This window comes from Podarcis filfolensis (assembly GCF_964270895.1).
Source record: "Podarcis filfolensis genome assembly, chromosome: 2".
In the NCBI taxonomy this organism is placed as follows: Eukaryota; Metazoa; Chordata; class Lepidosauria; order Squamata; family Lacertidae; genus Podarcis; species Podarcis filfolensis.
The window spans coordinates 93,098,313-93,239,058 of record NC_139605.1 but is presented as its reverse complement, the minus strand read 5'-3'; the positions used below and the strand labels follow the sequence as shown (position 1 = coordinate 93,239,058).

Genomic DNA, 140,746 nt, shown 5'->3' with positions numbered 1-140,746 from the left:
TTATCCTGTATAATCCTGAAGGAATCATGTAGGTCCTACCATAGGACAACCATTGGGTGAGGGGACAGAAGGGGCACAGTACATTTTAGGTGAGTGAGTTTTGTCCCACATGTTAAGATCTCTGAAGAAAAAATAACTAGATTAATAACAGGTGTCCAGCAATGGGGAGAGGGTGCAAGCTCCTTGGAGGGTAGTGCGCTTGCCCCTCTCTCCCTTGCCCCCCATGCTTTCAGGTGTCCTGAAGGACAGTGCTGAAGTAATATCTGTTCATAGTCAAGTCATTTTTTGTGCTTGGAATGAGGAGTGGGGGACGGGTTCTCTTTTGCTTCAGGCAGCAAAATGTCGTGTATGTCCTTCATCTAATGCACAACCGCACAGAAAAGCCAAATCTTTACCGCATTTGACATGGAAATCCCAAGCAATTTTTTTTTAAAACCTTTCCTTACTTTTCTGTTTCGTTTGCATACGTGCTTTAGTATACACACAACACGCGCGCACACATACACAGAGGAAAGCACAAAATGTCAAAAACTAACTGGAGATAGGGCTGTGTTGCATGACATTGCGGTGGGTGGACCAGATGACCCTTCCAACTGATACTATGACATGTAATGCCAAGGGGGCAAGCAGCTCGTTTTGTACTTTGTTCATTTCTTGTCTTGATAACTAATAGGCAGCCATTGCTGATCTTTCAACACCACTAATATGTGTAAAAGTGGGTGTTCCATTAAGCACCCTAGCAGCTGAACTTGGCACTAGCTGCAGCTTCTGAACCAAACACAAGACTAGCCCCACATGCAGTGCATTACAGTAGTCCAGTCATGCAGTTACCAATGTATGGAGCATAGTGACATACGCAATATGGTGGTTGCTGTGTTACATATACGTAGTTCTTGTAGAACACAGAAGTTGACAGATACATCCCGTCATATTGCTGCAGAGCTGTCAGAAGCTGTAGTTGTCAAAACTATTATATATACAAACAAATGAGAAGCCTACTCTTTGTGTTGGGCTAAAACAGAGATAGAGCTAAATAGATTCACGGGTGACTGAAATGTTGCATCAAGCATTTAATGTGGTTGTAAATCCCCTAGTGGCATTCTATTTTGTGTGTTTTAAAAGTAGATGCCCTAATACTATGTCTTGTGCTGTTAGAAGCTATCCTGGCAAACTGAAAGATGAGGTATAAATGTTTTAAATAAACATTGCAATCCCATTGCCTTCATTCACAAGTTCTGTGAGAAATGTTATTTGCTTCTGCTAATTCCTCCAGTCATTTGCCAGGCCTAACTCTTATTCTACATCATATCAAAATTGTCGTTGATGGCAGGAACTAAGGAATTAATTTCTCATAAACAAATGTATTTGTGTGAGTTTGTTGGTGAGAGGAAGTAGGCTGTATGTAAGATCCTTCTAACCCTTGGATCCTGCAAGTGTTAAAATTTATGTCAGGCTAGCATGAGTTTGACCAAACTGCGGGAGGCAGTGGAAGACAGGAGTGCCTGGCGTGCTCTGGTCCATGGGGTCACGAAGAGTCGGACACAACTAAATGACTAAAGAACAGCAACAGCTTCCTGTGTTGATGTGATAGCCTGAGTGATGGGCCATAAAGGGAAGCAAAGGAAAGGGGCTCTGTGTGAGATGGTAAACGGGTGGGGCCCCTCCCCACCTCCCCCAGCTCACAGTTTGTTAGATGAACAAAGCAAGAGTTTAGAGTTGTGTTTGCAGTGAAAGAGTCATGCCAGATCACTGCTGTGGCTATGGGAGAAACTATACACTTTGAAGGTGTTAATGCTGTGAATCCCTCCATCATAGACTCAGGTTGTATATACAATCATACCTTGGGTTCAAGTTGAGCGCTTTCGGGTTGCACTCCGCAACAACCCGGAAGTAACGGAGTGCGTTACTTCCGGCTTTTGCCACTCACGCATGCACAGATGCTCAAAATGATGCCACGCGCATGCGCGGAAGCAACAAAACATGACCCGCACAGACACGCCGTCGCATCTTACGTTCCATTCAGGATGCGAATGGGGCTCCGGAACGGATCCCGTTTGCATCCCAAGGTACCACTGTATGTATAAATAAACCATGTATCCTAAAGACACCACAGTCTCCGCTGTGCCTCATTTCCAAAAGGAAACACAAACCCTGGGTAAGTGCCTGGAACAGGAATCTCACACTGCTCAGAGATTGGGGTGACGTGCAACAATATGAATAGAATGGCCTGTCCAAAGAAGCTAGGGTTTGTTTTTTAATTGGCCATCTTATTGTGTTGCCTAAAAAACAACAAGCCCTGAGATTGAAAATAGATTCCATTTGTGATTCAGTGTCTTGGGGCTTATGTAAAATAAGAGCTTGCCAGTTGTAGATATTTGGAATTATGCAGTGAAGGCAATACAGCCTCCAAAGAAACCCTCTGTACCTTTCATTGGATTTACCAGTTGAGTAGTGCCAGTTTGAGACTCAGCTCTCCATGTGTTCACATGCCTCAAATTCCATCAGTGCTTTTCCTCATTTAATCTCCTGGAATCTTCTGAGTTGAATGTCAATATCTTCTAATGCAGTTCCATGCAGTAAGGTTGATGAGACCTTTTAAATGGGGCAGCTCTCAGCTGCGAAAGTCACACGTGTTCATGCTTTGTGCTGCTCATCCAGTCTTCCAGTCCCACAGAGCACACTACTTCCAAACTTAGGCAATGATTTGAAGCAATAAATAATTATTTTAGGCATTTCGTGAAATCAGTTTTACTCTGCTCATGACTGACTATAGTTAAAATTGTAGGTACAAATACATACATCAATGGAGATATTTATTGTGAACTAAATGCATGAACACAAATCTCTTGTCAGACTGCTCTGGATTCCTTTCCTCGGTTATATGCAGGCAAGAAATTCCAGGGATGGTATTTCAGGATTTATTTTATTTTACATTAGCAGTCACATATCAGGTGTTGCTTGGGAATCCTAAGAATCTAAGAAATCATTTCAGTTTTGAAAGGTTTAGTCTGCCATCATTATTGAAAATTACATCTAATTGTATATAAATACAGACAGAAAAATCCCGTTCCTTGCTCTGCAAAATGCAAGATTTGGTTATTATCAGTGCAGTTTTGAAAGGCTGATTCCACCATCTTGATTCAAAATGGTATCCAAACATAGATGACAACTTGCTCCTTGCAATTATTAACTTTCATAACTATATAGCATACCTTTCCTTTTCCTTTTTATTTTATTTTGTTCAATTAAACTGTTCTTTAATAAATAATAAAACAAACAAACAAAACCATCTGCTCCTTGATCTCAGGAACCATCATGCAAAAATTGGTTATGATGTTTTAAAAGATGTGCAAATGCATAGTGAACAATTCCCCAAAATATATAGTAGATAAGAGCACTAGGGAAACTCTTTCGTGTTATTAGCTCCTACTAATGACAGACAAACCAATAATCCAAGATAATCTGGCTTCTCCCTCAACTGCCATTAGCTGCTATCCCATCAGGAGTATCTCTTCCATCTACTCTGCTTAAAGACCAGCTTCACCAAGCTCAATAGTCATCAGCAGCTATTTCATCAGTCTGTAGGAGAGAGACAGACAGACAGATATTGGACTGCAGGGCCTTTCTGTCCATTGTGCCAAAAAACTCCTCCTATTAGCTCCTCTTCTTGAAACATTTCCATTCCAGCTGGTTGTTACAAGAACTCTGTACCTAAAAAATCGTGTCTCAGCTTTCTTTTTTCCTCCTCCCTCGCAATACGTTTTCCTTTTCCTCCTGTGTTTTAGTTTGGATTGTAAACCTGAACATTTCTTATTGGTGGCATTTGTTAGCTGAAGAGGCACCTTGAAATGCTTTAAATAAATAAATATTGAATCCTGTTTCTGTCTTCGAAGCTACCCTACCCACTTTCATGTTATCTGCAAATGTGGTTAGGATCCCCTCCACTCAGTCCAAATAGTGTATAAACATGTTAAACAACAGAACCCTGTGCTACTCCACTTGTAAAATTGATGAACACTGCAAATCCACTTAACACTTGCATTGTCTAACCCACATGAATTGTCATAATTCTTGCTGAAATCAATATAGTATTGTGTCCACAGTATTTCCCCTGATCAACCATGCTAGAAGTCCTATCAAAAAAAGAGAGATAAGGTTATTCAAATAATCAACAGTATTTGATGACTGCCATCCAATGGCATTTTGTATTTAACTGCATTTCATAGTTTGGATGCAATGGAATTTAATATTTGATATTTGATAGCTGACTTTATATGCATTCATAGCAGAGAACTGATGGGAGGATCACTTATATAGTTTTAATGTTAATGACTGTATCGATTTTAACATCTGTTTATCAAATTAGGTTTTTCTAACGTCACCAATAACTGAAACAAATTTGTAAATGATGTGCATGTGCAAGTATTGAATTCTGGATTTTATTTTGTACTGTTACTGTTTACTGCCAAACAAATACATTTACTTATCCTGTCAGCATGGTAAAATTACATTTGATTATATTTGCTGAATCAAATGCAACAATGTTTATTATTTGACAGCTGACAACTAAAAAAAGATTTCACATTTGACAACTGCCAAAATCAAAGCAATCAATAGATAGCAAGACCTAAGTGCTCAGATGTCTACTTTTGAAATCAAAAGGCATATCCAATTTTCTAATTTTAATTTATAAGTCAAAATTCTGCCATCAAAATTTATATGATATAATTTCACATTTTGGTACATTTCAAATCTTTGTGAATATTAATTTTAGTAGTATATACTGTATATATGCTAAAATTAATTCACAAAGATGAACAGAGAGGGGTGAGTTCATAGCACATTATCACATGCATGTGGTTTTCTTACATGGAAATTATATCCGTGTAGGAAATCAAAATGAGGGAAGCAAGCAACGAATGCAAATTCCCTGCAAATGGTCACCACCAGTGTTTGAGTAGTAGGGTCCACTGTCCTGGTATACCGTAATCATTGTAAACAGGTAGCTTATTTTAATATGTGCTGCCAAATGTGTTAATAGTCAAATTCTTTTACGACGTGCAAATATACTGTTGTGTGTTGCAAAATGAATCCTTGCAGAGTGAGTTCCTAACAGTACAAACCAATCTAGGATTCATTAACCACACTTGGAGGAGTACTGACACTCAACCAGTGAGGAAGTACTATGAGCAGTTCACTTCTACTTTCAGGGCACACAAGCTACAACTGTAGTCTGAGTTTAAGCTCATTTGAGAGGGGCCTTTTCCAGCTGTTGATTCATAACATTCCCAACATGCTTCTTCTGCGTTTTGTTTGATTTTTATTTTAAATTGCCTTGGAATCCTGCTGGTGTTAAACCGTATACACTTTGAGGAATGCATGTGGCATGGCTCCAACTGTCAATGACACTTTTAAAGGGTGGAAAGAAGATTTAAAGTGGATAGCAGGTGTGAGGAAAGGCTACTGTTAAAGTTGTGGTTTTATTTATAACGTGCATAATCTAACATTCAAAAAACACATTCAGCATTTTGCATTTAATGTCTTCATAGGTATTTATTTAATAGGAATTATATACTGTTTCATAATCAAAACCTCTACACAATTAATATACAGGTAGGGAGGTTATGTTATGATAATTCCCATTTTGGAGATATTGGCATCTTCAATCAGCTTCCTCCTTGAGCAATGGTATCTTTTAAAATTATCTTTTATGTTCAAGAGGCCTGGAAATCCACATACCTTCAATCAAACTATTAATTGCAGAAGTTGACTTTCCACAGGCACACAGCAGTTTCTATGGGTTTCTAGCACACTCACTGTAAGGCAAAAGTACATGTATTGGAGACATGGAAGCAGTTCTGAAAATGGCATCCCCAGACTCCTCTAATATATCATTGTAACGCTTGGTCTGTGAAATAATCTTTTATTGTTTATGGGTTTTACCAGTTTTATATTTACAGATCACATTTTCATGCCTATACAATAATTCACGTAGACATCCCCACCCAGCTTTCTATGGCAGTTCAGATACATCTCATTAAGGTCTGTGAAATATCATCATCATCATCATACCTGGTGCTTCTCTGTCCCCATCAACGACAACTAAGGATGTGGAGCAGAGGCAGGAAAAGGTACGCTATAAAGAGATTCTGTCCAGGGCAAGCATGACTACATGTTTGGAAGGACCAGATGAGAACTACTCTCTAGTAACATGGTGCATCCAATTCTAAACAAAACTCATAACCTACATTCATCCGTTGCCAATTCACATGGGCAGATGCAGAAAATAATGGACCATCACACACATGGAGGGAAGCTAGTGTCTTTGTGCTCAAAATGCTCAGACCTAATATTAACTGATTTCCAGAAATCACAGGAAGTTCCTGTGGAGATGTGCGTTTAAACAGATTTCAAGAAGTGAGAAAATCCAGTTCCTGTTGTTCTGCTGATAGAAATATTTATCTTTCATTGTATCAAAACCTGGGATTTTATTTGCCCTTCTGCTTTTGCTGCTGACTCAGATCATTCTGCTACATCCTCTAGGTTTCTTACAGTCCTCCCTGCTCTACTTGCAGTGCTATACTGAAAGTGTTGCTACCACCCTGTGGTTCCATAGTCATGCAAAACCCTCAGGGCACTGGGAACACAGCACAAAAGGCAGGCAGCTCCATACACTTCCTCTGCCAACACCACTACCAGTGTCCCTAGCACCACGGCCAAACTAAATGACCCTTGGAATCAACTGCAGCTGCCCAGGACTCTCCAGCCCGTGCACTGTGATGTCACCCTGCAGCCTTTCTTGACCCTGGACCCTCAGGGCCTCTACGTCTTCATGGGCAACAACAGCACAGTGTGGTTTGTGTGCCTAGAGCCCACTGCCCTCATCCACAGCAAGAAGCTCAACTCCACCAAGCAAAGGGGGTTTCTTATCTCTCTGTGGAGGGTAAATGGGTTCACAGCACCACCCATCTCTAAGACCTGGAAACAGGTGCACATCAAATAGCTGGTGGTGCAACTCAGCTGAAAGTCTCCTGCAGGATGCATCCTATGAGCTGCTGAATACTTTCCATGGGGAGCTGGCGGATGACCTGGCTGGTTCCTAACACAGTGAATATGTGGAGGATTGGAGCATCCAGGCAGAAAATGGATTCCTGCATTGCAGGGGATTGGAATAGATGAGTCTTGTCCGTTCCAATTCTATGGTTCTGTGGCTGACAAACGTAGCACTGAATTGGATAGTGGCAACAACACTGGGGCATCCTCTTGAGCATTATACAGCTTCCGGTGCCACCCCGATAGCTATCACTCTGAAAATCAGCAAAATGCCATTGCACTATTGCAGTTTCTTCCATAGTTCCTTTACAGAAATAGTGCTCCTTTCTAATGTTCTTCGTATTAAATTAGCCAGTACAGGCAGCCCCCCACTTACACGTGTCCAACATGTGTGTGACCATGTATACATACATTGCACTGAACCTGGAACTGACGCAGAAGTGCCATAAAGATGTCGCTAAAAGGGTGGAACGGGGGCAGAACTGGATGTTTGCAGGCTTTCTCAATGGGTTTCAGTTATATGGGATTTCACCGACACACAAGTTGCCTTAGAATGTAACCCCTGTAAACGGGGGACTGCCTGTAATTCTAATATGAGCATTTCCCACCACCTTCCTGTTTGGTACTAATGTACCTAGCAAATATGGAAAACTATGGGGAAGTAATTGGATTAAATCCCAGAGCAAATTTTTGTTTTATTTTTGCTGATCGTACACAATGGAACTGCTTAGCTCCATCCTTCTCACTCTCTGCAGAAGTGATTCACAGTGATTCTCACTCTTTCTGCAGGAGCAGAGGAAAGCCCTAGGAGTTTATTTGTCCTTAGTTCTTGATTTAATTAGAAACCTAATTAACGACTAATTAATAGAAACTTAATTAAAACTTGGGAAACGGGGGTTAGCACCAAAGTGAGTTCCCCATCCCATATTTTATGTACCTGATCTATGCCCCCAATGGCCACTTATGCTACACAAATTGAGACAACACAGCAAACATCTCATCATCCTTTGACCTCTATCCCAACTATATTGCTATCCTGCCTGAACTGTGTTTAGGATGTTTGCTACAGGATTACAAAACTAACCAAAATCCTGTGTAAAAAATGTGCAGGAAGAATGAGGAATTCTTCACTTGAGGCCATAGCTGTCAACTTACAGATTTTAAAATAAGGGACCAGCAGCCTTGAAAATAAGGGATCAGCAGCCAAAATAAAGGACCTTCAGCCTCACCTGTTCCAGGCACTCCAGTCTTCCTGTCCTCCTGCAGTCTGGTCAAACTCATGCTGGTAGCTTCGAGAACACTGTCCAACCAACTTTGTAACCAGAGGTTCAACTGAATAGAACCTGAATCACATGCACCACAAGGCCTATGCAGCCTCAACTTAAGATGGCTCCCCGTCCTGGCTTTGCACTGCAAAGTTTGCAGCAGCACGTGCAACAAATGGCGTCCAGCATTCAAAAACCCCCTCAGCTTGCATTAACTAGCCACACACACACAGCCTCCCCCCCTCGCCACGAGATCGCCAGTCACCCACCATTTTAGTCAACCAGCTCCTTTCTTTCCCCCCATAAGTCAATCGAAGGAGCCTCCAAAACAAATTCAAAAGCCCCCCCTCCCACGAGATCTCCTTTCCTTTTCCCCCACCATGTGCCCCCGCTCCAGATAGACCTTTTCGCCGGCAAGGGTGAGTGGGCCGTCGATGACGTATGCATCTGATTCCGATCCGAGCACTCAGCACAGGTATGTTCAACTTCTGAGCCCCTCTGAGCCAAAGGCAGAAAGCCCAGCCAGCAGCCAAACAAAGCTTCAAGGACAACCACCATCACCTCTCCGCTGGGAAGCGCTGAGCAAAGGCGAGTCCCCAGGGAACGCAGCCGATTTGATCAGCACAAGGCATGCAAGCTCCACCCCCCAGTCGTTCTTAGACTTCTTATTGGGTGAGCAACACAGCCAAGCAACACAGTTGGAGCCTCCCTCCTCCCTGGCCGGTTGGCAGGGAGGAAGAGGAGCTGCTTCCTTTGAAATTTAAGGGACATCATTAAAGGACATTTAAGGGACATCCATCAATAAGGGACAGCAGCGGGACATGGCGCTGGAATAAGGGACTGTCCCTTCAAATAAGGGACGCTTGACAGCTATGCTTGAGGCTATCCTGTGCTGAGCAGGGGCTCGGGCTAGGTGACATTCAACCTCCTTGCCGTCATTTTCTATGGATGGTTTTGACTTCCAGTTGGGTATTTTTTTGTAATGTTGTGGAACCACAAGTTCAGTATTAATATTCCACCTTATGCTGCTTTCAAACTGCTGAAGTAGTGTTACTTTATGCTCTATTGGTTTATTCTGTTTATTAATAAATTATTTTGGTGTTTGTCAACTGTAGCTGATAGGGAAAAGAAGAAGTGTGGGAGAAGAACCACAAGGTTTTGTGGCAAGAGGAGAGTAACTGGAAGCAGGGGTGAATTTAGCTTCTGGCAAAGTAGCCATTTGCCAGCTATAGAAGGCACACGCAGAGATATTATTTTTTTGGCAAGGTTTATAATTGTGGAAGGAAGGAAGCTTGACACATTCAATTTGGGGAGATGGAAATTAATGGAAGGACGGGATGCTCTGCAATGAAATGTTCCTCACCTCCAGAATCATTTTATCATGCATTCAGATCCTGACTTGGGTCTCATATTTTGCCTGGTGTTAGCCTCAAACTTCTCTCTCTCTCTCTCTCTCTCTCTTACTTCAGAGTAAGCAGAACTAGAGAATTGGGTTCCCCCCCCCCCACCAATCAAAGCTGTAAATGTCAGCATTAAGAAGAAACAATCCTATTCTGCATTCAGAAACAACAGGATTGCAATCAGAAATCTATTTTGCAGATTTCTAGAACTCCTTCTGGTATTATGAGGGTGCTCCCTTTCCCGCATTACAGCTGGGATGGCCACATTTTAACCTGGTAAATTCACAGTAGTCAATCCAGCCATTCAGTGGGCAAAAGAAGCTCATCATTTAAATTATGAAATACAGAATTGAAAAAGCTAGGTCACTAATGGGTAGTAATATTTAAAAGGCTTACTGCTACAGCTTGCATACTTCAGCCGCCAATCGTTCTGCTTTGCACAGGAACCAGAGCAGTTAACTGCTGTCTGCTTCCCCCCCCCCCCCCGTTAAGTCTGCTCAATGTAAGGGGGCTTCTGGAAAGAAAGGCTCAAGTTGTTATTCAGAATCAATTGGAGACATAGGTGGAATCTAGATATATAAAAAAAAGTTGTGAAAAAGCTTTTTAAAAATGTTTTGAAAAACTATTGAATTTGCCATAGCTCACCATTACCATCTAGTGTCACATTTGTATAACGCACTTTACAACACACTTACAAAAAATTATTTACAGCTGTATAAAGGTAAAGGGACCTCTGACCATTAAGTCCAGTTGCGGACGACTCTGGGGTTGTGGCGCTCATCTCGCTTTACTCGCCGAGGGAGCCGGCGTACAGCTTCCGGGTCATGTGGCCAGCATGACTAAGCCGCTTCTGACGAACCAGAGCAGTGCACGGAAACGCTGTTTACCTTCCTGCCGGAGTGGTACCTATTTATCTACTTGCACTTTGACATGCTTTCAAACTGCTAGGTTGGCAGGAGCAGGGACCGAGCAACGGGAGCTCACCCCGTCGTGGGGATTCGAACCACCGACCTTCTGATCAGCAAGCCCTAGGGTCAGTGGTTTAGACCACAGCGCTACCTGCATCCCTTTTGCAGCTGTATAGCTGAGTCTTATTGTCCAGCTAGATTTTGTTTTATATGCCACTCTGCTAGTGCTATTGTTAGGCAGAAAGAGGCTGTTGCTAGGTGCCATGAAACAACAGCAAGTTGTTTAATTTATTATTGGAGTATTTTTACTGCTAGGGAAGGAGTGAGACCTTTGTGGGATTTTCTGTCTCAGGTACCAGAATAACTTGACAGGCTCTAGGTACCATGCATGTTGATGGAGGTCGGGGAGTGCCACTGCTGCACTGCCTTAGGTGGAAAATATCCTGGGCCGGCCCTTTAAGTCACACTGAAAATGTTGTTGTTGGTATATGTCCATCTCATGAGACAATGGAGTGTCTCTTCCGAACGTGAAGTTAAACCACTGCATTAGCAGCAACGAAGTGACCTTTCCAGAGCGCAAGCCTGGGCAGTGTGTATGCAGGTCCTGGGCTGCTCAGACGACAAACCCCCCCCCCCCTGGCCTCGCTGATGCCAAAGAAGAAGAAGAGTTTGGATTTGATATACCACTTTATCACTACCCGAAGGAGTCTAAAAGCGGCTAACATTCTCTTTTCCCTTCCTCCCCCACAACAAACACTCTGTGAGGTGAGTGGGGCTGAGAGACTTCAGAGAAGTGTGACTAGCCCAGCAGCTGCATGTGGAGGAGCAGAGACACGAACCCGGTTCACCAGATTACGAGTCTACCACTCTTAACCCTACACCACACTGGCTCTCAAAGGAATGCAGAGCAATAAGTTTGGCACCAACTTGGCTGCAGGAGTTGCCAGAAGGAGACTACAAGGTGCCTCAGAGCATGTGTCTATTCATTGTGGCATCCCTGGTGGGTTTTTTTTTAAAAAGCACACTATCTGTATTAAGTTTCTTACCAGTGCCAGAATGTCTGTGTTTTCAAATAATTTTTGTGTGTGAATGTGCACTTAATAACATAATTAACACACTCTGTACTTCTCTGCATTCCATTCCCTTCTTACCTCACTGTCTGCAATCCCACATTCTCTCCAATCAACTCAGGGTAGCACTTTACGCATCTGATGGACTGTAGTCCATTAAACCTTATACCATAATAAATGTGCCACAAAACTGTTGTTTTGCTGCAAAAGACCAATACAGGATCCCCTCTGAGAAGATGAGACCTTTAGGACACACACACACACCCTGTAACTTTAGCTCTGTTTCATTTTAATATGCATCTGAGCTATATTAGGGTGTGTTGACATTAGTGCTTATTCCTCATCCAGCTGCTAGTTTTTGAAGCAGCATGCACAATTCATACCAGTCCACAATTCATACCAGTCCTGCAGTCTCTGGACAAATGCTGTTGCTTGATGCTTCCTTGCCCCTCTCAAATCAGCTTCAATCTGACTAGAGAACTGGATGCAGAGTTAAGCAGTAATGTGAACATACCCTAACAGCCACCACACATGTGCAGATGACAGCTTGATGAGCTGATGGGAGGCAGTCATGAGCAGGGCCATGCATCAGGTGAAGACATCCTTGGCCCCTCTCCAATGTGAACATTACTGTGCCAATGTGGCAGGCTGGGTGTGTCTGTGTGTTTGTGACCTTACTGCATTATAAGATACCAATGTGAGCATACGCTTAGACAAGGCAGTGGCATTCAAACACCATAAATCACTGTGTATTTCCAGACGGGAAGAAACTTGGTCTGTGTTTCTGTGCATTTATGTTTAGGAGGAGGAGAGGATATACAGTGAGTTGGTTGAGGGAGGAGAATAAATGCAAGACTAGGGTGCTCTGCCAATTAAGGAAAACACAGAATACTTTTGCCAACTTGCTATTTTTATTCTAGATTGGAATAAAGCCTTCCTACCTAATTCACACACATTTAATATAAGCTATTGGAATAAACTACTTGCTTTGGCTTCTTATATTTGAAAATGTCTCTGAATTCAGGTGATGATCCTGATCCACACCAAAGGAGACCAGCACACTTCTTTGCACCATGATGCATTTATACAGACATGTTTTCTCAGCTGGGAATCAAGAATCAGCACCTCCAGGAGTTGGACAATAGGCACTTGGTTGGATGTATTTAAATGTTACTCATGTCCTTTCAGCATTGTGAAAGACCAGCGAATCCAGGTCATGTTCTAGATCATTAAGTAATCTGCAGTTTGCACGGTGCCAAGCGTTTGCGGAATTAAACAATGTCTGTTGCCTAACTCTTGCAAAACGAAAACAACACAGTTTTATTTTGTCTAAATTAATATACTTTGGTTCAAAGTGTGGTTTTGGTTCAAAAGTCTGGCTTTGGTTCAAAACGCTAATGTCTTGTGTGTAGCCACAGTTTCCGCAGGCATAGCAATATCCCCAGATGCTTCTTGAAGGAATAACTGAGGGAAACAATCTGGAAGTAATTATTTTAGAGCTTGCAGCAACCTTCCCTACACCCATTGTCAATTACAAACTTGACAGTATTCACTTCACTTCTCAAACTCTTCCAAACAGGAATGTGCATCTCACCAACAACCAAGTACATGCATAAGGAAATTGTTATTTTCATACCCTGGGCTGTGGACGAGGGTCTCAGTCTTCTTGGTGGTTGTAATCTCCCCTCTCTTTCCCCTGCCTCGTCTGAAATTTCTGACAGAATCTATTAGGTTTAGTTATACGTTTTTCACTTTAACAGAATTTCATGGATTGAGCTGGGATTTTGGCAGTTGCTCTTTTGGGCCTAGATATTTTTCTATTCTTCTTGCAGTTTTAACTTACCCAACAATTTTCGGATGAACAATTCAGGGTCCAAAACCTGTTTTTCCCACCCTTAGTACTAGGCCTTACAAAACCTATTAACATGTAGAGTCACTGATGCATCAAGCGTACACATCTGCTGGAAATGAGGGTGGTGTTGCAGATGCATCACTATGTTTCTTTCATGATCAGGCCTCTTTTGATCAAGACAAGTTCTTTTGGTGTGCCCTGGATGTCAGCTTTCTAGGCGGGTCCCAAAACTCCTGCTGCCTGAGTCATTTATGGTTTTTTTGTGGCTACTAGGGGTGTGAGACGAAGCGGATGCGTTGTGAGTAGGCTAAGTCCACAATGTAAAGCACCAGGTTCACACACGTGAACACTGCGATGACCACCTGGCTGTCCCAGGGGCACTTGCCTCTGGAGCACTGGTAAGGGCGGTTTGGGGAGCCGTACTTACGGTCAAAGCAGAACACTGGCCAGATCACTGCGGCGCTCAAGTACATCAGGACAGCCACAAAAGTGTAAACAACCACAAAGCGCTCAAAGGGGCACTTCAGCATGGCTGTCTTTCCCGTGACACTGAGGGCAACCACCACCACTGTCACCACAAAGCAGAAGCTGTAGACAGCCACGCACCACTGGGTTGCTACGTACCGGTCGTATTGGCTGCCGTTCACCAGAGCCCCAAATATGATGCAAGCTACGAAAGCCTGGACAATTTTCAGGAGGCCAGAAACGGTGGCCATGTAGCTGGTCACCTGTCCCGGCTTGGCCCTCGTGAGGAATACTTCCGCGGCGTAGGCAAAAAACAGAAGCCCTGCGAAAACACTGGCCGAGATGCGGAAATCTCTCGCCTCGCACCCGTTGGAATGGCAGCCAAACTCGACATACAGCGGATAGATCACGGCAGCTGTGATGGACATGAGGGTGGCAAGCATGGCGAAGGCGGCGGTGAAATTCCCCCAAGAGATGCTCAGGCAGCTGTGGAGGCGTGTGAACTCGCAGGTGACGATAAAGACGGTGACTGCGAAACAGAAGCACCAGACGGACATGCAGAAGGTGCCGTAGGCCGCACTGAACCCTCCTCGGTGGGCCACAAGGCTGAACGTGGTACATCCAAAGGCTGCCTGCAGCAACCGGGCAGCTCCAACACGAGATGCCACAGCAGCCATGTTGAGGTGTGTCCCTCTTGAGCTCTCCATCTTCAGATCAGGACCCCCCAGAATGTTTCTTTTGTGGTCGGATGTCGGCTGCTTGTCCTTGAGTTTCTACCCGACGCTGGATGACTAAGCGGAAGCTGCAGGGTGAATAAGCCCCATATCCCTCCGCCAAAAACCTTTGCTGGCTGCTATTTATGCCGCAGAGCGTACATTTCTGGCAGCTTTTTGAGATAGTGTTGCCTCTGCAGTAAGAGTATTGACCTGCCCTTCTGGTACGCTGCAGTTATGATCCATCAGCCCTGCTCTTCCGGGGTCTGTGTGTTGAGTAGTCTGTAGGCATCCCTGTCACTCTCACTCCATCTCAGCTGATCAGTTTCTCCCAAGTGGCTAGCAGGACGCCTATTCCGTCTCGGTTATGCAGCTGTAGCTCTCTACTATGTTGCTGCAAGGAGCCAGCATATAAATAGGAAGGTGTATTAATAGACTTATCTGGAATGGAATGAACTGCGCGGTCTGTGCAAAATAACGAGAGGGTTTTAGTTTCACCCAGTGCTGCTTTGCATGTTACTTTTTAAGCTCTGTGTCAAAAACCAAGTGAAAGTAATTTGAATTGCCTAAGACTAGAGCATGGGTAGGCAAACTAAGGCCCGGGGGCCAGATCCGGCTCAATTGCCTTCTCAATCCGGCCCGTGGACGGTCTGGGAATCAGTGTGTTTTTACATGAGTAGAATGTGCCCTTTTATTTAAAATGCATCTCTGGGTTATTTGTGGGGCAGGAATTCGTTCATTATTTTTTTTCAAAATATAGTCCAGCCCCCCCCCCCAAGGTCTGAGGGACAGTGGACCAGCCCCCGGCTGAAAAAGTTTGCTGACGCTTGGACTAGAGTCCCAGAAGAAAGTACGGGGAAGCAAGGAGTCCACCTAAAATATATCATTTGTTTTGTCATGTTGAACTTTTTCTGCATGGTTGATAGTGGTTGCGGGGAGACATTCCATCTCCTTTCAGGGATTCCCTGAAACTGACTATTTGACCGCAAGAGTGAACTCGAGAGGGCTAGTCACTTTTGTTGTTGCCATTTGTACTGAAGCTGGCTTACGCAAATTCTATTGTTTATTGTAGTGATGGCCACCAACTTGGATGGCTTTAAAAGAAGATTAGACAAATTCAAGGAGGAAATGGCCTCTAGCTATGATAGCTATATACTATACCCAGAGGCGGTATGCCTCTGACTGTTGGCAGTCACTAATGGGCAGAGTGCTCTGGCACTAAGGTCCTGCTTTTAGGGTCCCCACAGGCATCTGGTTGTCCACTGTGGCAACAGACTCCTGAGCTAGATGGGCCCTGATCCTCTTAAGTTATTTAAAGCCCTTTAAAGCCCTATACGGCCTAGGACCCTCGTACCTACAGGACTGCCTCTCCTGGTATGTCCCATGGAGGACCTTACGATCTTCAAATAAAAACATCTTGGAGGTCCCGGGCCACAGGGAGGTTAGGCTGGCCTCAACCAGAGCCAGGGCTTTTTCGGCTGTGGTCCCGATCTGGTGGAACGTTCTGTCACAAGAGACTAGGGCCCTGTGGGACTTGACATCTTTCCGCAGGGCCTGCAAGACAGAGCTGTTCCACCAGGCCTTTGGCTGAGGCACAGCCTGACCCCCTCCTTTTGTAATCCTCATAGAACTCTGGCCCAATGATTGCCATTAATTTGACTCTGAATTGATTTTAGAATGTATTTCAATTAAATGCTTATGATTTTATGTAAACTGTGTTATTTTTACTGTTGTTAGCCACTCTGAGCCCGGCTTTAGCTGGGGAGGGCAGGTGATAAATAAAACTTTATTATTATTATTATTATTATTATTATTATTATTATTATTATTGGCTTGCTCTTATCAACTGTTGACTGGCAGTGGGTTTTGCAGGGCCTGAATTACCATATTTTCTAATCTTTGTTGTAAAAAGTTGAAATGCCAGGAATTGAAGCTGGGATTTCTGCATGCAAAACGTGTGCTTTACCACTGAGCTATGAACCCCGATATGTCTGCAGATTTGGAGGTGGGGAAGCTGGAAGTTAGCTTATCTCCTGCCCCTACAGGCAAATGGTAGCTGTAGCTTCAGAGGCACCTCCATAGAAACTGGTCCCGGAAGCTGCTGCTCACACTTAATGGCGCACACCAGCACTCTGCTTGGAGTAGATGTGGGCTGATGACAATGCCAGCTCTGGGTAAGTAGGTGGAGGCCTGAAATGATACTCTGAGCTGTGAGGTCAGGAGGTAATTTTGCAGAGCAACCTGGCAGGGCACTCTCTTTTCTCCTCTCATAGTTTGGAGCGGCATTCTCAGTCAAGCATGGCTAGGGATCATAGACTGCACGGTGACCTGACAATCTCATAGAAAGCAGTTTGCTTGCAGGCCGGATTTCCTGGTTATTGTTTAACCCTCAGCTACCTATCCTTAGAGTGCTAACGACAGCTGCTTATATAGAAATCCATTGCTGGATTATGGTTGGATTGTTCTGTAGTGTTATGGTCTTCCACTCCAAAACACTGAAGCAAAGACTGAAATTGATGTTATTTCAAACTCATGTCTTTTGATATAGGGAAAATATGATATAAAATTCTTTTTTGTGTACCTTAAAAAAATTAAAATAAATTGAATACATAACAGGAACGCTGTTAGCAATGTACAGCCCACACCAGGTTTTGTCCAACATTTTAGACATCAGATTAGAGAGACCAAGATAATACAAACACTTTCTACTTCCGATTACTTTTGCTTTGTGTTACAAGCCCTTCATTTCTTTTTATATTCAACATGTCAGTGTCCCAGGTTTGCCCTAACTTTACTTGTTCTGGTTTCAGGTAACTTGTTGAATAACGAGCTAGAGCAAAAAGGAGGAAGGATTTCATTCATTCAAGTTTAGGCCAAACTTGAACACCAAACAACCCATTAATTGCAGGAGCCCTCCAAATATTTAGCTCAAAAGTGTTTGTTGGAAGGCTGTCATTCATGCACCCATCTCCTTAATACTCTAATTTTCACAGTAAGCCAGACCATCAGTGCCATTCGAGTGAGGCCACCTGTCTTGGCTGCCAGATATTGCAAGACCATTACATAAGAGGGGAGCACCTTAGTACCATCTTTCTGTCTTGTCTGTCGCTGGCTGCATGTACAGACCTCAATGTGTAATGAGAGGTGGACATCTGCACCAAGGGGCCTTTTTAGCTTGCTATAAGAATTCTAAGTTCTCAAATATATAATATTCACAAATGCACACATATCTAAATATATAAACCATGTGTCTGAAATAGTACAGAAGAGCAATCCTGAAGCCATTTTGACTCTCCCAATGACCTCAAATATTCCTCTGCAGTAAGGGAGGCAAATAGGGAAAGACTTCCCATTGTCTTTTTGCTTACAAATCCTGTTTTAAGGGTGTATTTGTGTATGAATAGGGTGAGCCTATGACCTGGATTCAGGAAATAAAGTATAAACCACTACAAAAGAATGGCCAGGCTACCCATGTAACGCAATCAGCGACCATTATCAGGTATCCCGGCAGACAGGATTTCTGCTGTAGACCGCCTCCTATGATGTATGATAATTTTGGGGTGGTTTTTGGCTAAGGGGGTTGGGCAATGTCAAAAGTCTGTAAAGGTTCCTGCACACTTTTGTTCAGGGTATCTCCCTCCATGGAAGGAGAGGAGGGAACTCTGTTGCAACAGAAAAATAAATATCTGCCTTGCTTTCCCCTGGGTCTTGCCTTCATCCATTCTTCTCTGACCAATCATGGACTTAGGGGACTCAAGAGTCTCATGGGGAGTTGGGCAGCAAAATCCAAACCTCACTTTTTACATCAAGCTCATGTTGGCTCCCTGTGTGATTTTGAATGCTGATATTTGAACTCATAAAGAGAATAAAAAAGGGAGAAATAAGAAATGGGGGTAATCAGAGAGAAAAGAGGCAGTGTCATCAGTGACACTTTAATTGATGCTTTTAGGCCAGGACCCAAGAACTTGCAGCTGTAACTGGACTACAACTCCCATCATCCCTGACCACTGGCCCTGCTGGCTGTGGCTGATGGGAGTTGGAGTCCAATAACATCTGGGGGAACTGCAGGTCACCCATCCCTGCCTTAGGCAATTAGCTCTCTCCCTTCTTGAGACAAGACACCCAAGTCAATTTCTGTCATCTCACCCCACCCAGGAACACCCTGTTTTACCCTTCCCACACTGCCTTGTGATGTCAGGTCCTAGGGTAACAGCATCCTTCTGTATCAGATTTTTGTGATCGATCAAACAGCTTCTTTCCTTCCTCTGTTGTTTGATGCCAGACCTTCTTACCACTCAAACAATCTGGAGTACCAATTCTCATCTTTTGCCCTAGGAACATGATGAGAGGTGCCTTACAGAGTCAGTCCCTTGCTTCCACTAGCTCCAGCATGGTTAACATTGCCTGGCCATGGTAGTCTAGGTGTTAGACAGGGGTAGGCAAACTAAGGCCCGTGAGCCGGATGCAGCCCAATCGCCTTCTCAATCCGGCCTGTGGATGGTCCCGGAATCAGCATGTTTTTACTTGAGTAGAATGTGTGCTTTTATTTAAAATGCATTTCTGGGTTATTTGTGGGTCATAGGAATTCGTTCATATTTTCCCCAAAAAATATAGTCCGGTCCTCCACATGGTCTGAGGGACAGTGGACCAGCCCACAGCTGAAAAGACCTTTTGTGCTCTATCACTGAGCTAAGATCTGGGGCAGTTCATTTCAAGACTCTTGGCCTCTCTCAGCTGACTATGCATTACTGAAGGCTGCTTTTCCCCCTGCCCTTTTCTGTTGCATCTCCCCCCACTAGCTGACTGGGATAACCCAACCCAGCATTTACTTTCCTTGTGATCAGCTGGAATGGCAACGACTCCTGCATCCCTTTTCTGCCATTTGTCTGCCTAGGGCACGTAGTACATTACCTTTAAAACAAAAAACTTTATGGATTAAGTTTTTGCATTTGGTCTTAAATAAACAATCCTTATGATAGTAAATAGTCAAGTGCATTGCAACAGCTTGATCTTCTCCTATCTTTTAACCTACTAGGGCTTCCTAGCTAGGGTAGGAGTACAGGAGATTAAGGGCTTGCAAGACCTATGAGACTCAAGACCAAAATTGCTTACCTGTAGTAACCAATGGTGATGTGATTCTGTTTCCGACCATCTGAAGTAAATTAGAGGGAGGTGACAATAATGTACTCATTTGATAATATGAGGGTGCCTGGCAACTGAAAAAAAAAATATGTCTGGGCACCTTTCTATTCCTTTCATTTCCATTATTATTATTACATCCTTAAAGTCCAGAGAGAAAAGGCTCAACCAGATGTGAGTTGGTTCCTGGAAATCAAGCCAGAGTTGACTGCAGAATATCTGCCAAGTCCTTGCTTGGTGTTGGAAGGAGTCTGGAATTTGCATTAGCCCTCAACCCTGACAAGCATGGAAGCTTTTAATGACATAATGCTGCAACTAAAATTTAACAGCACAGAAGAAATGTGACGGGCTATTTCTGAGCAGTAACATCCATATACTTCAAAATCAGCTACTCCACTGTTAAGGGCAGAAATTATCTGGGATATCTCCAGGATCTGATTCGCAGGTAAGGACACAGTCCTCTCTGAACAAAAGATGGAGAGAACGTAGGTGAGCAGGAAGGATAAAAGCTCTTTACTGAGGCTGTGGTTGATAATCTTTCCCCCTTTCACAAACAACAAGAAACATACTTCAAAAGAGTCATGGGGATCTAATAAACAATTTGAATAATAATAATAATAATAATAATAATAATAATGCCACTGCTGACCCTTGCCCTTTCTCACACATATGTGATCAGAAGGAAAACCTTTCCAAAGGAGAAGTATTTACAACTTTACAACAACATGTGAGCATATCTTGGGTCAGCCCTTATAAATAGCATTTACATATTAAAATAAATATTTTCACATTGCCAAAAAATAGCACAAGGTGTTTTTTTCTTCATTATTTAAAAAAATATGTTACAAAACAATATCATTAATCTTATATTTCTTGCTTATTTCTTTAAAAATTAATAAAAATCATTTTATAAAATAATACAAAAGTAAATTGAGTACAAGATAAGTCCTTTTCTAGCCTGTGTGCTCGGTTTGTACATTATTATGTTACATCGTGAGATGCTGGCCTCCAGGAAGTCATATAATCAGCTATACCTTCATCATTTCTAATTGGACAAATAATCCAGTCCTTTTCTTCCCCCGCCCCCCCAAAGCACCTTTTGTTGTCAGTCTCATGGTGTGAAAAGTTCTTGGAAAAGGCAAAAAGTATACAGTCCTTTTAACTCTGGAGAGGGTTCGTGATTTTCTATGCGCTCCCTGCAGACCGTTAGTGAATTATTGCAGACAGAGGTGACGCTTAGCTGAGACTGTCCCCTGAAGTAGAGGTAACATTTCAATCAACTGGTGTTCATTTTATCCTGATAATACTAACTGTGCCAGAGTGTGCGTGCATGACTTGTGCCTGTATGTGTCTGTGTAGATGCTTATGTTATGAAAGTGAGCAAGGAGGGCAGGAAGTTTGAGAGGGGAGCTAAAAGGCTCCTGCTCTATACGCAGTCATGCAGTCCTCCTTAGTGGAAAACTCTCCTAGCTACCACTACTCAGCATCCCCAGCAGTTTACTGGGCTCCAGACCCTGCTGCTGCGCCATCTTCTGCACATCAAACCCCATATGCATGAGAAACTGGATCACGTTCATCTCTTGTCCTGTGTACTGGTCCCGGATGGTAGGGCATGTGGGGTTGCAGTGTGGCCAGGGACAGCTGTCAATCAGATGGACAGGGCAGCCTTTCAGCGGAGCTTTCCCATTCTTGTTGCTGTCGTGGAGGCTGCGATCCCAGCAGTGCAGGGCGCGGGGTAAAGAGGTCCCTTTCACTTGGATGTCTGTCCAATGACTGCAGACACAAACCACACAAGTTGCATCACTGTTATTGATCATGTTCATTAGCGCTTAACCTTTCGCACGCTCCAAAATAGAAAGGCTGTGATCAGAAGAACAGCTGCTCAAAATGGGATTCCGTCGACGAGTTCTGCTAGTGGAAGCTTGCAAAAAGACTTCCACTAATGGGGTTCCTCCCTTCCCAGGTGCCCCACAAAATTGGATTGGGGAAGTTCAGGAGAATCCCCCCCCCCGAGCAACACATGGGGAGAGGGATGGGGGAATTGTTCCACCTGGCAAGCTGAAATGCTTGCGCTGATGGAACAATTGCCACAGCGCTACATTGAATTCCTCCCACTGGCCACCAAGAACATGGACCTAAGTCACATGCAGGCATTATGCCATCGTGATGTGTCTGCAAGGAAGGGGACAGAGTAAGCTCTTGACAGATGCAGCACAGAAATAGTATCGGTGAGAATGTGGGCGTTCTGCAATGCCTCCGAGGTCTCTGCGTCATTCTTTCCAGAATCAAATGCGAGATAACACAGGAGCCAACTTACATTGGCTCTTAAAGGGTTAAAGAAGTTCCTCAAGACATAGGAGCAATTACTTCTGCTTATCAGGACCTTTTGCCATTTTCTAGTGAGCCTTCCCAAGTGGGCGGCTGGGGAACTGTCTTCCCTGGTGCTCTCTTCGGTACCAAGGCTATAATCCTAACCCTACTTCCCTGGGAGTACATCCCACTGAATTCAATAGGACTTACTTCTCAGTAGACATGGCTAGGGCTGCACCGTAGCCCCCACAAATAGGAGAAAGTACAAAGCAAGAGGGAGAGTTCATCTCCCCAACCTAGGTACTTACTTGCGTGTGATGATCTCATGAGACAAACAAGCGGGAGCAAAGCTGGCACTGAAGCAGAAAAGAACAAGATATAGAATAGGTGTGATAGGAGCAATGCAAAATATTGATACATTTCCTTCCCAGCAACCCAGTGTTTGGTCATTCCTCACAATACGGCTTTGGGTATCCTTGTGCTTTATTTGTAGAGATAACTGTGACTGGACACAGTGGCTGCTACAAGATCGGCAGCGAATTTCAAGCAAAATTTCCTCCAATTGTTTTTGGTGGCTTACAAAACAAACCAGATTCCTAACACAGAATGAATGTAGACAGTAATTCGAGAATTTATCTGACAAAGTGTCTTAGGCTAAGTCCACACTATACCTTTAAAGTACATCCAAAAAACATTATTTCCCACAAAGTATTCTGGGCACCATAGTTTACCCCTCACAGAGTTACAATTCCCAGCAGCCCTTAACCAACTACAGTGCCCAGAATTCTTTGAGGCAGGGAAAGGTGATTTAAATGTATAGCGTATATGTAGCCTTATTGTTAGGATATTGGAAGTTCTCAATTTAAAAACAAAACAAAAACCACACAGTGATCTTAAAAAGAATGTGGTTTCCAGACCACATATTTAGAAGAACATATTGGAAAGTATTTAGGAAAAGAGAAGAGGCAAGACTAACGTCACATCTTTAAGGGTGTTCCTAAGTTCACGACCCAAATTCTGGATGTATAGCCACTGCCCCTCCTGCACTGGCTGGCCAGTCAAATGTACATTGTCCACGGTGAGCTGGGCTTCATCGAAGAGCCACTGTACTATAAACACAGGACCTGCAGCAAGAAGAATTGAGGAAAGGTTTCCCCATTATCAGGGATGCAAACTTCCATTGGTTTAATCAGCTAAAGCTTAAAATGCACAATTTTAGTCAGTGAGGCAGAAATTTAAGAATACACTTTCTTATCTTTCAAGGTTATTTTGATTCTGGTGTGTTACTGCAATAGGGAATGGAATCCTTTCTTAACAATGTAGTAGGTTTTGTTTATAAAACTAAGTTGTCAGCATTCCTTCAGCATCTCAAGGAACATCTATTCTGAGTGGTAATATTTATTCAAATCCAACAATTCACTTAGCTATTGCTACTGCTAAGCAACTGGGAGTCAGAAATTCTTTCTGTTAAAAGGTACATGACTATCCATTAAAGTCTTCAATGCGTTGACACTGCTGGCCCTTGCTAATACTGATAATGAGGAATCTTCTGAAGCGCATTTCAGATCAGCAAACAGAAAGCAGAAAACTCTCCGTTTCATACTTACATCGCAGTGTGGGATAAATTTTATAGCCAAAGAAACAATTCCATTCCTCTCCCTCTTTAAACTGCATCTTGCAGCGTTCAGGAACAAGTCCGTTCCAATACCTGAAAGATGACATGATAACAAGAGTTAATTACAGCAGCTTGTTCTGCAGCCGAGATCCAAAAATGTGCAAGTTACAAAAATTACAGACAGCAGAGGGCAGCAGAGCTGCAAACTGAACAAATCATACATTTCAGCAAGAAGAAAATTATACTTGTCTTACTTTCGTGCCAGATTACTATTGGGGGGGGGACGACAACACCTTCTACTCAGCCACATTTCATTAATACTATTTCTTTTCCAAATAGAACTTCATCAGCTAAAGGTAATAGATACTTCTTATAATTACAGAAAGAAAGGAAGACTAGGTGTCTCTGCCCAGTCTTGAAAAGAATAATTCAATACCTAATTCCTCTCCTGATGGCTTCTGTAGGGGCGCAGGTTATGGTATCAATGCAGTCTGTTCTGCGATACTGTTTATTGTCCAAGAACCATCCAGAATCTGCAAGGCCACGGACCTGAATCCCAGGATACCCCATCTCTTCCAGCTGCTCGGCTACTCGATCTACATTCAGGAGCACCCCTGTTCCACCAGCACTGCAATGACAGCATCAGTCTTTCAAATGAGACTGTAACACAACCACAGACGTATTCAGGATTGCTTACAGAAGGGCCATGACTCTCTAAACACCTGCCATCCACATCTGAATTCATAGGGTGCTCTTCTAGTGTGCCTTGTTAGCTATTACCTTTTGTAAACTGTGCTCATTTGCATTTTTTTAACTTAACAAAAATTACTGCTTGATTGTAATTAAACCTTTAACCTTATATATTGGCTATATTCCAAAGATGCTTCAGACAAATAAAACTGCACAGAACACTATGACCATTTTGATTTGTTAAGGAATGTGGCAAGATAGGAAGCTACTGAATAAAAGAATTGGGATGGTGCCAATCCGGCCTTAGAGGGTTGCATTATCTTAACAGTGCAATCCTATGCATGCAGTTTGCTCCCATGTAAAAGGGTGCAGAATTGCAACCTTAATGCACCTTCCAACTCTAGAATCCCATTTTGTAGCCATTAAAGGAGTGGTGGGTGCTTGGAAAACCTAACTCAGGGGTTAGCAACCTTTTTCAGCTGTGGGCCAGTCCACCGTCCCTCAGACCACGTGGTGGTCAGGACTATTTTTTTTGGGGGGGGGGGGAAATGAACGAATTCCTATGCCCCACAAATAACCCAGAGATGCATTTTGAATAAAAGCACACATTCTACTCATGTAAAAACACAAGGCAGGCCCCACAAATAACATTTTAAATAAAGGGACACATTCTACTCATGTAAAAACACGCTGATTCCTGGACCATCCGCGGGCCGGATTGAGAAGGCGATTGGGCCGGATCCAGCCCCCAGGCCTTAGATTGCCTACCCCTGACCTAACCTAACGAGATGGCTGCTTGGAAGAGACAGTGGCTGCTTGTGGGATCTAGTTTGGATTTCAGTAGAATCCTGCTATCTCTGGAGACAGGTGCAAAAGATACTCACTTGGACATTTCATCACTGAACTGCTTCTGAGTACAAGATTCTATCCTAGGCATCGTAACTGGTCTGAGCTCACAGTTCCCCCATATAAAAATCCTTTGCTGGTTCTCCCAAGTTTTATTTCAGCATTCTAATTTGATGGGGGAAGGTGGGGGCTCATTTGGTGCTTGCTACTGTTAAACAATTGAAAGTCTAAAATCCTTGCTGATCTACTGCCATTCAACCCAGAGATCTACCACTTTAAGCTAGTGAGCTGTATCACCTGCTGGGAGGTTAATTTGAGGAGAATAAACCCAAGCACCTTGACATCAAAATATTCCACTACCCAAATGTAATAACCAGTTCAGATACCCCCCAGTATTACGGCATCGGTTGTAGACATTACTGGAATCTCACATAGAAGTCCCCCTTCTTCCTCATCCAAAAGTGCTGCTACTGTTCAAGAAGCATATTGAAACGCATCTTCTAACACCACAAAGTAGGACAATCACAAATATGCAGAAATCAAGATAAAGGTAGCCTTTGTTAATTTCAGCACTTTTTTTCCATCAAGAGGGCAAGGGGGCCTGTGGTATAAAAGTCATGCCCATCACCAACAAGTCAATTGGCAATCTTCCCCCATACACACACACACACACACACACACAGAGAGAGAGAGAGAGAGAGAGAGAGAGAGAGAGAGAGAGAGAGAGAGACAGACAGGCACTTTCTAGACAGTCCTTGTATACACACACCTGCTTCCTGCTAGTAGGAGGACTTTGGCGTTCCCAAGACCTTTTCCCACCAACTCTTTTACAACCTCTTGAATGATAAGGGCACCCATGAAGACAAATTCATCTGTGGGGAGGAGGAAAAGAAAAAAGTGCACAGTAAACAAAATTGCTTAAGCTGCAGTTTAGTTAAAACATTTTCCCATTCCTCTCCACTGAAGGCTTGTGGCCTATATGAATTGGAAGAACAGACAACATCTTTATAGAGTCTCAGACTAGGACCTGGGAGAGCAGGGTCACCACTCAGACATGAAGCTTTCTGGGTAACCTTGGGCCACTCAGTATCTCTCAGCCTAACCTTGTTGCAAGGATGAAGTGGAGTGGGGAAGACCGTGGGTGCTGCCTTGAACTCCTTGAAGGGGAGGCAGAATTTAAATGTAATTAAATTTTATTTTTAAAAATAGTTCTGTTGCAAACAAAATCCTGTGGGAACCTAGCTGGTGCTTGTGGGTCTAGCTATGTACCTCAGGTGTACTGAGAAGAATTAACAAAGTGCTATAGCAATTGTTCCATCAGCATGAGCATTTCAGCTTGCCAGACAGAACCATCTTCCCCTCTCTTTCTCCTGCACACTGTCCCAGCTTGTCCTTCTAATACGTCTCCGCCAAGGCAATTTCGTGGGATAGAGGAAAGTCCCACTTCACAAGCAGAGGCTCTTGTGTGGGTTTCTGCTAGCAGAACTCAGTATCTTTCGTCACCTGATGTCTCAGCCCTAAAATCACTAGAACGTAATTTTGCACAAGGTTATATCTCCCATCTCTGAAATGCTACCACCTCTAGGCAAAAGACAGAAAAGCAGCTCAACAACCTTCCACAACATAACAAGTGAAGATCCATTATTATTGGTTTTTGATTTACCTATGTGGTGAAAGCTTATGCCATAGGGGAACTGTCAAGTTTTTAATGTATCAGAAATCCCTTTGTTGTCTTTAAGGCAAAGAGAAAAGATACACACACAGCCTAAAACGGTGGCAACCAATCCTGGCTCTCTGAAGTTACACACAAGGCCAGTGGAAGCACTAGATGCGCCTGCAGTTCAAATTTATAGCTACCATGGTGCTCACCTGAGGACCAATGCTACTTGGGAAACACCAAGATCAGCAGTGTAAGGGGGGAAAAACAATATCCTTTGTTCCTGAAGTATTTCAAGAAACTCTTTCTTAAGGAAATACAGATAAGGCAGTTGAATCTGCTCACCCTCTCAAAACTGGTGGCTCAAATAACTTCCTCTATCGATGTCTCTGAAGTCAAGGCAGTAGATCTGCTCAACCCACTTCAAAAATGCTGACTGACTGAAATAGTCTGTTGGAATAAAGGATATTGTTTTTTTCTTCTCTGTCCTTTTTTATGTCAGAAATGCTTCATTGAACCAGATGTTAATCTTGTACTGTTATAAGAGGCAGGATTGTGAAATGTTAAGTATTCTCATGCAGGACTGTTATGTTGTGATACATTATTACAGTGGTACCTCGGGTTAAGTACTTAATTTGTTCTGGAGGTCTGTTCTTAACCTGAAGCACCACTTTAGCTTTAGCCTCCTGCTGCCGCCACACCGCTGGTGCACGATTTCTGTTCTCATCCTGAAGCAAAGTTCTTAACCCGAGGTACTATTTCTGGGTTAGCGGAGTCTGTAACCTGAAGCGCCTGTAACCTGAAGCGTATGTAACCTGAAGTGTATGTAACACGAGGTACCACTGTAGTAGGGTAAAAGAGACAGCACCCCTGTGCCTCTAAACCAGTGTTTCCCAATCGGCGGGCCATATGGCCCTCCTGGGGGCCCCCCCAGGATAGTCTACAGGGGCCACAGGTGAAAAATGTGTAAAGGTGGGGCACAGCACAAGGGTAGGGGGCCACAGAGGGAAGTGAGAAGTAAATTTTAAAAAATCTTTTTATTTTTTAAAATCCTGATTGGCTACCTATCCACTTGGCCAATCACAAGCAGGTCAGATAAGTACGGTGGTGGGGTGGAATGGGCAAGTCTGGGCGAGCCAGAGCTGCTTGTTGCTGTTGCCAGTGCTGGGCCAGACTCTACGAGGAACAGGATGCAATCCACCCCAGCGTCTAGCTGGATCGGGGCCTTTGGATGTTGCCTAGGGGTGCAGGGCCCGTCAGCAGTGTCAGCCCGGCTCTGCAAGGCATGGGGTGAAATCCATCCCAGCGCCTAGCCAAGCGGGATCGTCTGGTGCTGCTGACTAGCATCTGGTAAATAACTAAGTGTCTACTCAGAAGAAAACCACACTGAGTTCACTCCTGGGTAAGGCTGTGTGGGACTATAGTGTTTTATCTAGGCAGCCAGAGCTCCTCCAGGTGACAAGATCTTTTTGCACCAGATCAGTGAGGACCACTTGCTTTTTAAAATTCTCCCATATATATAGAACTCCCTGTGCACCTTTTGGACTGTATCTGTAGGTTTCCCCCTCTGTGTCAGATGACTGGGGTCAAATAAGTGTGGTTTACTTTTTATAATACATGGAAGATGGATCTCTCTCGGGAGGTTCTGGACTGTCCTTCCTTGGAGGTTTCTAAGCAGAGGTTGGGTGGCCATCTGTCACGGATGCTTTAGCTGAGATTCCTATGTTGCAAGGGGTTGCACTAGAAAGATGGGGTCCCTTCTAGCTCTATGATTCTATGTTTTTCTGCTTCAACAATACTTCATTATGTTCCTATCATTTTATGTACCAGTAATTGTATTTTGTATAAATTATAAACAATGCATATTCTATTTACAAACAAAACATTTAAATAGCTACCTTTCTACTGGTAGGATGGAGGGGCATGGGCGTAGCCAGGGTTTAAGTTGGGGGAGAGAACCTTAGATTTGTAATGATTTTTACTTATTTTGGGGGGGCTGCCCCCATCCCCCCTCCTTGGCTACACCAGAGGGGGGCACAGGAAGGAAACAGGAAATGGGCCACAGTCGGAAAAAGGTTGGGAAACACTGCTCTAAACAACCTTGTAGAAGAGGGAATTTCAGCAGGTGGACCTTGTCATGCCAGCTTCTGAAGCTCCCTCTCCTGCAAGGGTATTAAAAGTTCATGAGGGAGCCCTATCTTTTTACCAGAGGCACCCGACAAGCCAAGGTATCAGCAGTTGCCACCAAGAGGAAAAGAGTCATCCTAAAGAGACCAGTGAATTAATGAGAGGAAAGGACTATAATAGGATTCAGATTTGAACTGCTGCAGCTGTGGGGAAACCATTGCCCTTCCAGATGTTGCTTAACTGCTGCTCCCATTATCCATGGCCATTGACTACGCTTGCAGGAGCTGATGGGAGTTGCAGATTAGTAACATCTGAAGAGTCAAAGCTTCCCCAAACCTGATCTACTGAGCCAACGATGCTGGTAGCCCCAAACTTTTGAACTGCATTTAGGTCAACATCCATCAAAATACAGTTTTTCTCTGGCCTCTCTGTGTCATTTTTTGGTGATAGGTTTAGGTGATCAAGTCCCTCAAACCCATCCTTGGGAGCATTCATGATTCAGTCTGTGAATCCTGGCATTGTTTAGTTCTTCCCTACCAAACCCTGGCTGCTGCGGGGGGAGTGGGGAGGAGTGGGGGACATTTAGCTAAACAGACTGGCTGGGCCTCAGACATTCAGGATGCAGCTATTCCCTTCAGGCTACTGCTGCGTGATGGGGCTCTGAACCATGACAAAGCAGAGTTAGCAAGCGGATGTTTTATCCGGAGAATATTTATTATTCCTTCCTGCCCATTGGCAAGAACCATTTCTTCATTTGCATAACTGTAGAGAAGTTGGGCCATATCCCCTTTAATGCATAATGTCTGTCTGGCAGCAGGAGCCTATCAGAAGCACTCACTTTTCTCAATCCTGGCAGAGGCTCCGCTCCAGACATCGCTTGAGCAATACGGGATGAAACTGCAAGAGACAAGAGATATGTGAGCGCCATTATTCCTCTGACATGCAGGGAGGGGTGAAGCAGGGGTCAAGCAAATTAAACCCAAAGGGAGTCGGAAAGAAACCAATTTCATGCCCATTCAAATCTCATGGTACCAGCTGGATACTCCCAGAAAGAACTCACTCAAGGAGCACTGTGTTTGTTTAACGGACATTAACAGTGTGTTTTACACTTTGCAAAGCAGGCACATATCCCTGTGTACCACTGTCATGATAAAGGCATAAAGCCTGAAAAGGAAACACACATGCCCAAATGCAGATATATGTCACAGCCTGCAGCTTCGTGCATGTCCACAGCACGCATGGAGACATGTGCCAGCCCCTTACATACTGCCAGTGTTTGCTACGGCAACCATGTCATACTTTTAAGTAGTCCCAAACCCTTATCTGCCCGCCGTGTTCCTACATCAATGAAGAAGCTTTTGGGGGTATTCTTGTTTTCTCCATCTACTTTCTCTTCCCGAATATAATGCAAATGAAGGCATGGTAGCATCTTTGCTCCACCCAATACCTCCTGTGTCTACCACTAGGGTTGGGGCTGTGAGAGACATCAGCAAAAGCCACCCAGTGAAGATTTCCTGGACTATATAGAACTCTAGCTGCTTCAATAGCCAGGAGATTTGACTATATAGGATGGCATTTGCTGGAACATCAGAGAACAAAGGGATGGTGGGCTTTTTGCTTTGCTGTAGTGACATTTGTATCACCATCTCTTTTACTGTGTTTGAAATATATTGTAAGCTGCCTTGAAAACTTTGGTTAGTAGATGGGGTACAAATACCCTCAAATAAACAAACTGAAGTTGTCAATTATGCTATCCTACCCATTTTGACATTTTACAGCCACAAAGGACTTTGATTCCAGTCCCTGTATATTGCTTGCTTCATCACATCTGTTGTGTTCCTCCCAACTCACACAATCATTCCCCTACTTACACCATGTTTGCATTCCACCAGTGTGGATTTTCCTCCGGTTGTGATGACAGAATACCAGTTCCTGTAGATGGAAGAATAAAAATATATTCAAAAAGAAAAACATCTGTCAGATATCAAAGCAGCAATGTGTGGAGAACATTTGAAAGTAACAGAATAGCAAAAGATGCTAAAGAGGCAAGGACTTTGTACACATATCTCCAAGAACAGGCCTTTAATCTGGCCCATGCCTTATGTATGTGGGTCTCAGCATTTGCAAGAATAAAGTGCAGACAATAAATTATTTCCTAGTTTCTCAGAATTTAAAAGAATACAGTGTATCCAATAAATCATCCCCTAATGTATCCATGTTTGTGCCATTAAAGGAATAGAGAAGAGGAAGGGAATCAAGAAAGAGAGGCTGAAGTAAAATGATACAAATTATACACTTCCCAAACTGAAACTCTAAAATTTCAAATAAGAAGCTAATTCCTACTCCAGGCAAATAAGCAGATGCATACACATAGAATCATAGAGTTGGATATTTCACTAGAGTATGAAGTACACAAGAATTAAAGATGTAGGATCCCTATCCTTTTTTCAAATCTCTCCATCCAAAGAGACAACAGTATTATGCAGAATTTTTTAAAAAACAGAAACGGGAACTTGTGACCCTCTGGAAATTGTTGAACTACAATGCTTATCAGCCTGTATAGCTCAGCTGGTTGGAGGATGGTGCTGATAGTGCCAAAGTTGCAGGTTCGATCCCCGTATGGGACAGCTGCATATTCCTGAATTGCAGGAGGTTGGACCAGATGATCCTCAGAGTCCCTTCCAACTCTACAATTCTATGATTCTATTGCAGGCTTTCTCAACCTTGGGTCCTCAGATGTTTTGGTTTTTTTTTTGCCTACAACTCCCATCATCCCTGACCACTGGTCCTGTGAGCTAGGGATCATGGGAGTTGTAGGCCAAAAACATATGGGGACCCAAGGTTGAGGAAGGCTGCATCTGATAATCCCTGTCCATTGGCCTTGCTGGTTGGGGCTGATGGGAAATTGGAGTTCCACACATCTGGAAGATAACAGGATGTGGAAGGCTGAATTAGGCAGTGAGGTCCCAACACCAACCGTAAGTGCTGGCCAAAAACCAATACCCATAGCTGTCAACGTTTTCCTTTTTTTAAGGGAAATTCCCATATTCTGAATAGGATTCCTCGCAAGAAAATGGAAAAGTTGACAGCTATGCCAATACCTGATCCCAGCCCCCATGGCTGCCAGATGTTTTTCTGAACTAGTGCTTATACCTGTGATGATGTAAATGTGCTAAGCAAGGAAAATAACGGATGGCTTTAGCCCTCCGGTGTCTGCTCACAATGTGCCATCTACTTCACCCTCCCTGAATAACACCCTATGGGATGTTTGTGTTTCCTGGAGCCAGAGAGATGAATGCAGTCTTGAACAAGCCTCTGGTAGAATTTGCTTAACAGGTCTCTCTGCATATCTTGAAGATTTATGACTTATTTAGGAGATTTACAACTCATTGCAATCCCTACAGGCAACTGATGAGGGAGTCACTATCATCGCTGCCCACTTTACTGAAGGTACGGACACAGAAAGTGTTCATGGGTCGCTATTCCCAGGTGTGCTCTTCCCCCAGGTGTCCAATACACTTCCAATCAGGTGGCTCTTCACCATTAAAAATAATGATAGCTATTTATAAAAGGACAATACAGACAAAAACAAAAAGAATCAAAACTAAAAGGAGGGGGGAACTGATGCAGAACTTAAAAAGAAAAAAGAAAAACATATTACTTTAAAGTTATCTTCAGTTCTCATTCACATTGTTTGAATATGTACTGCCCTGCTGTCAGATGCAATATAAATTAGCATTCCTGATTTCTAGAAACAGTATAAGTCCATTTTTATAACAATTTGAATTTTTAATGCCATTTCCCACACAGAGGTATCCAAACCAAGAATAGGAAGACAATGAAAGGAACCCTTATCAAAGCATCACCATAAAAGCCTACTAAAAAAATTTTTTAAATGCGACATAGCAGTCCAGATAAAACACTTCATTTCAAAAATACTCACACTGTAACAACATCTCATTACAATATGTTAACTGCCCTTATATCGGGTCTGGGCAGTATACTCTCTGATAAGTGCACCCTCAGATCTGCAGAGAAAGCTCTGTTCCATGATCCTTCCTTAACTGTAGATAAGTCAGCAATGCTAGGGCACAGGGCTGGACTTTCTCTACAGTGGCAACTGCACCATGAAGTGTCTCCTCTGTTTGATTTAAAATGGCATTATGGAATGCTGCTTCACTGCTGTCATGGTTTGGACTTAATGAAGCAGGAAGGCGCTCCAGTAAAATAAAACGTAGAAAGTAGAAGCAATATATAATTAATAGAGTAAATCCCAGGTTGGTGAGAATAAAGAATTTACCAGTTCTGGTAGTGGGCCACTCCTTGGAGCTCATAAGTCGCCTCATTGTTTCATACCGAGTGTTGCAGTTCTCTCTGTTGAAGCAGTACCAGCCTCCTGATTCAGAAAAGAAACAAAGCAAGAATCGGATAGTGTCCATTTCATCCTGTTTCACTTATTACATCTTTTTAGACTGTAGTTTGCATAAGAAACTATTAGTGTCATTAAGTTAATTGAAAGAATTTATTTTTTTACTCATCCTGGTTCCACAGAGTAGGGTTTATAGTGCAGTGGGATTTTCAAAAAGCATAATAACACTTACATAATATCCAGCATAATGTGATAGTGGGGCCCTGTTGTGACTTTAAGACTGTGATACTATGCACGCTTCCCTCCAAGAAACCCAACTGAACACAGTGTTCCTTACTTATGAGTAAGCATGCGCAGGATTGCATTGCACAGTGCTATCTCTGAATATAGTGTAATTTAAAAGCAGCATGTGCTGTAAAATAAAAAGCCACTTACAGCATAAGGCTGTTCAAAAGGTAGGTTGCCATCATTTCCAAAGCATGATCTGCCTTGAAGTGCTCCTATGAACATTTTGCTAACTTCCACAAGCCTTTTCATCAACATCTAACTTTCCTGAGAATTAATCTGATGCCTTCCGGTTTTAGATCTAGCCAAACTTATATTTAATATTCTGAGGAGCCTGAAAAGGCACGTCCAACCTTTCAACCAGGCCTGGATTTGCACTATTATGCAGAAGCACCCAAAAATGCTTGTTTCTCTATGTGGATCCATCTACCTCACATGTGTTTAGTACCAATTACCCAAAGAACACTACTTCTGTAAACTGCAGAGAATTCTGTAGCTGAGATGTTTGCATGGCAAAAGCATGCAAAATGGTTTTTTGGTTTTTTTTTTAGTAACAAATACTGTAGTGAAAAGTAACTATATTAATAACGATAAATCTTAGCCACAGTTTCATACGGTCGCTTGCAAAATTTTGAAAACACTATTTCTTGGACCACAGTACCATCAAAAGCAATGGGACATTTCCAAACAGATGATGAGTTCAGGACCGGAATGTATGTACCAGTTAATTTATTTCATATTACGCAGAAGAAAATTAGAGAAAACAGCATATATGTGTAGACCAAAATCTGTTTGGAGACTTACTGCATGTACGCATTGAAACCTAGGAAATACAACGCCAAAAGTAACATTGCAAGCAAACAACAGCAAGAAGTAGATTGACTAAGTAGCTTTGATTAAAGTTTGGTGAGTAGTTAGGCTGCCAGCAAACCTCCAGGTGGCATGGCATATGAAACCGTAAAAGGGGGGGAAAGGATGGAGACATTGGTTATAGTGAAGGCAGCCAGCACTCGCTATAAGTCTTTGAAGAAAGCAGCTGGGAAGCTCTTCCGCCATCCCTCGACTTTTTACAAAAAGAGCCTAAAATGATTGAACTTTGCTTAAATAAATTAAAAGAAAACTCAAGCTCACCTTCCAGGAAAAGCAGCCACCTTCTACTGCCTTTCGATTCTTTGAGGTAGTAGCTAAAATAAAAACAAACAGAAGGCAGCGTGAACTTAATTAGGGAGACTGGCTCACTCAGCCACAAGCCCTTTGATACACCAACTCATTATAATATCAAGAGGGTTACATAAAATACTTGGTTAAAGAACAAGAGAAAGAAACAGGACGGCTGTCAGAGGAGCTCCAAACGAAGTCTGATCAAAGGGCCTTCTCGGGGACCCTGAGCCAGGCTTTCATCTTGCTCCAAAATAAATGCATTAAACAAATTCCTAGCATTCCTAAGTATTTCCAGGCAGGAAAGAGTTATTCCACCTGTTACTGGCTGCGTTCTTAGCAAAGGCCACATGGTGGAAGCAGAGCTTGAACACTAGGAAGGATTGTTTCAGCACTTTTGAAGTACTAAGGAGCAGAGAGGGACCAGCAAATGGTATTAATAGTAAACAGTCGTGTGCGTGCTCTGTCAAGCATCCCCTCCGCAGAAATGGTGCTTTACAAAGAAGCGGGTAATGTTATCCATGTTTGCTCAGCACATACACAGAGCGTCTGCGTGGAGCTAGTTTGAGAACTCACAGAGTTCTTGTTTCAGAAAGCAGCTCGTGCTAGAGGGGCTGTGGTAGCTGAACTGAGATCTAAAAGAAACAGGGGCACCGCAGAGCTTCAATGACTATTCTACAGAGTTCCAAGGAACTATACTGCTGGGAGATAACTTTTTTTATCTACTCTGCTTTGCAAAGTCCCTGTTTTCTGGACTAGAGCATATTCCTCGGAATAAGGGAGAGCTCCTAACTTGAGACTACTGTATAAGGAAATCTAGCAAATACAAGGAACTAAAGTGGAAGGGACAATAAGAAAAAAATAATAGGTGCATTCAAAAAAGTTTTCTCTTCCTACTACCCACTTCTACTTTTGCTCTGTCTGCCCTCAGGCACAGGTTTAAGAGTAAGTTCATCTCCGATTCTTACTCTTAGTGGTATGAACTTGAGAAAAGAAAAACTGTTGGGCACGGAACGGGAGAGCACAAAAGCACACGCCGATGGAAGTGGCCGTGGGTTTGTGCGCACAAATTAAAAGAGACAGCAAAGAAGCAGAGAGGATGGAGAAGGGCTCTATTTTCTTAGACGTTTCTTCGCTTCCTACTAAGCACAGGAGCCACGAAGATGGGCTAAGGGGAGGTGCCTGAAGGGCCAGGGACGAAGCAAGGAGATCGCAGAAGGGTCAGGCTTGGCATGTGCACTCACCCGGCGGGGCTGCCGTCGTTGCAGGTGACCGAGCTGTTGAGCAGCATGTGCAGCCTCAGCTCCTGGTGCAGATTCTGCGCCGAGCAAGGGTACAGCGACTGCGCCAGGCTCTTGATCTGAGCCATGAAACTGTCCATGTTGCCCTCCACAGCGGTAAAGTCCAATGGGAAGCTCTCCACCGGCTGCCCAGCCGCCTCGCTCCGCTCCCGACCCGCCGCCGGTTGTTGTTGTTGCTGCTGCTGCTGCTGCCCACGCCGCCTCCAGCTTTTCCTGCCCTCCCCGCCGGGGCCCCAGTGCAGCAGCCCCAAGAGCAGCAGCATCTGCACGGCCCCTCTGCCCATGGCGACGCGGAGCCACCTGTTGGGAAGGAGGAGAGGGAGCCGGGGAGCGCAGCCCGCCGCTTTGCTGGACGGCCGATCGGCGCTTGCTCGCCTGGCCTCGGGCGGCTGCTGCTGCTGCTGCGACGGCAGAGGCAGCGGAGGGGTGCGCGCTCTGCCCCTGGCGGCGCTTGGCGGGCGGCGCTTGGCGGGCTTTCGGTTGGGGGGCTCCGGCCTGTGCCTGCTCCTCGCCTCGCCGAGGGTCTGGCAGCTCTGGACCCGTCTCCCTGGCTCGAAGGAGCGGCGAGCAAAGCGGCGTGGGGAGCGGGAGCCGGTGCTCGGGGCCCGCGCTGTCCGGGGTCTGCGGCGGGGCTGGAGGGCGCGCGGCTTTTCTTGGTGCACGGACTCGCCGCCTCGTCCCAAACCACAAACATGACAAGAGGGGCACGGAGTGCACGGGGAGCCCGCCGGGGGCGCCGCCAGCCCCGGCGCCGCGTGGGGCGGCGGCAGCAGCCGGCCAGTCCCCGCCCCCTCCTCTCCGCCCCCACCCCACCCCACCGCACGAGGAGGACCAGAAACGGGGGGCGGAGGGGTGGGGGGCGTTCCGAGGCTTGACTTTCATTTCCCAGCCGACAGACGTCGCTCTGCCGGCCGCCCTCCTTTCTCTCCCCACACCCCCCCATCCCGTCTGAAGAGACGCCCGGCGAGTGCCAAAAACACCTTCGCCACCTCCCGCCCAGCATCGCGGGGCGCCGCTCCAAGGGGCTGGCTGCCGCCGAGGATGGAGGAGGGATGAGGCAAGCGGGGCTTTGAAGTCCTCCCCTCCGTCCGCACCCCCCTCCATCCTCCTGCCAGGCCCCCCGCGCCCCAACTGCGGTGTGCGTACAGGGATGAAAAGACTGGCTGCCTCTTGTTGGCTGCAGGCGGGGGGCTGTGCTGTGGTATTGGAGGGGGGGGGCCGCCGAGGCAGAACAAGGAGCCCTCGCGGCCTGGGGCATTGCCACTGGGGCTGGACGGCCACAACCCAACCCCCCTCGCCTGGGGATACCCCCCCCAGCGGGGATCCGGCTCTGACCCCCCCCGCACTGGGGAGCCTCCCCCGGGGACTCCCCACACAGATCGAGCTCCCCAGCGCTGTGTGGCCCGCTCGCTTCCTTTCCCGGGGTTCCCCAGCCACGTGCTGCGCCAGGCGGCCCGGTCGGCTTTCACGTGCTACCTTGTTTGTGAGGAGGAGCGAGCAAAACTTTGCTTGCGTGAACCACGGAAGGAGAGTAGGGGCTGGGAATGGGTGACCGTCCAGGCCTAGCTGCTTCCAGGACTCCCTTCCCCAACACGAGGGCACAAGAAGCGGCCTACTGGGGTTAGATGAGTGTCCCTATAGAGTTCCACAGCCTTCCCCGCGCCTTCCAGCAATGGCGAACTGGAGGCCTCTTTCGAGGCCCAGCCCGCCCTCCTTGTTTGTCCTCAGTATCTGGTGTTCAGAGCAAGGCTTCTCATGCCACTGGCATTCAGAAGTATTTGCCTCAAAACTTGCAGGTTTCGTTGGGCTTATGGCTAATAATCTGCCCCCTAAGAAAGCCGCTGTGGTGCACCGATTAAAATGTTGGACTAGGGCCTGGAAGACCAAAGTTCAAATCCCCACTCAGCCAAGCAGCTCACTGCCTGATCTTGGGCCAGTCGCAGCCTGCCAGACCGGCCTACCTCACAGGGCTGCTGTGAGGATGGGGAGGGAGAGAATAGTGTAAGGAAAAAGTGGGGATATAAATGTAACATTAATAAATAAGAGCTGCTGGTGACGGCTAAACTCCCTGCCCTGGAAGGGAGTCCTCTAAGCTCTGCTAAAGGCTTGTTCGTTTCTCAAGTGCTGGACTGCTGGTCAGGCAGCCTACTTACTTGTTTAAGGAGCCAGGCCTAGGCTGTCCCTGATGCTGGAGAGTGGAGCTGTTCAAATGCTGGCGCTTAGGAAGAACTGCAGGTCTGGGTTTGGAGAAGCAGAATGGAATAAGTCTGCTTCACATAATCTGGGTGTTGCTAACTGATATCCAGTTAGAGAAATCTTAATTTTATGGGTTCTTGTCAATCAGTTGTTTGCTGAAATGTGCACATATTCTCATATTGGTAAAAGGAATAGATCTGAAGCAGAAGCATCTTTTAGGTTGATGGAGAAGTGTATTTTAGTAGAAGCATTGCCTTCTGTGCATGGGAAAAGGGAGGGAATGTCTTAGAAGACAGCATTTGCTATCTGCAGTTTTTATAAATACTTGTATTGACAGTACTTTTTTTCAGAAACCGGTCTACCCAATTAATCAGAGTCAATCAATCAATATTTTTAGTCAATCAAAAGACTTTCATCTGATCAATCTGACTAATATATTAAGGCTGCAATTATCCTCTGCTTGAGTTTTGTCAGCCGAGGGGCTCCAGAATCTGGCAAAAGCCCTGCAACACTGGTGGAACTTAAGATACTGGAAGAACTCCTCCCAATAACACCAGTGGAAAACCTCACCAGTGAAGATCAGTGGTGGAGTGGCCAAAATGTTCTTGTCAAATCATACCCAACCCATCACTGTAGTAGCCGCTTATCCTCCCATTCAGTCATGAATGTGATACTAAGTCTGAGCTCACATAAATGAGTACAGCCTTGGGTGACGACTGGAATATGCAGGGAGTGTGTATATGAATAAGTTAGGTTTGGTGGGCGTAGGGGTCAGCCATAGCACAACCTATTTTATTTGAGGGTCAATGCAACTAAATATCCCCTAAAGGTGACATACCCCTAAAGGTGGCTCTGAAGAATCTATCTATCTAAAGATTTTTTACCAGTTCCTCATCAATTAGATATCAGTGGAGTGTACAAAATAAGACCAAAAATGAATTATGTAGGGTGTATTCATCTTTTCCCTGATGAATTCATCTCTCTTCAGAACTGTAATGAGCTCCAGGTTGTAGTCCCCTTCCCCCTCCTCTGTGCCCCGATGCTTCTAATTTTATACAACTATTTCAAATTAGAAGTGGTGCTGGATATGAAATGTGACCTTTAACCTCTTTATAACAGTTCTGATTATTACATGCCCTTGGAAATTGGAGGCATTTCTTGAATCCTGCAACATGGATAATTCGACTCAAGTTACTTCAAAGAGTGCTGTTCTAACAGAAGTAATACAGTTCTTATAAGGATGTGCCACTTTCTGATGCAAAATAGAAAACAGCTGTATGCTTCAGACAGAAGATGGGGGCCATCCCAAATTCAAAGTGGATGAGGAAACAAGCTCTGGCTGTGCAGGCCTTTTTTATGCAAGCAACCAGTCCTCTTTCAGTTTATTAGAAGAACCAAATGTTTCCTTTTTCCTGTATAATAGTCTTATGGTGACATCTTACAGTATAATGTAAGATGTAATCAGAAGACAAGTCCTCCATTGGCAAGTTCTGTGTTCTGTTAATGTACGGATTACCTTATGCTGAATCAGACCACTGATTCATCTAGTTCATTGTTGCATATTCTGATGGACAGCAGCAGTTGAGGTGTTCAACTCTTGCATGGTAGGCTCCCCACCACTTTCCTTGTGGGGTAAGTGTGTGTGTTTGTGCTGGTACTGGGTGAGGTCAAAACCAATGATTAGTGACATTACAGCCAATAGTAGAAAGGGCCATTCTTTCTTTCGGACATCCCCTTCTCTCTCCTCCCTTGCAGAAGACATCCCCCCCCTCCTCCTTCCATTGCTGCATCCATTTCAACTCCTCCCTTCATTTCCTTCTGGGTCTGCCCCCCACCCCCACCTGCATTAAATTAGGCCAAGGACTGCAAGTTGCTCACCTCTGCTTTAATCGATTACATCAGCAATGGAACCTGGGAGTTCCCATGTGCACTACAACTTAGCTATGGCAGGAATTAGGAACCTCTCCAACACCCATAACCAACAGCCTTCATTGCCAATGGTTGAGGACGATGGGAGTTGTGGTCTAACAAAACATTTGGAGGGACATAGGTTGCCCATCCCTGAGCTATTGCATCTTCCTTTCCTCCCTTCCTCCCTATATATATCTTTCTAGTGTCTTGCCCAGGGTGTCTCCTATATGATCAGCATTAATTATACCCATGTTCATCACTTACAAAACAGGAATGGGAAAGCTGAGGTTCTCCAGATATTGGACTGCAACTCTTAGAACCTTTGACCATTGGCCATGTTGGCTAAGCTAATTGGCATTGGACTCCAACAACAGAGGCCACAGACTAAGCATTCCTGCTGTCAGACAAGAGCTATGGTAGGACATTAATTTTGCATTTGGTGCCCAATACACAGTTTGCTGAACTTCAACAAAAAGTTGCCTTCAATAATTTTTTTAATCAATGTTTACATATGTTTAATCAATGTTTACAAAACAGTTAAACCTACATCCAGTCTAAATGCCTACTTTTCCATGCCTAGTACATTCACAATTGAAAAGTTATATAGTCCTAGCTAATAAACTAGTTGGAGAAATAAAGAAGCCATACTTGACCCTTTATTCTCAGAAAATACTTCCAAGATGACCTTGAGCCTTGAAATCCAGAGAAAGTGCAAGGAGGAGGACATTGTAAACAAGATGGAACCTTAAATGTGTCAGTCTAAACTTCAGATCATAGAGATAAAGGTACAGGGATAGTCTGGGAATTTGTTCCCAAAGCTGGTATGATGGCACCACTTGTTTCTCACATCATCACTAGAATACTTGCATATGGTCCTATAATAATCTATGTCACTTTAGCAATTCCAAAGTGTTGGCTGTATATGTCAATTTACAAAATAGGTTTAAGCCACATGTAAAAGTACTGATAGGGAAGCTTTTAATATTTGATGAATCATTGTATTTTAATATTCTGCTGGAAGCCAGCCAGAATAGCTGGGGAAACCCAGCCAGGTGGGCGAGGAATAAATATTATTATTATTATTACTGATAGGCCTTTTTTGACAATATTGTGGCACTCACATTTGTTCAGACTCTTTCCTTTCATGCTGTCCCCCCCCCACTTTATTTTTCTCTCCACTCCACTTCCTCCACAGCCTCCCACCTACTATCTAGGGATTCCTGATCTACACTTTTGAGAATTCTTTCAGGAAGATTATATAAGTTAGAAGAGACTGTTAAAGGTTTTCCATACCACTGCAACCCTACTTGTGTCAGAACTTCAGAAGTATTGAATTATTGAATCCAATGAGGCTTACCTTCAGGTAAATTAGGTTAGGATTGCAGCCTAAGGTAGAATATGAATAATTTGATGTGCAGGATAGAATGGATGAGATGGTACTTTAAAAAACAGACATAACTTGCAGTGCGAGCTAAAGGAATCTTAATGGATCCTTTTGGAAACTAGATGGGTGTGAACACACTGAACAAATAGGCTGATGAAGCTCATGTCAAATCTGTTGAGAGTATTTGCACTGGGGAAAGTATTTTTGATTAGTAGGGAGCTTTTTGTTTATCAATAAAGTTAAACTTATTGATGAGAAAATCTTAGCACAGATGGAGTACAATACAGTGGTACCTCTGGTTACGTACTTAATTTGTTCTGGAGGTCCGTTCTTAACCTGAAACTGTTCTTAACCTGAAGCACCACTTTAGCTAATGGGGCCTCCCACTGCTGCCGCGCCGCCACCACGCAATTTCTGTTCTCATCCTGAAGCAAAGTTCTTAACCCGAGGTACTGTTTTTGGGTTAGCGGAGTCTGTAACCTGAAGCGTATGTAACCTGAAGCATATGTAACCCGAGGTACCACTGTAATGTTACATTTATTTAAGTTTAACAATGCATTCTCTTAAACATATTGTTCAGCAATGTGAAAATTAGGAGCCCAGACTTCAACGTTATATCCCCTCCTTGCTTTCATAATCTATCTGAGAAGAGGTTGGGTCAAGTGGTAGTAGCTTCTTGTTTTTTAATTTATCATGTAGGGGTCAATTATAGGTGATCACTGTATCTTTTATTTTGCTACTGACTGCATAAAAAAAAAGTAGTTTTCTTTGGAATTTCTTATCCTTTTATTTGTCTTGATGGAAACAAGCTGCTCTGTGCTAAAACCATTTTCCGCCCATTTAAACTGGCGTGTCTCATAAACAGAAGATGTTAATCCAGTCAGTTTAGCATTTGCTAGCACCTACGTGTCATACCTTTTATACAAAATGGAAAAGATAAGATGCAACAGGTATCAGTTACCCTTGGTCTTATCTGTCTCAACCTCACTATCAGCTGGATCTAGAACCTTTCAGAGGCTTAAAGATAAACACATCAGGACCATGAACTGTTTATGCAGGACTGTCAGTTCTCATGTGTTGGACTGACTTGTTTCGACTGATTCTGGCTATATTGCAATGCTGGATAAAAAATTTTAAAAGGTCCCCCCCCCCATCCCTCCCAATGATTTCATAAAATAAGCCAACCCAGAGACTGTAGGAAAGGTGGTATGAAATGAACTCTGGGTTAGCCTTGCAGGGTTAATATGTGTTCTGATTTCCAGAGGGATATGTGTTGGTTTCACAGCAAAAACAGAGATTTGCAGCACTGAAAAGTCTATCAAATTTGTTAAGGCATAAGAGTTCATGGACCAATCTCCACAATGTCAGATGCCTGAAGTAAAATCTTTGTTGACAGGTATATAAAGGAGAAATTTGTAAGGAGGGAGTTGAAGGGGAGGGGAATCAAAAGTTACAATCAGTAGTAACTGGACCTTGAATGCATGTCAAATAGGTTTACCTTTAGCTTTTACAGTAGATTAGTGATAATTTACTCAGAATTGCTGTGGTGATTGTATTATAAACACCTGTAATGGGCAGGGAATTATTCACAAAACACAATAGATAACACAGCTATTCTGCCAATGGTAAACCAATCAACACATGTAGTATGGATTTTTAAAACCTTCAGTCTTTGCCTTGATGTAATCCACAAGCAATAAAACTGATTTTTTAAAATTGATGATTGTTTCTGGAATGCTGGCCTTATGATCAGTTACAGAATGCCCTGGGAAGTCAAACGTTTTCCTACTAGTTTATGTATGAATATAACCATTTCTGAAGTTGGATTTGTGTGAATTTATTTGTTGCATAGGAAGGCCTGTCTCTTGTATGCAGAATGTAAGAGGAAATTGTTGACAGATTATGGCATAAATGTCATTGGAACAAGTGCAGTGAATTAACCCCTGATGTTGTGTAATCTGGGTCTGCCTCAGTAGAAAATATTTTTTTTTGGGGGGGAAGGAATAGTTTTGCAGGTTTGGGAATTCAGTCTGCATGATGCCCCAAGTCCCTCCGAGTTCTTGTGGTCCTGTACACAGTGAGGGTCAAAATCTAATGGAAGATTCTATTGTTGAAATATTTGTGGAAATGACTTATAGGGAAAAGCAGAAGCATCTTACAGGGGCAGTTGGAATAGGTAGGTAAGAATGCCAGTTTTACTATGCCATTTATCTGGGAGCGGGACCTACTTCTGAGTAAACATTGACTGCTTTACAGTAGCATCAAATTCACTACCACGTCCCCCTGTTTCCTTTACCATCTTTATTCCTTAGGACATCCTTGTGAGTGAGGCAGATAATTACTATTCTCATGTCACAGATAGGGAACAGAGTCTGAACGATTTGGCAGGGGCCATGTGAGCTGTTATATACGGCGGGAGTCCTGTTCATGGATCCAACCCTATTCATCTATTACTCTCTGGCAATGGATTGGCAGATTATACAGGACTCAGGTTGCTGCCGCTCCTTCCCTGGCAGAGTAAGATTGACTTCCATAAACACGGTTTTAACAATGAGTCCGTAAGTGACTGTGGAGGCCAATTCTGGACCCACACGTCCTTCCACAGTGGGGACATTGGTTTCTGGGCAGAGGTTGATCATGGTGTAGATTTGCCAAGTGTGCCTTCCTCTTAGCAAGTTTCTCCCTTGCATCCTGAATTCGAGTGTCTTCAAAGCCCATATGACTACTTTGGTAAAGGCTGTTCTCCAATTGGAGAGCTCGCAGGCCAGTGTTTCCCAATTGGTGGTGTTTATACTACTTTTTTTAGATTTGCCTTGAGACAGTCTTGAGACCTCTTTTGTTGACCACCAGCATTACGCTTCCCATTTTAAAGTTAGGAATAGAGTAGTTGCTTTGAAAGACGATAATCGGGCATCCGCACAACATGACCAGTCCAACGAAGCTGATGTTGAAGAATCAAAAAGTTGGGTGTCCGCCCCCGCCCCGCTTTTCACTAACAGTGAGGGCACAGCTGCCCCTCGACAACGAACGGAAAGCAAAGCACAGCCGCGCATACTCGGAAGAGATTTCTTTCAGGAACCGGCCGCGAGTCCTTTAAAGAAGGAGGAACCCCCATTGCAGCGAGCGAGCGAGCGGGAGGCGAAGCGTAAGGCGGGGCGGCCTGAGAGGTGGCCGCGCCCCCTTGCCGGGGCCATTGGGCTGAACTACCGAGGAGGCTGGCTATAGACAAGTGCCGGGGCGCGGGGGGTGAGCCCGGCGGCTGAGGCGCTCGAGGGCCAGCCAGGAGTGGGGTCGGCCGGGGGCTAAAGAGGGGGGACGATGGCGGCAGCTGGCGGCGGCACTTCCGCGGTCTCCGTGCTGGCTCCGAACGGGAGGCGAGTGACGGTGCGAGTAGGCCCAAGCACCGCGCTGCTCCAGGTGGGTCTGGCCCAGGGACGGGGAGGCTGGGCAGATGCAGTCACTCTGATTGGCCCTGGGGCAGGAAAGGGGGGAAAGAGGCTCGTTCTCATTGGACCAGAGGGCGCATAATTGTCAAGGGTTTTTCTCTCGGACCCGGCCGGGCCGGGAAGAGTTTCTTGAGTGGTAGAAACGGAATGGGTTGAACACTGATAAAAGCCGGTGACGGGCTTTTTCCTCCTCCCTTTATCTCGGTGTCTGAAAGGAAGTTGTGCAATAATGGAAGGACTCCGGCCTCCTGAAATGGGGGAGGATCGTAGATATTTGCCCCTGGTGGGGAAAAGAAATGGCCCCTGACAGCGCAGTCATCATGGCTGTTGACTTCGAAGTGACTTCTGTCATTCAGCAGGGGCTTACTCGCTAGTAAAAGCGTTTAGGATTGCAACCTGAATGGGGTTATGTCGAGAAATGCATTTTCTGTAGGAGAAAAGAACTGAAAGGAGGGATCTCCTCCTGTAAAACCTTAGTAGACTCTGCCGGGAAAAAATAGACGCCTTCCGATGTAGGCAGGTGCGAATGAGAGAGTTGAAAGTCCCTTTGAAATGTTAAAAGTATCTCTTCTAGTCTTATGTAATTTATGGGGGGAAACCAACCCGTAGTCCTGTGGCACCTTAAAGGCTACCAAATGTATTATGGCACATGCTAGTCTTTAAGTTGCTGCAAGATTCTTTTTTGCGTTTGCCTCTCAGGGAAATGTAATTTATATTTTTTTGGGGTAGATCTTCTATCGCAGTGGTGGGGAACCTCAGGCCTTGGGGCTGAATGTGGCCTTCCAGACCTCTCTGTCTGTCCCTTGGGACTTTTCCCCAGACCATACTCTTCCCCAGGCCTGTTCTGCACCCTCTTCAGGTGTTTTTGTCTGGCTGGCATGTGCCCTTAATATGATCATGCCTCTTATTTAACTGGATGGAGAATAGAGAATGGTGTCTGTAGAAACTACCCTACCATATAAAGGTAATATTTACATTCACTACTCTGCCTCCTTTTAACCCAGCCCACCACTGGCATGTGGATCTATAACTTTAAAAAGGTTTTCCACTCTCACTCTATCAGACTTCATCAGAGGTTTTCTTTTTTTATCGGACCACAAAGATTTTGATTTAAGCTTCTTTCATGTAAGGTCTTTTTTCTTTTGTTTCCCAACCTGCATGTTCAGTGGTCCATAAATGAGTATTCCATAAGGTTTCCTTGCACTTATTCATGTAAATAATTATCCTCTATAAAATCCCACAAGGATCAATGGGGTACCTAAGAACACCCAGTCAATTTAGCCTTCATTATGAAAAATTAGTCCTCAAATTAATGTAATGTTGAGGGAGATTGCTACTTTCTGTCAGAAATGTATCATGTTAACATCCTGGAATAGTTTGCAGTGTTACCCCAGAATAAATGTAATTTTCCTCTGATTGTACTCTCACATTTGGCCTAAATTCTCTTGCCGGGCTGTGGGGGAGAATCTTCCTCTCATGCAGGTGGAATTGTTAATGTAAGTTAGAATCACAACTTGACCCATAAGCATGGGTTGAGAAGGGGGGGGGAGGATGCTGACTGAAATAAATGATAGCTCACCTGTTAGAGCATGAGACTCTTCATCTCGGGGTCATGAGTTGAGCCCCATTTTGGGCAAAAGTTTCCTGCATTGCAGGAGGGGGTGGACTAGATGACCCTCATGGGACCTTCCAACTCTATAATTCTATGACTAATCTGCACTGAGTATGTTACAGGACAGAATGGGAGAACTCTCTATTTTATATTAACATCTTGCCTTTTTTCTTTTTTAAGATTCTGGAAGAGGTTTGTAGAAAGCAGAATTTCAGTCCCAATGAATATGATTTGAAGTGAGTCTTACTGTTTTTTCCATACCTTTATAGCTTGACAGTTCGCTGTTTCTTTGCTGTTAATTTGGGGGACGGGTGGGAGAGAAGTGTAATATGGAGCCCACAATGGCCGTCCAGAACTATTCGCTTTTGAAGGCTGTGATCCCAAATTTGACATGTCTAGCAGAGTGTTCCTTGGCCAAGATCAAACTTTCATCTTAATTGGTCAGATGTAGTACCAGTTCTCATGCACCTGCAGCTGGCTGTTGAAAACAGAAGAAGAGGAGGAGGAGTTTGGATTTGATATCCCGCCTTTCACTCCCTTTAAGGAGTCTCAAAGCGGCTAACATTCTCCTTTCCCTTCCTCCCCCACAACAAACACTCTGTGAGGTGAGTGGGGCTGAGAGACTTCAAAGAAGTGTTACTGGCCCAAGGTCACCCAGCAGCTGCATGTGGAGGAGCGGAGACGCAAACCCGGTTCCCCAGATTAGGAGTCTACCGCTCTTAACCACTACACCACACTGGCCACAGGATGCTGGGCTAGATAGACCCACTTCCCTGATGTGAAAACACAGTCACTAGTTCATTCAGAATGGAGATGGGGAACGGATGGACCACCAGATGTTGTTGGACTCTGCCTCTCATCAGCACCAACTAGCATGACCAGCGGTTAGGGATGATGGGCGTTGTACTTCAACAACCTCTAAATGGCCGCAGGTTCTCCCTCCCTGTTTTAGCAATAATATATCTTAATTCCATGCATGCTCACCAACTTCTCTAGGGATTTATAGCCCCAAATTCCAAGTATTTTGGCATAGTCGGTCTATGAAATAGGCACGTATTAATATCATTATTAATATTTCTTAGATGCCTTTCTCAGAGAACTCAAGGTGACTAACAAGAATACTAAAATATTTACAGTGCAAAATAAAACATTGAAATCCAATAATTTATCTATATAATACTAAAACCATACCACCCCACGAAAATTAACAAAATCTGGCAACAATATAATCAATAATTACAGGTGAATCAGAAAATGATTAATAAGAGCCCAGCTTTCAAATTTAGTTTTAAAAAAAGTGTTTCTCATGTAAAAAAAAAAAATCCCCACAATCCCCACAGTAGATTCCCTTTCATAGTTAGGGCAAAAAGCATCCCATTCTGGTTGGTGCAGGTGATGTTAAGAGGCATGGCAGTCTAAAGGAATATTAAGTTCCAAACTAAATATTCAGTTGCTCAATGGATGCTGGTAAGGCAGAAGGCTCTCTGTGCCTTTGTCACTTCATCAGTTATACTGTAATCCAGCAGTTTCAGCAAGCTTTGATACATGTGAAACCTTTGATGATAAATGGTATCACTGCTATGAGAAGATTGTTCATTCCTCCATGTTTTGGGAAGTACGGTAAATGTAGCTGCAGGTAGACCTGCTGTTAATGGTGTTGCTAGGGTTGTGTTTTCCTGCAGTTGAGTCACTGAGACAGTTAATACCCTTGTTATTGCAAGATCTCCTGCAATGCTTTTGCAAAGTTTTTTGCAGATAAAGTCGCTCAGATTCAGAAGAGGTAGACTCCACCGTGGGAGTCGGGCCAGGGTGGGAGAGTGCTAGAGTCCTGTCTAGTCATGTTACATGGGATCAATTCCAATCTGTTACCTCCGAGGATTGCTTGGACGAGTGAAACCGACCACCTTTCTCCTTGATCCTTGCCCATGCTGGCTAATAAAAGTGAGCCGGGAAGGGCTGTGCGATGGGCTCTGTGGGGTGATGAATGCTTCCCTCTGTGAGGGAGTCTTCCCAGACCCACTGAAAGAGGTGGTCATTAAACCGCTTCTTAAAAAAAACAACTTTAGACCCGGCCAATATGGCCAACTATTGCCCCGTCTCAAATCTACCATTCTTGGGCAAGGCGATTGAGCGGGTGGTTGCTGAACAACTCCAAGCACGCCTGGAGGATGCGGACCATTTAGATCCCTTCCAATCGGGATTCAAGCCTCACCATGAGACTGAAACTGCCTTGGTCGCGTTGGTCGATGATCTCTGGGGAGGGATATAAATAATAAATTGTTGTTGAAGCTGCAGCTATGGAGAGCCAAAGGCATTTACGTACCTGGGGTGGAAAATGGAAGTGGCATTGCCTTCACTTGAACTAGATCACAGGTCTAGAGAAAGCCATCTTGTGCATAACTAATGGATATGAATGGGAGCTATTCCAGATCCTGCTCATTTTAATGGGGCTCATGCAGGAACTGTCCTGATGGATTGTGCCTTATGGTTTTGACCTGTATGCCTCCTACTCTGCTGTCCTTTGGAACACTAAACATCTGCTGCCCACAGATGCCATCTCACTTTGCCTATGATAGCTGCGATGCAGAGTTAACTGTTGTGCTGCTATTTCATACAGGCCTCTAACAAAGGATTCCACTGACTCCCCAGGTCTCTGAACACTCTGGTGGAAACAGCCCCTCTCATAACTGACATCACACGGCACTGTGTGCAACTGGGTCATGCTGCTGTTCTAGACTATTCTTTTTACAACAAGCTGTTCCTCTATTAAGCAGCTGTTTGGGCCTGGGCCCCTCTCTGAAAATAAAAACACTGACAGTAGCGTTGCCTCTGCTTGTCACATGTATTTCAGCTCTTTCCAAATAGCAACTCCTGCAGCTTTTTTTCTATTTTCTATCCAAATGTTTTCCTGATATGAAAATGCTTGCACCTCTTTCCATTGCTTTACTCTACAGCTTCTAAGAGTGTGGCCCTTTGTATGCATATTCATAGTTTGTTGAGAGTTGGGTGGCTCCTGTTGTTCCTAGTCTTCAAACAAAAACATCCTGAAGGTCCCAGGCCACAGAGAGGTTAGACTGGCCTCAACTAGAGCCAGGGCTTTTTCGGCTGTGGCTCCAATCTGGTGGAACGCTCTGTCACAAGAGACTAGGGCCCTGCGGGACTTGACATCTTTCCGCAGGGCCTGCAAGACAGAGCTGTTCCACCAGGCCTTTGGTCAGGGCGCAGCCTGACTCCCTCCTTTGGCAATCTTCACAGAACTTTAGTCTAATGGTTGCCATCAATTTGAGTTGAATTAATTTTATAATGAAATGATTTTAGAATGTTGTACTACTTTATTGTAGTTAGCCACCCTGAGCCCGGCTTCGGCTGGGGAGGGCGGGCTATAAATAATAATAATAATAATAATAATAATTATTACTAAACTGTGTTAAATGAAGCAAGGGAGAAGGGGAAGTAAGTAGCTGACCTAATATTGTTGGCTTGAATCCAGGGGAGCATAGGGTTGAATGTCATGCAGTAGACCTTTCCTGCCTCTTCCTTCCAGCCACAGTCCTTGTGCCCTCTGAAAAGCAGCCCCTGCAGGTCAGAAAGCCTTCTAGAATGACATGGGATATGGCAAGTGCAGAGATGCTGCTGGAGAGGGATGTTAGTGGATATTGGAACCACCAATTGCACAAGTATAAATACCTCTGGATTCAAGCCATTGTTTCTGTGAGCATCAGTAACTAGTACTAATTGTTCCATGATATTCTGATTATGTTGGGGATATCTATGTGGAACCTAAAATCATGGTTGCACAAATCTACATGTTCTGTTTAGTACGCTATAAAATGTGGCAACAGAAAATAATATTTTAGGAGTACCTTTCAAGCATTACTGTGGTGCTGGGGAATTGCTTTTCTGTGGGTCCATCTCACAGCATTGTGGTAACATTTAAAGGCCCATAACCACATGAATGGTGCAAATTGTATAAATCCTTGTTGCCTGACCATGGCTAGGGAATGATGATATCATGCTAAGGACCTGTGTGGTTAGCACCCATGTGGTTTGGGGCCTTTAAATGTTATCACACTTAATTTAATTTAAGGAAGATTGTCGGGGGGGGGGTAGATTTAGAGATCACCTGTTTGGGGTAATTAATAAAGGACTTGGCTGGATCCTTAGATCCAGAGTGCAGGCTGAACACATTCTCCAGTAGTAAGAGAGCCCCAGCAGAGTTTAAAAATCACAAAATGTTTAGCAACAGTGAAGCATTAGGAATAAAGGCTGTTAGACCCTTTTAATATCCAGTCTAGTATGCTTACAGTGCTTCTCCATTTATCCCCCTCTTGTAGTGATCAGACCACACAGTTCTGTAGGTTTTAATGGATTTTACTTACAATTCCCTTCCTAAATGTCAGATTTATGTGTTATTCCATGCAGCAGCCAGAAGAACACAAGTAGAAATTATCGGGTTACAAAATACGGGGGTGGGGGGGAATCACTGATAAGTAGTCTGAATTAGTCTCAGGGCAAAAGGATATCATTAGACTGTTTCTTTTGCAGGTTTCAGAGGACTGTGCTGGATCTCTCTGTTCAATGGAGATTTGCCAACCTACCCAACAACGCCAAACTGGAGATGGTGCCAGTCTCTCGTAATAGAGCAGGAATTGAAACTACGGTAGGTTCTTTTCACTTTATAACACACTTCTAGCTCACATTCCAGCCGTGATCGTGGCAGGGTTTTGTCAGAGGGACGATGATAAGATATCCCCCTTCACAGGATTCTCAGCTTCCTTATGAACCTATATATGTTGCTTTGTTTTTAAAGCGAAATCTCAAGGCAAAGTGGAGGAACCTGCGACCCTCCAGATGCTGCTGGATTCCATCTAAGGCTTTTTGTACAAGATAAAGACAGGCACGATAAAGAAATCCCTCAGTTTCTCTAGGCAACTGTAAGTTGCCTCTCATTCACTGTCAACCTCTTCACCTTCTTTCTGTCAACTCATTTATAATCTTAAATGGAGTTGATAAAAGAAAGAGTGAGAGATGGCATAGTAGTAGTAGGACCTCAGTCCTTTTTAGAAAGCATATCATACACAGTGGTACCTCAGGTTAAGAACTTAATTAGTTCTGGAGGTCCGTTCTTAACCTGAAACTGTTCTTAACCTGAAGTACCACTTTAGCTAATGGGGCCCTCCTGCTGCTGCTGCGCCGCCCGAGCACGATTTCTGTTCTCATCCTGAAGCAAAGTTCTTAACCCGAGGTACTATTTCACGGTTAGCGGAGTCTGTAACCTGAAGCATCTGTAACCCGAGGTACCACTGTATTTCTCCGTAATTTTATTTTTAAAACTCATGTTCTTTGGTAATTACCGTCTGAAATAAGGCTTAGTCTGACCTGAATAAAGTTGCCAAAAGAGAAAGGGTTTGGCTTTCCTTGTCTGGGATATACTATATTGTACTGCGGTTCTTATCAGTTTTGTAAATGAAATTGGATCTCCTAAATGGTTCTAAATGGTTGACCTGGCTAATATTGCCATTAGATGCTGTGTGTCACTTAGATTTTCACGTATCAATAATAAAAGTGTTGGAAGAGTGATGAAAAAAATGGGAGAATGCACAGAAATTGGTTTGAAAAGGGCATTAATATTGCTTTAAAAGCATAGATTAAGCTTTGCTATGAAATGGTGATATATGTTTGACTTACAATGCAGTCCAATGTGTATTTACCCCAAAATAAATCCCATGGTATTCACTGGGGCTTAATTCTAGCTAAGTGTGAAACCCAAACAATATACTTTTTCAGGGATAGCAGTTCTGCTCTTAAAATCCCTAAAAGAAGGAAGTTATTTACCAAGGCCAACTATATTTTCTTTAAAAAAGAAGAAGCCCTAAAGACTTACAGAAATTGTATATACGACAATGAACAAATGAAGAACCAAGGCAAATCCTTTTCAGTGGAAATTTGCTGGAGCACACTAAACCAATTAAAGAATCATCAATTTATGGTCAGTTAGCCAACAACTTTTCATAAAATTAATTGGCTGAGAATGCAATGGAGAGAAATTGCATTTGTACTGGCAACGTGAGTCAGTTAAGCTTTTGATGAAGAAGTATTTGGAAGGCTCAGCTTTGTTCTCTAGGTAAATATCAAATGTTCTCTCTACTCTCGCCATGATGTTTGGAAATCACACCAACAGGATGGGACAGATGGATTAAATTTACTCCACTTGGCCCAGCACTGTGATGGTTGTGGGCAGGGTAGGTGGGTGAGGAAGCCACTCACCTGTTAGGATCCTGACAGACTCATACCCTGGAGAGACCTCTTCAGAGGAAGAGATTTGGGGGTTGCATGCAGCACCCTGTTCCCACCAAATACTTAAAGAAACCCATACCAGTCCCAAGGCAACCAGAAGAGCCCCATCTCAACGATGCCTCCTTTGCTTCCCCTTCAACCCTATCCCCCTTGATCTGCAGTTCTTCCCCATCATCCCCTGGGCCACAGGAGGAAGGGTGGTGGGAGAGCAGGTGGGAAGGCCTAACTTGCAAGGTAATCTTCTTGCCTTCCAGACAGCTCTGTTGGCAGGGTTCTACATGAAAGGAGGGATCTATTTGGGAGGAGTGGGGAGAAGACCCAACTGCAGGCTGTGACCCAGAAGAGGACCAGGGAGAGACGGGGACTATGTATGTCCCTCAGACTCCTCTGGACCTTTGATGGGTAAAGAGCTCCCTTCAGAGCTCCTCAGTGCTCCAGTTTCTGTGTTCCAGCTCCTAGCTCCAGACTCCTCAGTCCTTCAGCCTCCACACTGGTTCTGGTTGCAGACATTACCTTGGAATCGCACTTCTTCCTCTTGTGAGACACCATTGCTAGAAGCCTTTGGAGGTTGGAGCATCCATTCTTGTTTCCTGAGCCTAAGGCCTTCCAGCAATTGTACTGTGCCAGAGGGAGAAGAGGATCTTTGCAAATAAGGTAGTAGTGCTTGATTTTGGTAAAGGGCTGGCAAGCTGCTAACAGTGGTTTTGCAGGCTGGATTGAGTCATTGGGCTGTGGATTTGTAACCTGTATTTTATGTTGTAGCATTGGAAAGTTATCCCCCTTACCTAAGGGTTGTGGGCTTCAGACTTGGTAGTGTAGCTTTAGAACATCTGACGTCTGATTTTTTAGCTCTTGAAAAAATTATCAGATACATATTGTAATTTAAAAGAAATAACTCCCTCAGGAAACTAATCAATACTAGCAACTGAAGGATAGAACTAATTTAACAAAGCATATTATTTATTTATATTTACTTTTAGAGTGGAATGAATGGAACTAGATAGGGAAAATATATGGGGATTGATGTTTGTATATTTCAGAAATGTAAATGAATTCTCTGTGTATATCCTTTAAATGAATCCAGTGTCTAGCCTCCAGTAGTCAGTTGTTGAACTTAAGGAAGATATTGACTAAAACCACACATACATTTTTAGGTGGAGTGTTCAGGGGAAACTACTTCAAAAATAAGATATGTAATCCCAGAAACAGATTTAATTATTGACTCGGATATAAATAGTTAATCAACAGTTTAGTCCAGTTAATCCTAAATTATTAATTACAAAAGGAACATGTTTAATTAATATAAAAATATTGCTATTAAGACTCATTACTAATCCTTTATCAATAATTAATGGAGTTAGATTTTATCTGTTGGAAGTATTGAAACTGCTGCATTAAACCGAAAAGGGAGACAGGTCATGACTAAATAACTAGTTGCAGAAATCAAGATTTATCAGTTGAGTTAGTAACAAGGCTAAGCAATGCCTAATTCTGTTAATTCCAAACTATTACTATAAGGAATGTGACTCAGTTCATTAGAAGTGGTTTGTTAAAGTCTGTGAAAGAGCTTCTTGAACCGAAACTGACAATTCCAGAGGGCAGAGACAACCAGTGGGGGAGATGGGCAAGGAGTGGCATCTTTTTTTTTTTTTATGTGAGACTGAGGGCATTTTTTGGTTGAAGAATGGGATTTTAACGTGCTTTAAATAAATAAGCCCCTTGTGCCGACTCTTGGTTTGTTATGCTGTCAATACCGGTAATTAAATTATAAACCTTGACTGCTTTGTTGTCTGCAACTCCGGAAACTTTGTTGGGCTCCAGTTCCCATCAGCTTCAGCCGGCATAGCAAATAGGGATGCTGGGAATTCTAGTTAAACTGTATACAGTGATACCTCAGGTTAAGTACTTAATTCGTTCTGGAGGTCCGTTCTTAACCTGAAACTGTTCTTAACCTGAAGCACCACTTTAGTCAATGGGGCCTCCTGCTGCCGCCGCGCCGCCGCTGCATGATTTCTGTTCTCATCCTGAAGCAAAGTTCTTAACCCGAGGTAATATTTCTGGGTTAGCGGAGTGTGTAACCTGAAGCGTATGTAACCTGAGGTACCACTGTATGTCATTAAACTACCTTAACTTGAAAATTAGACACCTCAAAGGATGACCTTAAATTGTGTTGGCTGGCAATGGCCTGGGCGTGCCACATTAAACCATAGTTTAAAATGAGGAACCTGAGTAACCTTTGAGCCTCCAGATATTGTCCAGCTTCCATCAACTCCATCCAGCAAGGTCAATGGTGATAGATGATGGGAGTTGGATTTCAATGATATCTGGAGCGCCCAAGGTTCCCCAGCCCTGGTTTTGGGTCAATCTGTTGGGATTTGCTGCTTGAAAGCTTCTCTGTGATACTTCTCTCCCTGCTTCTGCTGCACTGTTGTGTCATCTGAACCTCAGCTTCTGGTTTGTTTCTCTCCAAACAAGCCGTGAGCGATAACCAAGGCTTATTCTTGGTTTCCCACTCATAGTTTGGGGGAATTAGGAGCCAGAATTCAGATGATACGACATGTTCGGCTGTGACATATTTATTATATCGTGTGGCAACAGTGGGAAAATACAGGAATCTCAGCTAATTCTCGTCCCAAACTATAGATAGCTGAAAACTGTGGCAAAATGTGAGCTACGAATTGGGGCAATATATATATTTAACGAAATGAGTATACTGCTTAATTGTAAGCAAATCTCCAAGCAGTTTATGAAAATCTGTTATTTCGCATTTGGTTTTGTTGGTTGGTTGGTTGGTTGCAAGGACCATAATATCGCATTCCAAAAGAGTTTTTAAATGGCTGCATAATTTCTGCAATTAATAATAATACCCTTTTAAAATGTGGGAGTTTTTTGGGGGGGTGGGGGGTTTATTGGGTTGTTGCTTTTATTATGATTATATATTTTGTGGTTTTATATTTTGATTTTGTTCCGTGAACCACCCTGAGACCTCTGGGTATAGGGCTGTATAGAGATTCAATAAATAAATAATAATAAAGATGTCTTCCTCTGTGGCTGCGATGCTAGGTGAAGTTATTTGTATATTATTTAATTTCTGAGACCCCCCTACTACGGGAAAATAGTCTCAAGGTGAGTTACAACATATACCGTATTGGCCTGAATATAAGCCACAACCAAATATAAGCCTCACCTTTAAAATTCACAGGGAAAAAGGAAAAAAGTCAATACCCGAATATAAGCTGCTCCCTTAAAATTACGCAGGCACTCACACCCGTTCCATTTTACCGTATGTCTGTTTCACCAGCAATATCGTAAAAAAACCAATTTTTGTAAGGTCGCAAATTTAAGTCGCACTTTAACTTTTCACGGTCGGAATTTCTACAAAGAGGTGTGGCTTACATTCAGGCCAATGTGGTAAATAATATATATTTTGTAATGTTTATTGTATTTCCCAGTGGCCTTTACATGAGCAAAATCAGCATACTATGTCCTATCTCCCAGTGTTAGTGCCTTCAACTGGTAAATAGTGATGGTGTAACTGAATAATTTGTAGCTTTGATAGCATGATGAAAACACAGGATATGTACATCCTGACTGGAAGCAAGCTGTGAAATTTTCTAGACCACAACTGTTAAGAACTGTCCTCTTTAATTCATGTCCTCTTTATTGAATTTGGGTCCACATCTTCTTTCTTTCTGGCTTTTGAAATACATGTACGTAAGGCAATGAACGCAGATTCCTCAGTAGTCAGGGGAAGTGTACTGTTACAAAGAACTAACGCAGCACTTTAGCCGTTCATCAGTCTTGTACTCGTGTGTTTGTAAACTTAGAAACTAATTGGCATGGCTCTCTGTTTGCTGGATAAAAAGATTAATATTTATACGTAGCTTGGGATTTCTGTGAAGTTTTCATTTAATTGCCTGAATATGACTTTCGTGTCATGACTGGCTTTGAACTGCTGCCTAAAAAACTGATGCAATTGGCAGAGTCAATTTCTGGGCAAGAGTCTTCTAGCCCGGTGATGTCAGTTGTCGGCACCCTTATGCAGCCAAGGATAATCCAGAGGCTGGTCTTGGGCAATGAAGAAACAGGGAAAGCCATGACAGTGATAGGATGAAACTACTTTGGCCCTTGCGCTTAGTGTCTGAAGCTCTGCTTCCTAGGGGCGTGCTGCTGGCTCCAAGCAGGTCACATCTCTCGGTCATGGTGCAATCATACCCTGCCAATGAAAGCACTAGGGCATGTTGGATTTTATGGTGTATAGGGTTTACTTTTAAAAAAAACTCTTGTTAAAATCTTGGAAGGATTTTGTTGTGTCTGTCTCTTTCCCCAGAACCCTTGGATGCTTCGGTGATGAGGCCTATGTGCAGAATGAGTTCAGTGGGATGGTGGTTCAGCGCTCTTGCCCCATTGCCAACTCTGGAGATTTCATTGGTGTTTTCTCAAAGAATTTGCTTGTTAAAAAGAGCGTTTTGCCCTCCCAGTTACAGTGAAAGCTATCATAAAAAGAACACAAATTCTGTGTTCGCAGGAGTTGCTTGTTGTTGAATGTTTGTAGACGTCATTGGACCACCCCTGCATGTCATTTACTTGCTCAGGCTTTCAGATTGCAGTTGATAGTGTGGATGGTTCTCAGATCCATGGCTTAGGAGGGAAAAGTTCTGTTCTCCATAAAGGAGATTTTTCTTGCCCATGTCAGTTGCACAGTTGCACAGTTATTTAAGTCAAGCATTATTTTATATCACAAAAATCCAGGGGCTGAGTTGACCATGTGGCGTGTCAGATGAAGAGTGTTCTTAAATGGAAATTAGGTTTGTGCTGGTCAGAAGTGCTTGCAGTTTCTGACCAAACTTCCTCCATGATGGCTTCTCCCAAAGGGAACTTTTGACTGACCTTCCCTTTATCGTTTTGTCCATGACTGCCTTGGTCAGACGCAGCCCTTTTTGAACTATGGCTGCCTCCTTCTGTTTTGGATCTACCAGTTGGCCATTTTTAACATTGTGCAAGTGAAATTCCTTGCTGAAGAAGTAATTAATTTACATTGGAAGCATTCAGCTTTTCTTTTTTCCCTTTTTTAAAATTTGCTTTTTATTGAAATTTTATTGAAAAACAAAAGACATACAACAGAGGGAAAATAAACAGACAAAAATAAAAAAGAAAACACTCTTATTAATCAATTATAAGTATCATCCACTTATTTACACAACGTTAACACACGTCTTGACTTCCCTCCTATCCTGTTGCGGTTTTCTTACATCTTTTCTTCTCCTGCAGTTTCTAACTCTGTGATTTACGCATAGCAAGGTTTATGTTAGGCCTACTGTAGTTTTTAATTTGTTACAATTACTTTCAATGTACTTCACAAATTTACTCCATTCTTCAATAAACTTTGTTTCTTTTTGATGTCTAATTTTGTTTGTCATTCTTGCTAATTCTGCATATTCAAATAATTTTGTTTGCCAATCTATAATTGTGGGAGTCTCTGCTGATTTCCAGTTTTGAGCTATCAATATCCTGGCTGCCGTTGTCGCATACTGAAATAAATTCTGGTCTTCTCTTTTAATTTCATCTCCGATTATTCCTAAGAGGAATGCCTCTGGTCTTTTTAAGAAGGTGTACCTAAAGATTTTTTTTAGTTCATTATATATGAGCTCCCAAATTTTTTAAATTTTGTCACACGCCCACCACATATGGTAAAAATCGCCTTCCTTCTGCTTACATCTCCAACACATTTTATTTCCACTTTTATACATTTTATCTAATTTTACCGGTGTGATGTACCAATGATACATCATTTTTTCCAAATTTTCTCTTAACGTGACACATACTGTAAATTTCATTCCTCTGTTCCATAACCTCTCCCACTTGTCATACTCTATGTTGTGTCCAATGTCCATGGCCCATTTTATCATTACCTCCTTTACCAATTCCTCTTTTGTGTCCCATTCTAACAACAGATTATACATCTTAGCTAAGAGTTTAGTTTTCCCTTCTAACACTTCTATCTGATATCTAGATTTTTTCTCGTTCATCCCCAATTTTTTATCCTCATTCCAAAGTGCATTTATCTGATGATATTGCAGCCAACCTGTCAATCTATCTTTCAGTTCGTCATATGATTTAATCTTCCAACCTTTTCCAGCTTTAATCAATATGTCTTCATACATTAACCTTTTCGCTTCCATGTTCACTTTTTTATTGTTAAAATATCTGTCGGAGATAACCACCAAGGGGTATTTTTTTCCAAAAAAATCTTATTTCCCCCCCAAATTTCAAGCAATGCACCTCTGAAAATATGGTTGGAAAATCCTTTATGAACCTTTCCTTTGTTGAGCCACAAGCAAGCATGCCAACCATATCTATTGTTGAAGCCTTCTAGATCTAACAAATCCAAATTCTCCAGGGTGATCCATTCTTTAAGCCAACACAGGCTGGATGCCTCATAATATAATCTTAGCTTTTCTTAATTCTGCTTTCAGAGTGAGAAAGAAATCTACCTCTGAATGAACGTGTTTCAGGTCAGGTTTTTGGACGGGTTGTTTTCCCCAGTGGCTACGAGATTTAAAGTTGCCTGTGACAGGATCCCAGGATCATGTGCAGTGGTGAGAACAGATCTAAAGTGTAAAATAACTTTCCCTTAGACATAGGGAAGCTAATTATTCAGTGTCTTTAGACTTCAGATGAGATCTAGCCTAGTGAGAAGAAGAGCTATTTTGAATAAGATACCTTATCATGAGTTCTAAGGAACTTATACATGGGAGAAAACATATCTTATTGTGTGTGCCTGCACACAAACTCCTATGGATATTGGGATATCTCTACAAGGATTTCTTGGTGGCATTCCTTTGTTTGTTATCCCACCCTAATGCTCTTTTGTCCTTAGTTGTGGATCCCTGTGATTATGCCAAATGTCCTCTTGTTTCTGACTTAACATAGTGAGACCGAGCTGTCTTTGCCCATGAAAAAGAAAACTTAATTAACATATATTGTGTCTGCAGCCGTGCCTAACTACCAAGCCAATAGAACTATCTGGCAAAAACAGATGTGAACACACACAAAAAACTGTTGGCCAAACATGCACATGCTTGCTGTTGTGACTACCTTTTATTGGAAATTATTTTATAGTAGAGTAGACATGCAAACTGGAGGAGCTCTTAAGTCTGCACAACCCTCTATGAGAGTTACCCACAAACGTTAATAGTCCAGTTTCGTAGCTACCCTAAGGAACTCTGTTTGTGATCCAGTCTTTTTATATCTCCCTATTTTCCGTGGAGCCAAGGAGGTAATTGCATATATGAAGAAACTCAAACACCTCTGATTATTGCTCATTTGAAGTATGTCAAAGTCCAGCCACATTGTGTATAGCAGCATTGACCCCAGGTGATGAAGCTGATATCCAAGTACTGTAAACACCCAAGTTCATATAACTTTCCATTCTGCACTCCTGCTGCCATTCTTTTCAGGACCAGTCAGGATGCAGTTGAATGCAGATGGGTCAAGATTAGCTATTGTAAACAGGCTTTTTTGAATCAGGAACACTTCCAATCATAGAATGATAGAGTTCCCATGGAATAACTTGATTCTCTCCTTGATTCTCCCCGATGTTCTACTTTTCTGCACAGGCGTCCATTGACAAATATCATCCCTCACTTGAAGTATGAAGTAGTGCAGTCCATGGACTCTGCAGTGTGGTTTTGTTCAAAATATAGTTCTGCCATCTAAGTCTTGTATGCATGTCTCTAGAGAGACAATAATGGAACTGCAATTTGATCCACATGATCTGTTTGGTTTTTTGGGTCACTGTATGTGCTGATATCTATTGGTCTGAAGCATTAGTCAAAATTCTGGATGGGGAGGTCAGGATACAGTTGGCCTGACATGATCCTGGATGGCTGACTTGCCAGATGTGACCTTAAGCAACTTGTCAAATACTGTTCTGCCATTAGTTATTTGGGACATATATATTCTGTTCTAATTCCCTGGGTTCTACCTCCTAGGTACGGATTGTGCTGCAGCTGGATGATTGCTCTAGGCTCCAAGACACGTTTTGCTCCAGTCAGACCTTGTGGGATATTCTTAACCACTTTGCACAGACCAGGTGAGTGCAGACAGAGAGCGATGAGAGAGAAATGTTTCAGAAAGCTGAAGATGAAAAGCACAGACGGTTAAGATGTCATGAATGAATAGCTTCTGTGCTGCTACTTGAATAAGGCTCCACTAATGAATACTTTTCAGATTAATGACTGTATTTAATATGATTGTTATGCTTCATAGCTCTTTGTTCACTATTTGCTCACTAATGACAGTTGCTTTGGGCAGGACTGGGTTATACTGCAAATGGGATCACCTTTCATCATTGTCCTGGAACTTGGATTCATTCAGGGCAAAAACTGCTAGTTTGCTTTAAGGAAGTTGGAATCACTCAGTGGCGTAGCGTGGGGGGTGCAGGGGGGGCCGGCCGCACCGGGCGCAACATCTGGGGTTAGGGCAAATCCACGGGTTAGGGGGCGCAAATTACTTGCCTTGCCCCGGGTGCTGACAACCCACGCTACGCCACTGGAATCACTGCTTAAAAGCGGGGGTTCAGCAATGGAAGCGGATGATAGCTCAGTCTGCATTTGAGGAGAATAATGCTGGCAAGAGAGTATTGGTTAACTACTTTGCCATTTTCAGACTTCTTATCCTCTTTCCTGTCTCGTTTAGCTCCCAGCAGAAAGACGGGAAGATACACCACTAGGTCCAAACTACTCATTACACACCAAGGCATGTAACTGCAGCCCGATGGCCTTTCTGTGTGTTAACAGATACTATGGAAGGGTTAAGCTGAGAAGTGGTGAGGGAAGGGAGCAGCTAGCCCTTTCCTACCTAACCTATCAGTTCCTTGCTTCAAATCACCCCTCCCTGCCCATAGTGTTTAAAATGTAGCCATCAGTTCTCATGCATTCAGAAGAACAAACGAGTACTCAAAATTAGGTAGAGTGTGTGTGCACGCACATTCACACCCCCTACCCAGTTTAAGTCCTCATGTGCTCTTTTGAGCACTTGAAGAGGACTTGTGCCTTTGTCCAAACATACCGTTTTATGTCTCATTAAAGTGCCTCTTTTCCTCTGCTGCTTCTTTGCTACCTCTTGCACACTTCCAAAGCAGCTTTTCATACACCCACACACCCTGTTAAGCCGTGTATGCGTGTGTGTGTTTTCTCCAGGGGTACTTCTTCACGGTCAGTTTATTGTGCCATTAACATGCATTTTGTTTCTCAATGACTGTACATTGTTCGCATGTCTGTGTGTGCCTCCCTCAGTATCCTTTGAACTGCTGCTCCAGACACAACATTTTTTATCTAGGATGATGTGATTTTTTTCACCAGGAGGGTACATTTGCTGCTGTTTTGGTTGCTCTATGAAATGTGGTTGCACAAGTGCCACGAGCTATTGTGCCGTATGACTGGCGAGACAAACACAACTTCCTTTCTCTTCCCACCCCACCCCCAACACAGTGTTTTATTTCAGTCTTCAGTGGTTGTATGCTCCTGCTCCCCCCCCCATTTTTCATTTAAAAAATCATTTATATTCAAAAGTAATAAAACAATAGAAATGACATATTTAATGAAAAGAAAGCAAAGGGAAAGAGAAATTAAAACCCAGCCGTTCTTGTGTACATTTCACAAGTTGAGTAACAGTATCATCATGTTATTCATAGTTATATTTTTTAATGATCCCTTTTTTGTTTTTGTTTGTTAGAAGGGTTGTATTGTATGCAATCCCATATGCACAGATGGGATTGAAAGGGGATGTGTAAGAGAATTGTGCCATGGCTAGAACTTGATTGAGCACACTTTTGACTGTGCAGAGAAGTTCCAAGCATGCTTGCAGCTCATAGTGTTGACTGAATGGGCTTTTTCAAACCTTTGCTGAGTTATGGTTATAGTGGAGAAAGGCCTTGTTCTAACCTGGAAGCAGTCTACACTTCCAATATAGCATCTCTGTATTAGAAAGCTTCTGTGAGGGTTTGCCTCCCTCTTGCTGCAGCCTACATTTAGTGCTTTCCTTCTTCCTGAAGAGGATTCAAGAACAAAAGGTGCTCTTTCAAACCAAAAATGTCAAACGAATGATCCATACTCCAAGACAATTTTGTTGCTTAACTTTTTTTCTTTTTTGTGGCATGGAAGGCTGAACTTCATAAATCAAGGGCGATTGCTACAAATTCTATTGGAGCGTCTTTAACACTCTCTCCCCCCCCCCCCAAATCACATTCACTTATTAGGCAAATCTTCTAACACTTGGGAAGGGGCTCTCAGCCTCGTACGGTTTCTGTCATCTCTGCTTCTTGAATTCGTTCCAAGTTCTCTTTCTGATCCAATGGGAGCTCTTGGCTCCCGTTCTATTTAAAGGTCTTTTTCCGTAGTCCACGTGCTGTGTTGTAGGATTGTGTAATTGGCGGTTGTTTCTTTCGGGCTCAGAAACCATTCCAACAATCATCTAAAGGAGTCATCGACCTACTGTCGTACCAGGACTTCTAAAGCTGAAATGATAGAACTACCAGGAAAGGGGTGGGTGGGCCAGCTTGGACTCTGGTATGAATAACAACAAGCAGATGAGTGCTATTTCTTTGCCAGCTAGTGGATTTGCAGTCTCTGTATTCCTGCCCACCCCCCTCCCGCCCGACACATTGGAGACATTAACCTCGCAAGTAATACTGTTTATGTCTATCTGCATCGTTGTGTGACTGCCACAAAGCACTCCTAATTTCAGACGTTTACAAAAGATATACCTGTTAGCCCTTCCTCCATGTGCTGGCTCACATCTAATGGCTTTATTGTACACAGTGCACACCACACTCTGTAGAAACCCCCAACTAGGGATTACCTCGGATCCGCTTGGCAGTCTTCTTCTGTAGTTCAGCCCCTACTGATGGATCTGTGTAAAGATTGTTCTGTTTGTTAAAGGTAAAGGGACCCCTGACCATTAGGTCCAGCCATGGCCGACTCTGGGATTGCAGCGCTCATCTCGCTTTACTGGCCGAGGGAGCCGGCGTACAGCTTCCGGGTCATGTGGCTAGCATGACTAAGCCGCTTCTGGCGAACCAGAGCAAGCAGCGCTCGGAAACGCCGTTTACCTTCCCGCCGGAGCAGTACCCATTTATCTGCTTGCACTTTGACGTGCTTTCGAACTGCTAGATTGGCAGGAGCAGGGACCGAGCAACAGGAGCTCACCCCGTCGCGGGGATTCGAACCACTGACCTTCTGATCGGCAAGTCCTAAGCTCTGTGCTTTAACCCACAGCGCCACCCGCGTCTGTTTATTACCATACACAAATTCCCTCAGGCCTTACTTTGCTGACTCTTATTAGGAATTTACCTGACCATGCAAATGCTCAAAGTGTTGGAAGGGGGCGGGGGGGTGCATGCAAGCCCCGTCCTTAATATCTTCCTGTGTGTTGCCCCCCAGTCCCTGGGCTTCCCCATGCTTGTATGGAAAAGATCTGTAGGAAACCTCTGTTTGCGTTTGCTTGATTGTGTGTGTTTGTGAGTAGACTCCTTGCAATCAGGGAGCCTGTTCTACTTGCCTTCACACAAGCATGAGTAAAAGCCTCCTGCAGACCTTCTGCTCTCACTGCCAGGGAAGGTTGAGGACACCGTGGTGTACACGGGGGTGCTGGTGGTGGAGCTTGTAGAGTAGGGGTCAGTGCGTGAGATGAGAAGCAAAGTAGACTTGTTCCCGTCACGATAACCCATGATTTAGTGTGAACTCCAAATGCATCTTGACATGCAGAATTTGTCATGGATTATGCTATGATTATGAAATCTTTAAGCCGTCATCTCCCGTACTTTATCATGGGATATATACTTCTGTTTCCTGAATTAAAATTGAAAACGCAGCTAATTCTTAAAGCTCTTAGTGTACACAAGAATAGCCACACTTGGAGGAGTTCCTGAGTTGTTGATCTGGGCCTTCTTCCTGAAAATAACATCTGGCCTCCTCTGACTTCAGGTAATTCTGCTATGTGTCTCCATCAGAAGTCACTTCACATGCAAAGGCTCAGTAAAACTAATCACCTTCAACAGAGGCTGATTGGAAGGAGATGAGACTGGAGCAGTGAATTATAGAAAAGATGTAGCAGGGTTCTTTTGGTGAAAAGTTGGGCTCACAAAAGCCTTTCATTATTTAACTTGTGTGACATGCTGCCAGTTCTATGGCACCACATCAGCGTGCCTCAGCACACAAAGCATGAGAGGTACTCCTCAAAGCTCTGAAATTGGGAAACTACCTTATACAGACCATCCAGATGACATTCTATTACATCTTCCATAGTTTCTGTGCTGTAGGGAAGTATTGTAGCTTCTATAGCTTTTTTAAATTTTTATTTTTACCCCCACTAGTGTTTAAAGCTTTTCAACTCTTGCTCTACGACTTTTATAGCACATCATACCTATCTTCCTAGAAACTTGTTTTGTCTATTGCATCTGTCGGGTCTCGATGCCACAAAACTGTTCATGTTTCAAAATATTTTTCCTTCCAGAGTTCTGTGACGTATAAGAAATTCACTGGAAGGGCAATACAAAACATTCCCCCTGCTCTTGGTTTTGTGGCATGCTGTCATCTTATTTCATGAGCTAATGTTATTTTGAAGAACTCTGTGTATGGAAAATCCTACTTCAGTATCAATGATTTTGGGGGTCCTACTAGTTTTTTTAATTTGTTGCTTGAATACTGAATTGATTCCAGGGCATCTGCTCAACTCTTGGGGAGGCTCTAACTGTATTTCAAAAGGCTGCATTTAATTTAAAATTTTTATTGGTTTTTTTCCCTAGCCTAATTTGGTTGGCTTCTGATCATAAAGCAGAATACAAGTTTACTCTGTTCATGCTGCTGGTGTCACATGTTGTTGCTGTCTTTTCTCTTTGGAAGCCTGCTATTTACTTAAATTTATGTTCCCTCCTTTTGCCATAGGCATACATTTCTTCTTCTGTCCCTTACAAGTGATCCCACTGAAGTTGGGAATCTGCTTGCTTATTTTGGAGGATTTATTGCACACTTCTTATTCCCGTTTCCTTCTCTTAAAGTAGTGGGGAAGTTTCGTCTTCACACTGCTTCCTCTCCCTGCCCTACGTCCTCTCTCTCTTGATCATTTCATGAAGTGGCAGGATGTATATATTTATAAATTTTGGGTCTGATGTTGCTTTCAGAGAATTTCGGAAGCTCTTAAAATTTGGAGAGTAGTGCTTGCTGGCCAATGATGTGGCTAGGCTGGTGCCACTACTTTGGTCCTTAAACGTGTTTAATAGAGAACTCTCTCTCTAAAAAGAAATACATGAAATACTAGTAAAACTCATCTTAAGAACTAAAATTGTGGTCTTACCTAGGGGCAGGGCCATGGCTCAGTGATGGAGCAGACTCTTTACATGAATAAGTGTCTAGGTGCCCATTTAAAACAAACTAACAGATTTTGGGTACCATGATCCAGAGATCCTTGGAGAGCTGCTGCCAGTCTGAGTGAGTTAGATAGGCCACTGGTCTGACTTGGTCTTTGGCAGCTTCATATGTTTGCCCAATGAAGCTATCAGCTTCTGAGATGAGTGCATACCCCCTGAGCACGGCTTCTTGGTCTCTGCAATCTTTGCTTGGTTTATCAGCCAACATTTTTCTTTTTCTTTCGCAGACATTTGGCTTATTATGGTTTAAGGTATGACAGTGCTGATGAAACATCTCTTTTGAAGATGAGAAGCACTAACAGAAGTTCTAATTATTATTAATTTCAGTCCTCAACAGACAGCTGGGATATTCTGCCCTCCGGGATGGGAAGGCAGCCATTTGGATGATATTATTCTGCTTTTAAAAAATTAGGAACACTAAAAAGCCATACGTGATCTGGCAGAGTAGTGATCTGAGCTGGTGATCTTCCTGGCTGCATTTGGTCGTTGTGTAAGTTGGGGTGCTTCTGCGTTTTGTAAGCCATCTGGCTCAGTAGCTGTTTTAGCATGGATGCTGGTAGCCACAGCTGTTTGTCTAGCTGCTTGACCCTTCTGCCTCCTCCTTTGGCAGCCCCATTTGGAGAGTTTTCTTGGAGTTCTGAAACTCTTCTTGGAGCACAAGGGGGATAAGTATGGTAAACCCACTGGAATTTCCCCCCAGGTCCCTTGTGTCCATTTCTGCTAATTAGGTCTGAAGAAGGTCTGGAAGCTATTGTGAACTACTCCACCTACTCCTCCTCCTCCTTCGGCATGCTCTAGTCCTTACACAAGATGTTTACAGGCCCTGTCAGATCCCTACATGAGGGAATCTAATCTGCCTGCTGTTCCCCTTCTGAAGAACAGCACATCAAAGAAATGGCAGCCTGTTTGATGTGTCTGCTTGCCTCAGAGAATGCACGTAATGGATTAGCAGCAGCTGGAGGAGGGGCCTGCTGGCTCCCAACTATTGCACACAATCTCATCTCTTGGGGCTATGTGTGTGTCATCTTTTGCAGAGGCTTGATCAGGGAGACACAGTCTTGGGATATTAATGCCCGGGCTATCCAGATTTAGAGGGGCGGCCCTTTTAGCTTGTCTATCAGATCCCTGCATTCCTGTGTAGCCTTGCATGTTAAACATGTCGGGAGGAATTCAGCAACATGCTTTTACAAATGTTCCACCAGGACATGCATTTCTGCTTGTCCAATGGAATAATCTCCCCTCTCTTCCTCTTCCCTGGGGGTTCCTCTGGGGGTTCTCCTGCCTCCCCCCCCCCAGCGAATTGGGAAGGTGCGAGGGGAGAGGGGAAAAGCCTTGTAGTTCTAATGAAGGTCCTTGTATAGCCTTCCGCTAGCAGTGCCAGTTAACTGAAACCCAGCTTCAGACCTGACATTTGCAGAGAACTGTCACCTGTACTGCTTTTGTAGCTTTTTATTTTGGTTTTGAGGAAGTACCCACCATGTCTTTGGTATTCTGAAAATATAATGTGGAAGTTATTAGTGTAAGAAGAAAATAACAGGAAAGTGGAGTAAGGCAACTTGAAAAGGAAGGACCTTAGTTTAGAATGCTTCCTTTGCAAGGTACGGTTCAGGGAAACTGAGTATGGAACATCAATCCAAAGAGTGTTGGAAACCTGTTAGATAGAACTCCTGCTTTGAAAGCAAGAAATGATGTAGGAGACAAATCTGCTGTAGGATGTTTCTTGCCAGAAATCCTCAACGATGGCTAAACATTGGAATAGTTAGTAGTGACACAAGCAACTCCAAGGGTTCCACTAGCAGCAGGTTATTTAAAGCATCCTGAAGAAAATTCTGCTGTGTGACCTTATCCTTACTCACCTTTCTGGTTTGCACTGCTTCTATAGAATGAAATTGATTATTACACAAATGTCATGCTCAGAGAGAAGGCTTTTTCGGAATCCTGCCGCTCCTCTTCTGTGCTCACAGGTTTGTCATTGGCAGGGTGCTCTTTTGAGCTTGACCTTGACATTTACTGTTAAGAACTGTTATTGTAGAACTGTCCTGAGTAAGTTCCAGTTTCCAAAGCCTGTAGTTTAGGCATGTGTCATTCTTCTCCTTTTCAGGAGCATAGCTTCACATCTGCCAACATGAAACATGTTCTGCATTGGAAATATTGGTTAGGTACCAGTCAACCCTTAATGTTGGCATGACGCTTTTTCTGTTTCACCAAATGCTTACTGGTCAAACAGGAAATGGTTTTCTCCATTTGAGTGAACTGGGCTGCTGCACACTATTCTTCCCCCACTGCTGGAAAAAAATGTGGGTAGAATTATTTTGCTTTAACCATGTAGCTGAACGGAGGTGAAAGACGGTGAGAGAGTTTGAAGAGACATCTCTACAAAGATTGGGAACTTCCTTATAAAACCCATTTTTTGTTGGGTACTAATGGGAGTCTACAATATAGTCCATGATGTGTCTTGTTGGCAGTTACTGTCTTCTTGGAGAATGAACTACGGGTTATTATTTAGGACATTTGCCACATGACTTTATATAGGAGGTGTGAATCTAAGAAGGTGTGCTATTCTACTAATTCCTGCCCACCCTTCCAAAAAGAAAACCTTCTTAAAATCCAGTCCCACTAGGCTTAAAGCTTGTTGGTCCTTTCCTTTCAGCCTTTCAGTGCTAACCATTCATTTTGTGGTGCTGGTGAATGTAACATAGAATGCCTTTGAGGCACTCTTATTTTCCTGTCTCGACCAAGTATTTTTGTTTGGTGCCTGAAATCTCATAATTCTAAACTGAACTCGGGCACGACAGATTCTGCTTCAGGAAAGAGCAACATTCCATCTTCCCTAGGCCTGATTCAGTCCTAAACAGGAATTGAGTTGGAGTTCGGAATTAAGTCTTCTTGCTGGGTTTTGGATATACTTTTCTCTATTCCTTCTGTATAAAATTGTTAGCAGCAATAGCCTTCTTCCACAGGCAAGTATCCTGTAGGCAGGGGTGCAAAGCGTATTCACAAATGCTGGGAGTACCTTTAGGCCTACTAATTTGTCTTAGCCTTTAGCTCTATCTACGCCTTTTTTCTACAGCAGGGTTGCTAACCAACCAAAACACACACACATACACACACACACACGGCCTTCCTTTCAATATCAGTTGCCTACAGCATACAGAAATCAACAAATGAATATTTTAATAATATTTATTTAGAACATTTATTAGCCACTCAGTCAACTATGTCTTCTGGTGGTTCACACAGAGTTAAGACAATAAACACTTATGTATTAATTTAAATATTAAAGAAAATAATTTCCTGCCTAAAAAACAGAACAAACATCAAAACATCATTTAAAACCTAAGCAGAAGTAATCTGGTCCAATGTCGAAAAAATGAACTTCTAAAATGCCTGGGAGAATAAAAAGGTGTTCAATTTATGCTGAAAGGACTTTAATATAGGTACCACCAGGCAAGCCTCAATGAGGAGAGAATTAATATACAGGGTACTACCACCACAAAGGTCCTCCCCTTAATATCATGGAGAAAAACTTTATCAGCTTCTAATATATTCAGATAACAATCGAAAAAAGACAGTCACGGAACCCAGAAATTATACAAAACAAAATAAAATACCGTGAAAATCCCTGAAATGAGAAGTAATCAACTAGAAATAATATCTTATGGAATTAAACTAAATAACAAAAATCAAAAAGTTTAAGGAAAAAATTAGAAAAACCTAGAATTGAACAAAGCCTTAACGGGATGCCAACTACAAACCTCATTTCACTGAACTATTCAGTTTCCTCAGAAGGAAATAGAGAAATCATAAACCTTAAATGATTTTAAACAAACTCAAGAACAGGGCTGAAACGCTCCTTTGGTCTAGATGTTACTGCTGAGCCGCAGAAGCGCCACTCTAGTTGCGGACTTTTCAGGGTGCGAATGGCACCCCAGAACAGATCATGTCCGTAACTAGAGATACCACTATACCCATAGCCACAGCCATACGCCCCTATTTGAACAATAAAAAATCCAGAGATTATGAAACCACCAGATTCACTAAAATGCACCCAGACATCAGCGTAACATTCTCCAACACTACCGTAGTGCCTGCTGCAATGTCCTTCCTCCATTCTGCGTCCTTGGTGTCTCCTTCCGTCTTTCTCTTTCCTTTCCATCCTCCTCTTCCTGCCTCCCCCATTTTTGTACATTTCTTTCTTTGGCCCTTTCATTTCCTAAGGGAAACATAAACTGCACTGTGGCAGCCATACAGTGGTTTCAACTAGCTCCTCTCTCTTTGCAAAAACTGAGGGAGGTAGAGGAGACTTGTGTGTAGGCACACAGCTGACCTCTGATGCTCAGCCTTACAAGTTTTCTTTCTTTCTTTCTTTTGTATCTAATTTTTATTAGTTTTCTTTTCTAAGAACAAGTATCAAAATCATTTCCAAACATACATTCTACATTCCCCCCCTCCCATTGACTTCCTTCAGCTTCCCCCTCTGGCTTGTTACATTAAATGATAAAATTTGCTATTCCTTATCTGTCAAAATGTTATTACAATGTTACTCCTCATGCATTTTGTTAAGTAAAGTTGTGAATGTTTATTCAAATCCTGCTACCGAGTCCATTTCTTTCAGTTGTTTCTTCAGATAGTTTATGAAAGGTTCCCATTCTTTTTCTAAATCACTATTGTCTTTTTCATGTAGCTTATCCGCTAGCTTTGCTAATTCCACGTAGTTCATCAATTTTTCCTGCCATTGTGCTTTTGAAGGTATTTCTCCAGTCTTCCAGTTTTGTGCTATTAGGATTCTTGCTGCTGTTGTCGCGTACATGAATATTTTCCATTTCTCTTTTGGCAGTCCTTGATCAGAAATACCTAGTAAAAACACTTCCGGTTTTTTAACAAACGTCATTTTTTCAGTTCATTATGTATCATCTCCCAATTTTTTTTTATATTACTACATTCCCACCACATATGATAAAAGGCACCCTCCTTATTTTGGATTCGGAGGAGTTTGGATTTGATATCCCGCTTTACCCTAAGGAGTCTCAAAGCGGCTAACATTCTCCTTTCCCTGCCTCCCCCACAACAAACACTCTGTGAGGTGAGTGGGGCTGAGAGACTTCAGAGAAGTGTGACTGGCCCAAGGTCACCCAGCAGCTGCATGTGGAGGAGCGGGGACGTGAACCCCATTCCCCAGATTACGAGTCTACCGCTCTTAACCACTACACCACACTGGCTCTCTTGTGTGCAGAGCCACTCTTTTCTTTCTTTCTTTCTGGCTTGAACTCAAGTGGGGCTGCAAAGGAAGATCCCCGCCAAAGGCAGGGTTTGCAGACACCGCCAGTTAGCTGCAAGCTCCGCTTTCAGTAGGGGTGAGCTCAACTTGAGTTGAGCGAATCCCAGTGGGACTTGCATTGAGCACCAAATTTAAATGGCACTGAATACAAGTCCCATTTGCCAAGGAACAATAGGCAGTGCACATTAAGGCTCCCAATGTTCCTCCAGGTATTTGCCTGTCCAGCACCTGATGTCAGGTGTGTGGCCCGAGGGAAACTGTCTTTTGGGCCAGATTAGGAAGCGGGTGGTGCTGTGGGTTAAACCACAGAGCCTAGCACTTGCCGATCAGAAGGTCGGCGGTTCGAATCCCCGCGACAGGGTGAGCTCCCGTCGCTCGGTCCCTGCTCCTGCCAACCTAGCAGTTCGAAAGCACGTCACAGTACAAGTAGATAGATAGGTACCGCTCCAGCAGGAAGGTAAATGGCGTTTCCGTGCGCTGCTCTGGTTCGCCAGAAGCGGCTTAGTCATGCTGGCCACATGACCCGGAAGCTGTATGCTGGCTCCCTCAGCCAATAAAGCGAGATGAGTGCTGCAACCCCAGAGTCGGTCAAGGACCTAATGGTCAAGGGTCCTTTACCTTTAGGACCCAACACTTGAAGACCAACCTGAATTGGACTTTTTTGCAAACTGAGTTAGGCTGTGTGCCGTGTTTTAAGAGTCATTCCCTGATGCTGTGTAATACAGTTGGTTTCAGTACGACTCTTTTCTGAAGCAAACCTCCCGCCCCCCCCAAAGAAAAACTTGAGAGAATATAGTGGTTTGCAAATTGAGCATTAATACTGATAGATGTAGACTGGGCTTGGAATATCCACATCCATAGGATATTTGGATTGGGACAGACTTGGAAAATCTCACAAGATATATATCTATATATATTGGATTTGGGTCAGACAGGTTGCTTTTCCAATGGGCTTGAAGCCAGCATAGAATTATCTTAATAGGGCATGCCCGCTTTCCCTTTCCCTTGCAGGGTATACGTGGAGCAGCCCTGTGAGACCTCCCCCGTCTGTATTTACATGCGAGATGAGGTAAGTCAACAAACCCTCTTCTCAGCCACCCCCCTTCATCTGCCACTGAAAATAACAAAATATACCCTGCACAGCTTTCCAGCCTGGAAAATGTGTTCCATCTCTGGGCTTGCTGAAGAAGGGAAATGGAAGAGCTTTGGTCTCTTCAAAGCTTGACGTGTTTGTGTGGGGGAGAAAAAAAACCCCTCTGCTGGAACATAATCACGGGTCGCTCGGCACAAGCCTCTGAGCCCATAAAACATTCTCAATGACCTGTCTGTGTGTTTTTTTAAGTTCTTTTAAAGCTCAAGAGTCACAACAGTGGTTTCATTTTAATAAATATTTGCTTTTTCCATGTTTTGATCTCTGCAGCATTTTTGTTTTTGTTTAATACTTTATATGTCAGCATTCTGGAGGCTCCCCCTCCCCCAAATAAATAAACACTATCCTTCCCCTGGGTCTGCATAGATCACCCGTATGCTGAGACTAAGAGGGGGTTGATATTGATTCTGCCATCTTGCAAGCGCACAGGGTGGTTGTTTGCCCTTGCAGGGTGGGTGGCGGACACCGTTGATTTTTTCTGAGCTTCCTTCTGGATAAGTTGCCCCCTTGAACATGAATTTGGGAAGTTGTTTAATACCAAGCCAGAACAGTAGTTCATTCGACCCAGATTTGTCTACTCTGACTGGCAGTGGCATCCAATGCCTCAAGCAACACCTGCCTTTCTGAATCTTACGGCCCAAGAATCCTTTCTTTCAAGGGTAGGAAACCTGTGGCCCTCCAGATGTTGCTGCACTCCCATCATCTCTGTCGGCCATGCTGGCTGGGGCAACATCTGGTCATGGGTTCCCCATCCCTCTTCAATTGGAGATGCCAAGAACTGGACATGGGACCTTTTATGCCTGCAAAGCTTCCCTGACTCCAGGCTCAACACATTTAAAATAGCATAAAGCTGCTTACAAGTATGACAGAGTACGTGAGGTAGCCCTCAAATTATTCCTTGGTGTCAGTTCTGAGCGTGAGCCTCTTCATAACTGAGAAGCGTGTCTGCCTTCATCTCTTTTGCAGGTAACTGGGAAAACTGCTTTGGAGAAGACAAGTCTGAAGTCACTTGGTCTGACAGGAGGCAATGCTATCATCAGGTTGGGAGAAAGAACAAACTGTCTTCCCTATTAGTGGGCTTTGCTTCCCTCTTTATTTTTTATTTTTTTTGCATAAGGGATGCATTTAAGGAAATGTCCAGAGACCAATATTTGTGGTACTTGATAATGATTGGATTTTCCTTTTTAGGAAACAGCTGCTTAGATATACTTTCTGTAGCTGCAGCTGCTGCCACTTACCCCCCAATTTTGCTGGGAGGAATTTCTTCATAATGGCTTGTCTGCTTCACTCAGGAGGAAGCACTGTGAAACTCTGAGCAGAACCTTTAACTGCTTCTAGCAGACCATACATCCATGCTTTGCAGCATTCCAGCTGACTGGAAAAGTTTGCCTTCACTGGTTCCTGAATACATTCTCCTGCACCAGGAAATTGGTCACCTGGTGCCCTCCAGATGTGGTCAAGCTCCAATTCCCATCAGCCCCAGCCAGCAGTGCCAGTGGTCAGGGATGGTGGGAGATGTGGTCTCTAAAACATCTGGTTCCCGATCCTTGACTTATCCATCCCTCCCTATAAATAGAGATAAGCAAGAGAGGACTAGCTTCACATGAGATGAGATTGGTAAGGATGTAGGGCAGGGCTTTCTTAACACCAGTAGCCATATTGTATATCCCTGTGAGTTTTTCCTGGCTCTCTTGCTTTTTTCCTTTTGCCGGCAGTGAAAAACTTAGTCTTCCCATCTTGCTGATTCCTGATGTACTTTTTAACATGAATCTGAAGTTGTTCATTTTGAGTTTGCTGTCTTCTAGCTCTTAAAACATACAACACTGACTATTTATGAACCCTGAAATAACTAATTTGGGGAGTTAGTGGTGGCAGCGGCATTTCTGCCTCTTCCATGCGGCTTCAGGTGTTGGAGAATGCAACACCTGAGTATCTGAAATTAAAATTTCAGACATGATACTCAAACCCTTGATTAGGTATTCCAGTATTTACCTTAGTCACACACCCCTTAGCCTGGGACATGTGGCGTTGCTCCTTTCTCATTATCTTTCTGTGAGCCACTTCATCATTAAAGGAAAAGACTGATTCTAGCTTTCCTGCAGTGGGCTGACCACATAGTTTCTGTAGGGGAGTGATATTTTTCCTGTGTATGTGTGTACATACTTATGTCTCCTGACCTACTTTCTGGACTGCAAGATAGGGATACAGTGGTACCTCGGTTAAGTACTTAATTCGTTCTGGAGGTCCGTTCTTAACCTGAAACTGTTCTTAACCTGAAGCACCACTTTAGCTAATGGGGCCTCTTGCTGCCGCCGCACCGCCGGAGCACGATTTCTGTTCTCATCCTGACGCAAAGTTCTTAACCGAGGTACTATTTCTGGGTTAGCGGAGTCTGTAACCTGAAGCGTCTGTAACCCGAGGTACCACTGTACTCTTGTTAATTAATAAATTTGTATGTTGTGATTTAGGGACGCGGGTGGCGCTGTGGGTTAAACCACAGAGCCTAGCACTTGCCGATCAGAAGGTCGGCGGTTCGAATCCCCGCGATGGGGTGAGCTCCTGTTGCTTGGTCCCTACTCCTGCCAACCTAGCAGTTCGAAAGTATGTCAAAGTACAAGCAGATAAATAGGTACCGCTCTGACGGGAAGTAAACGGTGTTTCCATGTGCTGCTGTGGTTCGCCAGAAGCGGCTTAGTCATGCTGACCACATGACCCAGAAGCTGTACGCCAGCTCCCTCGGCCAATAAAGCGAGATGAGCGCTGCAACCCCAGAGTCGGTCACTACTGGACCTAATGGTTTTACCTTTATGTTGTGATTTGTATTCTGTTAGTTCAGGTCACTTTTATTAGCCGTAGGCTCTGACTCGTTTTCCTCTTTGTCCATTATGCAACTGATCAAAATGGTGGGATAGTGGGTAGGGCTGGTCTCTTTTCCTATAAGAGGTGCAGTGAACTTGGATTGTGATCTGCAACTTGTTAACCTACTCCTGCTTGTCCAGATCTTATCGTCCCAAAATTGGAGCCCCGAGACAAAATGCCCGCTTTTGTTCATGTAAAGAGTGGCATTTATATTGCTTCTGTGGAGTGTTATGTGCCCAGCTTTTTCAAAGTTGTTGTTTGTTCCTTTCTTGAGGAAATGACTTGGGAAACTTGTTTAGCCTGAGCTGTTTGTGAATAAGAAAAAAGTCAACATTTCCACTGTCAGCGACTGCTTCACTCTTTCCCTTTATGTCTAGGGTGGTCAAAAAGAAGTCCACCACCTCTGGCCACGCCGAAGCTGGAAGTGGTGAATATCCTTCTGAAGATCTGACAGCAAGGGCACCTTCCAGCGAAGAGCCAGGGGGTTTGCCTGTGCCACATACAGCTGCCTCCCCAGCAACTTCAACCTGCAGCGATGAGGCTGTGTTTGCCAGCAATAGCACCGATAAGCAGGACAGGAGTGCAGAATCTCAGAGCAGCTCAGTGACCTGCCATTCTCCTTCGATGCCTTCCCCATTTGTCCCTTTTGTAGGTGGTGGCCAACGTCTGAGTGGTGGCTCTTCTGTATTGGATGTGCCATCGCCAAGCCTATCAACATCTCTGTCCAGTCCTGGAGGGCCTTCCAAGCCAAAGAAGCTAAAAAACAGTCCAGAAAAGCTAAAGGAACAAAAAGAGGTAGAGGTTTGGCTTTCTTACAGTGTTCTGGGGAGGCGGGATTTTCTTTGCTTGTCCCCCTTTAGCACTGGCTTTTGAAGAGATGGAGGAAGCTTGTTAGAGTTCCATTCCCGTAATCCTACAGTAAACCTCTGGCCTACAACCTCTGATGTTGATGAACATCACATAGTTTGGGCAGAGTTTGATCTTCGGCCTGCTTGACCTGATGTATTAAGAGTCAAAGTGGAATAAGTTGGTGGGAAAGCGGGAATTTATAGCCCTTATCTGGTGCATTTGAAATCCAAGTTGTTAGGAACCAGTGAAGTTAGGTGAAAGTGACAGGGCTGAGTCAAAAGTGCAGCACAGACCTTAGGGATTTGCTGTGCAGACTGAAGGATTAAGCACAGAAACTGAACTGTACATTCACAACCAGTGGCAGAAGACTATGAAGCTAGTTGCATTCTTCTGCTGAAACTGGAATGGATCTTGATTTACTAAAGCTTCCTCTGGTGTTGTCTCCTGGTCTCTGAATGGATTCCATAGTTGAGAGGTTCTTTGACTTCCTTAACTCAGCAGGACTTCTGCTGCTTCACAACTTTTCTAGCATCCGAATGCATCAGGAGGGGGAAGTAACCCTGAGATCTTATTGGGGTTGTCCTCCAGAAATGAGAATGGAGTTGCAGCAACTGCTATTATCCTCTGGTTTACTATAGTTTAATTGACTTTGCTACATTTTTCTTCTGAAACCTTCCTGTTGTGGAATTCCTGAAGTTTTGGTCTCTTGTGACCCTTTTGACTGAGCTAGCCAAGAGAGATGAGTAAAGAAAATGATTAGGAACAGTAAGTGAAACAGCAGTGAAATTTTAGGGAAACTGAGCCAATCCTTCCCCCTGCCCCAGTCTAGGCATAACTTTCTGATGTGCTCAGGATATAATTTACCCTCGGTCTTTTCCCCTGTGTGGCTTCTGATACAGAGAGCAAATGTTTCCCTGGCAAGGTGATGCATACCTATGAGCACTCATAACTGTGTGGTCCTTTGTGACCTCTGGTTCTTGAGTGTGTCACTGAATGCTGCCCTGCCTTTGCTGGCATCCGGGACTAGAAAAGGACCATGATTGAATTCTTGAGGATGCAGCTGAAGGGTTGGCTGGTTTTGTTCAGTTCTGATACTTGGATTGAGGCCAACCTTAACTCTTCTTTACATGGTTTTGCCTGTAGCTAAGGAAACCTCCTGTTCAACAACCTAGACACCCTTAACAAACTCGTTTAGAGGAAATTCTTAGTTCACAAAGCAACCTTCTGCAATCAGATGCTTGGTGTCCTTATATTCCCATAAGCAAAATAAGAACAACTTTGTAAGCGAGTAATATTTGAACAGATTCAACATTAATAGGGATGTGAAGCTAATTTCTCCCCTAGACAGCTCGAGTAACGATTACGTGTTAGGCAAACTTGCCATTAAAAATGCATGAAATGGATGGCTGCCAAAGACCTGGGGTCCTTATATTCATGTGACAACAAATCTGTGGGTCACCATGCATACCAAGTAAATTGGACTTGTGGATCAACATGCCAAAAAGGTTGGAAAGCAGGGCCGATGGAGTGGTGCCTCGGGAGCAGCTGCAGGTTCTGTTGGAGGCTTCCCTCCCTCATGCTAAACAGCGTGCGACTCTGACGGCTGCTTTCAGGCCCTTTGATCTCGGGTGCCTTTGCCGCTGATTGATTACGTTGCGCTCCCTCCTCCATTCCTTCCATTCCCTTGCCTTGCTCTCATCAGCAGCTCCAGAATGGGGCTGGCCGCATGGCATCTGCTTTTTGTCCCTTTTCAGTCCAGAGGGGGAAGAAGAAAAAAACCCCAAAACAAAACAAATTATTTTTAAACATCAAAGGTCCATTTTAGCAAAAGAATCTTCCCATTAATGTTGTGCCTGTGTGTGGTTTTTTGGATTTGATGGAAGAGGCTGGATAAAATCTGTGCCGGCGTCCCTCCACTTCTGGGCTGGGGATGGTTTACAGACCAGCCATACTTTGATGTCAAAACATTGATTATTAGAAGGTAGCTTAGCTCCAAATTCCCCGAGAGATCAGAGACTTCTGCAGTGTGGGAGAGGAGCTGGTTTTGCCCCACCACCTTGCTTTAACGTCACAGCAATCCCTGCCACCCTTTTGACTGTGGACCGCAGTAATACGTAGGAGTGTAAAGGGTAGGTTTGAGTGACAAGGCCAAAGCACTGGGCTAATGGATGGCCTGTAATACTGTTGGCAAAGGATCTCTTGAGAGTTTTGGTTTGGAAATGCGTACTGAAGATTGTGGACGAGGGCTAGTAGTTTCACATTTATTACTCCCTTAAGTGCTTTTTGCAGCGGTTTCCAGAATTGAAGAATCATCTCAGACAAAATGACCACCGAAGAACTCTTGTCATGCAACCTGCATGCGAGCATCATAGCTAGTTCTTGACATCCTTCTCTGAAGGCTGTGATCAGACCATGCAGCCCCTCCAGGCATTGGCTGATGATGGTGTTGAGAGTTGGGGTGCTGCCCACCAGCCCCTCTGTTACAACTGTACACCCAAAGCTGAAAGTTGACGCGGTAAATTACATCATATTGAAGATCTACTGGAAGGGCTTGGTATTCAAAAAGTCCTGTTCCCTTTGTCTCCATTTTTGGCAGCCCTCCCTAGCCACACTGGAAGTTGCCAATGTCCTGGGTTTGTTTAATAGTCTGTAGAGAGGAATGTGTTGCATTGTTTCTGTCCTCAAGTCAATTACTTGTTTCTAGACAGAGCCCTTCTGGGATTTGCTTCAGTTATTGAGCAGTCAGTGCTGCTGAGAGAAGAGACAAATGTTGACAGTTCAGATTATGGAAGAATTTTATACCAAGCAAGTTGTATTGAGTTGGTGGGAAAGACCTGAAGATCTTAAAGCAGGCATAGAGAATCTCTGGCCTGCAGACCTAATCTGACCCACCAGCCCCCAGTGCTCTCCCTACACACACACCCCCCAGTTGTTCTGTTCTGCCAAGAGCTGGCAAGGCCAGGAAAAGAGCAAAAATGTGTCTCCCAGGGAATCATCAGACTTTGTTTCGTGCTGCCATGGGTGAATGGTATTGGAGTGATGGAGAAGTTAGTGTGCCAGGCTTAAAGAGTTCTTCCATCTTGAAGTAGGCCATAAAAGCACAGCTTTAAATGGGCATTAAAGGATGGAAGAAGAACTGTGGTAAGAGGGATGTGACACTTGTGAAATGTCCCATTATATTATCCCAAATGAACCTTGACTTTAAGCCAGCCTTTTTAACCTTGGGTACCCAGATGTTGTTGGACTAAAACTCCCAACATTCCTAGCTAGCAGGACCAGTAGTTAGGGATGATAGGAGTTGTAGTCCAACAACTTCTGGAGACCTAAGGTTGAGAGAGGCTGCTGTACCTTGTGTGATCTTGTAATTGGCGCAATAATTTGGTGCTCTTGGATTAAGCCAGGAATTTCTGCCAGTATGCTAGCTGGCTCTTGATTCTGGGCTCTCTTCTTCACATAGGGAATCTGTGGTGTGGGAGTTAATTTTTCCTCCAGACTTTGCTAGGAGTAGTAGCTGTCTTTGCCACACACACAAACACACACCAGTTTTTGATTGGATCTTTCCAGTGCAGAGGTTAGAGGTGTGGAAATAGGACCGTAGGTTTTAGATGGGGTGTCAAAGGACCCTTTTACATCACTCTATAGTAAATTGCTCCTAGCGGCTGTCCCAGACTGTCAGTACAAGGCGGTTGCTTATCCATTCTGCTTCTTCTGCCAGTCCCTAAACAGCCAGCGTAAGGCGACAGTAGTCTTTGAAAGAGGACAGATTGGCAGCTCACGGGTACTTCTTGTGCTTTCTGCCCAGAGAAAGCTACAATCAGGCTCCTTCACCCTCTAGTTAGACCTAACTCTCTTCAACTTTCTAAAAGTAGCTGAGGGTCCCACCCACGCAACCTCACTCTTTTAACTTCCCAAATTACCCTCTGGTGCCCACAAATAGAGAAAATCTTGCCTTGTAATTTGTGTTGTCTCTACTGACAATTGAGAGAGACTCCTTCTATTCCCAGAGGGCTTGTTCGGGGTGGGAGGGGTGGTGGTGATGCTGCAGAGAAGTGAGAATAAGATAGGACAGTAGATGGCCAGGGATGTGTGGGTGGGAAAGAGGGCACAGACAGGGATGTGCTAGAGACATTAAGCGTGGGGGGTATGGGCAATTATAAATAGGAACGTCCCAAGGTCACGGAGTCTGGGGCCAGGCTAAGCAGATCATTGATGGTCAAGGATGCTGGTCTTCAAAGCAGCCTATTAACAATACAGACCAAGTGGTGCCATCATTTTTTAGCTCTGGATTTACAGAGTGTCAGCCAGTAGCTCTGCAGTGCAGCACCTTCTCTTTTCTGTCAGAACTAGCAGGACTATTTGCCAACTGAATGGAATCTTATGCATGCATGGAGGGGAAACTGAAAAGGGAGACTATATCAGCAGTGGCAACAAAGCCTCTTCCCCTCCATCCTTCACAACATTGCCTGATTAAATCTCTAATCTGTAGTAATTCTGATGTAGATTGGTACTTGCAGATGCAGGTTATTCCAGTGTGTGGGGTGCAGCTGATAACCAGCTCCCACAAGCCCAAAGCCTTTCTGCTTCCAGTCGAACATATAGCGTGGTATCAATGTCAAGCTCACTGTTCGGTAGTTGCATAGCCTTGATTCTTCTGCTCTATATAATCTGCTATAAGCCACCAGTGCTGGGTTCAGTGAAATCTGTCTCTTGTTCATGCTTGTCACTTCTGCATAACTATTTCCGAGTTCCTTCAGTCTCCCCAAAACTGATGGAGGCTTTCCATAGCAATCTTGACTGAATCAGTTCTCCATGGGCAACATACCTGATGTGGACAAGGAGGAGTGGCAGCAGCTTTCAGGCTATAAAGCATGCAGAGATTGCTACTTAACAGACTAATTCTGAAGCTCAGAAGGGCACATTTTGTATCATCTCTGATTTTCACTGTGGAGGATCACTTGCTTGTAAGCCATCCCAATCAACAGCAGAACCTGCTTGATTGTGCAAACCTGTTGCATGAGAAAGCTCAGTTGGAAGCCTTCTTTTCAGTGTGCAAGCTGTGCACATTTGAGGAGATTTTGGCATTGTGTTCAAGCGAGAATTCTGAGGTGGTGCACTTCCATGTGTTCTGTCCTTGTGCCCTTATTAAAGCTTATATTATTGTGTGTCAACTAAGAAAGTTTGCCCCATCCCATTTTCACATGTCGGTCCTATTGTCGTGCAGGTTTTTAAAACTGATTTCATTTAAATAATCATTTGGGGAAAATGAAATCAAATAACCTTTAATTTTTTTTTTAAATGAATATTTATTAAATTTTCCAATTTTATATAAAGACAAAAAGAAAAAGAAAAAGAAAAATATTAAAAACAATTCAGTTTCAATAACAATTTTCAGTCACATGTTTCTTTGACTTCCTTATACCTCCCCTTCTTCTTCTCTAGTTCAATTTGTTAATTCAGCAAATCCTAATCTCTTAACATTCCTTTTAAAATATCACCTTATTTTCCACTCAACTTTTTTTAAATTTAGTAACAGAAACAATTATGATCCCCATTATCTTTATCATAACAGCTGGAGACCACCAAAGTTCAAACCAACATCTTTTCAAAGTTCATTAATTTTATAATATTTCTGTAGATATTCCTTAAATTTCTTCCAATCTTCTTCTGCTGACTTTTCTCCCTGGTCGCGGATTCTGCCGGTCATTTCTGCCAGTCCCATACAGTCTAATTTTTTTAAATTACATAGATTCAGCTGTACTATTTATGAGTTCTTTCTTTCTTTCTTTCTTTCTTTCTTTCTTTCTTTCTTTCTTTCGTATGGCTCCTAGCAGCTTTAGTTCAAAGCACAGCTGCTCTGCTGCCCTGGGTAAAAATGCTTTAAAATGCTGCAGAAAGAGGTTTTTTTCCCACTGCTTCCTGTGTAATTGTGTAGGCACAAAGGGACCTTGTACAGTAAAAAAGATGGCTACCCCAACAGCACATGGAGGCATCCATATTTTTTTCCATACAATGCCCCTTTGTTTGTTCCTTTGTGTGCAACCACTTACCACAGCATTTTAAAAGCACCTTTACCCGGTGCTGTACTTTGAAGCTGTTCTTAGCAGCTTCACAGTGGGAAGGAAGGAAGGAAAGCAGTCTTCAGACCATCTTGTAAGTGGAATGAGTGAACTGTGTTTCAGAAAGGTTTGCACATCTACAGGTACAGGAGTACTTGTTTATGGAGTATGAACCAGGGGAGCTAACCTCACATTGCAGAGCAGATAAAATCCTTCCCATTTCTGTTTTAAGACCAGGAAAGAGATTCACATGGGGAATGATTAAGCTGAAAGTTACTTTAATTCTGAAGCCTTTTTGTAGTTAAACGAACAAATGCTTTTGGGCAGGATTTTCTGGACACCCCCAAAAGGCACAATTGTACATATGCAAATATGTTCAGCTGATTCCATGCCTTCTTGGATCCAGTCATCTGAACTTCAGTTCCTATATTCTTTACAGCATCTGGAGCGAGAGCCAATTTTGTGCCATCCAGATCTACAGAAGCCACTGGATTTTGGCTCACAAGAACTTCCAGATGAGTTCTTTGAGGTGACTGTAGATGATGTGAGGAAACGTTTGTCTCAGCTCCAGAATGAGAGGTAAGTTTCTTTTTCATTAGTGATGCAGTCACTCCATGTAGTATGTTGTGGCTGGCCACTGACAATAACGGAATTTTCACCATCTGTATTTTCTACATTTCACTTCCTTCTGACCTTACAATTTATAGTTCTCTCCACCATATGCGTGTGTATATTCCTATAATTTAGGATTATACTTCCAGTATCTGGTGAAGTGGACTATAGCCCATAAAAGCTTATGGCATAATACATTTGCTAATCTTTAAGTGGCCACAAGTGTCTTTCCTATTTTTCCTGCAATGGACTAACACAGCTAATTCCACCTATAGGCTGTTTCACAATCTTGCTGACACAAAGCATATCACAGTATAGGTCTGCATTGGCCTAATATCTGGGAGAATTACATGCTGTTATAATGTCGCCCATGTTCTTTGAGATTTTGAATCTTATAGTTTCCCACATAATCAAGTACGTTCACCTGTCCCAGATGGTGTTTTAATATATTTCCCTAAGAGCTCAGGAAATTAGCATAAAATTAGACACCACTCAGCATGATGCTTAGAAGAATTAAAGTACAATATTCTGAATTTAGTGGGTGTACTCCCAAGTTAGTGTGAAGCTGTAATATGATAAATAAACTATTTCATTGAAATTGGATAGGGAAGGGTTTTTTGTTTCTTTGCTCAAATTACAGGCATGGGAAATGTGTGTTCTAAGCGAAAGGGGGGAAACATTAATTTCTTTGTGAGTGCTGAGATCAGGTTGTAGTAGTTATTCCAGGCATACACCTCTGTTCTAAGGAGCTGACAAATACAGTTGCCTCCTGCAAGGCTGAAGGTTTATCTAGGCTGCTATTTTCCTAGTTGATGTTTCATTTTTGTAAGCCTTATTGCTTTCCAGTACCTCTAGCCAGTGTGTCTAGGTCACAGAGTTGTTTAGAAATTCTTGATACACTTTATGTCATCTACTAGATGCCTCTGTTATAATCACCGGAAAAAAGATAGATGACTGGACAGCAAAGCTCATGATTTCCTTGTTTATATATTGGCAATCCCATTTAGTTCCCTTTGATCACAATGCAAGTCATCAGGTGCTAAGCCAAAAAGCAAATCCATGTCAGAATCCTCTCATTTTTACACTGTGGCAATATTTTCCAGTTTAAAACTGAAATTTTCATCTGCTGTGGCAACGAAATGGGATTACACAAGACACAGGAACAAAAGAGATTACACCAATTGTGGATCAGGCAATATAAACAAGAGGAGGGATGAGTCCAACTTTATTTTTGTGTTCTTCCACAAACTTCTAGGGGGACCTAGATGGATTCTACATTTCCTCATCCCTTGACAGTTGCCTTGCCACTCCTGAATAATATTTGGGATAAACATGAGCATGTGTAGTTGTCACATTACTAATATACTCCCCAATACTGTTACGTATTTATAACACAGGCTGTCATTAGATCTCACTGATACTGTACTTGGATTTTGGAAGGAAAAAACTAAATCTGAAGACTTTACTTTAGGTAAACTTTACTGACGATCGCAAAGATAACAGATTGTCCCATTTTAGAAATTGGAACAAAGCCTGCATGTGAATTGGTCTTTATACAGAATGTGCAATAATGTGGGGGGTCACAAAGCAGCCAAATGGTGTTAACACAAGTGAAGGTAGTCTGGATTGTGATACTTTTCAATACATGTTTTTCATGATTCTCCCCCCCCCCCAAAAAAAACTTTTAGATGGAAGGACTAATGCTCAAATGGAAGGATTAGCTTGATCTTTCCGTAAGCTTGTGAATATTTGTATGGTTTCACTGGAGGTTTTTCTTTGCAGCTTTGCAAAGTTTTTTTTTAAAAAAAATAGTTGAAGAAAGTGAAGGAGTAAAGTAATTTAAATGAAAAGTGCTGTGTCATCTCTTAAAGTAAACAATTAAACTGTGGAGCTGTGAAATCTGTGGAAGAACACCTCTGAGCTGTATCTGCCGTTTTGTTTTTAAACTTTTCTGATTACAGTATATCCTTTACCGCTCATCAGTCTTGGTGAATCAACATTTTGAATTAAATGTCAAATGAATCAAACTTCCCTCTTTAACTTCCAATCATTCCTTTGGTATTGTGGTATGGCATTTGTTGCACCATAGGGAAGGCTGAATTGAGCTTTCTGTTTAAGGCTGAAGCTTCTTGAAGACTGTACAGTCTGTCCCCGCACCTCCCCATGATTTTAGAATAGTTGGAAATTGCACAGGGGGTACCTGTGTGAGGAGTTTTCAAAATATGAGCACACATATTGCATAGTTTCAGTTTATATGCTTGTCACAACTTCTTTTCTACACCACAAGGGGGAAATCTGGCAAGGCTGTTACCAGCAGACTTTTTCCCAAACTAAGTAAAAATTACAAAATGCATTATTTCAAACATTAATCTTAAATTGTTATAAATGTATAATGCTGGTGCAAACATTTGAACATAACCAAAATTGTTCGGCCACTTTCAAATATGTTTGAGATTTGTTTGGTTAAAATGATTTTGCTGCAGAGTTTCTCAGATCCTCCTCTTTTGCAATCTTGTTTTGGGAGTGTGTAGTAGTGCTTTGTTTTAGACAAACATACACAGAGGTAGAGAGCAGGAAGGAGAATGTATGGAGCTTAAGCAGATAAGATAGTTACTAGATTGTGTGGAGTGGCAGCCCCTGGCTGTATAGATCTGTGACTATACTGGCTTGCTAAGCTTCCCCTCTTCCTAGGAAGCGTTTGGAAGAATCTCCCTTGATGACACGAGCACAGCGAGAAACTCAGCTGAAGGACAAGCGTGAGCGCTATCCAAAGGTAATGTTTTGTTTTGGGTCTTTCACAAAGTGAGGAACAGAAAGGTAGTTAGTGGATGGTAAATTCTCAGGTACTGACTTCAGGTTGCTGGCATCATTGAACCATCTTCTGTTACATTCTGGGACAACCAAATGAATGGCAAACAGGGATAGCCGGTTATAGTGGTGCCCTTAGCAGGATTCTTATACCTGAAGGTTTGATGGGAATCCTGCCTGTTCTGCTCCCCTGGTTCTTTGCCCCATTTCTTTCCTTTAATTTGAGATCAGTAGCTCTCTTGGAACAATGGTAGAGCCCAGAATGAAGCTATAATAGTACTTAGCATTTATATACTGTGTTAAGTGTGTCAAAAGTTTGCTAAGGTGTCATAATTAGTATTTCCTATCTGAAAGAGAACACCTTGCCTAAGGTCACCAAGTGAGTTAATATCAGAGGTAAGATCTGAACAAGGAGCATCCTGATTAATAACTCAGTCTTAGCTAGCGTGCTACCCCAGCTATCCATTGTTGTTCCTGACAACTTCTTGTTAGTGTGGGTTTCTAAAATAGCCCTTTCAAGTATCTTGAAAGCCCCAAATATAGTGTCAACCAGTCACAGTTGCTCATTCATGAAAAGGCATCAGTTTCTCAGAATGAGCTAGTCTTGTCCAAAGGCAGAGCTGGTTTGACCATGGTTTAGGTTTACTTGAGTAGGCTCCTGCTCTTTGTTTTCAACTAGGTGGTACTGAGAGTTTACTTCCCAGATCGTCACATTCTGCAGGGCTTCTTCCATCCCAGTGAAACAGGTAAGAGTGTATCTCCCTCCCAGCTTCTGCCTCACCCCCAAGTAAGGTGCAGTGAAATAGAGAAAAGTTCCTTGCTCCCAGGCTAAGGTTTGTGACTTGAGATAGTTACACTGCAATGTCTCTAGTTGTTTTGTTTGGGCGGTGCTTTAGAAGCTTGAAACTCAAGCACTGTGATCTGAATGAAGGAGGGCTGAGATTTGTGCTCTAAAGAGGACAAATCTTCCAGGCCACTTACCGCTGCATTAGTCATGCCCAGATGAGGCCATTGAACAACAGGGTGTTGGTCTAGTGTAGTTTCAACCAGAGCCCAAAAAAGGAGCTGGAAACACTGAAGAGAAGTTGAATCAACCACTCTTCTTAAATGTGCCAGGGGCCAAAAGCAAAACCAGGCTTCCTGCACCTCTAAATAGCAAAAGGCTAGAACTTCCTGCGGCATGGCAGGGCACACACCCAACTATGCTTTCTGCCTTGCATCTGTCACCATCTACGGAACTAGATGTCCGTTCCTCCTCATGAATTTCTGCTCCTCCTTTGGCCTTAGGCTTGTGAGAGGGAACTCTAAAGCGATAGTTCTTTTGCACAGGCCTGACTAAAGTAAGATCCAGAATCTTCTGCCTTGCTGGCATGAGATGTGTGCGTCAGCCCCTGTATTCCTAGGATCCTGAGTCGGGGCAGGCAGAACATACCAGATAGGAGGTGTTACACAGTGCTGTACAGATAGCTGGCTGGTTTATCTGCTGTAAACACTTAAACACTACCATTGTTGCCTGTACCTTTTGAGGGAAGTGATTTGAATATTGAAGGAGGGGCGGAGAAGGCAGATAGGACCCTGGGTAACTACTGTTTGTGTTTCTCATTCTTTTGTGTCAGATGGCAATGGTGGTTGCTCGTGAGTAATCAGTCAGGACTCCGACCTGTCTTTTACAGGTTTTATTTTGGTGCAAAACTATTTACAGTGCAGAACCACAAGTTCATGTCTGCCTCAATTGCTAGCAGAATCTGGGAGTGGTCGTTTCCGGGTCCTCCCCCAACATAATAGCTCAGTCACCCCCAGCCTTTTCCTTCCTTCTTTGCGTTTTGCACCTCTGCGCAGGGTGGGCAACGGAAGAAGCGTGGTTCCCTCCTGGCTGGCTTGACCAGGAGTGGTGCTGAGGCTCCCAGCATCCTCCTCTGGTCCCTTCCCCTCTTCCCCACTGGAGGTGTGGCTTTCCCCACCACAGGAAGAGGAACTGCTTCCCAATATTTTCGGAGGTTTACTGTAACCCAGCTGGCCCTCTGCTTCCCTTCCCTGTTCCGATGGCAGTCCCCTGACATTTTGCTTTGTGTTGAATCTGGGTTTTTGCTCTATTTAGAAGCAGCCATGTTCCTAGCTACGCCATCTATCTTTCAGTCTAGCAAAGCCTGGAAAAATCGTTTGTGAGGGTCTCCGATAGCAAAACTGAACACCACTTCAGTTATTCCTTTCAGGGAAGCAAACCCTTTTGAATTGCTCATTGGGGGCAGAGCAGGTTTGTGCTAGCAGTTAATATAAGACGGAAGATTTGTAAGGGAAGTTTCTTCATTTATTCCTGGGCAGAAGAATTGGAACATACTGTTGAGACTTTGCATTGGGGAAACCAAATCAGATCTTGATTAGGATGATAATTTTTTCCCCATCATTGAAGGATGCTGAAGTCTCAGTGTTGGGGTGTTCATAGTGTGGGGAGGAGACTTCCAGCTATAGAGACAGAATGTGCAGTGATGAAGCTTGAAAGCATAGACAGATGTTACAATTCCTTTTGGTGAACCTAAAATAGGTGCTGACCAATCAAGACATCTCCTCTTGCTTTGTCCTCTCCATGTGTCTTTAAAGCAGTGACTACATTGGTTTTCTTTTCTAAGCACTGCAGCAACGGAGATGTGGTCAGTGCTGTAAAGAGAATGCTGCTCACAATATATCTTTTGATCCACACACCGATTTTCATGCTTTATTTGACAGTTGGTGCTCTGAGGAACTTTGTGAAAAGCCAGCTTGCAGATCCAGAGATGTCGTTCTATCTATGTAAGTTCAGATTTATGTTTTATAACTTTTAAAATGCCAGTTCTCCAGGCCTACTGTCACCATCTAGGTCTTTTAATTTTAATTGCCACAGCTAGTGAGCTATGACTGCACCTCTGTCTCTCTCCTCCCCCCTATTCCCTCTCATTCCCCAACCCTTTGCTAAACGAGCTTTATATATTTTTCTTGTTCTCTTTTCCTAATGAGAACTTTGTGTTTTACTTTAGTTACTACACCTCCCAGATGCATCTTGAATGATGACAGTTTGACCCTCTTTCAGGTAATGGCTGCATGCCTCTTCCTGTTTGGTTTGTTTTTCTTATCACAAAAATGCCCTCTACTCTGGTTTTGCTTTTAAGAGCCTGAATAATTGCCTCCTGTGGGTCTCTGTTAAGCCAAAGGTAGGTGAAAATCTGCAGTTGGAGTCTAAAGTGCTTCCCTTTGCTTGTGCACCTGGCATGTTACGAGGGCTTCCCATTGTTGAGCATAAGTGCTTCTGGCAAGGCCATTTTTGCCGTGAGTGAAGCAAATAAGCCCCACTGGGTGGAATTCAACTGAGTTGTTACATCCACAGAATGAGGTCAGCTTGCACAATGGGACTTCCCTCCCTTATATTCATATCCCCTAAATCTACTCTGAAGGGTTGGTGGAACCCGCAGAACAGGTTTGGGGGGGCATGGAGGGGAGGGGAAGTCTTGTTGCACAAATGGACTTCATTCCCCACACATACCCTACTTAGCACTACATTGAATTCTGCCCACTGTGCTTACTGGGGCTTTCTCCGGAGTTAGCATGCATATAAGCACAGCTTAAAATTGAATTATTTAGCATAGAAGCAAGCCAGCTGAAATAAAGGGAGAAGGGGCTACACATGCCCACAGTATTCACTAGTGTTCTTGTGAGAAGATTCTGAAAGGCCGTTACATCCAAAATTAAACCGTTTTCTCGTTGTCTCGTGACACTAACCATACGGAGCACTTTGATTGCAGAAGCTGGGAGGTGATGCCGATGAATTGGGCTGTTTCCTTCCAGCTATACAAGTTTAAGGATTCGTGAAAGGGGGTTTTCCCCTCCCTGACTGTTGTGTGTACCTCCTGATAGATGTGGGAATTGTTGTGGCATTGCGATCACCATGCTCCGAATTCTTGGGTAACTGGAAATGTTGCTTATATGAACTGAATTCCTGGAGGCTTTTCCAAATTGGACAACATTGCTTCACTTTAAAAGGGTGCACGAGTATTGTGATATGGATATCCTTTTCAGAAGGTATAGATCGGAACGTGAGCGCCCCATAATGCCTGCATCCCAGGCGTGTGCATCTTAAAGAAAGGCTGTGACTCAATGGTAGGCAAATGGTTTGCGTACAAAAGGCCCTGGGTTCAATCCCCAGGCAGGGCTGGGAAAGACCGCCGTCTGCTACGCTGGAGAGCTCTGCCGGTCAGCGTAGACAATATTGAGCTAGGTGGGCCAGTGGTCTTGACAGCTGAAGGCAACTCCCTGTGTTCCCATGTCTCTGTGACTTGGATCTTGACTCTTGATACCAGTCGCTTTTTTCTGTTCATGGAGTGCAAGAAGCTTGTGTTAATTATCAATGTTGAGGATCACTAGAGCGACCTTCCTCCACTTCCCCCTTCTAGGGGAGGTAATTTTGCAAGTTCTCTGAAGTTCCTCCCTCTTACGGGTCCGTGCAACCCTGTTCTGTTTTGCCCCTGCCCCCCTTTCTTTTGATCTCCTTGCCTCCGGGCCCCAGATGAGAGTACGCACTTGCCAAGCGAACAGTCTGTCTCTGTTTTGGAAGGCCTGAAAATGTGTGCTCTTGATTTTTAGGAAGGCTTACTGTGACAGAGATGAAGAACTCCTTGCACAAAAGGCTTTTTGCCTGAACCTAGCTGCGGAGCTCTGGTTTGTTTTGCTAAATGCTGAGTGGAACTGAAAGGGCCTAGCCAACAAACCTCACCGACTGCAGCTTTCCTGCCCAAAGAAAAGCGAGGCAGGACCAAAACTGTCACTCGCAGGGTATGATATACCAAGGGTCATTTGGAGGTTGACAGGTCATACAGAGTGTAACAGGAATCGGTTTGCGTAGTGTATGTCAGAGCCTCTCAGGCGGCATATTGAATTAGGAAAGGATTAGAGCTCTTCTGAAGTTGTTTATAATGGAGCTTTCCAAATTCCATGACTTCCTGGCCAGGCCATGTGGACGAGACACCAGTGCAGCTGCTGTCAGAGCACTGAATGTGTAAAGAGCCAATACCGATGGCTACCTACGTTCAAGCTCAAGACCTGTCCCCTTTCTGACACACAGTGCCTCACAACTCCTTGCCAAGAAGCTTAGGTTACCCCCCAAAACATGTCTGTCTCTGTATGGTTTACTAATAGTGTTTTGTTTGTTGCCACAATGCTTACATTGGCCTTGGCCTCCTTGACCCCTGGGAATGTGTCGGGCCTGCGCACTTTTACAGCATGGGTGTGCTTTTATTGTTCATGGCTGGTGACTCCATAGCCCGGGCATGATGTAGCGGTTAGTTGTGTTTTCTGCCGTCTTGAGGCCCCGTCGGCATGCTTAATCAAAGTGTGCACAAAATACATTTTGACTTTCATGAGATACTTCTGCAAATCCCTTTCCAATGCCAGTAGCACTATACTCTGCCGGCATTTAACAGATCGGGGAGGGAGGGTATCTGTGCAACTGTTGGCCTCCTTTTAAAGTCCAGATGTGGTTAGATGTGTTCTTCAGAACGGGGGGCGGGGGCATTTAGCCTTTAGAGTTTGTTTGCTTTTTAAGTGTTAATGGAAAAAAATCATCAAATGGTGGGGCGTTGCTGTGGGGAAAGTGGTACTCTTGAGTTTCGCTTATTTTGTTTCATTTCTGCCTAATTTTCCACTCTGTAAAGAAACAAAACCAAACTTGTGTGTTCCAGCTCAGGAATTTATAGAGCAGGTACATGCATAACCTCCATATTATTATTTTTTTAAAAAAAGATGGAAAATATTTACAAAACTGGACTGAGGTGGAAGAGGTGTTTTGCCCGTGACTAGTTACATCACCAAAATATCAAGCAGGTGCCTGTAACACTTGTGGAAGTATATTCCACACAGCAGTGATCACACCGTCTGAAGGAAGTAGTCATATTTTCTGAGGTATGCTTTATTTGTCCAAAGAAGCATGCAACTAGTTCCGCGAGCCCAACGAAGCTCCAGAGTTGTTTTTCTCAAACTGCAGGCATCCCCCTGCCCTACCACCACAGTTCCCTGGGTGCCATGCGCCAAGCTGCTTTCGAAACTGACAGGGATTTTAAATTCAGATGTTTGAAGGAAAAACCTTAAGAATTCAAAGAGGTTAGCAGAAACCTCTTGCCTGAGCTTGAAGCAGCTCTTTGGATTCTTGGCCAACAGAAGTTTGACCTTGGATTGGGGGCAGAGACATAATGTCTGTGCACAGCAAATGAGAAGCAAACACGTATTTATCATACAGTGGTGCAGAATGACCCTGAGAGCCATTTAGCACCTGAGCCTGGCCTCTGCTCAGATGTGCTTGCAGCCCTTCAATGCTGGAACAGAAACCTCTGTGCCTTTTCTTTCTGAGTCACAATGTCATCTTGGTGGGGAGCAGTCAGTTCAGTGCCTTTTCTTCTTCTCTCCCCCCCCCTTCAAAGCCACTGAAATATTTTAATTAATAGCAGAAGTGCCAGTGGAAAGGTCCCTTGTGCCTTTGAACTGGGCGACTTTCCCACTCATTGGGAAAGCAGCTCCTCCCATCTTCCCTTGTTTTGTGCCATCTTGCCCACAGCTGCCACCCAACACGATCTCCGATTCCCACACGCTTATTGTGGTCGGAAGATAGGAAAATAAGAGAAGTTTTCTGTGGAGTTCTGAGAAGTCTTAGGAGGGAAAGGTCACACTGGGAGTCTGATTAAACTAGTGATTAAAACCTGTATCTGGAAACGGAAGTTTCTCTATACGTTTTGGCCCTCTTTAGCCCAGCCTATAGGCCAAACCAGACCTGTAAAGCAATTGTAACTTGACCTATCCCATTTTAATCAATGTGGGGTATAAAACCTTTGTCCTCTTGAGAAAATAATCAAATTAAAAAGTAACACTGGGGGGGGGGGGAGACACACACACAGACATGGAGTTGCAGGGGAGTCACTCCTTGTTGTAATGTTACTACTCATCTCTGGGTCTTACATACAATGCACTGGCTGCGATTGAGTTTTGTGTGTGTCAGGCTCTTCTAGGTATCTTGAACACGCAGGAGTACTCATCCCACCCAACCTCCCATGTTGGCTTTGTCCTTGAACTTTGCTTCCCAACACAGATTTTTGCATCACCACCACCACCACTGCATATCAGAATACTTCTTGGATTTTAACTTCCTCTTTACCTAGGATGCTTTTCCTCACCTCTCTTTTTTGTGCATTTTCTGAATATATTAACCAACAGCTGCAAGGGAAGGTTTAGTACCTTCTCACTCCTTGATCCAGCTATGGCGGCTTTCTGGTCTATATACCCAATTTTGACTATGAGTTTTTAGCATTCTAATATGCAGTTTTATTGTTACACATAAAGTAGGGTTTTTGTGTTTTGTGTAAGCAGGCAGGAGGTTTGAATGATACTACAAGCATGATCCCAGACAAATAGATATAGGATTTGAGTCTTAGGCTGCAATCCTAACCCCATTTACCTGAGAGTAATCTTCACTGAATTCAATGGGACTTACTTCTTAGGTTAGTATTACTACCTTAAACTCCCTAGCGAAGTGGTTTCCTTGATATTGCCACCTATAAGGTCTTTGAGCAAATATTCCTGTTTTCATAAAGAGAGTTAGCAAAAGGTTAATGGAGAGAAGTTCAGACAATAATTGCTGCAGCGACCATATAAGGACATCTGAAAATAATTCAACACAGATAGAATATCACAAACATTATTACTGTCAAAAATGGTCTTGTTCATAGTGATCTTCCTTTGATGGTCCGTTTAAAGTCTCTGCTATCTGAACACTTCATTCACAATCTGGAGTCAGGTCTCAGGTTCCTGAGAGACTAAAGCATCCACAACAAATGGCCATCTAACCTCTGCTTAAAAACTTCCAATGGCGGTGAGTACATCACTTTCCAAGGGAGTCCATCCCACTGTCAAACAGCTTTTACCTCCAGAAAGTTAATCCTGATTATGATTACCGTATTTTTCGCCCCATAGGACGCACTTTCCCCCCTCCAAAAATGAAGGGGAAATGTGTGTGTGTCCTATGGGGCGAATGCAGGCTTTCGCTGAAGCCTGGAGAGCGAGAGGGGTCGGCGCGCACCGACTCCTCTCGCTCTCCAGACTTTGCGCAGCTCTCCGCAAGGTGCAGGAGCCCTGCGCTGGGCTCCCATGGCTTGCGGAGAGTTGCCTGTTCTGGGGGCTGGGGTCGGGGGAAGCTCGGCTTCCCCCGCCCCAGCCCCGCTCCTAGGGGGGAAATAAATTTTTTCCCCTTTAATTCCCCCCCAAAAAAACTAGGTGCGCCTTATGGGACGGTGCGTCCTATAGGGCGAAAAATACGGTAGTTTGCGATTTTACACACACACAAACACACACATAGATTGTCTATCATCTTTGTGACCCTTTTTTCGGTATTGCCCTCTTTCACAATAATGAGTTTTGGACTGAATGTGTTTCAATGTTCTCTAGAGTAGCTGCACAGCTTTCCCAAGTTGCTCACCATTTATTTTCAGCTGCTTCACAGTTCAGAAGTGCTTCAGTGAAGCATTTTCATTCATCCATTCCAGAATGCCTTGCATCAGCTTCCTCCTCTACTGGTGGCCCCTGACACCTTTTCCAGCACCTGTTCTGTGAAGCCTCTTGCAGATGACAAGCTCAGTCTGTTTCAGCAGCCCCTGCAATCTAGCTGGCCCTCTACATTCCCATTGCCCTCAGATGACTAAGGCAACCACATTTAATTTTATCTACTAGAGAGCATTGATTGCTCTCAGAGAGATGCGAGTTGAGGGCTGGCAGCACAATGTGTGAGCATCTGTGGGGGTTCCCCCCCTCGTGCCCATTCAAAGTCTGTTAGTTCCAAACCTTCAAACCTAGTTTCAGGTCAGCCCTCTTAAAGTATTCAAGCTTTTTAGCTGGCAAAATAAGTTGGAGGTCAGGGAGCTGGCCAGGATGTTTTGATAAACCTTCCTTTCTATGTTTTTTTTTTTAAGTATTTTGGAAATCTTCATTTCCAAAACAACAGGAAGGATTCTGTTCAAAACTTCACTTTTCTTGGAAATTTCTGTACCAAATGTGACTGTTAGAAAAAGCCGGGAGAATGTGAAAGCAGCCCAGGCTAGACAGCTTGAACATAAATGATGGTGGCCACTCTTCAGAATTAAGTGGTTTTAAGAGATAGCTTTTGAGGTTCAAGATTTTTTCTTCCCAAACCTCCAAATTTTTAAGGAGAGTGATGAATAGCAGTGAATTTGATCATGTATCCAGTGCTCTAGTATCACCAGTGTTTGCACAGAAAGCTCTGTAGTTTTCAGCACTATTCAGTTTTGTCAGTTCTCCTGGTTGCTAGATAGGTAAGTCCTGGTATATAGAATTATCAGAGGTTTAATATGATTTACAGGGAAGTAATAGTAGGTATGAGTTGGGCAGGTTAAGGGGTAGTAGTAACCTGTGTAAATGAGACCTGGATAAAGACCACCTTACCTCCAAATCTGAGTGCGGTGGGAGTATATCAGCAGGGTGTTTAATTAGATTAATGAATCTGTTTCAACAACAAATGGCTGGACCTGTGTGCCTTAGTGCTGCAGAGCCCAAAAAGTGTGAAGTTAGTGGCCACACAGTCCTTGAGCAGAGTTAATGGCAGGTTTTCTAGCTCATGTTTCATTTGAGTACAAGGGTGGGCGGTTGGTGTTTTCTGGTCCCAGTAGGTTCTCCTACTGTGTGTGATCAACATACAGAAAGGAGCGGAATGACCAACAAAAAATATCCTAGCCCTCCGATGCAAAGTACAGTAAGCTGCTCATGGATGTACTTGTAAAGGACTCCTGCCTGCAAGCAGATCTATTCCTAAGCACCCCAGTCTTCCCTTTTCAAGTAGTTGGCTGGAATGTTTACCCTCCAGTAGAGTTACTCATGAATAAGAACCCTGCATAGTTGTGAGTAAACACAGCCTGTGAAAACACTGACAAACCTGTGTGTGGACATAGCCGAAGTACTGAAAATTGCAGCGCTTTAACTACAAATGCCCATGTTGTCTAGAGTATTAGGACTGCACCCAAATTCTCCTTAAAAGGTGAGTAAGCCCCACTCAGCATGACTGCACCGGCTGATCCTAGGGTGTTCCCTAGGAAAACATCCGATGCACATACAATGCAGCCTAGCATCTTTCAGTAGAGCTTAGAAATGAACGTGTGCACTGTTCAGGTGCATCAAAACAGGAGCAAACAAGCAACTTATTCCTTATTCTCTTCCTTTTTTGAGGTGGGGGAGATTGCAATCACATTGCTATAACTTCCTGGGTTGCCTCTCCCTTTTCCTAGTTTAGATTGGCTGATTCTAGATGACATTTTGCTCCCTATCACCAGTATAAACATGCATTCATCCGTTCGTTCTTTCCCCCTTTTTGCCTTGAGTCAGTGTATGCTCCATGCTGTAATGGCTTCTGCTTGGATAGCCTTTCTCTGCCACCGGAGATCTGAAAGCTTGGCAGAGGCTGAAGGGGGCTTTCTTTTCTGGAGAGAAATGGGTGCGGAAGCTGCTCCAGCTTTCATGTCCCTGGCAACTCTGTTATTGTTGGATGCCCTTTTTATAGGCTGCTGGTCCTAATCGGGCTGTTTTGCCTAAGCCCCTGTGTTCCTGGGAAGGAGGTGTGTGTGTGTGTGTGTGTGTGTGTGTGTGTGTGTGTGTTATTGGACCTGTCTCGGCACTAGCGTGAGGGGCAGTGCTGAGGTGGGGAACTCTGCTGTTTGCCTTCTCCAGCATTATTTGCTGAGCGACAAACTCATGGGCACAGGAGTGGATATGTATTGTGAAGACTCCTGCTTTTGAGTCTGCATGTGACTAATGTGGGAACTGGAACAGAGACTTCTCTTATTTTTGTAAAAAAATAAACTATGTTGGTTTTGTGTACACATGGAGATGGAAGCGAAACGCAAAGAAACACCAACCTTGTTCAGTGGGATGCTCTTAATAGTTTCCGTATTTAATATAGACGAAACCACTCTATAATATTTGAAATAGTCTTCTAAGAGACTTGTAAATTAATTTAACATGGATTAACTGACAAAAAGGAGCTAATTAGACTCATGGAAACGCCAGACAAAGGCCTGCTGGAACAAGTGGGTTATAGCTAGTATGATGAATCTTCAGAAAATGTCTGTCCTGGGCTTGAATCATCAGATCTCTGTGCTCTTGAGATCTCTGCACTTTCATGCTGTGTTGTCAGGACATCAGAAGAGGCTAGACCAGGAATGGAGAACCTCTGGCCTTCGCAACTCCCATCAGCACAAGTCAGCATGGTCAAAGATTATGGGAGTTGTAATTCAATAACAAGGGGCTGCAGGTGCCAACATCCTTGGACTAGACTCTAGAGCATCCAGCCTTAACTTACAGTGGAGAGAAGAAGGACTGTCTCAGTCGATATTACAGTGCAGAAACCCAGGCCAGGCATCGGGCTCGGGAGACCCGTACATACACGGTCACTGTCGTTTCAACAACAGAATATATTGTTTGGAGGCTGGTCCTGAGAATCCTAGCTTTTGCTGCAGACCCTCATGGTTGTAGTGGAGAAAAACTAAACTACAGAAAAGCAGGGAAGGTCTGGAAAGGATTCCAGTGGCTGATGTGGCAGGTATGAGAGTGAAACATCCTCATTTTTCCCAAGTTGGAGAAGGCTGCTTTAAATGCCATTTAATGGTGTGTGGTTCAATGTAGCCTAGATTTGCCACTGTTCCATGAACTCGTTTCTACCTCATGCGGCCGCACTAAAGTCTTGCCAGCAAAAGTAGCAACCTTGCAAAAGGGAGCTGACAAGCTTTGGTTGCATTTGTCTGAGCAAAGGAGGTTCGTCTTGATTCCGGGGATGACTTCTGAAAGTTATTGCATGATTTTTCTTTTATGCTGAGGACAGAGAGATCAGAAAGTGAGTGGTCCAGCCAGGACATCTACATCATTCTTTCAGACTCTTTGAAACTGATAAGACCTGTGGTTCCAGCTATGAGCCACTCCATAGCTATTTGTGACCTCCTGAGAGAACTCAAAATGCTTAATGTTAACAGCACCTTCTTCCTATTTTTGTGAGAGAACATCCAAAGGGAGCAATCCCAATTGCATCCAAAGTGGCAAGTAGGGGAATAACTACATCGGGACATTTTCATAGCATCTCCTCTCTCTGAATTCGGTCCAGTTGGCACCAGTTTTGGTGCATAGCCCACTCACCTTGTATGAATTCCTAGGAGAAGGAAAGTCTTATGTTCTCTTTCTGCCAAACTCAGCAAGGAGGTTGCTGGGGAGGTGGGGGATGAGACAAGTCAAGTGGGAAGGAGAGTGTGCAAGGGAGTGGGTAGCAGAGACAGGATGTAAGAAACCTGCAGTGGTACAGAAACGAGGGTGCTATGGAGTAGGTCTCTGAGATTTCAAACAGTCTTTCTCAGCCCTACCTGGAGATACCGGGGATTGAAACTGGAACTTTTCACATGGAAAGTATGTGCTGTTCCCTTTCCCATACTGGTTAGCAGTGGCTTCACATAGACCTAAAGCGGGAGAGAAAGCGAGCTGTAAGATGGAGAGGGATGCAAGGAGATTTCTGGAGGGGGAAAACAGAAAAAGGAAATAGCAGATAAGAGTACGGACCAGTGGCACTTCAGACACAGAAAAGGAGGCCTAACAGGAATGCAGAGAGCCAGGAACATGCTGTGGGCCACGCAGAGAAAAGAGGCATTAACAAGACATTGTTTTTAAAAAGAGAACACTGAGCAATAAAATAAAATAAATTGGAATAAAATTTTGTTCCTTTGCAAGCCTAACAGAGTAGCCCTGCTAAGTTAATACAACTATAAAAGTGTCTCTTAGTATTTGAGTTGTGCACCCTTGAAACGGACCGATCAATAATACATGCTTTCAGCTTTGCAATCAGCAGTCATTGAGTAAGAACAGTCACTTACTTTTTTTCTAGCCAAGATTTTGCTACCTTTCCAATTATCCTGATGTGTTCTGTCCTCAAAGCTTGTGTATTAAGTTGCTATAATAAGTCTTAACATTTTGTCTGCTTTTTTCTGTTCAAACCTTTGGGACCAAAACAGCCATTGCTATCTAACAAGCTTTCTTGTCTGAAGATGCATCAAGCTATTCCAGGAATCCCATTATTTGAAACACAGGCAGTGATAAGGGTCACCGGACCCTGAGTCCTTTCTGATTTCTGATACCTTTTGTTTCTAGAAAGTCTTGGGGTGTTGAGTTCCTCCTCTACCCCCACCCTGGGAAGGCCTTGCTCACTGTGATGGGCTGAAAGAATATGGATACCTTAGATGGTTACCCTAGCAGGGGCCTCTGTGAACAAGTGCTGGAATTACAAGGCTATGACTGATGCTTATTTTCCTTACAAGGTTGAAAAGGCATCTAGAGCTACTATTGTTAAACCCGATAGCCACCAGAAAGGGGAAGAGACTTCAACTGTGGGATCAAAGCCAGGAAAACAAATGTTGTCAACTTGTCTGCTTTAAGAGAAAAGGGGTTGCATCTGAAGAGAGCGTCCTGCAATGTGTGCCTATTTACTGGAGGGCGAATGTGCAGACTGGCAGCAACATGGAGTTTTTGGAACCCATAAAGACTTCAAGGCATTGCTTTGATATTTTGTTATTGCTGTTTGTGCTGGCTGCATTATCCCCATGTCCCATGAATTATTTTAAAGTGTTCTCGAGGGCAGAACTGATCAACTGCAGGCTTCTCTGCCGAGTACTCCAGCCAAGGGGTCCCTGAAGCTCCAGCTGTGTGTGTGCTTTTTCTTAGCTAGTTGGACTTTCCCCCTCCCCACTCTACCCCAAGGAACACACACTGGCATGACTCAGTCCTGGGGCTTAGGAAAGGCCAGTTCACAGATCTCTGCTTGTGCTGGGAAGCAGTGAAGAGAGGTAAGCATCCCAGAGTCTGGGAAAGGCAGCAGACAACTGTGGTCCCATCTTCAAAGGAGCTGAAGAGGCCCCACATGCTTCCATCTAAATATTTATTCCCCCCTCCAATGTATCTTAACATTTCTCCAAGTGTTGAATCAAGCTATTCTTGGCTTTGTCAACAAGAGGAAAAATACAAACGAGCCGAGGATCTTTTCTCATTGCTGTTCTACTTTCATATTCTTTGGTGCGGTTTTGGGTGCGCTCACATCTTTGAGTCAGTGAATCTGATGCTGGCAAAGCCTATGCAGGTTGAGAATCTTCCAGTAGATTTAGATACAGGTAGGTAGCCGTGTTGGTCTGCCGTAGTCGAAACAAAATAAAAAAATTCCTTCCAGTAGCACCTTAGAGACCAACTAAGTTTGATATTGGTATGAGCTTTCGTGTGCATTCACACTTCTTCAGATACACACAGACTTGTTACACAGGGACAAACTTGGCAATTGAGTTTCCAGACGCACAAGGTACCTTTTGAAGATTGAACCTTCATTTTTGTGCTTCAGATGGAATGGGACACCATGGTTTCCCATTGTGTCTGGACAAAGCCTGTGTAACCAAAGAGAGAGCAAAAACAGCAATTACAGTGAATATTGCACCTTTCTAGTTTGTATGTCAAGTCTTAGTCTGTTTACTGTCCCTCTGTGTTGCTCTTAGCAGAGAATATATGCCACTAAACATGTTAGTTTCTGGTATGATTGTCTGTCCTGGGTGGTTCCATGTGTCCAAACAGACCAGATATGTTCAGTACTAATACTGTTAGTACTCCATGGTCAGAACTTGCTGTACTTTGGCTTGGGAGTATCTTAAGTAGACTGTCTCCACTTACTTTACCCTTGTGTAAAAGTTCCCCTTTCAGACCATATCTCATAAAAGGTAATAGACTTAAGCCTCTGTTTTCCAGCTGCCTCACGCTCACTCTCTGTTTGATCATGGTCTCCTCTGCTTTGGAAAGCTTTTTTCTTGGGTATTAAATGAGACACGGCCATTTAGGCAACGTCCCTTTGACTGTGGTGGTTCTCATGTTTGTTTCCTTTCCGGGGATGCTCTTTGCTGCTTGTCAGGGAAGCTTTTGATGTGCTAGCTTCCCCATTGAATTTTCCAAGTGCTGATTTCTGTGTATCTTGAAGGAATGTGTGTGTGTGTGTGTGTGTGTGTGTGTGTGTGTGTTTGGGGGATGGTGTTGTGAGGTATTTCATGCTGGTAGCTTGGATTTCTGCATTCATGCGCATGTCCCCTTTGAAGCCCTCATTTATTTATTAATCTTTAAACATCAAACTAACAGTGGACCTGTGGCACTCTAATCATTTCAGCTCATGTAACGGAAAGAATGCTTCCTCTTTTGGCAGCTGCAAGTCCCTGTCCTCTGTCTCCAACTCCCCACCCGCCCCCACCCCTCCAAACAAAAAGGGGGGAAAAGAAAAGAAGAAGACAACAGCCTCTTCCTGATCTCAAGGTCTCCGAACAAACTTGGCAAACTAAGTAGCAGTGCGGTGAATTGCATCCTTTTGCAGCAGCCTTTTGTTGTAGAGTGTGTGTGTGTCCCTCAGTTGTTAGGGAGGAGGATTTATAAAAGAAAGGCTGTTGAAATATTGGAGGGGGTGTGTGGGTGTGTGCAGCCTTTCCACTATAATGTATATACTGTAATGTAAGGATCCAGGGAGAAATAGGTTGCTTCAAGTAATTGCCTCTGTTTAGCACGCTGACAAAGATCATTGTGACCAATGTTCTTATAGGACTGTGTTCAAGGCTTCTCCAGCATGTCATGGGCTCCCCAGTTGCCTCCCACACTCCCAGCTGCACTTTTTCAGTGGCTTCTCATTTGAATCTATGACGTGCGACTTCAGGTGCCTGTTTCGGTTGTTGCTCACCTGATACTCACCTCACTCCAGTTCATCTAGCATTAGAGTCTATGTAGCAAAGTTGGGACCGCTCAGAACACGCTAAAAGTGCCAAATGATTGGACTTATTTTTATCCCCACTTAATATAGGCAGTAAGGCTCTTGAAATAGGGGCAGAGAGTAACAGTCTTTCTAAATTAGAATGGTGGGGGAGAATAATGTGATATGTACTCCAGGACCGGTGAGGAAACTTCCAATGCCTTAAAACTTTGAACACTATTTTATTTCCCTTTAAAAAGAAGGCAGCTCTTAAAATTATTATGTTGGAGGCCTCTTTCTTTTGTGACTGAGAAGTGAGAAGGCTCAGACTGCTGCTACCATCAAACGAGAGGGTGTTTCTGAGCTGTGAGATTCTACTTTGCACATGCAGTCCTGATTGATTTATATTAACTCTAGAAATACTTTTCTAGTTTCTAGGGTAGCTTGGGTTTTGCCAGTTTTTTTATCCACTAGTTTCTTTTTTTAGACTTGTGATGCCATAAAGAAACAAGACTCTCATCTTTTGATTTCATAGCTTATGAGTGTTTCTCTCTCTGGGGCGGGATTCAGCATAACACTAAGGCAATTCGGCTTGCTAGATGAATCAGTCCCCCATTTCTTCTGCCTGCATTCTGTTTGGAGTTCTTTTGAGTAGTTATGCATAGAATTACACTGTCAACAGCAGTTTCTCAAACTTTGATATCTGGTGAATAGTTCTCCTGCAGCCCCTTCACTCCACATTAAAATGGGAGGCATTGTACTAAAGCATTTTGCAGAGCACTGTAGGAGCACCTTTCCTTCCAAGATAGCCCAGACCAGGCATGGCCAAACTTGGCCCTCCAGCTATTTTGGGACTACAATTCCCATTATCACTGACCACTGGTCCTGTTAGCTAGGGATGATGGGAGTTGTAGTCCCAAAACAGCTGGAGGGCCAAGTTTGGCCATGCCTGGCCCAGACAATATTGCTTCCCATTATCCCTCCCCTTAGCCTTGTGTCAGTCAGGGCCTAGGATTCAGACCATGCTTTCTGGACAGTGGTGAGCTTTCTGGGATTGCCCTGCATCTGTCAGTTCATAAAGCAGGGAGGGGGGGAGAGGCTGCTGCTGCTGCTGCTTGGGCCTCCCCGCTCCAAGAGGCACCAGAGTGTGGTGAATGTGTGCAACACGGTAGCTAACCTTTTCAAGGCACTCTTGAGCTCTCTTGCAGCACACTCTACTTTAACAGCAATTGGTGAAGACCTCTTGAGCTCTTCATAAGAGGAGAAAATGTGTATTGGCATTTTTAACTTTAAAAAAAGTTAAAGGACCCCTGGACGGTTAAGTCCAGTCAAAGGCGACTATGGGGTTGCGGCGCTCATCTCGCTTTCAGGCCAAGGGAGCCAGCGTTTGTCCACAGACAGCTTTCCAGGTCATGTGGCCAGCATGACTAAACCGCTTCTGGTGCAATGGAACACCATGAGGGAAACCAGAGAGCACGGAAACGCCGTTTACCTTCCTGCCGCAGCAGTCCCTATTTATCTACTTGCACTGGCATGTTTTCAAACTGCTAGGTTGGCAGGAGCTGGGACAGAGCGACGGGAGCTCACCCTGTCACAGGGATTCGAACCACTGAGCTTCTGATCGGCAAGCCCAAGAGGCTCAGTGGTTTAGACCACAGCGCCACCCGCTTTACGTGTACCTTGAGCTAGTTTAAATGAACTGTCTAGTCACCTAAATCCTGTATTTCATGCAGAGATGTCTGTGTTAACGTTTTAACATGCTGACTAATTCCATGTCCTGTTTGTAAGCTTTCTGAAACATCTGGCTAGCTGCTGTTGGATATAGAAGTAGATGGACCCCCAGTCTGATCTTGCAAGGCACTTCCTAAGTTCTTTTGTTGTTAATGTGTTGATACCTCCAGGCCAAAGCTGAGATGCTGTGATAGCACAGATCTGTCACAGTCTCCCCTTTTAACCAAGACTATCAATATCAGCTTTTAAGAGCATTCAATTTTGCATCTTTTCACGTGTGCCTCTATACTTTACCAACTTAATTTGGTAAGCTGCTTTCATTTGTGTAAAAAGACAGAGATGAATGCTGTGGAAGGACCCTGCAATATTCCATTAAATTGCAAATAGTCGTATATGTTTATATAAAGCTTGGCAGGTTCTTCTGAGAAAGAATGGTACAAATGAGGTTGGACTGCACTCTACTGGACTACCCTTGGCTCGAGTGTCAAATAACACAAGTTCCTGTATTAGGCACCATCTGTTCTTTCTAAAATCTAGCTTTTGGAAGGCTGATGCTACTCGCCCTCTAACTTGGGTTTTGATTTTGGAGTCTTCTACTCTTTCATGCGTTCCAGAGGCTTTTTTGGCCGTTAATCGAAAATATAACCAAAATGAGAATGTGATCTTCAGAAGATCTGGAGAATTCCTGATCCTAATGTGTTATCCCGGAAAAGAGGCAGGAGCAGGGCCAATCATTCCAAAGCCAAAGGTATCCATAGCCCAGAGGCAGCATTGAGTGACTCATTCCTTGGAAGCAGTTGCTGCCAGCGGCAAAATCGGAAGTGGCCTCTAGTCTTCTGTTTTCATTTAATATTCTGTCCCATGGCAGAAAAATGAAAATGGCATGGAGATGCCATCAGATGGTGTTATCCCATAGCAGTGAAGTGATAGGAATGTGTAAGAGTTCAGTGGCAAGGTGGATTTAGAGAAGGAAAGCAGAGGTGGAATGAAGTTGTTTTCTCTGTAAATCTTTTTAACGTGTTCAAAAGCTACCCTGAAAGTCCATGATGATCATTTTGCTGATTTTTGTGTGTTGCAGGCGAAAGGATATAATTGGTCCTATTGAGAGAATATACTTTTCCTTTCCTTCACCCATGGAACGTGTTGTGTCTTTGGGATTCCCGTGTAATTTATACAACAGACAGAGGGAAGCAGACAAATGACACACAAATGAGCCTTAAAAGTAAAGGAGGGAGCTGTGGAGAAGCCCCTTTGAGGGGAGGTTTTTATTGGCCAAACTCTAGGAAGGGAAAAAGGTGGGCAAGGGATGCAGAGCTGGGAGGGGGAGAGGAAAAAACGAGTCTGGAGGAGGTGGCTGAATGTTGTGTGCTTACGAGCTGCTGTCCCATTCCTTTAAGTCTCTTCCAATTAAAAGAGCTTTCGACTGATGTCTTGCCAGTGGTGGGAATTGGTTGGGAGAGGAGGAGCTCAGAAGTTAAAGCGGGACTTATTTGTCAACCTCTGAGTAAAAATAGGGTAGCGGCTCTTATCGGGGCATGCTGTGTGTGTGTGTGTGTGTGTGTGTGTGTGTGTGTGTTGCAGCATTTGTGCCTCGTGTGTCTCTCATTCTTGAACTATGTTCCTCTGCGCTCTGTCTATCCCTTCTTTCTTTGTGCCTCACTCACAGGCCCTGCCATGAATTTTCTCTGACCCCTTGGGGCCATTCCCACATGAAGCTTTGATGTGTGTGCCCAGAGCTTGATTGACAAGGAAGTTTTAGTGGCAGCAACTGGAGAATCGAAGAGAAAAGGGCAGGGCTTTGAACTAAAGGGCTTTGAGCTCCGAGATGCTGTGCTTAGTTATCTCCTTCAGAATGTTAATTATTCATCATGATAATTGGGCAGGAGAGGGGAAAAAGAGAGGGGAGGTTATTAAAAAATTCCAACACTAACACACTACAAAAACCTCATTTTCCAACGTTGTGACTGGCGTGAAAAGGATAGTGTGTATGTGAAGAGGTTTGGGGGGGGGCCTTCTTTTTTCTTTTTCTTTTTTTAATCCATTCCCTAAATAGTAGGATCCCTTCAGATGAAGGCAGCGGGGACATCAAAGCTTTTGTAAGAGTTTTCTTGGGGGTTTCTTAACTGTGTCTGGTACTTTTTAATTAAAAAGTTTACGGAGAGCCGTCTTTGTGACTGGCTTCTGGTGGAGCTGGCAACCCTGGGTCCCGCTGCTTGAGAAAGAAAATGTTTTTAAGGGGCCTAATAAATATTGTTTCCTACTGCTAGGATGTCAGGTTGGCACTGTGAAAGACCTCGTCGCTAGAAAGGAGGTGAACCCTGGTGCTGAGGAGGGCAAGGAGTGCGGGCTTTTCCTGGGAGCTAGACGTTGTCGGCCACTTTGAGTGCCCATGCCCACATCCGCCCCTCAGGTGCTCATTCCAAGTCTATGGCGAATGGGTCAGGAAGAGACATTCTGCGGTCACTGTTATGCAGGCGTATTCTTAGTATCCTGACATTGTTTCACATCAGTCGCTTCAAATAATGGAAGCAACGTGGTTTCTGTGGCAAGTGAATATACACCATCCTGTCCTCTTTCGTTCCAATACATAGCTTTTGGACCCAAATCAGAGGTTCTCCATCAAGAACACTGATAATGGAATGATGTGTTTGGTGGGAAGCATAAGATTTCCAGACTTACGATGCTGGGAATTTTTGCCTCAGTGTGCATCACCTTTGTAGGTGTTTACATGGAACAGGATTTGCCATGTTGTTGCTCCTTTAGTTTGGAAAGATCCTTGTGGAGCTTGAGTTCTCACCATCCTTAATAACTTAAGAATTCTCAGGTATATTCCATCCAGACCCAGTGAGCTAAGTTTCTAATTTGTCAGTAAGTCCTAGAATGTCATCATCTTCCCCCCTTCATGACTTAGATCTTCAGATGCCCTCATTTCCAGGAAAGTGGTTTATTAGCAGATATCCAGTATTATTATTTTTTGCTCATCCAGCTTTGCTGCAATCTCCCTATCTTCCTATTAGCATCCTTTCTCTCCTTTGTCATCTAATGGTCCAACTGCCTCCATGTCCTGCTTCTGACATACTTAAATTTTGTATTAATACTTTTAGAACATGTTCCTCACTCCCTCTCCCCACCCCACAAGCATTGCCAGGCACTTAAAAGACTTTGGGTACATGCCCATGACACCCGCTTGTCCTAATTTATATTTATAGATGCCTCTGGGTGAATTAAGATGGTGGGTATCTCTAGAGCAAGGGGTGGCAGGAGGGTCTCACAAGCACTGTGCTTTGCAAGGCACCCAGCTGCCCTCTAAGCAAATGAATGTTACCTTTCAACTTCCTTTTAAATATAGATACGTAGATACATAGATAGATGGTAACTAAATCTTGTTCATTTGCTGTTGTTGTATATTCATATTTATAGGATTCTTTTTTAATTGCCCTGTATTATATATTGTTGGCTAACTTGGGTGCTTGATGTAGAAAGTCAAGATATTACATTTAATTATTTATCCACAAATCCCCATTATTTAAATTTTCTCTTTTGAAAACAAATGTGACTGTGCTGGACATTCTGGGCAACTTTCCACTTACATATGTATTGAATTTAGCAGCACAGTCAGTTCATCAACACTTAACATCTTACACCAGACTTCTCCAATGTAGTGCCCTCCAGATGTTGTTGGACTCCCAGCTCCCATCGGTTCCATCCAGCATGGCCAGCCATCGTAGTCCAAAACACTTGGCAAGCACCAGATTAGGAAAGGCTGGGCTATATTGTGATTGCCTACACATATGTAAAGGGCTTTGTTGCCAGCATAGTCGCATTCTCGGTATTCTTGAAATGTGGTGACCTGGTTTGCACAGAGTGGTAAGCCATCGTTTCTTTAAAAGTCTACAAGTTAACCACAAGTTGTCCCGCGGACAATGATTACTTGGTTTTCCAAAGTTTGGTTTGTTGCTTCTCCTGCTTCTCTTGCCTTTTCCTTTACAGTTTGGTAAGCATCATCTAGGATGGGGTGGTCAAACAAACCATGGTTAAGGAAGGATGCTGGGAGTAATGCCAGGTCACTGTTAGAACAAACCAAGGTTCAAACCATTGCTGCAACAAACCATAGCTTCAGAGTGTAGTTTGTTGGCAGTAAGTAAACCATTGTGAAGTTGTTGGGCCGGGTTCACACATAACATTAAGTCAGTTTAGTAAACCATGGTTTAGCGTTATGTATGAAACCAGCCATGTTGTGACAAGCAAGATTTCCCCACTTTTAAGTTTCAAGGAAACAGTATTGTTCTGTGCATGCATGTTCCCAAGGCTGAGAGGAGAGGCAATTCTGGCCCTGGCTGTGTTTCTTCTAACCCTGGATATTTTCTCTTGTTAATAGGCTAACCTCTTCCCTGCTGCCATTGTACATTTTGGATCTGAGATGCAGAAAGGTGAGTCACTTATCTTCTTCCTCTCCATAAGAAACTCTGCATAGTTGTTACATGAGCATCTAGATGAACTGTGTCCACGGTTTCAGCTATGGTGGCTGAACTCTGATTAATGTGTTGGGCATAAATAAGTGGATATTTATAGCTCGGGGCTCTTAGAGGTTCATGAAACCTTTTCGTTTGATGCAAATTAAATGATAGCCCAATATGGAAATGGTTGTAAGGGAAGTGCCCACTCTGGTTTAAGGTGAAATGAACTGAATCTTGGTGCCATTCATTGTTTGCTGTAGAAATTTTGGTTCACAGGTGGCTTTTTTCCCCAATTTGGGGGTGAGGCCTGTTTTTAGGTGAAAATCTCTGCTTCCTATGTATCACCCCTTTCTCAATTCTTTTTTGACTCAGCTAGGGAGTACTCTTTGTCCTATTGTGTGTATCTTGAGTTAGCTAACAGCTATAGAAATCTTAATCATGCAAAATAGGTGAGGTATTATCTTTTTTGAATTGGCCCATCTTCAGTTAGTGTGCAGAATTGCACACTTTTTCAGGGTAGGTATTTAGACCTTAAGTAAAAATTGGGTCCAAAGTTTGGCAACTTTATGTATATCTTCTGCATCTAACTTATTTTTTTGGACTAGACACTAATACAGTAAATGTCCACGTGAACATTTCACAGTTGTCTCTCGCCATGGTTCACTGTTAATCTGAGGACAAATGTCTGTGTGGTGCATACTGTTCTGGACATCTTTAAAATGCAGCAGGACTGACCACCATAGTTGGATGGGCTTTAGGGGGATTTGTCTGCAGGGAAGATCAGAGTAGGGTTGTGCTGCAGGTTGAAGATAACATCTGGTAGTCTCTCCTAACGGTTCAATTTACTAGGAAACTGCCAAGAACTAAATGATAAAAGAAACGTATACAAGCAGGGGGAGACACCATCCCTGTCTGGCAGTTCTATTTTTGTGTAATGTTGCAGTCTTTACTCAACTAGTTCACAGAATAGAATCTGATAGGCAGATGCATGTTCTAAAATACACAATCTTAGAAGTTGAGATAAATGTTTCACAGGTTGGGAGAAGAGTACTGAAGAGGATTAGTGCAGCTTGTTGGGGCTATTGGTTTCACAAAACAACAGAGTTGCATTATGGGGCTTCCTAGCTCTGAAGGACAAGAACTTTGAGTGAGGGGTGTGTGTGTCTGTTTAACAGATTATCTGAGGTCGGACCTCCTGGAATCTGCTGTGTCCCCTTCTGAAGCTGACATCTTAGTAGCTAGGTAAGTAGTGTGAGTAATTCTTTTTGAAGCTGTTGTGGATGAGTGAGTTATCATAGAACTGCAGAGTTGGAAGGAATCCCGAGGATCCTCTGTCTAGTCTAACCCCCTGCAATGCAGGAATCTCAGCTACAGCATCCATGACAGACAGCCATCCAACCTCTGCTTAAAAAGCTCCAGTGAAGGAGAGTCTACCACCTCCCAAGGGAGACCATTCCACTGAGTTGTTGCCTTGCCCAATGAAGAGTTTGCCAGCAGTTTACAAAGCTTGCTTTTACACGTGTTCTCCCACTGACAGCTTTGAACACCCCAAATGAATGAAGAGAGACCCCTGTAGTATCAAAAGCCATAGGGATTGGAAGGCATTTTTGCTGATATGCAACCTCTGGCTTTCGCAACAGTATTTGCAGTGATTTACATTTTGGAATATGTAAGCTTAGCAACTGGAAGACCCATATGAACATCTAATACTTACCTTTTCTCTCAGGCGGTTGTCTAAATCAGCACCTCCCACTAAGCGAAATTCAGATCCTGTTCTTAGTTCCCTACCTAAACCAAATGAGACTGATGGGAGCGTGGCAAGAGGACACTCAGAAGCAGCAGTGGCTCCTGAAGCAGCACGGCCACCAGTAAGGAGGACGCCATCTGGGAAAGTGCCGAAGTGGCTGAAGCTGCCAGGTACCTTCTTAAGTATTACAGTGATGCGGGTGGCGCTGTGGGTTAAACCACAGAGCCTAGGACGTGCCGATCAGGTTGGCAGTTTGAATCCCCGCAATGGGGTGAGCTCCTGTTGCTCGGTCCCAGATCCTGCCAACCTAGCAGTTCGAAAGCACGTCAAAGTGCAAGTAGATAAATAGGTACCGCTCCAGCGGGAAGGTAAACGGCGTTTCTGTGCGCTGCTCTGGTTCGCCAGAAGCGGCTTAGTCATGCTGGCCACATGACCCGGAAGCTGTGCGCCGGCTCCCTCGGCCAGTAAAGCGAGATGAGTGCCGCAACCCCAGAGTCGGTCACGACTGGACCTAATGGTCAGGGGTTCCTTTACCTTTACCTTACTTGTTCCTAGCCATTGTACTGCTCCTAAAAAAGATTCTGTGCAGCAGTCTGGCTCGTCAGCTAAGTGCGTATCTGAATATCCTGATTTAGGGCTGGGAAGGAATTTCCCTCAAGCAGATCAGAGTTTTCCTTTCCTTTCCCACTACCCCCATACTCCTTTCCTACTACCCATCTTAGGCATGGTACGCCATGCTTGTCTCCCCCTGTAAAACGTGGCCCTGTTTAGTCTCCTACCAGCAGAGCCCTAAAATATTCTAATGTACTTTTCAGTCTGAAAGGACCTATCATTTGGGAGGCTCTGGAAAGCTCAGCAGTTGGAAGCTCCACTATATCAAAGTTTGTAGTAGAGGTTGCTTTCACAGTTGCTTTATGTTTGCATTTCAGGTGGGAAGCGATGAAGGACTTGTGATTTCCACCTTCAGAAAGTTGCCTCACCTGGCTGAGAGGCAAGTTGGGTTGCTCTGTTTTCCTTCATGTGAAGCTGCTGAAAGACAGGGCCCAGCAAACGGATTTTTCAGAATAAAATTGCAAGCACCATTTTCTGTTGCCCATTCTGCTGCTCTGTGTGCAACATTATATTTGGGTGGTGGGTAAAGCAGAGACACACTCCAGCCACGCTGTTGTTTAACTAACATGAAGTAGACGCGGAAATTTGTAGAACTACTTTGCTGTATTTGTTGTGTAGGTGCAGGGAATTTCAGGACCAGGTTGTTGATGATAATTAAAAACCCAGTTGGGTGGTCATATATGAGTCTGTGACACTTACGTCAGTTGTCAGATGATCACCTTTGTGTTGTATAAATTGTCACCAAATCCCCTATGTTGGAGGTTTGCTTCTGGTAACCCATAGGACTCCATGCCTGCCACACGCTGGACACTCCTTTTCCAGTGCTGCAGGCACCGTACGTTGCTGCAATATTTTGTAGTTCTCAAAATCTGTTGGTAGATCTGAATGAAGAGATGCCTTAGGACCTGGCAACACTTAAGAGAAGTCAGTGAATACTCTTTTGGGGTAATAAAAACACACACATCCCCGCAAAATTGCTTCAGACAACATAGGTTAGTGATAGCCAAAAAGGATGTCATCTCAAAGTCTTCAGTATGTTGCTTTTAATTCTTTAATGCCATTGGCAAGTAGAGGCAAGCCAGAATGCACTTCATGGTCATCTTTATATTAAAGATATGTGTGATGCACAAGCAGAGGATGTAGGAAAGGTCACATGCCAAAACCCTTTTGGAGCTTCAGATCCATAACGAAACTTCCATTGGCTTATCTTTTTAAATATTCCAGTGTTCCTGGAGCCTCTTCCTACTTCCTTTTGAACACTAGCTTACGGTAGTTTCTGTTGATTTCATGCTGTCACTTCTTAATAAGCACACAGTTCGCTTTGCTTTATGTGCATGTTTGAATCATGTACCGTATTTTTCGCCCTATAGGGCGCACCTAGTTTTTTTTTGGGGGGGAATAAAGAAAAAAAATTATCCCCCCCCCCAGGCGTGGGGCTGGGGCAGGGGAAGCCCGAGCTTCCCCCAACCCCAGCCCCCAGAACTGGCTGCTATCCACAAGCCTAGGGAGCCCGGCAGGAACTCCCGCCGGGCTCCCCAGGCTTGCGGAGAGCTGCCCGAAGCCCGGGGTGCGCTCCGCTGCGCTCCCCGGGTTTTGGGCTGCAGGCTGCTGTCCGCAAGCCTTGGGAGCCCGGCGGGAACTCCCGCCGGGCTCCCAAGGCTTGCAGATAGCTTCCTGAAGCCTGGAGAGCGAGAGGGGTCGGTGCGCACCGATCCCTCTCGCTCTCCAGGCTTCAGCAAAAGCCTGCATTCACCCCATAGGACACACACACATTTCCCCTTCATTTTTGGAGGGGAAAAAGTGCGTCATATAGGGCAAAAAATACGGTATTTCTACACTGCTTTTCACTGGAAGAAAATATCACAAAGTGGCTTCCGAAAAAGCAAATGTAACAAAAAATAGATCATACAATATATAAAGCGATAAAACAGACAAATCACTAGAAAAATGCACAGATGTGTTGTGCTTCAGACTGAGCCCTACTTAAGGCTTCCATCAATTACTGGGAGCATTTGAGGAACAGCCAAATGCTGGTTTTCTCCTTCGCTACCCTCAGAGCCTTCAGATGTTCAACTAGTTCATATCTTTGTTGAAGTATTAGTCTGTATTCCACCTGTATCTTTTTTTCCTGAGCTGCCTTTTCTCCAGTTTAAGCTGTCTTCATTTCTGTTTCCTTGGTTGTTTTTTCTAAACCAACGGCTAATATTGTGCTCCCTCCATGTCCAGTCCCTGGCAGCACGAACGAGCACCGGCAACTGCTTCCTGTCAACCCATAGTTCAGATTAGGCCCAGAAAGATCGGAGTGGCAGCAGCTTACGACCCCTGCCCATCAGCAGTTTCAAGGGCTCGGGTTTCTGCGTCCTGGGAACTTCCTAACCATGCCAACTCCTGATACCAGGCTTGCCAGAAGGCTGCCAAAATAGTAGCAAGGTGGAAAATATTTACTCTGGGAGAGAAAAACACCACTGGCTTGCTAGTTGGCATCATTTTGGTCTGAACTGCGATAATATCTGGTAGTTTTCAGAACTTTTGACGTTTGTTCTCAATGAAAACACTGTTATTATATAAAAATACATTACAAAACAGGAAAAAATATGTTATTCTAACTGAGGACTTTTGCAATGATTATTCCAATGTGCAGCAAAAGGAACCCATCTGTGCAGCGGTTAATCACAATTTGTTTCCAGTTGGAGTCATATCAATATATAGTTGGCATGTCTATTTCAGCTGCAAGGAGCGCTTTCCCAGCTCCTCCGCAATAAGCCATGGTCTGTTGATTTCTAGTTTGTTAAAATTACAAATGCAGTAACTAGCATTTTCAATTAGAGCTTTGTGGTCCATTAGCACCTCTCCCTAACAATATCATAAAAAGAAACAGGTTGCAGCTTAATCCAGATTGTTATCAAATGGATGTTTTCCCCATAAAATTCACTAACCAGAAGGTATTCTCATCACATATGTATAACTCCCACCCATATATGTTGACTCATTGAAGCATTTAGTCTTGTCACTCACTTCTCCCTCCTCCCCAGTCATATTCAAAAATATGAAAGTTTCTCTGAGCCCAGGGGGCCGCTGCACACATCACATTATAAGCAAGGGATACCTGCCAGCAGATTGCTGTGGATACATGCAGATTGCTCTAAACTGAGACATGCAAGGTAGCTCAGCCATATACAGGGCAGCAGTGAGCCAACTGAGTGCATTATTCCTCCAGCCCTTATTGAATTCAAACCGTAACCCCTGTTAAATAATCAGTTGCTGAGGAAGGCCATTAAGGGCTATAGGTCCTTAAATAACATCTGCACCCATCTCTTCCCATGACAACAGTATGGTGCTCCCTAAACACTTGTGCAACTTCAAAGGCTTCTGGATCCAAGTGTGATTCAATTGCCCTTCTGTAAGCAGTTGTGAAGTTAAGCTAATTTCTTTAACTCTGTCCTATATGCTATTCAAAGACCCTGGCTCTTCTACATAATAGTTGATGAATAAGAGGAGGAGGAGAAATATCTCTGCTGCAGGCTAACAGATCAGGCTAGTTTGATGCTAGATGGGTGCTAAAAGTTACACTTTTTTCTGAGAGTGCATAATTTGTAGGTGTATGGAAGCAGGGTGACCATAAGAGGCCTTTCAATTAGTCTCTTTTTGAATTGCACATCCTCTCCACCTACTTGTTCGGGTTCTCTATCAGTTCAGAGTAACCTGCTTCCTGTTCAGTGTGCCTGACATGGCCCATTTCCCTCCTGCCCCTGCTTTTCCAACAAAGAAAACAAGAGCATTGTACCATCTGAATGAACTTCAAAGTGGCTGGAAGGGGCACCAAGGGTTCCTGGCACTTGTCATTGTCTCCCAGACTGACCAACATTTCCCTTCAGGTCTAATTACTTCCAAATGCTTCCAGCCGCTTTGAAGAAAACCAGGAGGGGAGGGGGGGAGGGAAAAGGTAGGGAGAAAAGCTTCAGAGCACACAGGGAGCAGAGAGCAGTTAAAATAGCAAAGGCGCAGATCTTTAATGTCACCCAAAAACTGAGCCACCAAAGAAGATGAGTGTATAAGACAACAGCTGACGAAAACTGAATCCTGCTTGTTGCTGTACTGTTCCACACACACACTGCTGCCATCTGTGGTACTGGGAGGGTGGCTGCTACAGAAGACAAAGTGGAAACTAAATCCAAGCAAGGTTAGGACAGTGCCAATTCTAGCCTTATTACCCTTACCTGGAAGAATGTGGTCTGTGTGGTTCTTCAGTAAGTCCATTTCTCTGTGCTAGGAGCTTGGCAGATCTCATCTTTCTGCACTCTACGTTGGAGGTTTCTAATTGTTTCCTTTGGGCCGGTTAGTGTTGACACCCAAGCTGCTTTCTGGTTTTCCCTGTGATCTGCCCTTTGTATCTTTATACTGTAAGATCTGTCACATAATCAAGCAGCCAGCATTCTGCGCTGAAATGTTGTTCAAACAGAACACACACACTGCTGTTAGGACAGATCATACGCATTAGCATATGGGTCTCTGGCTGAAAGGTGTATGTGTGTTCTTGAAAAACAGAATTTTGTTTTATTGCTATATTTTTATTACAAGCCATGGAGGGAAACAGGGAAGGGATGACGCCCTGCGGATTGAAGCCCCAGACTGAAAATGCCAAGCTGTCTTGTTTCTAAGTTTTGACCATAAAGTTACTTACATTTCAAAGGTTGAGGGTGGTTGTTTTTTTTCACTCACAACATTTTCATTAGAAGCTGTTCCTTGAAAAATGTAAAACAATTAGTTGATGCTGCTATAGTTTCTATACTGCAGCAATGCTTGCTATTAAGACACATGTACCTCATAATCCCTAATTGTGGGTGGTCATTCAGTTCTTGCTTTTGCTCGTGTCTTCCTTCAAAGCGGAGAGGAGAGATCTGTGGCCTTCCAGGTGTTGCTGGACTCTCATCAGCTTCAGCCAGCATGGCCAATGGTCAGGGAAGATTGGACTTCTAGTCCAATAACATACGGAGAGTGGTGGGTTCCCCCACCTCTTGTTCAGAGAGCCCTTCTTTGCTGTACTTGCACACATCCTGCCCTGTGTCAGATTCAAGATCTGCACTGGTTGCTGACTCACTTGCCTATCCTAAAACAACTGAGCAGGTAAGAGCGCTGGTTTGATCCTACCTACACTGTCACTTAAAAAAAATAAAATCCCTATGATTGCATGTAGTAGTAGTAATTTTCTTCTGCCTTCCTTTCTCCCGGGCAACAAATGCTTTAACACTGATACATATGCAATTGTAAAGTGTAGAGTGTCTCTTCTAGGAGCAATAATCAGTCAGGTGTGCATTAGGCACAGGGTGCATTAGGCTCAGGGCCCATGTTCAAAGGCTGAGTTGTGACCAAAGTAGGGCTATGAATAGATTCAACTGCAGCAGCAATAAAAAGGACCCATCAGATCATAGCTGTCAACGTTTCCCTTTTTTAAAAAGGGAAATTCCCTTATTCCGAATAGGATTCCTCGCAAGAAAAGGGGAAAGTTGACAGCTATGCATCAGATAATCTCTAGAGTCTCAAAATTAAAATCTTGATCATGTTGAAATGAAGAAGATGCAGCTTGACTAGCACTTCCAGCTACATTGTATGGTTGAATCACACCTCTCTGCTGCCAGAGTTTATATTCCCAATAAATTTGTTTGGTACTGCACGCAAACTCACTGTGCCCTGTTTAAGACCAAGACTTTTAATAGTACATCTCTATCCCACAGAGTTCAATGAGACTTTACACCCAAGTAAGTGTGTACACAGGATTGTAGCATAAATCAGGTGAAAAAGAGAGCCAGTTCCCTCTGTCCCATTCATAGAGTAGGTGGTGGGGAAGGATAGCATATTACCATAATCCCCCCTCCCAATTTTTAGCACCAGGTTTGGGCCATAATTTGGATTTTCCCCTTAGAAATTTAAACAGAGACATCCTGTTAAGTCAGTGTGCAAGTGTATGCAGAACAGAGACCTACATGTGTTTTAGTTTAGCTTTGCTGTGGGTACATGTGTGTTTAAACCCATATTAAATGTTCTGTAGTACATTCACACCCATTGCTTAATGGGGGATTAAGCTTTGTGTTTAGTCAAAGCTGCTCAACTCTGGTGATCGGCCTGTTTTATACAATTCAGAGCTATATAGGAAGCAGCTGCCTGGGCCATTTGCTCGTCCAAGGCCTAGACTACATTAAACCAAATGGAAATGGAGAAGATACTTGCAAATTACGGGAAAAGTTAGCCTTTAAGGCTGTTAACACTTTTGACCAGATCATTTTGAGCTCAGTGAGACTTGCTTCTGAGTAGACTAAAAGCAAGGTTTTAGGCCGGTACTTTAAGACACTTCGCTTAACAGATGGCTGTAAAAATTCTGATTGATCAGATACCTTTAACTTCTAGCCTAAGCCCTACAAGTATCCTTAATGTACATGTCAAGAGCAGTGTGGTACACTGGTTAGACTAGTGTGGGTCTGAGAACACACTGGTTCAAATCTGCATTCAACCAGGGTGACTTTGGGCCAGTCGCTATCTCTCAGCCTATCCTACTTTACAGGGTTGTGGTGAGGATACAAATGGAGAAGAACTATGCACATTAGTTCTTGGGGGACACACACAAAACTAAATACTGTCTTTAGTACTGCTCTTAAGCCCACATCCTCTGAAGTAAAGCCCCACCAACTTTAGATTCCCAATAAACGAGCACAAAGGAGTGCATGCATTATCAGTAGTTTGTAGCATACGTTTTATGATGCAACAGAGCGCAACATTGTTTTCATGCTTTGTCACAATTGAGCAAAATAGCTATAAATATTGCACTACCATATTTGTCTAATGCAGACATAGCAAAGAGCTACAAATTCAATTTCTGGTTTAAGGAACCAGGATGGGAAAGAATAGTGCCTAAGAGAACAACTCCCAGGTAGAGTAGACTACATGGACAAATACTTTGACCTGATACAAGGAGCATCCTAGGGTTTAGTGTTAATACGCACTGATAAATCCACTTCTGTTTTTAAAATCTGATGAAGATGAGAATACTGGAAACGCTAAACCATGGTTAAAAGGCTGCTAAAGCAGGGTAACATGTAGCACTCCTAGAATTTGCTGGATTCCTAACAGCTCCTGCCAGAATCGCCACCAGTGGTAAGGGATCATGGGAGTTGTAGACCAGCAAGAGCTTACTCACCCCTCTGCTAAACCATGGTTGAGGCTGACAAAGGCAGAACAGGAGAAAGGGAAGTTGCTTTTGTAACGCTGGTTCCTAATTTATAGGCCATGGGTTTGTAGGAAGACAGCATTATGACAGTTCTGGGAAACGGCAGCATTCCACCTAACCCTCATCCTGTGTTTTTCAGCGTAAACATTACTGGGTATTTCAGAGCCAGCATTCAAAGCCAGCAGTCCTTCGTCCCTGTCATTACCAATACGTAGCAACTGGTACCTTAGAAAAGTCATGCGCGTGCTATACCTATCAGGCAGCATGGCTGCTAACCACTAGCTGACAGTATCATTGCTGCCTTGGTCTTGTTCTGCCTCTTGGCGCACTCCTCTCTATATCCATTCGGAAGTAAGCCCCGTTGAGTTCAATGGGGTGTAGGCCCAGATCTGGGGGAATAGGATTGCAGCCTGTCAGTACCTTGAGTGGCAATTGCTTCTCACTCTGTAGGCCTAGCCTTTATTTTGCAATAGAAAAAAAGCTTCATTAGGCTATGCCCTGCCCCCATGTATACGGTTTACTATTTCACAGCTCTCTTCTCTCCCCCCAGTCCTGCCCCGCTGACACAGAGGGGCTGGGCTGTGCGTGATGTGGGATCCTCACACATGCTGTTTGTTATTCTGCCCCTTTTTGAAAGTTTTTCTTTCGTCCTACAAAGAGGGTGGGGGGGAGGCCAAACGACTCTTTGAAGCTACTTGACTTTCTATGATTAATTGCAACAAGGAGCCCCGCGCGAGGGAGGGAGACTATTTTTGATTTATTGAAGTTTCTTTGTGAGAACAAATTTATAGCAGAGGGAAGCAGCTTCTGAGAGGAATATCAAATGGTTAAAAGGTTCCAAGCCCTCTTTGATGTCATGGCCCCAGTGGAATGCTGGAAAGGATTGAGGGACAAGCACTGTTTATTTATAAAATAAAGATCAGGTACCTGATGCTGGCACAGACCTGGGGCTCGGCTCCTGTTTAAGAACTCAGACAGCAGACAGGCCCGGAGCTGGCCTTTAAATGCCTGCTGAGGTGATGAGAGCCCACGGTGTGGGGAATGCTTCCAGGCATACTCACTCTTTCCACACACCCCTACAGGAAGGCACCTGCTTCTCCCATTGGAAAAGAAAGTGTAGACTCTGCCTGGCTGTGAATCGGAAACAGCAGCAGGCTAGGACGCAGCCTCAGATGGTGAGTGTCACTGACTCCAGGCATCCCATCACAAAGAGGGAGGGGTGGGGGGAGAGAGAAAAGATTCCAGCCCTTAGCAGCCAGCCTTTGACCATCATGGAGTGCCCAGAAAGAGAGATAGCAAACAACCGCAACTGCGCTGGCAAGGAAGGAGAGAGGTGATGAGAATATCGTCCGAGCAAGCAGAATCACGGCGGGGCAGATTCCATTTCAAAGCCTGTCTTCCACTTTGCTCCAGAGGTCAGGCCACGATCTTCCCCCTAGCAGGAATGTGGGCTTTGCCCCATCAGGTTTCTAGAAGTCCAAAAGCTGTAAACATTAAGCGTTTTTAAGTTACTGTGAGCAAAGAGTTCTCCCCAAACTGTTTGGCTGATTTGCCTGAGTTCCAGTTGCCCAGTGAGGATATTACTAACCAGCCAAACATCCCCCCAAAGGAAGGGGATTAAGATGCCTTTGCCCACATCCTTATCCTGTTAATTTAGGAATCCAAGCTGTGCGTTACATACCAGCTGCGGCAGCACTTTTTCCACGTGCTCCACATCCACCCTGGTCAGGTCCTCCGTTTGAGCCTGCCGTGCGGCTCGTGCGGCTGCCTCTGCAAGAAACACACAAGGCAGGCAAGGTGCAACAAGTAGGGACTGGGAAGGGTAACAGAAATGGCCTTTAGGGAGGAACGACATCTGTCAAGTAACAAAAAAGTTACTTTGAGAGGCTTTGCTTGGGAACAAATAAGTCTGCAATTCACAGTATTAATACTGGACTTTCAGCTCAGGAAGTGTTAACTTCTCACCACTCAGCACTTTTTCCTTGCCCAAAATTGTTCTCAACGTTCAGGCAAATTATCCCCAAGCAAAGCATGTGCTACCTTCTGAATGTGCACATGTCCACCTAGCTCCACCTAGCTGCTGAGGCTCCAAACAGTCCTGGTTGGGGAGCCTATGGCCCTCCAGATGCCGCTCAACTCCAATTCCCATCAGCCCCAGTTAGCATAGCCGGTGGCTGCAGATGATGGGATATGTACTCTTGCAACATCTAGAGGGTCCCAAGTTCCCCACCCCTGCAGCAGTTCATGAACTCATTCTGCTGAGAAAGTCCTAAGCTTTATATATCTGATGGAAGCATCATTAAAAATAAGCTTTCAGCATTTAAGCTATTCTGTATCAAGCCTGGAAAATCAAGCTCTATTGCCTGGCTAAAGTGTAAGGTTTCAGGAAGAATCTACTAGTTTCTGATAGAAAGATCAAGGGTTTTCTTTCTTCAGGACTTGGTTTTTGTGCTGAACCAAGATTTAGCTTGTCCTGCTTTCTTCCTTCTAGTATCTCCTGTCGACTAGTACTGAACGAGCAGTGAGGCTACACCTTAAAAGAATAAAGAGTTTTTATAGTCTTCTGATTTTTGCACTAATTTTCGTCCTTCTATGTCATTCATCTGTGACTGCCATTCTATGGAAAAAAGGCACAGTCCTTTACAACTTACCTCGAACGAACACTTTGAGCATTTCTGCCATGAGCAACAGAGCATCACCACTGACTGGAAAGAGGGGAAAAAGTAACCATGAGAAATGCCCAGCCCAGTTATCTGCCCACAACCCAGGAATCATGGTTACCTCTGATATTCCAGGGCATGATCTCTCTACAGAAAAGTTTGGCAAGATTGTGAGCAGGAATTGGCCTCCTTATTGAGACAGAAGGAAAAGCAATTACCTCGTGTTTTGTCATCTTTGAAGTGGAGCTGGAGCAGTTTGTTCACGGTCTCCTGCATGGAAAGGAAATCAGTCAAGGGGTGTTAATGGAGAAAAAGTGAATCTCCCTGTCTTTCCATTTCAAAGAGATATAAAATAGGTAAAGCAATATCTTTTATGAGATCAACTTCTGCCGGTGTAGGAGTACATCAAAAGAAGCTCAGCCAATAAAGTATATTACCTTACCTGTTTTGCATCTCATTCTCTGGGACCAAGAGAGCAACAACTATTGATGCCAATCTTCCATCCCTGGGCAGGGACCACATAACTGGCTCCATCACCCACCATTTCTCTGTTGCTGAGGCCCAAACTTTTTTATTAATCGGCGATAATTCTCCTCCCCACCAAGTGCCTTATTTGTGCTATCTTATTTATTATAGGGGTTTTTAATTCTGCCTTTCTGCTCTGAATACAAGGGTGCCCAAGTTGGCTCTCATCAGGGTAAAAGCAATACATAATCAGAACACAATCTCAAAAAACAGCAGCAGCAGCCAAGAAAACCATACTGGAGATGAAAAAAGGAAAAGAGACACTAAAGTTGGGCCAAAAGCTAGCAAGAAGGTCCTAAACCTGAGGCAGAAGACCAAAAAGCAAGGGGGCTACGTGGCTCTTCCTAGACAGACAGTTCTACAACCTGAGTGCTCCAAACAGAACTGCCCTCTTTTCCTGTTCCCATCCATTGTACCTCAACTGGTGGTAGGACATGCAGAAGGAGCCTCTTCAACCCAGCTCAGTGGCTGGATAGAATTGCATGAGATTAGAATCATGTTAAACAATTTTTAGTTGACTAGTCAGTAACATCCAAATTCACACATGAATTTCTCAGAATAGGTTGCTCACTTGCACCTTCAAAAAGGAAAACTAACATTCACTGCCAGATGGAAAGGCCCTTTTTAGCATTTGCTCTCCTGTTCTGTTAGAACCAGAATAAACTAAAGAAATAAGGTGTATGCCCTTAGCTTACAACCATCCCAATAAAAAAAGATGCCCTTCCATTAATTAACTAGGGTTGCATCCAGTAAAATCATTGAGCTTAAGGCAAGGACTTCTGCATACACAAAGGGTCTTGTTCTCCACATATACAGTGGTACCTTGGGTTAAGAACTTAATTCGTTCTGGAGGTCTGTTCTTAACCTGAAACTGTTCTTAACTTGAGGTACCACTTTCGCTAATGGAGCCTCCTGTTGCTGCTGCGCCAACACGTGATTTCTGTTCTCATCCTGAAGCAAAGTTCTTAACCCGAGGTACTATTTCTGGGTTAGCAGAGTCTGTAACCTGAAGCGTCTGTAACCCGAGGTGCCACTGTAATCCCTCTCCCAACCACCACTGCACCAATCTGCTCTGGAGGTTTGGGGGAGCCCCAGAAAAGATTTATTTTATTTATTTCATATTTCTTCCATCTTTTCCTCTAAGGTAACTTTCAGTTCTTGGTAGAGATGTTACCACATCAAATCCTGTGAAGTGGGATTTACTAATTTTAGCCCTGGCTTTCTGGACTGGTATATAAAGTAGCACTGCACACTAAGAGAAGAAAGATGTATAAAAATGAGAGTCATGAAAAACTATGCATTACAGTGACTTACAGTTTTAGGAATTAAGAATTGCTCAAGAAAGGGACTGGTATGAACGTAAGTACTAACAGAAGCTGCAGTGACTGTCCCCTGAATCACTTCAGATGAGCCAGAAAACTGCATCTTTGTAAAAGCAAATTTAGCAGCTAGGCCACAAGTGAAGAATGTTTGTGGTGTACTGAAGATATAAAAATATTTCAAGGAAAATGCAGTTGTGTTGTATTAACAAAAACAGTATAAGGAAGGCACCAGTGGCAACAACATTATACTGGTTCAGTACTTATTAGGCTTTTCTTTGAAAATTCTGTTTGTTCAGGATACCAGCAAACACTGAACAACAAAATATGACTAAGTGCTTGGAGTACACAGTATGAGAAAGGATGCAGGAACTCTTGGGAAAGAGACTTGAAGAGATATATTAACAATGGCTAAATATCTTAACAAGTTGTCAGACGAAAGGGTGATCTACCAGAGCAGTTAAAGAATAGAGCACCAGCAAAATAGATTGACTGCTATTAATTTATCTCCAAGCATTTTAATCTTGCTTTTCTGTTTTAAAAAGACACTGAAATCACATCTATATAATACAGTGTAAAAGCTATCAGCAAAAGCTTCCTAATTTTAGGAACAGCTGATTAATGGATCAAGTTATTTGTTCTATGGAATTTATGGTAGTTTAAGTAACTTATGAAATAAGTTTTTGGTTCTGGAGGCGAGTTCAAAATATCTTTTTCAACTCATGATTAAATCAGTATTACCCAACCTGATTCTCTCTAGCTGTTGCTGACTACAATTCCCATAATCCCTATTGGGTGTTTCCACTAGGGCTGATATGAGTTGGGATCCAAAACATCTGGAGGACAACAGGTTTGGGAAGGGTTAATTAAAATGTCAAACTCTTTCTTCATCCAAATGGAAAATACTAGCTTGATTAATGTATTGTAAGAAAGCCCTATCCAACACCCCTATGAGGGACTGGCTGTTAAGATAAAATAATAATGACAAATAAGATCTAGGCAGGACTGTGCAGAAATGGCTGTAATCAGGATGCTGGTTGCCAAAACTGGATTTAAAAAAGTGCCCCCCCCCCGATTCTGTTACAAAGGATTTCTAATGATAATTTCATTTTATAAGCGGTTAATCAGCCGTCTGAGCCTTAACTCCGTACCAGAGTCAGGAACATGGCGGCATGCCTTAAAGCAAGTCAGACCATTGCTTTGTCTAGCTCAATATTGTCTGTGCCAGGTATGAAGAACCTCTGACACTCCAGATGCTGCCGTACTACAATTCCCATCAGCTCCAAGAAACGACCAATGGCCAGGGATCATGGGAGTTGTAGTTCAGCAGCGTGTGGAGGCCAAAGCTTCCCCACATCTGGTTGACACTGATGGGAAGTGGCTCTCCAGGATTTCAGACAAAGGTCTTTTCCGACCCTAGCTGGAATTGCTGGGAACTGAACTAGAGATGCTATGCCACTGACTACAATCTTTCCTCTAAATCTTTTGAAATCAAAGGGTTTGAGCGTGCCTAACTCAGCATAACATCTAGATTAGTATATAAAGAATCCTTTGCACAAGAAGGAACAGCTTACGGATTTTATCATGTGGGCCTGCTAGAAAATAAAATACAAAATTAACTAGGCTGTAGCGCTACCTGCTGCATATATCTGGAAGTGCTCTGGAGAGTTTCACCAGTTTAGCATATTCCATTAAGAGGGTGAGTAGGAAAGGGACTGAAAGTCTGCCAATATCATGATGGCATTCTACAAAGCTATGGCACGTGGAATGCTAGCTATAATTCTGGTTGCCTTGTGTGATCAAAGGACTGAATCAACTACCTTATGAAGAAAAGTTGCATTTGGGGCTTCTTAGTTTTGAAAGAGTGAGTATTTGGGGGGATGACATGACAAAGGGGCATACAATGATGCAATGTGGAGAAAATGAAGCTTTTCTCCCTCCTTCCTCTTAATTGAACTCATGAGCCAATCCAATGAAACTGAATGTTGGAAGGTTCAGGACAGGCAAAAGGGAGTTCTTCACACAGCACATATGGAATTTGCTCCCACAAAATGTAGTGATGTCTACCAATGTGGATGGATTTAGAAGGAAGATTAGTCAAATTCACAGGGGATATCATGACTACCAGCCATGACTAAATTCACTATCAAAGGCTGTAGGTGTTTGAACGGCATTTACTGGGAATCAAAAGTTGGGAGAGTGCTGTTGCACTCAAGTCTTGCTTGCGGGCTTCCCATCAGCATTTGGTTGGCCATTTGGAACAGGGTTCTAGATTATATGTGCCTTTGGTCTGATCTAACAGGACTCTTCTTATGCTCTTACCATGAAAGTGTGAAAGTGCATTTAAAACATTTTTACCATATTCTTTGGCCAAAAAGTCCCCCAGGGCAGCTTACAAGGGTCAGTCTTATTACAGGATGAATGGAGAGACATCTGCTCTGATCTCCCAAAAGTTATGGTTCGGTTGTAGTACACCTGCTTTGCAATCAGAAGGTCCCAAGTTCAGAAGCCAGCCTGGAAGCATTTTAACTCTTCCTATTCCTTTCCTTTCCCCTCTTCTGAAATTTAAGTTTGCCCACGTTTGACTTCATGGGCAGGATTCCGCATTCTTGTATGTTTAATTTGATAGGGCCGTGGTCTCTTTTCCCAATCAGTTCAACATCATTTACATCTTGCAACAGGTCCTGGGCTACCACTCAGGTTTCTAGCTGTAATCCTAACTACTACTGTGGTCTGGAGGGGCTGAACAAAGTGGCAGGACCAACACTGCACCCACAGCTCTGTCACCATCACCAGGCGGGATGCTGGAGCAAGGAAGTACCGTATTTTTCGCTCTATAGGGCGCACTTTTTCCCCTTCAAAAATGAAGGGGAAATGTGTGTGCGTCCTATGGAGCGAAGACGCCATAGCCCTGCGACCCTCTCCCGGCTGGAGAGGTGACGTGCGGCTATGGCAGGAGCCTCCATAGCCGCGAGTCACCTCTCCACCCGGGAGAGCGTGCGCGCAGTGGCGTAGCGTGGGGGGTGCAGGGGGGGCGGGCCGCACCGGGCGCAACATCTGGGGATAGGGCAAATCCATGGGTTAGGGGGCGCAAATCCACGGGTTAGGGGGCGCAAATCCACGGGTTAGGGGGCGCAAATTACTTGCCTTGCCCCGGGTGCTGACAACCCACGCTACGCCACTGCGTGCGCGGGGCTAAAGCAACCCCCCGCGACCCTCTCCCGGCTGGAGAGGTGACGCGCGCCTATGGCAGGAACCTCCATAGCCGCGCGTCACCTCTCCAGCCGGGAGAGCGCGCGCGGGGCTAAAGAAGCCCCCCGCGACCCTCTCCCGGCTGGAGAGGTGACGCGCGCCTATGGCAGGAGCCTCCATAGGCGCGCGTCACCTCTCCACCCGGGAGACCGCGCGCGGGGCTAAAGCAGCCCCCCGCGACCCTCTCCCGGCTGGAGAGGTGACGCGCGCCTATGGCAGGAGCCTCCATAGGCGCGCGTCACCTCTCCACCCGGGAGAGCACGCGCGGGGCTAAAGCAGCCCCCCGCGACCCTCTCCCAGCTGGAGAAGTGACGCATGACTATGGCAGCAGCCTCTCCGCTGCGCCTTTCCGCTGCTCCCTGACCTGCTCTTTGGGGCTGGTGGTGGGCTTCCCCCCGCCAGCCCCAAAGAGCAGGTCGAAAGGAACCTGAAGCCTGGAGAGCGAGAGGGGTCGGTGCGCACCGACCCCTCTCGCTCTCCAGGCTTCCAAGGTAGCCGCCTGAATGCACCTTAAACGGCACCTTGTTTTAGAGCGGGAAAACAAGAGGGGGAAAATTCTCCCACTCTCTGCGCAGCGCCTCCTGCCACTTCGCTGAAGGGGCGCTGGGCAGAGAGCGGAATAATTTTTTTCCCTTGTTCTCCCCCCTCTAAAACAAGGTGCGTCCTATTGTCCGGTGCGTCCTATGGTGCGAAAAATACGGTAAGTGTATCACAGCAGCAGCCTGCAGCTGGTGCAGCAATAAGGCCTGATGCCACAACACAGCATTACTGGGACAAGCTTGGGATCCAACAGCACATCTGACAGGGTGAAGGGGAGCTCCCTACTTGTGGCGTGACGCCGGTATCTCCCTGCAGGCAGCAGGGCTGGGCAGAGGGATACCTCTGCCCAATTCAACCCCCTCTCCAGCCTGTTGTGAAGGGGATTTAGATTGTTCTGCAATTCCAGGGTCATTCCCATTTATTTGTTTTTTTCTCCAACAGTTTCATGGCGCAGTCATTTACATACGTTTTGCTTTGTCACTGCCTGAACGTGAGTTCACCTAAGCAACTTGAAGGCAGCTGAAGTTACCCATTATTACAACATCCATTATTACAATTATTTTCACACTCCCAGCCCTCAGATTTCTATAGCAAACGAAGGCCATTACAAAATGACCTGCAGACAGACATAATATTATGGTGGGTAGGCAGCCCTGGCTAACTTACAAATTCGGACGCCAGGGGCAAAAAAATCCCTCAAGCAAGGAGGGGGGGCCCAATGGATAGGGCTTAAACACTACCAATTCATGTCTCTCCCCAACACCACTTTATAGTGGAACCTCCTTGGTCCTTCCCCAACCCCATTCCACATCCAACGCCTACCATTTAAGGAAACCACCCCAGCTTCTGAGCACCCATCATCATCTGATTCTCCAGAAGAAGATTAAGCCCAACTCTTGCAGTCTTGAATTGGCCAAGCTGCTCTATCTATCCACTATTCTTTAGTGCCCCCAAAACTACATAAGACCCTTCCTCTAAACCTGTGTTTCCCAAACTTGGGTCTCCAGCTGCTGTTGGTTTTTTTGATTACAACTCCCATCATCCCTAGCTAGCAAGTCAGGGATGGTGGGAATTGTAGTCCAAAAGCAGATGGAGACCCAAGTTTGGGAAACGCTGGGAGTCTAAACCAAGAGCCCTCCCAAGACACAGGTCTTCCCTGAGGGAACCTCTTTAGGCTTCACAGCAGGATTTGCAGAACTTGACAAGCCACTGAAACAACTTAACACAGAAACCTTCCCAAGTTCCTGCCATAACAGTTTAGCGCGTGTCTGTAAACTCTGAACTCTCAGGGGTCCCGTTCACACACACCCTTTAACCGCTACCCATCACTTTCCAAGGTGAATTCCCTCCTGGCCCCCTGCTCCCCCGCCCCCGTCCTGACCTTTTTGAAGCCTTTCGCGCCTTCTTCCCTCTTCTCCATTTCAAAGAGGACCCGCCCTCTTGACTCTCCTCCTCAATCACTGCCCAGAGGCGGCGCCGGAAGTCCCGAGGGCTCAAGGCATCGCGCAATGCATGCTGGAAGATGTAGTCGGTCTGAAGTCGGCTCCGGCTCGCGATTTCATCCCACTTCCGGTGGCAGAAGAGGCCTCCTTGGCCGAGAATTGTGGGAGTTGTAGTTGACTCTTCCCTCCGTCTCTTGCGTTGTGTTCTCTTGACTCAGTAAGTAATCCAAGGTAGAGACCTGAACGGGAAGCCCGGCCTGGGGACCTGGGGGTAGGCCAGGATCTGAAGGCAAAGCGATATAAGAGGGAGAAAATAGGCGGTGTAAGAGCCGCAGCTCGAGTAAGTTCAGACAGGAAGGGTGGTTTTCTTGCTCATTTGGTAGTGGAAGTGGTATTTTTTGCCCTCATTGCCACGTGCGCCTGCTCCTGTGCTCCACTGCCATAGCTGATTCTGCTCACATCTCTACTGCTCGTAGTAACCATGTTCAGAATAAACTAGTAGCTAGTAGGATAGATTGCAAATGCATTTTCCACCAGCCCTACAGGATCATAATTCTAAAGCCTATACTTGGAATTAAATTTATATCAGTAGGAATTACTTTTTAAAAAATAATTACGTCCCATTAAGTTCAGTAAGACTTCCTCTCTTGTACATTTGTGCAATCAAAGACTGTGACTTAGTCACACCGAATTCGGTGGGATTTACTAAGTAAACATTTATAGGACTGGATCACACAGTTGCAGTTCCTGAGCTTGCTTAGCTCCCTGGAAGTAGTTCTGTATCCAAAAGGTTTAGGGCCGGGCCGTTAGGCTGCCTTCCTAAGTCAACTTAAGTCATTGAAAGTCTGATTGAATTTAATGCATCTTACCTCTGAGTAAACTTGGCTAGGACCAAGCTTTAAGTCCGCATACTAGGCACTGGAGCTACTGACACTGAAATAGTACTAAAATGCTTCTATACAACTATTGTCACCATCTCTTAATAACTTCGTGCCAACTGTATGATGGGTGCTAGAAAATACACAAATAAAGTTGTTTTATTTCTCAGGGTAATTTTAGTCAGAACCTTCCTTGGCATGGACACAGCTGACGGGCTGAGAAACAAATAGTGGGTACAGAGCAAGGAAATGTGATGGCATACGCTTTCTCTAAATTCCACTAGGCCAGGCAAGGTCTAGCTTTCCCTAGGAGCAACTTTCCCAGCCAGTGTTGGCTGGGACCAGAGGCAAATGCAGACAGAGCAATGAATATAAATGTTATTTTGTACAGTAGGCTATTTTCTACACACACACAAATACCCCTATTATTCTCCATCCAGACTAGTAGGAATCATTATCAGAGTTCAATGACATATTCCAAATAGGCAAAAACACTCAAAGGGAATGTGAATCAAGGCCTTTAGTTTGGTGAGGAGCACTACAGTTCCCAGGATGATTGGGGGGGAGGGGAGTCATGAGCTTTTAATGTATAGTGTGGATCTGACTAGTTGATACACTTTGCCACCTCTTCCCACAATTCAGCAACTATTCAACATTCCCGGTGCTCGTCTTCCTAACGGCTTCCCTGTCTCCATGCTTTCAATGGAGAGCAGCAATTCTTCCTTTAGTAAAACTTTCAAATAGAATCTGATGTATGCAGAATCTGCTGCTGATTCAGCCTTTTAAATTTGAAATCCACACTGATCAGAACTTTCACTTCTCTTTTTCCTCTATCCTACTCTTCTGTTCATTTGATTTTCTCTTCTTTTTTGTCTACTGAGGCATGAATGGGTATGAAAGTGTGGCTGAATGTATACAATTAGTATATTCACAACAAGTTTTTTAAAACTGCAAGACAGTGTTGAAGGGAAAGTATAGGGAGAGAATGGGCGAGGCAAAGTAAGAATACATATATGAAACCGTTTCAACCAATTTCTTATTGCTTTACATATTTTTCTTCCAATTAAGACAGTGGGTGGCGCTGTGGGTTAAACCACAGAGCCTAGGGCTTGCCAATCAGAAGGCCGGTGGTTCGAATCCCCGTGACGGGGTGAGCTCCCGTTGCTTTGTCCCTGCTCCTGCCAACCTAGCAGTTCGAAAGCACGAAGTGCAAGTAGATAAATAGGTACCGCTCCGGCAGGAAGGTAAACGGCGTTTCTGTGCGCTGCTCTGGTTCGCCAGAACCGGCTTAGTCATGGTGGCCACATGACCCGGAAGCTGTACACCGGCTCCCTCGGCTAATAAAGAGAGATGAGCGCCACAACCCCAGAGTTGTCCACGACTAGACCTAATGGTCAGGGATCCTTTACCTTTAAACTTTTAAAAAGCCAAGTGAGTAGTTTTGTTCAGGGGAAGCCTGCAGATTTCAGAACCAATGTAATTTGACGTTTCACACAGTGACTTGTAGACACAAGAATTAACTGCCTCTATTGAAAAGAACTGTGCTTGGCAGTGTGAGGTGATACATAATGCTTGAAATGTGATAGTGGTTACTTTTGCTGCAGTCACTGAGTGGTTAACATGTATGTGTGAACTCATCCTGAGACTGAACTGTTACTGTGAACTAATTTACAAGTAAGTGGATTGTTCTCACATAAACATAAAGTGTCTAATTCTCATCCCTGATGGCACACTGTAGTGTCATATTGTACCCCACATCTCTATAACAGTTTCTCACAGAAAACATGTGTGATTCCAAGGCAAACCTCCAGGGATGCAGACAACAACTTGGCATCTTTGTGTGAAAGGCTGGCTTCATCCTTCCCAGTTAAATTAATGCATTAATTTGATAACACACACACAAAAATAAACAAGTTTTCCCGAAGTCCTGTATTCTGCAGAATGTGCACCCCAGATTTCAGCATCTTACATTTCCACAGAATATGAGAGACTAGCCAGACTTGCATTTTGATTCTGGCTAATCTCTCACGTTCAGGAATCTTGTAGAACAGCCACACTAGATATTTATTTTTAAAGGATTCTCTTACACCACACGAAGACCACAGGTGCCTCTTATTTTAGAGAATGGCTGTCCCATAAAACAGGCACTGAAGGTCTCTCGAGACCTTTTAAACATGCTTGATCTGCCAACTCTAGTTCTTGTTAAGTTGCCTTCATTACTTCAGAAACTTAACCTAAAACACTTTATCAGATTCTAATTTGATTTCATATGTATCATTATATGTGTGTTTACCCTGTGTGTTTAAAACAAGAACTCCTTAGCAGAAGGAATGTCCGCAAGAAAGTCAAATATTACTTCTAAACTTCAACTCCCAGCATGCCTTACTTCCTAAATAATAGGATTTGGCAGAGGAAGAATTTAACTACATTACCCATCATGCTCCGTTCCCCTTGGTTACATAGGCTGGCGCTGGCAGTTGAAGGGTGAGGCTGTATTTCTAGCAACCCTCAGTGAGTGTTTGGAAACCTGACTGCTTTGTCTCGGGGTAAAGTTGGCTAGGCTGGTGCCATTCCTAGTGCCCTTATGTGGGGTTTTCTTAAAATCTTAAAAGCATGATTACCTGAGAGAAAGCACTCAGCAGCATGTATCAGGGTGGTAACATCTGACTGTTGCTGTCCCCCAGGCTACCCTCGGCTGCCATTTCATACCGGGACCCCTCTTAATTCCTCATCTACGTGGAGGGGCATGAGTGACACTGATGCCTGCCACAGAGATGGATGACTTCCGACGGTCCTACGTTAGGCTGTGCAAGGAGAGCGGTGCTGAACCCCAGGAAAGTATCCTGCAGCACTTGGAGGAAGCCTCAGGGAAAAGCCGCTTGGATTTAGCTACACACACCCTTTCTGTGGAAACCTGCGGGGTCCTGGGCAAGCTGTTGCAGGATGAACTCCAGTTCACCGAGATCACGCTGAGCAATTGTATGCTGAGTGAAGAAGGTGGGGCTCTGTTTGTTCATAAGGCAATTCTTGATTTCTGTCCTTTCCTGTGAATAGACCGTAAAAGCCAAAGTCCGTGGCCTCTTTTCCTCATGGCCTCTCACCCATCCTTCAGTTACTGATGTGGCTTTGTCACCCATATGTTTTCGTTGCGTTGCACAAGTGGGAATTTCTTCTTCTCGTAAAAGGGGTTTCCAGTATCACTTGGGAAGGAATAAAACAAAAGATTACAAGTTGCCATGGGAGGCCCAGGAATAAAAGGGCTTGGAATACCTGCTGGTGGCAATTGCCGTAAGGGGATTTGGTCACTATTCAGAACCATGATGCCTCTATGAGGGGTGCATTTGAAATCCCATCAAGAGTCAAACAATGATGTGTGAAGTGATGTAAAATTGATTTTTGCAGAAAGTGGATTTTCCTCAGTGCCACAGCAGGGGAGGAAAGGGTTAACACCCCCCCCCCATGCTTGCTAATTACCAGCCACCCAGGCTGGGGCATTTTTTCCATAATGTGAAGACAGCATTTAACAGACTAAGCCCCAGAAAATATTACACTGAAACAGAATTTTCCCAGTTCCCAAATAACATGTTGTTAACAGAGCCTCTTACACAGGGCCAGGCATACACTGCAATTTCTGTGATTGCACTATGTAATAATTGGCAGTGGGGGCAGAATACAGCATTCTGAGAATACAGGCTTATTCCTAACCCTAAAACATGGGTGAAAAGCTTGTTGCCCTCCAGATGCACTTGTTGCACTCTCTGATCGCTGGTCATATGGGCTGGTGCTGATGAAAGTCATAGTCCAAAACATTCAGAAGGCACAAGCTTGAGGGAGACTGCCTCAAAGCATTCAGGTAAAATAACAGGAGCTGTAAGGCAATTAGAGAAGGCCAATGGCCTCTCTAGAATTGCCCCATTTTTCTTTTTTTTGACAGAAGGTGTGCCTTTTGGGACTGCCTTCTACAATATGGATGGGAAACATCCAGGGGTCAAATGTAGCACTTTATCTGCCTCTCAAGGCTTCTCCCCCCCCCTCCCCCAGACACCTCTCCCCTGCAGACCTCCAAGTGTGGGTCCATTTAGTGTGGGCATTCCATTAAGTACTTGAGCCTAGAGCCAGTAGCAAAGCTTTGGATTGGGCCTGATGGCTCACAACATGCATAAGATGGTGCTTTAAATGAGTTATGCCTCCCCTTTGAAACAGCTTTTCCAGGCTAGAGTTATAGGCAACACATAATCCCAGAGGAAGACCTTTTGGCACCCATTAGAGCAGGGATAGCCAACATAGTGTGTTCTAGATATTTTGGACTACAACTCATCCATCGTCCATGACCGTTGGCCATACTGGCTGAGGCTGATGGAAATTGTCCACAGCATATAGAGGGCATCTGTTTGGCCACTCCTGTGTTAGAATCATAGCAAGAAGTTGCTGACTACAGAGTTTGCCTGACTGAAACAAATACCTGCTGACTCTTGCTGCTCATACCCAGGGGTTGAGAGGCCAGACCTTTAGTACAAAAAGGAATTAACTGCTCTTTCCTTTTTCCCTTACAGGGGCTAAGCTACTACTTCATGGACTTTGTTCCAACACTGTTGTGAAATCCTTGGATCTGAAGGTGAGTCGGTTCCACTTCCAAGTAGTGGGGTCCAGAAATGACTAAAATGCAACTTTGGAATTTTGAGAATCCCAGCTATTTTTAAAGGCTGAATTCCTCATCTTCACAGTTGCAGAGGCACAGTTTTAAATGTAAAGGCAGGAATTCAGAATCGTAAGTCCCAGTTAATTGCTTTAAACTCTTACAGGTTCTGTGCATATGGTTTTGCATCCCAGTCCTAAATACATGTGGAACAAAGTGCCAATAAGAAATAACTAGCTCCTCATTACCCCCCCCCCACAAGCCAAGAGAGACAAATATTTTGCTTAAGTTGCAGCATATGATTAGCCCAGACCTCAAATGTAAATAGCGTGTGTCTATGTTGCTAGTACAGACTTTTTTTTTTTTTGCAGTTTAAACGCCATGGCTTTCTCCCCAAAGGAATCTTGGAGTCTATTTATGTACTAACTAAATTTCACCCTGCTTTTCAGTTCAAATAACACAAAGTGATGTACAACAGCAGAATCATAAAAATAATAGTTGATAATGAAAATAAAAACATAACACTGAATGTGAACTGTAGTTCACATTCACAAGAGCTAGTCACAACATCTTTACAAGTTTCTAACTCCCAAGAGTCCTTGGGCAAAGCCATGGTACAAAAAGTTATTTTAAAGCAGTGTCGTTTGTAGTGTAGATGTACTTGTACCTGACGACGAGGCAAAGCAAGCAGCTGAATCCCATTTAATGGGGACCATGAGTGGGAGAGGGCCATTGTGCTGCTGGCTTGCTTAAGGGCTTCCCACAAGCATCTGAGAACAGGATAACAGACTAAGTGGGCCTCTGGTCTGACCCTGCCATGCTCATATGTTATCCTGTTAACTGCTGGGGCTTGGTTTGTTTCAGGGAAACAACCTACGATCTGTGGGGGCAGAGGCTCTGGGAAAACTGCTCAGGCAGAACAAGACAATCCGGAGGTGAGCAGCCACAGGGATTTGGGGGTACATCATCTCCTTTTGGACCTTTCTGGGGGTGCACTGTGTGCATGTATCACATCAAGTTCTTCGAAATCTGACCAGGAGCAGCTTCTCCTGTTGTTGCTGAGCGAAACTGAAAAGATTGGGTGGGTTCTTTCTTGTCTCTACAAAATTATTGTCACACAATATTACCTCATAAAATTGGTACTGAGTGCGAGGAAAATTAAAGGCTCCTTGCTTGGTGTATGGCCCAGTCTTAGCTGTGCTGTTACGTCTCTTGCCTAACGTGGTCTCTTTGCCTTTCTTTTTGACTCTTCCCCGCTCCCAACTCCAGCCTCACTTTGGAATGGAACAACTTGGGTGTATGGGAAGAAAGCTTTGCCATTTTCTGTGAGGGCCTTGGCGCCAATGGTCACATCCAGTACCTGGATCTGCGCAATAACCAGATCAACCACCAGGGGGCAGGAGAGCTGTCCATGGCGCTGAAAGCCAATTCCAGTCTTCGGGAACTTGGTAAGACTCAGATTTACTTCTCTGGGCCACGCTTTCAGAATAAAAATATGCTCATGCCACACCAAATCAGTCAGCAATACATTGGAAAACACAGCTAGGATTGTCCTTGGTATTACTTGATGCTCTTGCTCTCATTTTAAAAAGATACATATCCATAGTCTAGAAATAAATATATATTATGTTGACACTATATTATACCACACTTAAATGTTTAAATGTTCCTTGGATGGTCCTTGAATCTTCCCTGCCCGGCTACATCAGTGGGGGATGCCACACCCTTTGAGAACCACTGCTCTAAGCAGTGAAGCATCTTCCCCTTCTTGTCAGCCCAGTTCCTTTTTCAGGGAAGCGATGACTGCTCTCCTGGCTTGAGCCTTGGACTCTGCTTACTTCTGAAGGTATCTGCAGTGACACACTTTCACCCTGGGATCGTTTGACTCCTGCACTGCAGCCACCAGATGCTACCGAGCAGCATCCGCAGAATTGGAGGTGGTGCTGAGGCAGCTGGGCATCTCACTTTGCAGATTTTGATACTCTGTTCAGAAAGATATAAACTTGCCCACTCTCGACCAACCAAGCCAGGGCTTAGAACTGTACAAGTGCAGACACGGCCTTAGTGGCCTGTTCTGTGCCTTTTGGCATGAGGCCTTCAGCCATTGAGCTTTATTGGCTGCCTGGCTGGCACCTGAAGCAACGCATGGCAAAATACATAAAACTCCACACACACACGCAAACGCAAAGTCTCGCTAGCCTGCAAAGTATCCTTACATAAGCATTTTCAAGTTGAGCCCTGTGCATAATTTGGTGCACACGTAAACCCATAGTAATTAATGGGCTTAAGCACCTCTTAATTATGCATAGAATTATACTGCTCGTTTCACACACGTATAAGAAAGTATGGATCTGTTCCTTTGCTAAACTTTGCAGCAGTTCAGCAAGCATTTATCTCCCTAGTGCAAAAAAAAGGACATGAAGGGGAATGCCACCAGAAATTAGCCTCCTAGCCCTTTTCACTGGACCCTCGATGAATTGCAGTTATAGGTAACACCCCCCCCCCCAAGTGGCCTAGTTTCAGCTGCTGGTGTGTGAAAACTTGGGAAAGCGAGAGCTTGTGTTTAACTGGTGGTCATGTGTGGTGCTTTTCTTCTTACTTAGATCTGCGCTGGAATAACATTGGGCTCCTGGGGGGCCGTGCACTCCTGAATTGCCTGCATAGCAACCGGGCACTACGACAACTGGAATTGGCCGGGAACAATGTGCCCAGTGACATCCTGAAGGCTGTGGGTGAGCAGCTGTGCCAACCCTTTACGTGCTTAGAGTTCTACATTCAGCTGTTGCAGCGGGCTGCCCTGTACCCAACGGTCCTGTACAAGAGGTCAACGTCCAGCCTGAGACCAAAGAAGATTTTCAGACAAGCTCACAGTTCTTTGAAGTTGACAGTACATCCTGGGCTGGGAGGGAGGGCAGCACATTTGCTGGGTTTTTTAAGTTTATATTATGGGCGTCTCAGAGGTAACTGGTAGGCCCCTGTTGAAAACAGAGTGTTTGGTTTACTCCAGCAATGCTCTTCGTATGTTACACTCCCCATTTTGATGCCAGATGCACAGGGAACATACTAACAACAATTGTTGGATTTCACATTTGTGACTCTGGGACAAAACTGACCTTATTGGTCATAGGAAGCTGTACGCCGGCTCCTTCAGCCATTAAAGCGAGATGAGCGCCGCAACCCCAGAGTCGTCCACAACTGGACCTAATGGTCAGGGGTACCTTTACCTTTACCTATATGATTGATTGATTGATTGCATTTATATCCCCTTCCCTTTTCTCCCAAGGAGCTCAAGGTGGCAACAGCCTTGTAAGGTAGATTAGGTTGAGAGTTAGTGACTGGCCCAAGGTCACCCATTGAGTTTCATGACTGAGTAGAGACTAGAACCCCAGACTCCCAGGTCTGGGTCCAACGTTCTATCGACTACACATCACTGGCTGCTCACCCTGAGCAGAATATTTGGTGAAAAGGTTCATCTATGCACTTTCTCTCTCTCCCTCTGGCCCAGATCAAGCCATGGAACACAACCAAGAACGTCAGAACATCCTCTGCAAGAGTCGGAGCATGACCCAAGTGCTCAGCAAAGAGGTGATAAGCTTGAAGGAGAAGAACTCTAGACAGGTTTGTTAGCTTTGCTTGATAGTTTTTTGGGGGTATGTACTACGGAGCTGTCCTGTCTTCTTCATCCATGGATTCAATCAGATTCTCTATGGAGTGGAAGGGTTAATTTGTAATGGTGCTTGATCTTGAGGGCATTGCATTTCTAACCTCACTTGGTGATTCCTCCCAAGTTGCCAGAGGAAGTCGTTCTGATCTACAGAACCCTCTCAACTTCAGGTGGCAAACTACTTTGAACATACTAGAAATTGAAGAAAGCCTCGACCAGTTTGTCTGGTCTGGTCTAGGGAGAATTGTTACTGTAAAGTCATCTTTCTGGATTCCTGTGGCCTGGTAGAATTGCTGAAGCCAAGAGAAATGGGTAGTGCTCTGTGTAACTCTCAGCCTCCCAGAAATATCATCTGCACTAGTCCAGTGAAGAAAACTTAATTCCTTAAACTCCCTGAAAGTAATCCATTTGATTGAATGAATCCTTGGTCTCCCTATATATACCTGACAAGACACCTGTGGATCTAACCTGTTGCTCTTCAGCATCTTGGTGTTTACCTTCAGCTCTTGTGACTACAGTGATAACGTTCCCACAACAAAGAAAGACTTGCGGTCTTGTGAATAGAGCTTGAGGCTAGGACTGGGGAAACTCAGGTTCAAGCCATAAAGCTAATTGGATGAGTTTAGGCCATGCTACCTCTCAACTTAACCTGCTTCAGAGGATTGTTGTGTAGTTAGAATGCAGGGAGGAGGCATTGTGCATTTCCCAAAGCTCATTAGTAGAAGGGTAGGATTAAAAATCTATAGAGATGTTAACTGGAGGGCTGGGAAGAAAAGCTGTGGCCTGAGGCTAGAAAAGTTCGACTCTCCCAGTACTCTTGAGTACATTGGCCTGCTTGCTGCTTGAATTTAAAACTCAGGTTACTGATTTTATACATATGTGATTTGCAGTACCTGGATATGATGGACACCATTGACAAGCAGCGAGAGGTGATGAACCACAGCAGTAGGTGAGTGGATTGTGAGCTGCAGATTTTTTACCTCCTCAGCTGAGTCCAGACCTTGGTTCCTCAGTGTTGTTTTCAGGTGCTACTAAGGCCTTACGCCAATTAGAAATGGTAGCATGGAACAGGGAGCATCTCAAAAAGAGGATACTTCCACTGTGGAAGTTTAGGGATATTGCTATTTTACTTTGCTTCACTTTGTATGGTACAACCATGACATCTGTGCTGACCCTAATAGGTCTTCTGGACTAGCAGTCAGAATACTGTTATTTATTTATTTTAAAGGGGTTTTTTTTGCACCCGGCTTTCCTCATATAGTCAAAGGCAGCTTACAAAAATATCAAAACAGGTTATTCAAAGTGCTGAACCCTTGTAAAGCATTACCTGTCACATAGGAACTATCTACAAAGTATGCTGTGGGTTTTTAGAAAAAAAATGATTTCTAAGAATCTTCCTTCGGCTTGTTACTGTTTGTCCCATTTTAACCAGTACTTTTGTCACAACTTGGCTGCTCCCTTCCCTGCTCTTGCTACAAAGTTTATTTTACAGATAGTCCCCTACCTGGATATTGCCTCTCTCCTCCATGCAGGGTATCAGCGACACGAATTGGGCAGTTGCAAGAGGCCCTGACGGAGCGACATTCCGTGTTGAACTCGCTACAAGCAAAGTAAGGAGCAGCAACTCTCTGGGGACCCGCTGGGCAAGGGGGTTGGAAAAAGCAGGATTTCATTTCCACCCAGATATCTGGCTCAAGGGGAATCTCATTCTAAAGTTACATCCACACCATCCAATTAAAGCCCTCTTATACCACTTTAATAGTCATGGCTTCCTCCAAAGAATCATGGGAACTGTAGTTTGGGTTGCTGAGAGCTGTTAGGCAACTCCTCACAGAGCTACCGTTCCCAGTGCCCTTAACCAGTTCCCAGGATTCTTTGGGGGAAGCCATGACTGTTAAAATGGTCTAAGAGAGTTTTAAATGGATGGTGTGACCCATCTAATACACCATCTTGTTCTCGCTACTGGGACTCCCTCCTGGATCACAATTTGATCTAGACCAAGTCACACCAACCACACTACCGCTATGCAGAAATACAGCTAAAAATTAAGAGGTGGGTCCCCAAGTGCATGTCTTGGCAGAAGGTGGTCCCAAGTCTCAAAAGGTGGAAGATTACTGTCGTCGTGTACGCCTGGAGAAATACATTGGACTTGACCTGTGTTGCATGAATGCTGAAATGGTTTTCCAGCATCCAAAATGGATATGCTGTCTCTTTATTTAGTTATCACAATTATTTACATTCCACCAAGGTGGCTTACAGGTAGTATTTCAATTAGGTTAGTATTTTTATTGTATTTCTAAAATATCTATCAAAAACACATCCTGATCCTTCACACACAACGTTCACCCTGGCGTTCACCCTGCGCGTGAGGTTTTGTGGCTGTAAAGGTCTTCAGGTTGAAAGTGATTATGCAGGACAATTTGGCTCCTCCACCATCTGATTCTGGCCACAAGCACACGGGTGTTTGCTTTGCTGCATGTCCCTAATCTCACGTGACACTTCCTGCCTTGCAGACTCCAAATGACGGAGGCCGCTTTGGCTTTGTCCGAGCAGAAGGTGTGCAACCTGGGAGAGCTGCTGAGTACGGCAAAGCAGGAGCAGGCGAGACTGGTTGAGAGCCAGGCCAAAGAGTTGCAGCAACACAAAATGGTAGGCCGGGATGATCTGGGCAGACTGGGGCCATCTGTGGCTGAGAAAGTGGCAGGTGGCCAGTGTGGTGTAGTGGTTAAGAGCGGTAGTCTCGTAATCTGGTGAACCGGGTTCGCATCTCCACTCCTCCACATGCAGCTGCTGGGTGACCTTGGGCCACTCACACTTCTCTGAAGTCTCTCAGCCCCACTCACCTCACAGAGTGTTTGTTGTGGGGGAGAAAGGGAAAGGAGATTGTTAGCTGTTTTGAGACTCCTCAGGGTAGTGAGAAAGCGGGATATCAAATCCAAACTCTTCTTCTTCTTCAGCATGGAAGAAGTGGGAAAGGTGCCCAGAGCTGATGTGGTGGTATGGGAAGCAGTGCTACATAGGGGGTATGTGAGGAGGATGGAAGAAAAGTAGGGGAAGAAGAACTGATAGTTGCCACTGCCTGCCTTTGTAGGCATCTGCTAATCGAGAGGCAACACTTCAGCGAGAACTTTCAGCAGCCCATGAGAAAAACCTCCTGCTCAAGAATCAGGTAAGAGAATGGCTTGAGTATCTGCAATGGGTAGCTTACCTGAGTCACACACACAGACACACACCCCAGGAACTCCTGACAGCCCATCTTCTCCTTTTCCTGCCACCAGGCTCCTGCCTCTCCCCCTTGTCCCAGCAGTCCAGGGTGCAGAGACTGGGCTTGCCTGGGTATCATGAGAGTCGCTTCCTTCTAGGTGAGCGACCTGGAAAGAAGGTGCAAAGCACAGCAGGAGCAGCTCTTCCAGGTGAAGGAGGACCTGACCCACACAACTGCAGAAATGAAGCTGCGGGCTGTACAAGCTGAAGGTGAGCAGGATTTGGGGAGTCTGGAGCTGCTGAATGTAAGATGCAGTCTGGATTCCACAGAAGAGGTGAATCGGTGAAGGATCAAGCAGCTGGCACCTCATTGTAGTTCTCCCTGCTTATCCTCAGAGCGTTTGGACATGGAGAAGAAGAGGTTCAAGCAGGTCCTGGAAGATGCAGAGTCCCTTCGGCTGAAGGAGGTGAGGTTGAGGGCGGCCAAGTCCCTCAGCAGCGTCCCTGGGGAGAGGGGGGGGGCATGATAAGAAGACAAACACAGATCCCTTCTCAAGGAGGCAGAGCTGACTCAAGCTAACTTTCTGTCTCGGGTGAAAATTTAATTCCTTCATTTAGCATCTTGCTGCATAGGATGTAGGGTCGCAGAGTTTTTCCTACAGGAGGTTTCAGTCCCTTTCCCATTTCACATGACTGAATGAAGAGAAAAGGAAGGGGGTGCCCCCAGGGCAAAGTGGGGGTGGAAAGGCCTTTTGTTCTCTTTTGGGGGGAATTCCCCAATTACAATCTCCATTTCCCTCTTCTCCATACAAAGGACTGGATGCTTTCACAATGGTTCCCACATTTCAGATCTTACTTCCCAAGAGTCTGGGGCAGGGGAAATACATTTCCCCTTGAAGGATCTCCCAATTAACCTGTATGGCTTGCTGTGTTAGACTGACTCTA

At 44.1% G+C, this 140,746-nt stretch overlaps 5 protein-coding genes and 2 long non-coding RNA genes across 13 annotated transcripts in view; 3 read left to right on the top strand and 4 right to left on the bottom strand.

The window, feature by feature from the left end:
- Window positions 1–3,224: 3,224 nt before the first annotated feature.
- Window positions 3,225–8,196, bottom strand: LOC310755498. Its single transcript, XR_014544397.1, has 2 exons — window positions 6,805–8,196; window positions 3,225–6,748 (listed from the first exon to the last, which is right to left on the bottom strand). It is a non-coding gene; the product is annotated as an uncharacterized lncRNA (long non-coding RNA).
- A 4,392-nt stretch (window positions 8,197–12,588) lies between these two features.
- On the bottom strand, window positions 12,589–15,466 carry MYADML2 (myeloid associated differentiation marker like 2). The gene has a single exon (XM_083598373.1). The coding sequence runs from the start codon at window positions 14,718–14,720 to the stop codon at window positions 13,818–13,820; it is 903 nt and encodes a 300-aa protein (XP_083454499.1). The 5' UTR covers window positions 14,721–15,466; the 3' UTR covers window positions 12,589–13,817.
- A 4,889-nt stretch (window positions 15,467–20,355) lies between these two features.
- NOTUM (notum, palmitoleoyl-protein carboxylesterase) lies at window positions 20,356–37,010 on the bottom strand. The gene is made up of 11 exons (XM_083598358.1): window positions 36,167–37,010; window positions 34,896–34,948; window positions 33,411–33,506; window positions 30,982–31,042; window positions 29,949–30,007; window positions 26,096–26,198; window positions 24,227–24,418; window positions 23,783–23,883; window positions 23,152–23,299; window positions 22,484–22,531; window positions 20,356–21,638 (listed from the first exon to the last, which is right to left on the bottom strand). Exons 1-11 carry the CDS (start codon window positions 36,505–36,507, stop codon window positions 21,332–21,334), a joined length of 1,509 nt encoding a protein of 502 aa, XP_083454484.1. The 5' UTR covers window positions 36,508–37,010; the 3' UTR covers window positions 20,356–21,331.
- Window positions 37,011–37,123: 113 nt separating this feature from the next.
- LOC310755497 lies at window positions 37,124–44,224 on the top strand. The gene is made up of 3 exons (XR_014544396.1): window positions 37,124–38,458; window positions 40,602–40,746; window positions 41,526–44,224. It is a non-coding gene; the product is annotated as an uncharacterized lncRNA (long non-coding RNA).
- Window positions 44,225–44,837: 613 nt separating this feature from the next.
- On the top strand, window positions 44,838–110,932 carry ASPSCR1 (ASPSCR1 tether for SLC2A4, UBX domain containing). Of its 2 annotated transcripts, none has more exons than XM_083598368.1 (16): window positions 44,838–45,131; window positions 46,953–47,008; window positions 51,318–51,432; window positions 61,064–61,164; window positions 72,788–72,845; window positions 73,893–73,966; window positions 76,163–76,580; window positions 83,130–83,269; window positions 85,994–86,075; window positions 86,790–86,856; window positions 88,835–88,897; window positions 89,122–89,174; window positions 108,025–108,076; window positions 109,279–109,345; window positions 109,830–110,020; window positions 110,780–110,932. In XM_083598368.1, the coding sequence occupies exons 1-16, from the start codon at window positions 45,033–45,035 to the stop codon at window positions 110,791–110,793; spliced, it is 1,650 nt and encodes a 549-aa protein (XP_083454494.1). In that variant the 5' UTR covers window positions 44,838–45,032; the 3' UTR covers window positions 110,794–110,932. The 2 variants fall into 2 exon arrangements, with proteins under 2 accessions (XP_083454494.1, XP_083454495.1); XM_083598369.1 differs by lacking the exon at window positions 44,838–45,131 and adding an exon at window positions 45,263–45,680.
- A 6,247-nt stretch (window positions 110,933–117,179) lies between these two features.
- On the bottom strand, window positions 117,180–127,482 carry CENPX (centromere protein X). Of its 2 annotated transcripts, none has more exons than XM_083598391.1 (5): window positions 127,202–127,325; window positions 120,560–120,611; window positions 120,333–120,386; window positions 119,363–119,451; window positions 117,180–119,165 (listed from the first exon to the last, which is right to left on the bottom strand). In XM_083598391.1, the coding sequence occupies exons 1-5, from the start codon at window positions 127,226–127,228 to the stop codon at window positions 119,151–119,153; spliced, it is 237 nt and encodes a 78-aa protein (XP_083454517.1). In that variant the 5' UTR covers window positions 127,229–127,325; the 3' UTR covers window positions 117,180–119,150. The 2 variants fall into 2 exon arrangements, with proteins under 2 accessions (XP_083454517.1, XP_083454516.1); XM_083598390.1 differs by lacking the exon at window positions 127,202–127,325 and adding an exon at window positions 127,359–127,482 and having other exon boundaries at window positions 118,417–119,165.
- LRRC45 (leucine rich repeat containing 45) overlaps window positions 126,570–140,746 on the top strand; it is an 18,655-nt gene continuing 4,478 nt past the window's right edge. The window contains exons 1-14 of one of the 5 annotated variants that reach the window (XM_083598362.1): window positions 126,570–126,616; window positions 127,405–127,636; window positions 130,982–131,294; window positions 132,851–132,912; window positions 133,798–133,868; window positions 134,203–134,381; window positions 135,537–135,665; window positions 136,439–136,551; window positions 137,488–137,546; window positions 138,130–138,207; window positions 139,111–139,246; window positions 139,689–139,766; window positions 139,960–140,071; window positions 140,198–140,268. In XM_083598362.1, the coding sequence (XP_083454488.1) occupies window positions 131,057–131,294; window positions 132,851–132,912; window positions 133,798–133,868; window positions 134,203–134,381; window positions 135,537–135,665; window positions 136,439–136,551; window positions 137,488–137,546; window positions 138,130–138,207; window positions 139,111–139,246; window positions 139,689–139,766; window positions 139,960–140,071; window positions 140,198–140,268 (1,326 nt within the window). In that variant the 5' untranslated portion in view covers window positions 126,570–126,616; window positions 127,405–127,636; window positions 130,982–131,056. The other 4 variants (XM_083598360.1, XM_083598363.1, XM_083598361.1 and 1 more) reach the window with 4 other exon arrangements.

Excerpts from the sequence above, each read along its gene's own strand:
- MYADML2 (XM_083598373.1), bottom strand. The coding sequence starts at position 14,720 with ATGGAGAGCTCAAGAGGGACACACCTCAACATGGCTGCTGTGGCATCT.
- NOTUM (XM_083598358.1), bottom strand. The coding sequence starts at position 36,507 with ATGGGCAGAGGGGCCGTGCAGATGCTGCTGCTCTTGGGGCTGCTGCAC. Across the intron at positions 23,884-24,226 it reads GCCATCAGGAGAGGAATTAG|GTATTGGAACGGACTTGTTC; the intron begins GTATTGAATTAT and ends GTCATCTTTCAG. Across the intron at positions 23,300-23,782 it reads AATTTATCCCACACTGCGAT|GTCCTGTGTTTATAGTACAG; the intron begins GTAAGTATGAAA and ends TTCTTGCTGCAG.
- ASPSCR1 (XM_083598368.1), top strand. The coding sequence starts at position 45,033 with ATGGCGGCAGCTGGCGGCGGCACTTCCGCGGTCTCCGTGCTGGCTCCG. Across the intron at positions 73,967-76,162 it reads GGAGGCAATGCTATCATCAG|GGTGGTCAAAAAGAAGTCCA; the intron begins GTTGGGAGAAAG and ends CTTTATGTCTAG. Across the intron at positions 83,270-85,993 it reads TCTCAGCTCCAGAATGAGAG|GAAGCGTTTGGAAGAATCTC; the intron begins GTAAGTTTCTTT and ends CCCTCTTCCTAG.
- CENPX (XM_083598390.1), bottom strand. The coding sequence starts at position 127,397 with ATGGAGAAGAGGGAAGAAGGCGCGAAAGGCTTCAAAAAG. Across the intron at positions 120,387-120,559 it reads CAAAGATGACAAAACACGAG|TCAGTGGTGATGCTCTGTTG; the intron begins GTAATTGCTTTT and ends CCCTCTTTCCAG. Across the intron at positions 119,452-120,332 it reads GCTCAAAGTGTTCGTTCGAG|AGGCAGCCGCACGAGCCGCA; the intron begins GTAAGTTGTAAA and ends TGTTTCTTGCAG.